The following is a 107850-nucleotide window of genomic DNA, read 5'->3' on the forward strand; positions in this document are numbered from 1 at the left end:
GTGTGTGTGTGTGTGTGTGAGAGAGAGAGAGAGAGAGAGAGAGAGAGAGAGAGAGAGAGAGAGAGATGAGATATGAGAATTATGTAAGTGGAATTTATGGCCTGCACAGCAAAAATAATAGAAAAACTTGAGCCTGCGATGGCAAGTCTCACCAAAAAAAGATTGATTGTGAATGCAAATATACAAAAGTGAAAGAAAATTTAGAAGGAGAGAAACAAAAATAAATAACTCTGAAAGAAAATACGATCTCTATCCAAGCAAAACATAATGATCTCAAAGACAGGATGTATAGAGGTTTATAAGTCACCCAGATCATAACAAGTCAAAAAACCTGAACACTGTAATGCAAGAAATAATACAAAAAACTGTCCAGAACTTCTGAACACAGAAAATGAAATATTAGTTTAAAGAATTTATAAATTACCTCCAGAAAATACCCCAAACTGAAAATTCCAAGACATGTAGCATTTAAATTTAGCATTAAATTCAGAAACAACAAGTTCTGCAAGCAAACAGAAGAAAGACCTTCAAATACAAAGGAAAGGAAATTAAAACCACACAAGACTATTCTGCACCTGCCAGAAAACACAGGAGAGAATGAAATAATGTATTTCACAGAGCAATAAAATTCAGGATGTAGCCTAGGGTGGCATATCCTGCAAATCTAAGCTTACCCATAAATGAAAAATGATAGCTATTCAATAATAAAGAGATATTTTAACCATTCTTAGAGAGAAAACTGATTTGAATGGATTATTTCCTTCTCAAATACCCAAGACAACATAAATGTGGGTGACGTGAACAAAATGCAGCAGCAGAGAGTCAGCAGAGGAACCAATAAAAGGCTTCTTGCTAAATATAATTAAGGAAACAGGAGTGAAGGCAGAAATCAGATGAAGGTATCAGAGGAGAGGCAGAACGAGGCCATTATGGACAGAACCTTACACAACCTTCCTATAGATAAATCGATACTTTTTTTGTGGGATTCTACTACAAAATGAGAGAGTGCATGAAAAGGAGAAGGATGTGATGTGGCTGGTTCAAATTAATGGCTAATTAATTTGAGCTTTCAAGAAGAAAAAAACTTATTTGGAATTATGCACAAAGGGCTTTAAAAGAATGCATACCCATTGATCCAGCAATACCACTACTAGGTTTGTACCTCAAAGAGATAATAAGGAAGACTATTTGTACAAAAATATTCATAGCTGCACTCTTTGTGGCAGCAAAAAAATGGAAAATGAAAAGTTGTCCCTGGATTGGGGAAGGGCTGAACAAATTGTGGTATATGATGGTGATGGAATACTACTGTGCTGTAAGGAATGATGATCTGCTTGATTTCTATAAAAACTGGAAAGATCTTCACGAACTGATGCGGAGTGAAATGAGCAGAACTAGGAGAACATTGTGCACAGAAAGAAAACATTGTGAAACAATCCCAATGTAATGGACTTTGCTACTAATAGCAATGCAACAAACCAGGACACTCCTGAAGGACTTATGGGAAAGAATGCTAACTACATCGAGAGAAAGAACTATGAGATAGAAATGCAAAAGAAAAACATATGACATCACTTATCACATGTCTATATGATATGTGATTTGGGGTTAGGCTTTAAAAGATCACTCTATAGCAAAAATGATAAGATTTCCAAAGATGGAAATAGGTGTCAAATGACAACATTTGTACAACCCAGTTGAATTGCTTGTCAGCTCCAGAGGAAAGAGGGGAGAGAAAAAAAAATGAATCATGTAAACATGGAAAAATATTTTAAAAGAAAAAATAAATTAAAAGGTGAATTTTGGGGAAGTTTTTCAAAAGCCAGCAGACAATACAGAAAAATTTAGAGACACAGAAAGGCATAAAATATGTCTAGTATTGAATAATACCAACATATTTTATCTTTTAGAATCACAAATATGCAAAATTTCTTCTTTAAAAGTTAAAATAAGGAAAAAAGTTAAAGTTTGCAAAACATTTTTACTGTAATTTGCTGTAAAATAAATGGCTATACAAAAAAAAGAAGAAAACTTGTAGATGATTAGGTGAGGAAGAGAGAAGAAATGTTGAAAAGGGACAGAAAAAAGAAGGAAGTCTTGTTTTGGGTAGTGAGAATTTTTCACATCGGCTTTCCACTGATGAATGCATGGATGAGTGAAGAGAGTAGGGAGATAGCTACCTGATGTTGAGTACAGTATATCTGGGGAATTTGGTGCTTGAAAAGACCACTTGTTTTAGAAAGCAGTGGAGTTTAAACTCCTAGAGGCACCTTACATCTGTGCGAATGAGAGAGCTTGGACCTAGGGAGGATATTTGGGGACAAATGAGAAAAGAAGATATCTAAAAGGAAGGTATAGATCGGTGATGGAATGTGGTCCACTACAATGGAGCAATGTCTTTTCTGTCACCTGTAGGAACTGAAATTGTTCTGAATGAGACACAAGAGAAAAGGGGAAAAGTTGTACAAGGCTGTGGCAAAAATTATCTAGAGCAGAGTGTCCAAAATATATACCTCAGAAGTTTTGATTCCATAAGTAATACAGAGAATAGAGAGGGACTAGATAATTATAGGGGTCATGAATCAAAAAATGAGGTTCTACAGTAGACAAAAATAGAGGATAGGAAATGGGGAAGAGAAATTCTTCTTGGAAAAGGGATGAAAAAATGAAAAGTTTTAAAGGGTAAAAAGAGAGTAAGAATCAAATTATCCAATAAAAGCAAGCAAGAAAAAAGGAATTAATGAACAAAACTCCAAAGGAAAAAGGATAACAAATATGGGGAAGGTAAAGGATGGGGAGAAGGAAAAAAGAAGCAGTGGGAATAGGGACACCTTCGAATAGATTAAAGTAAAATAACTGGAGGCAGTACTATGTTTGCAGTGGAAGAGGAGGAAAATCACAATGAAAAAAATTAGAAACAAATGAGGAAAATACAAACATAATTATCATAACTTTAAATGTGAATTGATTAAATAATCCAATAAAACAAAGAAGAGTGACAGATTGGATAGCAAAGCCTTGGAAATCAAAACCTTACAACCTGTTGCTTACAAGAAACACATTTAAAGACATACAAAAAATAAATGGAAGGGCCTGGAAAAAACTTCACTCTGCCTCAAGTGAATCTTAAAAAGCAGGAATTATAATTATGCTAACAAAATGAAGACAAATGCTCAAAAAAAGGTATAAAGAAGGAAACTATGTTATGCTTAAAGGAATTATAGACAAGAAACTAACATTAGTAATAAGTTTATATGTTCCAAATGTCTTAGGAATTAACTGAGCTACAAAAAGACATATATAGTAATGCAATATTGCCATGAGACTTCACTAACTCTCTTAATTTTGGATAAGTCTAACAGAAAGATAAACAAAAGGGAAAGTATGGAACTAAATAGATAGAAGTACCAAGCTAAAAGACTTATGGTATCTTCTAAAAGGGATTGCAAAAGAGTATTTGTATTTCTAGCTACCACTTTGTGGAACTTTTACAAAAATTGACCATGTATTAAGGCATAGATATTATAAACAGATATAAAAAGGCAGACATAATAAACATAACCTTTATAGATCTTAAAGCAATAAAAATAGTCTTTGCTCCAGGGACCACAAAAAAAAAATGCACAGACCCAAATAGAGACCTAACAATGAAATCCTAAATAGTGAATGGGTTAAAGAACAAATCATAGAAATTATAAATAATAACCATTTTATTATATGTGATAATATATTATGATACATACTAATATTAATAATAATAGTAATTATATAAAGAAAATTACAAGTGAAATAATATGCAGCTAAGTAATTCTCAAGCGAAAAATAATATCCTTATAAAAATACATTAGCAAGAATCATGTAACCATGTTAAAAATGAATATTAATAAATTTTAAAAATACATTAGCAAAATGCAAAATGAGAGGATTAATGAATTGAACGTACATTTTTTAAAAATAGAATGCTAACAAATAAACATAAAACAAACACAAAAGATGAGCTAGTAAAGAATAGAGAATAAATAGATAAGTTGGCAATAAAAAGAAACCATAGAATTGACAAATAAAACTACAAGCTAATTCTTTCAATAGACTAATAAAATCTATAATTTTTGGTTAATCTGATTAAAAAGAAAAGAGCATGGGAGCAGCTAGGTAGCTTAGTGGATTGAGAGCCAGGCCTAGAGACGGGAGGTCCTAGATTCAAATTTGACCTTAGACACTTCCCAGCTGTGTATCCCAATGCCTAGCCTTTACCACTCTTCTGCCTTGGAGCCAATACACAATATTGACTCTAAGACAGAGAAGGTAAGGGTTTTAATAAAAAATTAAAAAGAAAAAAAGAAAGAAAAAAAGAAAAAGAAAAGAGCAGAAAATCAAGGGAATAAAATAGCAAATAAAAAAAAAAGGTGAGATCACAATAAAACCAGAAGAAATAAAAAGAATAATCAGAACATATTATGCAATTTTTCCTAACAAAACTGAGAACACAAAGTAAATAGAGGAATACCTTAAAATATGTAAAATACTCAAACTATCAGAAGGCCAGATGGAGATCTTGAATAGTCGAATCTCAGAAAAGGAAAGACCTTAAAGGTAAAGGAACTACCAAAAGAAAAAAACATATTAGCCTGATAGATTCACAGGAGAATTCTATCTAATTTTAAAAGAACAATTAGTACCATTTTCCACAAATTATTCTCATAAGTTGAGAATAAAGCTTTCAGAATTCTCTTCCGAGGCAGATAAAATCCTAATACCTAAATCAGGGAAAAATAAAATAAAAGGAAAATTATATTATTGATGAATATTGAATCAAATTTTAAAACAAAATTCTGTCAAACATATTGCAATATAATCAAATTGCATTTATACCAGGGCTGCCAAAGGATGCTTCAACATTAAGAAAGTCAACAAAATTAATCATGTTAAAATCTTAACCATTTAAATCCCACACAATCATCTCAATAAATGCAGAAAAAGCCTTTGACAAAGAATAACGCTCATTTATGCCAAAAACTCTGCAAAGTATAGGCATAGGGGGACTTTTTTAACACAATAAAAAATACCTATCTAAAAGCAAAAGTTAGCATCATGTACAATGGGGAAATAGTGGAACATTTTCCATGAACTATATTTGGGGGTGTAGCAAGGATGCCCGTTCTCCCCACTATTATTTGATGTAGTCCCGGAAATGCTAGCAATAACATGTCAAGAGAAAGAAAACAAAGGCATAAGAGTAGGTAAAGAGGAGATAAAACTATTCTTATTTGTTGGTGATATGATGGTATGCCTGAAAAGCCTCGAGAATCAGCGAAGACACTAATTGAGGTAATTAATAGCTTCTGCAAAGTTGCAAACTACAAAATAAATTCCTCCCCCAGTCATCAGCATTTCTATTTAATAATAATAAAATCCAAGAAGTGATAATAGAAAAAGAAATCTCATTCCAAATAATTACAAAATGCATTAAGTATCTGGGGATTGACCTACCAAAGCAAACCAAAGATTTGTATACATTCAATTACAAAATACAAAATTTAAGAATAACTTAAAAAGATGGAGGAATATTCAATGTTCATGGCTGCACCATGCCAATCGATAAAAATAACAATATTATTAAAGTTAATCTACACTTTTAATGTATCAAACTGCCAAGGGAATGCTTTATAGAATATGATAAAATAATATCAACATTTATTTGGAAAAATGACAGATCCAGAATACAAGGGAAATGATGAAAAGAAGTAAGGACAAAGAAGGAATAGCACTTTCAGACATCACTATATTACAAACAGCAGTCATCAAAACTGGCTAGTACTGATTTTAAAAAATAGAGAAATAAATTAATGAGCAGACTAGAAAAAGGATTTCTCTTTTTATTTTAATTTTTCCAGATTACACGTCAATATAATTTTTAATATTCATTTTCTGACATTTTGCAATCCATGTTCTCTCCCTCCCACCCATCCTTCACCCCTCCCTAAGAAGGCAGGTAATATGATATAGGTCATACATATATTATCATATAATACATATTTCCACATTTGTCATGTTGTGAAACAAGACACATTGTTTATACTAGAGAAAAATTCACGGAGGTAATAAAGAGTGGCGTGTCTCGCTCTGCATTCAGACTCCATCTGTTCTGTGCCAGTGGATGCCTTTTTTTGTCACGAGTCCCTTAGGGATGCCCTGGATCCTTGCCTTGTTGATAATCATTAAGTCATCTACAATTGCTCATCATACATTACTATTGTTACTGTGTGCAAACTGGAAGAAATTAGGCTTTATACCATGATATGGTATACATTTCCACAGGACATTCTAAATGGATACATGAACTTAATATTAAAAACCATACCATAAAAAAATTAGAAGACAAGCAGATCGTAGATGACTCGCAGCTATGGGTAGGGATGTATACTTGACCAAACAAGAGAAAAAGATAATTATAAGTATAGTATTTCTTTTATTTATTTTTTTACCAATTATATGTAATAAATTTCCACACAAGTTTTCCTAAGTTATATGATCAAATTTATCTCCCTCCCCTTCCCCCCTTCTGGTGCTGGTAGACAATTCGATCTGGGTTTACATGAATTATCACGCAAAACTTATCTCCATTTCATTTTTGCAAGTGAGTAATCTTATAAAACCCAGACCCCCAAACATAAACATAGACAGACCGCAGGTTCATTTCTTCTAAAAAGTATAAGAAAGAATAGGCAAGAGACAGAGTATAAACCTGGCCACTCTTTCTGGTGGCAGAGAGGCCACTGGATCAGCAATTACTCTGTCTGGTTTAAGCTCAGCTCAATCCCCCCAGTCCCAATATCAAAGCCTTGAGCTCCTCTTCTCATTCTCTCTATATAAGCACTGAAGTTAGAGCTCCTTGGATGAGGCGGGGTGGCAGGTGTGGGTGGGCCGCAGCCCCTTTCTCCTAATACCGTTTTTCTCTGTGCTCTCCCTTCCTTCCCAAGGTGATGCTCTGCAGCTTCTCCCTGAAGGCTTGGCTGAAGTCATTCGGGTGCAAAGGATGTGGCTGGAGAGGTGGTGGGCCCTCCCTCCCCACCTTGTTGTGGTGGCTACAAGCCCTGACTTGCTGGTGCTGCTGAAGCTATTGACATCCTCCCCTAAGCAAAATTGTTCCTGTCTCCCCTCTCCAGATGTGCCAGCTCTCCCCCTCCTTTTTGATGCCATGGACTAACAGTTTGAGGTTTTTTCTTAGATGTGGGTATTTCATCCCAGATATGGGAAACGTAATAGATGATTCTTGGAACGGAGAGTTGGTAAGCTAAATCTTCTCAACAGCTCCCACTCCTGCTGTGCTCTTACTGAGCGTCTGCTTCAACCCAGCCTTCCAGCCTTCTGATATTGGAGTGTCATCAGGCAAATTTTTCAAGCTCTACTTCTGGGTTTGGAGAGTCACTGCCAATGTTTGTTTCTATCCTCTTTCATACAGGTTGCGTGGCTGGCCAAAGTATGCAGGTACTAAGGCCAGACGAATTGCTTGCAGTACCCTGGGAGTATTTTGAATAAGCTAGAATTGGTTCCAATCAGCTTTGATCCTTAAATGATAGAAAGTAGCGTAAAAGAGTACTGGAAATGGAGTCAGGAAGAACTGGGTTCAAATGACATCTCTAATCCTTATGACTTGCGTGGCTCTGGAAAAGTCACAATCTATGTAAGCCTCAGTTTCTTTATCTGTAAAATGGAGATAATATCAGCATCTTCCTCACAAGATCCCAGGTCAAACAGGGACTGCTGATTGCACTTCTGCTCCAAACCCCTCACAAAACAGCAATGTCTGTTGCTTAGCTCTCTGCCCCCTACCCCCTGCATTCTATTCAGAATGTCCACGACTTCCAGCAAAGCCTTTCCCTAATATGCTTGCAAAAATCTGCCTTTATACTTTTAAAGCCTATGACGATTACACAAGGTAGCAGCAAAGATCAAATGATATAATACATGTAAAACACCTCACAAACCTTAAAATGCTATATAAAGGTTAATTATTATCATTATCAGGAAAAGGCTGGACCTATGATTTTATTAATATGAATTTATGAATTATGAATTTATTAATCCCCAGGTAGAGGAATTTCATTTCTCAATTCAGGTTAGCACTTTATCTTCAACTTAAAGTCTTGGAAAATTGTCTAGACCAGAGAAATTATCATCATCACCATCATCATCATCATCATCGATTGATAGATCTGGACATTCTTAAGCGTACTCCACCAAGTTGTGGCGTCCACCCTCATATCAATGCCAACATCTTCCTTTGAACATCACTTAATCCTTTTTCAAATCACATGCTCAACTGAGGATTTTTTCTCAGAGAAGGACCCATGTCCTTCCTGAGGAAGAGGCATGGAGCATCCTGGTTGGAAATTAAACTAAAAACTTACAACAATAGCAGGTACATGAAGTAGAGAAAAGTCTAAATTATTAGAAAATCTTAAAGGCACCACATTTAGGATTATGCAAAGTACAAGAACTGCAGGATTTGAAATTGCAGTGACAAGAAATATAATTCAAAACTGGAGGGACACCTTGAGAAGAATATCCCAATTTCATTCAATATTCTACGAAGAAAAAAGGGGGAAGAACTTTTGAGTTTGTAACTCAGGTAGACACCCAACTGCAAGAAGAGCTTGAAAACTAAAGGAATGAGACAAATCTTGCTTATTAGCAAAAGATGCAAAATTCTGATGAAATGTGGAAAATAGCAAATCAGTTTAAAAGGTATTTCCAAACCATAAAAAAATGAATTAACTTGTGAAAATTAAGCTCAATTAAGCTTCACAATATCAATCCATGTGGACACAGAAACCAACAAAGAGACCATACCTGTTTGCATAGACTCTAAAAGCAAGAATCTATTGATGTCCTGATGAATGATGAAATAATAGCCCATGGAGTGACTAAGAATTGACTGACCAAAGATTTAAACTTTTGGATGCCAAAACACTACCTGAATAGTATAAATAAAGATGGAGAAGAGGTATATTTGTCACAACTTCATCTTGGATAGACATACAAGCAATGTCTGTACCAGAGAAAGGAATATAGTTTTCGTAGATAAGAAATAGACTCAACTCCAGGAAATGGAAATGGACTCAGGGATGGAAGTCACTCTGCTTGATGAAGATAGTTTAAAAATTTTTTAAAAAAAGAACGCATCCTCAACTAGGTCACCAGACATGGAAGCAGCAACACTGCTGTCAAAATACCACTGAGAGGGGGCAGCTGGGTAGCTCAGTAGATTGAGAGTCAGGCCTAGAAGCGGGAAGACCTAGACTCAAATCTGGCCTCAGACACTTCCCAGCTGTGTGACCCTGGGCAAGTCACTTGACCCCCATTGCCCACCCTTACCACTCTTCCACCTAAGAGCCAATGCGCAGAAGTTAAGGGTTTTTAAAAAATACCATTGAGAAAAAGGGAACTATTTTCTGTTATAAAATGACTGTTTTTACATCAAAATATTAGAAGTGCATTTAAGGAGAGAATTATTCATTGGTTCAGAGGAAACGGATATCCATGGAACCAGTATTGAGTTAGCCCCTCTTTGCCACATTTAGGCTAATCTTGAGCCCACTTTTCCTGGACTTTTTGGGACTATAACCCTGGTTTGTGGGAAGTTTATACTAACTATTCTTACTATACTCTCTTTGTAAATGCCTATTTAAAAAATTGTCTTGCTGATTAGCGGGTTTCAGTTAATAAATTATACTAATTGATAAATAAATTGATTATTGGTAAGGGCTCATGAGTAGAAATGAGAAACCCACACACCCACAATCCTTTGTGTTGCAGTTATAACCCTGAAAGGGTAAGTATAGATCACCCACTCGCTTGCATGAATGGGGTATAAAAGAATGGAACCAGAGCATGTGCTCTCCTTGGAGAAATTCATATAGAAATGGCCTAAGTGCATAGGAAAGGTCAGAGGTGTGAGAGATTTGGAAAGGAGAGAAGAGAAAGGAACTATTTCTAGCTAGGGTAAATTAGGGAGGATTCAGAAGGCACCTCAAAGTCATCACAGAATTGCAAGAGACCTCTGGGGCGGCTTAGTTCAACCACCTGCTAACAGTCACTTTCTGCGAGGCATAAACTTCTGTTTTCAGTCCGTTCTGACTGAGCTGGGCTTAGGTGCTCTGCCCTTTAGAACTCACAAGGCTGGGCACGGCCATCTCCAGACTGCTCTTCAGTCACCGCTTGAGCGAAGGCAATGCCAAGAAGAAAAAGCAGCCGAGAGTCCAAAGACTGGGCTCAGTTCACCTAGCTGAACTCCTACTCTAGCTCTTAAGTGCGAGCAGTTTGCCATTTCTACTGGTGTCAACCCATCTCCCAGCCCTCTCGGGAAAAAATCAAGTCCTGATGCTAATGGGAGATGGGGAGAGAGAGATCGGACTAGAGAAGAGTCAGTCCTTAACATCCACCCCACCAGCCACTCGTGGCTCAGTGACAGGACCAAGGGCCTAGAAGGGAATTTCACCATCCCAAAGCACCTAAATCCCTCAGAACTGAGCCAGTACATGTGGCCCGAGGGAATCAGCCAGGGCAGATCAGCGCACGTTCTGCGGGATCGATGCCAGGCCAAACCCTACTACGCTTAAATCAAGTTGAAATTTGCCTCTCTGAAATTGGCACCTTGAAAAGCGGGAACAGTTTCTTTTGGAGGCATGGAGGACACGGTGTATAAATGCAAAGAGGCAGGAAAGAGAAGGATAATCATAACTCATATTTATGTCCGTCGACAAGCATTTATTCAGTGTTTTTAATGTGCCAGGAAGGCAAAACACAGTTCCCACCCTGAAGGAACTCACATTCTAATGAGGGAGAAAACATGCAGACAATGACATATATAAAAGACACTCACAGAGTTGCTCAAGATAATGTCAGACAGAAGGTACTTAGCAATGGGGAGACCAGAAAGGCCCCAGAAGGTTATGAGCTGAGACTTGAAGGAAGCCAGGGAAGCCAGGAGGGAGAGGTAAGGAAGTAAAACATGAGAATATTCCAGGCATGGGTGACCGCCAGTGAAAACGCAGGAGTTCGGAGAAGGAGAAGCTTGCTCAAGGAACAATAAGGTCGGTGACACTGAATCTTAGTGCGTAGGGGGAGGAAGTAAAATGTAAGAAGACTGGAACGATAAAAAGAAACCAGATTGTAAAGCACTTTAAATGCCAATGGTAGGGGGTAGCTGGGTGGCTCAATGGATTGAGAGCCACATCTAGACATGGGAGGTACTGAGTTCAAATCTGGCTTAAGATATGTCCTAGATGTGTGGCCCTGGGCAAGTCATTTGACTCCCACTGCCCATCCCTTATCGCTCTTCTGCCTTGGAACCAATACACAGTACTGATTCTAAGACCAAAGGTAAGGTTGTTGGTTTTTTTTTTAATTATCAATGTTATTTTATATTTGATCCTTGAAAACCCAGGGAGGGGGAGTGGCGGAACCAAAGAGAGAACCACTAGGGTGGTGATGGCAAACCTATGACACACATGTCAGCACTGACACACGTATCCATTTTTCGATGACACGCGGCCACATGCCGAGGATGAAACATTTGCTATAATGTAGTGTAGACACTCTGAGAAACTATAGGTGGCAATTCAACCTATATTAATTGACCTCTTTTGGTTTATTAAATACAATTATATATTACAATTATACATTGTTGTTATTTAAACTATAAATATGACAAAATTATGGTTTTTTCTCAAAATGACGCACCACCCCAGTTATGCTCAGTGTTTTGGCGAATTTTGACACACCGAGCTCAGAAGGTTGCCCATCACTGCACTGGGGCTTACTAGTAGGAATGGGAAGAGACCGGAGGTAAGAAATCCAACCAAAAAGCTATTGCAATAGTCCGTGTAAAGGTGATAAGAGTTTGTCCCAAGGCGGTGACTGTTAGAGAGAAAAGGGCATAGATGAAAGGGGATATGAGGGTAGAAACAAGATGACAACAAGTTGAATGCATGGAGTGAGTGCAAGATGAACCTTAGGTTTTGAGTCTGAATCATTAAGAGGGTGCTGGTGCTCTAAACAATAGAACATTAAAGTTTGGGGTTGGGGTCTTTGGAGAAGATAAAGAGTTCAATTTGGGATTTGTTGAGTTTTTAATGTCTAAAAGATATCCAGTTCAAAAAGGCAGTTAGTGACATAAGGTTAAAGACTGAAGTGAGTAGAACCCAGAGAATAATTTATATAGTAACAACACTGTAAAAACAACTATGAAAGCTGTAAGAACTAAGAACAATGGTCATTTACGATTCCAAAAACCAACGATGAAATAAAGATGCAATGCATACATATATGTTTGCATATAATCATTAAAGGAGTTTGTTTTGCTTGACTATGTATATTTATTATAAGGAATTTGTTTTTCTTTTTTTCCCCAATGGGGTGGATGATAAGAGGGAGACAAAATATGTTTCCGTTAATTGTTAAAAATAGATTGGGGGGGGGGGGGCAGCTGGGTAGCTCAGTGTAGTGAGAGCCAGGCCTAGAGACGGGAGGTCCTAGGTTCAAATCCGGCCTCAGACACTTCCCAGCTGTGTGACCCTGGGCAAGTCACTTGACCCCCATTGCCCACCCTTACCACTCTTCTGCCTTGGAGCCAATACACAGTATTGACTCCAAGATAGAAGGTGAGGGTTTAAAAAAAAAATAAACAGGAAGAGGTGCCATTGAGGTAGAATGTTGCACACATTTTCAGATGAAGTCACTGAATTTTTGGTTTTAGTTTTGCTATGTTACTAGAGATCATAAAAAGAGGCATATAATATAAACATAAAACACATTGAGAATTTTTTTTTCAAAATAAGGGTAGATTTAGGAAGAAAGGTAATGAGTCCCATCATAGGTGGAGTTTGAAATGGCTATGTGAGACTGAAGTTTAGGAAACATATATTTGGAGATATATGTCTGGAAATGATCTGCATAGAAATGATCATTGAAACTGTAAGAGCTAACGGTAATATAGAGGGCCCAAGACAGAGCCTTGAAGGACACCCACAATTACTGGGCATACCATGGATGAAGATCCAGCAAAGGAGACTGAGAAAGATATAGAAGAAAGCAGTGCCGTGAAAATCTGGAGAGGAAAGAGTATGTAGGAGAAGAGGGTGAACAATGGTATCAAAAGCCACAGAGGGGGAAAGATGAATAAAGATTAAGGAAAAAAGATTCAATTTGGCCATTGGAAATCAGCTCTGAAGTAATCAGTTTTGGGTAAATGATTAGGCCAAAAGCCAGATTCCAGTGAATTTAAAATCAAGAGAGAAGAAAGAAACAGTAGATGCCTTTTTCAAGTTTAGCCCAAAAAAGAGATGAGATATATTATAATAACTAGCTGAGATGGGCATTTCAAGCAAGAGTTTTTTAAGGATGCAGGATACATGGGTATATTTATAGGCAACAGGGAAGGAGCCAGTAGACAAGAAGAGACTAAAAATTAGAAAGAGAGTCAGGATAATAGAGAAGAAAATCTACTCAAGGTTTGATGTGAATCAAGGGTTCGTGAAAAGGGGTTGTTCTTGACAAGGAGAAGGGCGGGAGTAAAGGAAGCAGTGATGGAAGGCATCTGAGTGAGTTGAGATAAGGAGGAAAAAAGAAGAGAGAGCTTTTTAGGGAACTGAAAAGATTGGGGAACTAAAAAGTTAGGGTATTCGAGGGAGAAGCAATAATTATATTGAAGCATCCTAATATAAGGGGAGGAGGTGGAGTGGAGTGAAAGCACTGAATTCATTGAGGGAAGAAAGAGACTATCTTGGAGGTGAGTAAATAAGTCACCATGATCTAGATTGGGTGATAAATTTATATAATGGGAACTTCAGAGGAGGAGATGTTCCTGAATGACGATGGTGGAGTTAGGGTCTGGAAGTGGCAATGAACAGCAAGAAGTATGCCAAACCCTCCACCGTTGTGGGGAAGAGAGTATTATGGGTGAAAGTGGCCAATGATGCAAGTCATCAGAGAGGATCCAAGCCTTATTAAATGCTAGAATATGGAAGGAATGAGGAAAGAAATGGTTTAGGATGAAAGTGAGTTATCACGGTGGAAGGAGTGGGTAGATCTAGCGTGAAACATTTTAGGTGGACGTGGGGTTTATGGGAAAGGAATGAAGGAGTGAGCATTTGGGATGGAGAATTAGGTTTGTACTTCAGCAACTAGAGATTCAAAATCACAGGGATGGGGAGAGTATAGGAGTGTGTAGAGTACTTACTTATTCTCATATTACAGATGATTCAACTGAAGCTCAAAGGATCAAATGGCATGTACATGACCGCAATGCTAGTAAGTATGAGAGTCTGGATGGGAACCCAGATAACTCGATTCCTATATGCTGAGCTGTTTCCCATTAGAGCTAAGGGGACCTTAGAGATCAACTAATAAACTCTTCATTTCACAGATGAGAAAATTGAAGCCAATTGCCCAAAGGTATTACGTATCAGAGCCAGGATTTATGCCTAAATCCTCTAACTTTAAATTGAATTCTCTTATCAAATTCAGGGATAGAGAATTGCAGGAGCAAAAGACTGCAGAGTTAAAAGGTTCTTCAGTATATATATCTAATCCATCTAATACATGAAAGGATTCCTCCACTGTTACATACCCAACTGGTCACCCATTCTCAGAAATCCCTTACCTCTCTTTTGGATGGCTCTAATTAACAAAATGTGAAAACTTCCCTTTGGTAAAAGGGGCAAATTAGAACTATTTGTTCCAATCTGAAGACAGCAAAAGTGGGTGCTGTGGAATGCTTGGAGCTTAGTTAGCCATCAAAGAAGCCAAGGTCATCCGCTGTATACCGAGCTATGGCCAGTCATCTTGCCTTTTTGCCCTGCCATTGGACTTAGCTGGCTCAGAAAGAAAGAGTGAAGTCAATGACTGTGTATCTCTGTCTCACTTAAACCCAGTTTAAGTTCAAGTCAAAAGACATCACCAGAGATGTCGTTTTACTTCTCCAAGTCCAAAGGACAACAAACCAACCAACCAATTAATACAAATTTTCTCCCAGTATTAAATTCTAATTTGCTTCTTTTCATCTTCCACTATTTTTTTCTAGTTCTGCCTTGTGGAACCAAAAGGAGAAGAAAAAGAAGATGTTTATTCTATGTGGCAGCCCCTAAAGTACTTAAAAATAATTTTTATCTCACCCCTGATTCTCACCTTCTCACTTCTTAAAAAGTACATACTAAATTCCACATATTCCTTTCAAAATTCTTTTCTAGTCTGTGCCTCCTTCCTGAATTTTCTTCTTTTGTCTTCTGGTAATTAATTTTTTTTCAAGAGCAGGAAGAGTGCCAGGTCTGGAGATGGAAGGACATGAGTTCCAATCTGTCCTCAGACACTTCTTATTTATGTGACCTTGGTCAAGTCATTTATCCTCAACTACCTAGCCCTGGTCACTCTTCTGTCTTAGAATTGATGCTAAGAGAGAAGGTAAAGGTTTTAAAAGATATTTCAATGCTATCCCCTTATTACCATTATTAACCCCTCTTCTTTCCCAAATTAAAATTCCCTCCTATTAAAAATGAAGAAGGGAGAAAAACTTGTCACAAATAAACACAAACAAATTAATTTGCACAGTGACCATGTCCATAAATCTACATCTCCTTCTTCATTTTGGGTTCGTTACCTCTCCTCTGAAGATGTCTTTGGTCATTGCTTAGCTTAGAATTCTTAAGTCTTTCATAGTTGTTTTCTTTAAATTGTTATTGTCAACATATACATTATTCTCCTGGTTCTGTTTATTTCACTCTTCATCAGTTTCTGCTTCTGGGTATTCTTTGAAATAATTTCTTATCTTATTGTACAGTCATTCAGACATGTCTAACTCTCCAACTCTTTGTGGCCCCATGCGCCATAGCTATTCATGGGGTTTTCTTGGCAAGGATGCTGGAGTGGTTTGCTATTCCCTTCTTTTCCAGGGATTCCATTGGATCTTTTTGTCTGGCAATCAGGGGTTAAGTGTCTTGCCCAGGATCACACAGCTAGGAAGTATCTGATGCTGGATTTGAACTCAGGTCTTCCAGCCTCCAGACCCAGCACTCTTATCTATTGAATCATCTAGCTACCTTCTACACTAATTTATTATGGCACAATAACATTCCATCATATTCACATAACACAATTTATTCAACCATTTCTAGTTAATGGAAATTTCCAGTTAGTTTCATTCTTAATTTCCAATTCTACGTGTGTCTTCTTCTTTTAGTCTTCATTTCAGGATTAGGAGTTTATTTTGCTTATAATTATTTCTTCCCTAGCATTATCCTTCCACTTAGTCAGTTGCTTCTCTATCCCTGACTGTTTCCCTGTTGAGTTTTATTTCTACACAAAAATCTTCATCTTTGTGTGTTACGTCTTCAACTTTCCTTTGTCTGATTCAGTTGCAAATAAAGTCCATTTATGACCACTCCTTCCAGCCCTACCTCCATGTTTTTAATCTTCTCACTCAATCTAATTATAAGAAATAGCAAGTTCTACCTCCTCTTTCTTTCTACACTAGTATATTTAATCTTTTACTTTCGCTCATCTTTTCCCCTCTTAAGACCCTCAGAACAGAACTAACTCCCCATCCATGTAGTACCTCTGGGTTGTTTTGGGTTTTTTTTTTTTTGCTTTTTCACTCACTTCACAACCTTCAAAGACATTTAAAGTTCTAAAGGGACGCTTGGTTCTTCTCCCCTTATTAAAATGTTAGCCCTACAGTATTCCATAGCTCCTTACTATTGTTCAAATAAATTTACTTTTTGAGGTTTCTCTAAACAACTATGTTTGTATTTCAAAGTTCCTACTCAGCTCTGGTATTTTCATGAGGAATGCTTGAAAATCCTCTTTCATTAAAGATATATTTTTTTTCTCTAGGATTAGCTTTGAAGGATAAATTATGCCTATATTTATGTACACGTGTCTGTATAGGTTCTGTGGAACTCTAAAATGTCACCTGATGATCTCTGGTTTCATTGTGAATCTACCATCTTTGTCTGCACTAGTGCTAACTTTAATGGTATCCCCCTTTCCTATATCCCATGGGTTTCTGGGATGGAAGAAAGTCACATCCTGTAGTTTATCAGTGGACTTCTTGATCATTATTTTGCCTGGTACAATTTTTTGGCTTTTGCTGAACTAGTCGTAGGAAAGCTGCTTTGCCAGCTTCTGTTCAGTTTGTCATCTTGAGCCAGAAGAGTCTCTCCATGTTTTTCCAGAATCATTGAGAAAGGCACAGGAATTATACCTGCCTGCTCCTTCCATACCTTAGAATATAGCTTGTCTGGGCCAGGGGACTTGAATTCATCAAGGACTGCTAGGTATTCTCTGATTATCTCCTTACTACTCTTCCTTCTTACATCAGGAGAAAAAGGTTTCTCTACATGGCATAAATGGTACAGAAAATCAAGCTTAACAATATAGGAAATATCTAGTTAATAGGAGACCAGTTGGCAGCCTTTAGATTTATATTAGTGAGCAAAAGGAAAAATCCATTTGAAGTGATGTAAAGATCCCTCAGCCAGAAGCCAGAAAACCTGGAATCTTTTTACTGTTTTTTACTAACTGCAAGACTTTGGGCAATCAATTAACCTCTATGGACCTGCTTTCTCATGTAAACAGAGATTAAATTGTTTCTTTTTATCTCTTTTTTCTTATTTTTTTAAAAACTGTTTGATATTTTTTGTTTTTTATAACACCTTCATTTCCAAATATATCCCTCCCCACTCTGTTACTCAGAAAGCCAGCCCTTGTAACAAAGCAGTGAAATAACCAAAATAGCAAGTCATCTGAATGTTCCATATTCATAGTCCTTTAACTTTTTTTTTTTAAACCCTTAAGAAGTGTATTGGCTCCTTGGTAGAAGAGTGGTAAGGGTGGGCAATGGGGGTCAAGTGACTTGCCCAGGGTCACACAACTGGGAAGTGGCTGAGGCCGGATTTGAACCCAGGACCTCCCGTCTCTAGGCCTGGCTCTCCATCCACTGAGCTACCCAGCTGCCCCCTTTAACTTTTTTTTTTTTTTTTTATTTTAAACCCTTAACTTCTGTGTATTGACTTATAGGTGGAAGAGTGGTAAGGGTGGGCAATGGGGGTCAAGTGACCTACCCAGGGTCATACAGCTGGGAAGTGTCTGAGGCTGGATTTGAACCTAGGACCTCCGGTCTCTAGGCCTGGCTCTCCATCCACTGAGCTACCCAGCTGCCCCCTTTAACTTTTGAAAAATGAGAGGAAAGTACATTATCTCATTTCTTCTCTAAGGACAAAGTTGGTCATCATAATTATAGTTTTTCAATTTTTCAATTTTTTGTTCTTGCACTTACATTATAGCATATTCATATGTTGATTTCTTGGTTCTGCTAACGTCAATTTGCTTTAATTCACCTAAATCTTCAGATGCAGCTCTGAATTCCTATTCTCTTATAGCAAAGTAACAATCCACCACATTCACACGCTACAAGTTTTATAGTCAATCAACAACTAATGGGAATCTACCTAATTTTTAGTGAAATCTCTGAGTCGACAGGTATGGACATTTTCTTAGTATAATTTCAAATTACTTGAACAAATTCATAATATCATCATAGACTTACAGTTGTAAAGGACCCATAATGTCATATAGTCCTGTCTCTTTGTTTATAGATGAGGAAACTATAGTACAGAGAATTTAAGTGTCTTACTGACCGCAAGTAGTTGAGCCAGGATTTGATTCCAGGTCCTATGACTGCAAACCTGCTGCTCTTTCCACTGAACCGTGTCTCCTCCCACATTTCTAATAGTATATTTATTTGCCTGTCTTTCCACAACCCCGCTAATAAAATTTCCTATCTTTTGTCATCTTTGCCAGTTTTTTCTGTGTAAGGTAAAATCTTGGGGATGTTTTGATTTGCGTTTTTCTTACTATTAGTGATTTGAAACAATCTTTCATATGATTGTTATTAGTTTACAATTTGTCTTATTACTTAGGCATTGGAGAATAGCTCTTGGTCTCAAATACTATTGTTAGTTCCTTATATATCTTGGATATCATCCTTCTTGTAGAGAGATTTAATGCACAGATTTTTCCCCATCAGCCATTTTCTTCTTAGTTGCATTATTTTGTTAATGCAAAATGTTTTCAATTTCAAGTAAATTAAAGTATTTATCATTTGCCATCACCTCTACCTTTTGGTTGGTTAAATAATCTACACTTAGCCATAGATATGAAAGATCTGATTCTCTTCTAATTTTTTTATGATGTGAGCCTTCAGGTCACATAATTATTTTGGTATTATTGGGCTATGTGATATAAAATGTCAGACTAAAACTATTTTCTATCCAGTTTCCGCAGCATTTGTCAAATAGTTCTTCCCCCAAGTAATTTATGCTCTTAGGTTTATCAAATCTTCAATCATTAAGTTCAATTAGTTCAATTTTTATTGTCTATTCTACTGAACCACTTTTTTGTTTTGTTTTGGTTTTTTTTTGTATTTTAAACCCTTAACTTCTGTGTATTGACTTATAGGTGGAAGAGTGGTAAGGGTAGGCAATGGGGGTCAAGTGACTTGCCCAGGGTCACCCAGCTGGGAAGTGTCTGAGGCCAGATTTGAACCTAGGACCTCCCGTCTCTAGGCCTGACTCTCAATCCACTGAGCTACCCAGCTGCCCCCTACACTTTTCTGTTTTTTAATCAGTACCAAATAGTTTACATGACTATGGCTTTGCAGGATAATTTGACATCTGGAAGTACTATTGCCCCTTCAGTCCTATTTTCTTTCTTTATTTCCCTTAAGATTCTAAGCTTTTTGTTCTTCTAAGTGAACGCTATTATTATTTTTGTCTAGTTCAATAAAGCATTGTCTTGGTAGGACAGACTGGTATAACACTAAACCTGTAAATTAATTTAGGCCCTATGGCTATTTTGATTTATAGCAGCCCCTCTGGAATAATGGTCCAACAGTTGGGACCCCAGGCAACGGCTACCGCTGCCAGGCTCCAGGATGGTAACCGTGGGTAGGGGCTTCCAGGCCCACGGTCAATGAGGGATAGGCATAATTAGCTCACAGCGAAGATGGCATGTAAGAACAGTGGCTACAAACTCTATCTACAAACCTTCCGCTACCATACTCAGCATCTGTGGCAAGTGGGGCACAAACCTGGACTCTAATGGTAATAGAGCTTATGTGTTGCCCTGTGGCCCAAGCTAGCAATCCTCATCAAAGGCATTTCTCTTCTGTGGAATCCTCGTGAAGCCTCCCACTCCGGACACAGCCTCTCGGCTGGGCAGATTGATCCGCTGGGCTCCCAGGCTCCCACGAATGCGTAGCTGCTCTCTACTATTGCAGTGATGGTGCTCTGTGACACGAGTGAGTCTCAAGTGAATTCCTTGTTGGCATCCATGTCTTACCTTAAACTCTCTTGAACTGACTTTCCAACTTCGGGATGGAGTTTCTCCTTCTGGGTGAACACCCCTAATGCTGGACTCCATGGCTGTTAGGGGAAGAGAAACATCCCCCCCCCAATTGGGGAAGAGAAACATCCCTTCCCCAATCCTCAACTGCTGATTCCTGTTCTGGCGGACTCCAATAGCCTAGACTATATATTTTAAGTGGGGTACAAAGTAGCCATTTATTTTTCTTCCAATTACATCGCTCCTCTCATTCGATCAAAGGGGGAAGGGCTCATACTTTGTAAAGGAATAATAGTAAAGTAACACCTTATTAACACATTAGCACCTACGATTACATCCTTTGACTATATCAACTGAATGGGGAGTTAGTTAGGTACCAAATTTCTGTCTCCACCTTGGGTTGAGACTATATTATTTATAATCTCCAATCTAGCTTTAAAATGTTGTGAATCTCTGAAGATGCTTCTGGTTCTTCTGTGGTGCTGAAATGGTAGAATCTGAGCATTGGAAGAGTCCTCAGAAGCCATCTTCAGTATTTGCAATCTGGTTTCTATCTCCGTCACGCCAATGAAAACTGTTCTAAGGTCAACATTACCTGTTTAATTGCCTGATCCAATCATTTTTTCCTCCCTCTTCATCCTCTCTGACCTTTCTACAGAATTTAAAATTACTAACTATTCCTTCCTTCTTGATATGCTCTCTCCTCTTCACTTCCATGACCATCCTTTCTCCTGCCTCTCCTTATGGAGTCTCCTTTGCTGGTTCGTTTTTCTCCCTGTCCCCAAGTAACTCTCCAACACTCAATCTTCAGCTGTGTCCTATCTCTTTATTCTTTCCCTTGGCAAACTTATCTACTCTGGTTTTAGTTATTAACCCAAAATAGGTAATTATAATTCTATATAACCACCTCCGTTATCCTGGAAGATCCAGTCTCACATTTCCCACTGTCTACTGGTAATCTCCATTTCTATAGGAACTTTAGTTTATTTGCACCTCCGATTTTCAACATGTCCAAAACTGAATTCATTACTTATCTCAAAATACTTATCCTTTGAATTAATGTCCCTATTTCTGTTGATTATACCACCAAACTTCAAGTCATTCTGTCTTGAAACTTTAGAGCCATCTTTGCCTCTTTCCTCCTTCTTATGCCCCACATCTGATCAGTTGTTTAGTTTTTGTTTTTTTTTTAAACCCTTGTACTTCGGTGTATTGTCTCATAGGTGGAAGAGTGATAAGGGTAGGCCATGGGGGTCAAGTGACTTGCCCAGGGTCACACAGCTGGGAAGTGGCTGAGGCCGGGTTTGAACCTAGGACCTCCTGTCTCTAAGCCGGACTCTCACTCCACTGGCTACCCAGCTGCCCAGTTGTTTAGTTTCGCCAATGCTGCTTTGGCAATTTATGTACGTTAATATATGTCAATCTCTCTTCTTCTTTTCACTCATACGGACAGTATTTCAATATTTCAATTGAGGTCATCAGTATTATTAAGTATTTCCAGTCTCCCCCCCCCATTCATAATTATATTTCATTTGGGTAAAAATAACCATAGGTGATAGTGGCATCTGGACATCCTCTAGACCTCTGTCCTCCCCTCTGATCTCAACAATTCCTGGCTTCCCCTATGATCCCGGGGCCTCTTCTTACCGAAATACACTTTCCCATCCGCTTCTTTGTTGATAAAGGACTGCAGCACTTTCTCTAGGGCTCTTTTTCCATCTGTCAGTATACATCTCATTTCATATCTGTTGTTCACAACCTCTCTACCAAGAAAAAGGATGTGTGTGTGTGTGTGTGTGTGTGTGTGTGTGTGTGTGTGTATATAAAAAATCATCAGGTCAATATTATTAGTCACTGAATTAATCTGAGTTCTGATATCTTTTGTCATTGTTTTCCTTTACATTAGAGTAATTGTCATATTATTATATCTCACAGATTTTTTGAATTTGCCAGATGAACCCTCCTTCAATATCTTCCTTTCCCTAAGTTATACATCCTTCTTTACCCTTCCATTAGGGGACCTGCACATGTTGATTTTCCCCTCAGCACCTTAACTCCCATTTCTTCCTAGTTGTCACCCCCTATAACCTACTCCTCCATTCCACTTCTTTAGCAACACATAACAATAGTCATCCATCATACATTATTTCCTAATACTTTATTCCTTTTTTTAAGGCTTGCTCAGATGCCAACTTTGCTAGGAAGCTTCCTCTTTTCTCCATCAAGTCAGGCTGAAAGGGATCTCTTTCTCCTTAAATTTCTGATAGTAATGAAGCCCTTATTTGAGTAGTACCGAAAAAGGAATACACATAAAGCCATAAATCTCCACTACCGACGGTGCGGATTTATAAATACAGACACACACACGTGCTCATACGCACATGATCACACGCAAACATTTAAAATCTAACCTAGTGCTTGTGTCACTTTCTGAATGTCCTTTTTTCGTCTATTTTTAAATGTTTCATGGATACTTTTCTTCCTTTTTAGTATCATTATCAGTACTTCCTCCACTCTCATCCTAAATATTCCCCCTCAAAAAATAAATAAAGCCCTCCCTTGTGTCAAATAAGTATGATCATGCAAAACAAAATCACAAATTCATTACACAAATTGATTGAAAAATATACATCCCATTCCATACCCCTAGACCAGTGATGGGCAAACTACAGCGGGCCAAATGGGGGCCCCCTGAAATGTTCTATCTGGCTGCACAACATTATTCCTAATCTATCCAATACAATGAGTAGGATACGATACAATGAAACTTCCAAAGAGCTGCCTTAGAAATAGACTGACAGATGAGCATTTCCTTTCCTTTGGTTCCCTCTTTAAAAAGTTTCCGGGCAGCTGGGTAGCTCAGTGGATTGAGAGCCAGGCCTAGAGACAGGAGGTCCTAGGTTCAAATCCGGCCTCAGACACTTCCCAGCTGTGTGACCCTGGGCAAGTCACTTGACCCCCATTGCCTACCCTTACCAATCTTCCACCTATAAGTCAATACACAGAAATTAAGGGTTTAAAATTAAAAAAAAAAAAAAAAAAAGTTTCCCCATCACTGCCCTAGATTGTTACCTCTAGGAAAGTTATGGGAACCATGATTCATCATCAGTCTTCTGGAGTCAAAATTCAAGCTTAAATTTGTAGTTATTTTATAAATTGTTCTCCTGATTCTTCCAACTTCAATCTACTTTAGATCATCTCTTTTACAATTTCTCACATGTGCCATTAAATATATACCACAATTTATTTAGCCATATTGCTAAGGCTGAGGTATTTTAATTCTCTATTTATTCTGTTATTCTAGATATTTTGTAATTTTGCAGTATTTATCCATTTCACTTGTCAGTTTTGTTGGCATATAATTTACCAAAAGATATTCTAATTATTTCTTCTTTATTTGTTGTGCATTCTTTTCATTTCTGATATTTACATTTAGCTTCAATCTCTTTTTAAAAACCAGAGTGGCTAAACAATTTGTCTATTTTATTAGTATGGGGAGCAGCTCTTGATTTTATCTATTAATTCAAAGTAGTCTTTTATTTTCAACTGTATCTCTTCTCTAATTTTCAAAATGTCTATTTTCGTGTCTAAGGGTTTTAGATTTGTTGCTTTTCTAAATTTTTAAAGTTACATTCCCAATTTACTAATTTATTCTCTTTCTATTGTTGATAAATCTAGAGATACACATTTCTCTAAGGAAGTTTTGATATGTTGTCTCATTTTTTAAATGAAACTATCTGTATTTTATGACTCTTAAACCTACCAATTAGTTATATTAAATTATTTAGTCTCCATTTAAATGTTAATCCTTTCTTTAAAAGCCTTTTAATGATTATAATTTTATTACACTGTGGTTCAGTAAATGATTTCTTATTTCCACATTTGTTTATTGAGGTTTTTAAATGCTCTAACATGTGGTTATTTTTAAATAATTTTTCCAATTACATGGAAAATAATTTCTTACATTATTTTTTTAATTTTAGTTCTAAATTCTCTACTTCCTTCCCCATCCCCTTATTGTGAAGGCTAACAATTTGCTATACATTTTATATTAGTTGTGTTGTAAAAGAAAACATAGACCAAAAAAAAATAAAGAAAGAAAACAAATCAGACTCTGCCAGTTCTTTCTCTACAGATTGATAGCATTTTCCATCATGAGTATGGAATTGTCTTAGACAGTTGTATTACTGAGAATAGCTGTCATTTCATAGCTGATTATTAGACGGTATTGCTGTTACCATGCACAACGTTCTCCTGGTTCTACTCACTTCACTTTGCATCAATTCATGTTAAGTCTTTACAGATTTTTTCTGAAAGAATCCAACTAATCATTTCTTATAGCACAATAGTATTCCATTATAATTATATGCCACAAGTTGTTTAACCATTCTCCAATTGTTAGTCTCCCCCTCAATTTTCAGTCCTTTACCGTCACAAAAAGCTGCACATATAGTTCCTTTCCCCGCTTTTTAAAAATCTCTTTGAGACACAGGCCTAGTAGCAGTAGTATTCAATCTAAAAGTATGCTCAAATTTATATCCCTTTTAGGTATAGTTCCAAATTGCTCTCCAGAAAGTTTGGATCAATTCACAACTCCTCTAATAAGGCATTAGTGTCCAAATTTCTCACATCCCCTCCAACATTAATCATTTTTCTTTTTTGTCATTTTCGTCAATCTGATAAGTATGAGGTAGACCTCAGATTTATTTAATTTTCCACGTGATTCTTTTTCTACATACTACACACCACTGAGAAAAATATGTATATTCTTTTCCAATCCCCTTTCAGCAATTGCCATAGATCTCTCATATTTAAAACTATAATTCAGGTCCTTAACTCATTTCCTATTTAGTCTTTTGTTAGATTTATCTAGTTCTAAAAGAGGGACTTTGATTACATATTATGAACATGTTAGGTCTATGCTAAGAGTACAGAGTTGCTTCAACATAAGGAAAACTATAAAGTAAACCATATAATTTAATTTAATAATTTAAATAGTAAAAATTATATTGTTATATCCATTAATAATCTTTTGACAAAATCTAACATTCGTTACTATTAAAAGCTCTTGAAATTATAGATCTAAGTGAACTTTCCTTAACAATGTAAATAGTATTTACCTAAATCCAAGAGGAGATATCATATGTAATGGAAAAAAGCTAAGACTTTCAAATTAAGATCAGAGGTAAAGCAAGGATCATCCATATCATCCATTGCTATTTAATGCAGAGCTAGAAATTCTAGTTATATAAATAGGACAAATTCTAGTTATATAAATAGGACAAATTTTCTTGAAAAGAACAAGCATAGGAAAAAATTATTTAAGTTTCAATTTTTGCAGATGATATGACAGCATACCTATAGTCAACTAAAAATTAATTAAAATAACTTCAGGAAGGTTGCAGGATATAAAACAAATCCATATAAATATTTGACATCCATATATACGTCTGTACATATGTGTCTGTGTGAATATACATGTGGGGCATGCAGGGTGATATTCAGGGAAGACTAGCATTTCTGGGATGAGGGCTTGCTGAGCTCACCCTTGTGTCCCAAGGCATCACTAGTCATCTTGACTTTTGTCTTGCCATTAAATTTCAGTGACTCTGGAAGAGGGAATAAGGCCAATTAATCCTATGAGACTCTGTATCATTTAAATCCAATTTACATGGGAGTCAAAAGATATCCCCCATGATGTCATTTCAGTGTTCTTTGCGTATGAAAGGTAACAACCACCCATATACGCACAAAACAGAATTCAACAAAAAGAGTTAGAGACATTCCATTGCAAATAACTACATAAGCTATAAAATATTTGAGAATATATTTGCCAAGATTTGCCCCAGGATTATATGACTATAACTATAAAACTTCTTTTCAGAATAAAGACAGACCTTAATGTTAGAAAAACATTAATTGCTTATGGATAGCTTGGACCAATGTAATAAAAACAATAATACTACCTAAGTTAATGTATGTATTACTGTACCAAACTATAAAGAAATGCATGTAAAGCTATAAAAAATAATAATGAAATTCACAAGGAAGAACAAATGGTCAAGAATATCAAGGGTAATTATGGGGGGGGAGGTGAATGTGCAAGGAAGGAGATTTACCAGATCTCAAACTACACTACAAAGCAGAAATCATTAAAAGGATTTGTTATTGATTTCTAAAAAAGAGAAATATTGATCAGGGGAACAGATTAGGTACACAATACATAGAAACAAACATAGTAGCACAGTGTTTGATAAACCCGCTATTTTGACAAAAATTGTTGGGAAAACAAGATTTAAGAGCCTGGCAGAAATTATTTTCAGAACAACACTTCATCTCATATGCCAAAATAGGATCCAAATGAATACATGACCTAGATATAAAATGTTACATCATAAACAAATTAGAGAAGTGAGAAAGAAATTCCTTTCAGATTTATGCATAAGAGAAAGAATTCATGACTAAATGAGTCAAAGATCACACAAGATAAAATAGGCAATTTTGATTTTATAAAATTAAATAGGTTTTGCACAAACAAATCTAGCATAGTAAAAATATAGAAAGAAAATAGATAAGTAAGAAAAAATCTTTACCACAAGGCCTTATTTCCAAGCTATTTCTGATTATGTCTATAACTGATTCAAATGTATAAGACTAAGAGTCATTTCTCAAAAGATAAATAGTCAAAAAATATGAACAGGCAGTTTTCAAAGAAAAAATTCCAAGCTATCGACAACCCTATGAAAAAAACTCCCTAAATCACCAATAATTAGAGAAATACAAAGTAAATGTAACTTTGAAGTTGCACTTCATATTTATCAGACTGAAAATAAAATGACATAAGAAGAAAATGCCAAATGTTGATGGGGCTATGGGAAAACAGGCACACTAGTACACTATTGGTTGGTCTGTAAAATTATCTGAAACCATGCCCCAAAACTTAATAAACTGTTTATAACCAGCCAATTACTAGGCCTATTACTATAAAAGAAATCAAAGAAAGGGATCTATTTGTGCAAAAATCATTATAATAGCTCTTTTCGCAATAGCCAAATAAAGGGGCTGTCGTATTAGGGAATGGCTAAGCAAATTATGATGTATGTATGTGATATATTATTGTTATGTCACAAGAAATTATGAAGAGAACAATTTCGAGAAAATTGGGGAAACCTTTATATAGGGTGAAGTGAGTAAAACTAGAAGAATAATTTGTATAATAAAATTATAGAGAAAAACAACTTTAAAATTCTTTAAAACTCTGGTCAGCACAATGATAAAGGCACAAGTTCAAAACAATGAAGATGAAACATGCTGCTCATCTCCTTGAGAGGTTATGAACTTAAAATGAAGAAAGAGAAATACATGTTCAGACATGGCCAATGCATGTGTGTATATATGTACATACATACATATATGTATATCTATATTGTTGGTATATATTGAGGGATTTGTTTTTTAGGGTTTTAAAAATAATCTGGATGGGAGTCAGTAGAAGGAAGAAATAGTAGTAGCCGGGACAGATTAATTTAGAAAATATTTATTACTTGAAAAATTAAATTTATAAACTATTATTTTTAAAGGGAGATAAATTTAGACCCCCAACTATTGTAGTTTTACTGTTTGTTTTCCTCTTGTAATTAAAGTAACTTTTTCTTTAAGTACTTAGATACTATGCCAGTTACTATATGCATACACATATAGACATGTGTGCATCTATGCATAGATTATTGATATTATTTAATTATCTATGGTGTCTTTAAGCATAATACCGTCTCCCTATTTATCTTTTTTAACTATATTTATTTTTATTGTTTTGTCTTAGGTCATGTCTGATACATATACTTTTTAAAAACTTCATTCATTCACTCCAATCTCTCGATTTAACTTTGTCCAAATCTACATTTCAAGTGTGTTTTTTGTAAACAATGTATTTGGAATGTTATTTTGTAATATATTCTGCTTCTCTTGTTCCATTTTATGGGCCAATGCTTTGCATTTGTGTTCGCTGTTATGGTTTTAATTTGTATTTCCTTCCATCATATCTTCTTGTATTTTTCCCCCTTTCCTTCCCACCTTCTGCTTTACTAAAAAGGGTATGGGAAAAAATAAAAGAGATCTCTTCAACATTAGTAATCTATAATTGAAGTGGTCTGTTCCTAAGTTTATCTCCCTTCTTTCTTCTCCAAGCCACACTCTATTCTCTGGTTTTTACACTTTCTCTCTCCTCACTGTGATGTCCTCAAAGTTTGTTTTCCTTATGGTTATTCTCTCCCTAAGTCTACCTCTCTCCCTTTTTGTTGAATTGAGCGTTTCTAAACCAGATTGTGTGTATGTTCGATCCTCTTTCATTCAATTCCAATAAAGTTCTCCCTACACCTTCTTCCATATATGTATTTTGTGAAATGGTAAATTCTTATCTTTTTGTTATTGCTTTCCCAGGATATTAATTTTTCCCTACCTTTGTTTTCCTCTCTTGACATCAACAAAAACATCTCAAAATCTTGTTTTTATCTTATTTAACTTCTTTTTTTTACCCTTAAAAACATTAAAATTCTGAAGGAACATTTTTCTCTCTTCATTAGAATGTAAGTTATCATTCAACCCCTTGTAATTGTTCAAATGTATTTACTTTTCTAGATTTTTCTTGATTTCTGCAGTTGCAGTTCAAATTTCCACTAAGCTTTTGCATTTCATTAGAAATGTTTGAAAGTTATTCTATAGGATTTACATTTTTATTTTCACCTGTAAGATTATGTCCCATTTTGCAGGATATATTGTTCTTGATTACAAGTCTTTTTCATTCATTTTCTGGAACATAGCATAAGATTTTTCTCTTCCTTAGCACAATTGCAGCATAATCTTGTGTGATTTTGGCTATAACTTTCCTGAATATTTTTGGGGTTCATTTCAGAAGGTGATTGTATTCTTTCTATTTTCACTTTGCCCTCTAGTTAATAATAAAACTGGGCAGTTTTTATGATTTATTTAAATATGATGTTCAGGTTTTTTTGTTTAGTTGTGTTTTTTAGGGAAACTGGAGACTATTAAGTTATCTTTCCTTACCTTGTTAAGGTTAATTTAAAAATATACATATATTAGATACCTTCCTTTATATTCTATTTTTTCACTCTTTGACTTTATTCTTATATTTCTTGTTGTCTTATGGTTTCAATGAGTTTTCTTTGTTCTATTTAGTTTTTCAGTGAGTCCATTATTTGGGTAAGGTTTTTCCCTTTTCTTCTAAGCTATTAATTTTCTTTCCATTTTCCCCCTCCCTCAAGAAATGTAATAACACTTTTTTCTCTCTTACTTTATTTCTTCCATTCGTAGTCATATTCTCTGTAGCTAAGCCATTCTATTTTTCTCTGAGAATCAGCCTATATTTGTTTTGAGATTACTCATTTCTTTCCGGTTTACTTCTTGGGCTTCTCTTAACCCATAGTATTTCTTCATTGCCTTTGATACTTTCTTCTGTTTGTTCATATTTTCAGTCTCAGTTCTTGGATTGGGATTTTGTGTTTGGGCTATTTTCCTCCTCTGCCGTCTGAAAGATATTGCCACTGTTGAACTGGTATAGGGGGTACTGGTTTTAGGCCTCATCCTCTGCCTTAGTCTCTTTGTTTCAATGTTAGAGTTCTGTGGGAGAACTATGGATGCCGACCTTAGTTGGTCTTTGTATTCTTCTCCTTGCAGCATCCCTCAGTCAGAAGTGATTCTTTTCCCTGCTGTGGCTCTTAGAGGCCACAGTGATATGTCGTAGCTTACTCCAGTCTCATGTTTCCTTTATGCCCCTGCCCCCTCCAACACTTCCCTTCTGTATGCTCAGACAATGAATTGGTCCCATTTCCTGCTATGGCTCGCAGTGCACTGAGGAGGTCCTATCTGGGCTCTGTCTCCTTACGCAGCGACCTGTCCGTTATGGCCCTTGATTCTCTTCTGACAGTCCAGGATCGGTATTTGGCTTTTGGTTTCTGATTGCTGGAATTTAGGCTGGCTCGAGATGCCCCAGCTCGGAGCACTGGTTGACATAAAGTTTGTTTGCAAGAGCTTGTACTGGCCTTCTTGGTGTATGTCCTCTACCCTACCTCTCATGGGCCTTTGGAGACATTTTGTACTGGATAGAGAAGTTTATTTTGTCTCTTTTCAATTTTCTAAATCATTAGTATCTCTGATGTCCTTTAGAAATATTTGCTGGGGCTTCTGTGGGAGATCTGGGCTTCTCATCATCTTAATTAGAAATCTGAAAACTATTTTTCAACCTTACAGCGACTGCCAATCTCTTCACTTCTCATTACTTTCACAGGCCATCACTCCTGCATTGGCTATACTCTCTTTCCTAATCTCAGCCCCTTGATGAGTCCGAATCAGTTTACCTCCATGCTATTCTCTACCCTTATTCCCTTAATCCCTTGTTCTATCACTTTATGTTTTGCCAAACTATCTCTGGATTTCTTCTACTCTCTGTCTCAACTTCCATTCCTATGGAGGAAATTCCTAAACCAAGCCACCTAGGATAACTACAGATCCGTGCTTTATGCTATCAACTGGACCCCCTGTCCATCCAGACAATCCTTCTGCTCCTCTCTAACCATCCTTGACCCCCCTCCCGCCACAAGGCAACCACTCCAAACGTTCTTCTCTAACCTCAAAGCACTTTTTCAAACGGAGGGCCTTGTCATAATCGACCAACTCCAGCAGCTCCTTATTGCTTCTAGGATCAAATATCAGCCCCTTCGTGGAGTTTTCTCAAGCTTTTTCCACCCTCGCCACACCTCCCCTTTGCAGTCTTCTTTGCAGACACTCCATGGTCCCCCCCTTCCTGGCTTCCTTTGCTCTTCCTCCCACAGAACGCTTCCTTCTCTCTCACATGCCTGGGACGAACTCTTTCTCCTTTGTTTGGTCAGGTCTCACCTCCAGTTGAGAACTTCTTCTTCTCCAGAACTTCCCTTCCAAAGTTATTTTGTGTCTGCTTCATACGGGCCGTGCACGGACTCACGTGCATTTGGCCGCCTGTGTCCAGGTCGTTTGTTGGCCCAGTTCAAATGTAAACTCCTCGAGGCAGGAACTGTTCTCCTTCTGTGTCTGCATCCCCAGTGTCGGGCCCAGGGCCCAGCTCCTAGGAGGCACTCATAAATGTTCGCTCCATTCATTGCTTCTCCAACCAGTAGTTAGACTTCGTCAGTGTTCCCGTGACCCTTCTTAGAGATGATTCAGTTTTGTCTGCCTCATTGTAGGGGCTTAATAAACGCTTCTGGAATGGACTTGATCTAGAATTGGGTATGGTCCTTCACACGTGATCTGTAGCACAAGCAGGATACGGACAACCGCCAGTGTGGTGTTATTATCAATTATTATAGTAACTTTCCCTTCTCATAGGGAAATATAATACATATTACTGTATCACAATATTATAATTATAATATAACATGTTGTGGTATAATATACCACGTGTAATAATATTATAACAGGTGGAATAATATAATTATTATATAACATATTATGATATAATAAATAAACTTCTAGCACTAGGCTGCTGTGGCTGTTCCCTTCCCCACTAAGGATCCCTTTCGGCTCCGGATCCATGCATATAGTCTAGATCAGGTACAGTCCCTAGTGGAGATAGAAGTGAGGCTCCTTTCTTTCACTATTTGGCTCATGATACACCACCACCATCCCTACCACCACATGATTTTGAACCCTGGAATGGGTTTCCTTAAAGCTTAGGTTTGGGGAATAGAAAGATATTCAGTGCCCGCCATGAATCGGGTACACGGAATCATCCAATCCCAGACACATCCGTCTCAAGATCAGTGTCCAGAAGGGAAACACTAAGTGGAAAAGGCGGCCAAGAGCTGGGCCTCAAGCCTATCTCATTAAGACCCCCTCCCCTAGCTCATACATGGAAGCTGTCTCCATGAGACTGGAGGAGGGGAAGAGGACCAGCCCTTCCCCCAACCCTCTAGCGAGAGCTTCCTCATCTGCTCCTGAGGAGGAAGAGAAGTGAGGCCAAGGGCAGAGTCATTCCCTTTTTAAAGGTCTACTGAATCATGGGCTCTTCCTACTCAGTGGCCAATGAAGGGATTACTTCTTCTTCTCAAAGCGGGAGCCCTTCAGTGGTTGGAAGCAGCTTAGAGGCTTTGTCATCCCCAAAGCACCCAAATGCTGAATTAGCATCGATGATGAGTTAGTGTAAGGAAGGACAGTTTTGTCTAGGATCCGTCCAACCCCTAGGTCCATTCCCATATGGCAGAGGAGGAAACTGAGGTTTCAGAGTTGTGATTTGCTCATGGGCACAGAGCTAGTGCCTATTGGAATTTGAATCCAGGACTTGTGACTGAGTCCATAAGTCTTACCACACTATCTGTTAACATTCTCCCTCTGGGCACTATGTTTCTATTTGAGTAGTCTAAATATGAATTAGTTGTTTTGGCCACCTCATCTCACTGCTGACTCACATAGCTCTTGCAGTCCACTAAAACTCCCAGGTCCTTAGGAGGGCGAGAGGGAGGATTCTATTGCAGTCATCCAGTGTGCAAAATGATGAGGCCTTGGCCCCAGGCTATGGCTATGGAAACAACAGGAAGAATTGTGTGTGGGGGAGGAGGGTACCCTCTCTGCAGTGTGGAGGTTCTCAGTATTATGATCTTATCCCAGGCCCAGATTTCCACTCTCTCTCTCAGCACCAATGAGATTTCTGGCTCCAATGTGGGCACCCCATAAAATTATAGCCTTCGCTTAGACCTTTCAGACCTCAGTTTCCCTTTATGAGTTGTATGGACTCATGAGAATGGTGTAGCTTCCTAATCCTGATAAGAGTAAGGGAGGCACTCCCTGCTTTCAAGCTCCAGGCCCCCCAAACCCAGGAGGGGCCCATGTTGCTTCAGAGTGGCTGACACACCCTATCCCAAAGTGGCTGGATTTCTGGCTTAACCAGAGACCCAGCCAATGGGCAACAGAGAATAGCAGGGAGGTCCTTGGCTCCTGCCCCTTGGCCCCTGCCTCTGACCTCCACTTCCAGTTTGGAGAGGGGGTTAGGAGTTTCTGTGAACAGGCTATCCCTGCCCTAGATTTATTAGGGTAGGGAGGACTAGAGGCAGCTGCATTCCGACTCACAGATGGGAACATTTCTGCAATCCGCTGTAATGCACTGGGAGACACTGGGCACATTGCTGAAGTTTGACTCATAGGCACAGGGAGGGTGGAGGGGGGAACTGGAATTGGAGGGGGAGGAATGAGAAGAGAGGAAGGATAAAGAAAGAGGGAAGGAGATCCCTTGGGAAATTCCTTTGTAAAAAAAAAAAAACACAACCCCAAACGTTCAAAATAAACATTGTAGTGACCCCCTTTTCTTTTTATAGGATCAGGCAATTCCCTTCCTAGCAGAGACGGGAAGATCGGAAGGGGGCTGCGGGGGAACTGGGGAGGCAGTGATTCAAATCACATCTAGAAACTTTTCTCCTGCAAAGTTGTGTGTGTGTGTGTGTGTGTGTGTGTGTGTGTGTGTGTGTGTGTGTGTGTGTGGTGGAATTCCAAGCGTGGGACTCTTGCCGGTAAATTGCCGCGCGCCTGTGCTCGGTGTCTGGGTGTGAGGATCTTTATTTTTCCTTCTCTGCAGGTGTATAGCTATTTCTGCCCGTTGAAGTATGGGTGTGGATGTTAAGTATGTGGATGCGAGCCTGGGCGTTTGTGTACGCTTCGGAGCCCCTCGGGACGGCTTTCTTTTTGTGTGTCCCCGCGTTCCCGCGCACATCCGTGTGGGTTCGGGGTCGGCCTCTGGGCGGGCTGGGGCTGTCTGGGGCACGTCTCCTTAGTTAGCTGTCTTTGGGTGTCACGCCTTTGTAAGGATCGTCAGCTTCGGCTGCGTGTGTGCCTGCGTGTTGGTGAGCGAGGCTCCGCGCTGTGTACGTCAGTTTCGTGCCTCGGTGTGGCGCCTGGGTTGTGGACTCGCGCCGCGCTGGGCTGCTCTGTGCTGGGCTGCTCTGGGCTGGGCTGCGCTGGGCTGGGCTGGGCTGGGCTGCGCTGGGCTTCTCGGGGCTGGGCTGACTGTATGCACCCTCCCCTCTCCTCCCCTCGCCTCTCCTCCCCTCTCTTCTCCTCCCCTCCCCTCCCCCTTGGCCCGCTCTCAGACTCAGATAAAGCATTTCCTTCCATTGTCATCCTACCCGGACGGCCCCGCTGCCAGGGCCCTCCCCCTCCCGGCCCCCTCCCTTCCTCTCCCGGGCTCGCGGACTCTTTGCAGCCTCTGGTGCCTCGGGGGATGTGAGGCCGGCGCCCCCGATCCCTCCCTCCCCGCACCCGTCCCGTTCCCCACCATGAGCCCCCTGCTCTGAGGGCCCCGGCCCCTGGATGCACAGACCCGGTGCTGGTGAGTACATCGCCCGGCTCGGCCCGGCCCCGGCCCCAGGTCCCCGCCTCCTCCTCCCTGCCCTGCGCTGGCACGGTCCCGGTCCCCCACCGCACCCCGAGCTCGCTGGCCCCCCACTGCAGCGAAGCACAGAGCTGCCGCTGTGCCTTGCTCCCTCTCTCGTCTGGGCCCCGCGGGAGGTTTGTTCCAGGTCGGGGCCGGTACCGGGGAGGTGGGGTAGCGACGGGCCGGACGAGGGAGGCCCTGCGAACTCAAGTCCCACATCCCCCACTCCTGAGCCTGGGGGGTGGAGGGAGGGCCAGGCCAGGCCCGAGAGCTGTGTAGGGAGCCCGGGAGGTGGAACCGTCAGTGCTGGCCATTTGTGTTGCGGTGCCTTCCTTGGGTAAGGCATCACCTCCGCCGGGGCCATTGGCCCTGGGACTAGGGCACACCCCCCCCTGCAGTGTGGGTTACGGCCGTGGACTTTTAGAGGGACCTCTGAGAGCATCTAGTTCAAACCCTCCTTTTACAGAGGAGGATTCTGAAAGCCAAAGGAGTTGGGGCAGAGTTGTCTTTCTTGAGCCCCTTACCCCAACTCCCCACCCCCACCCCGGCCATATTCATTAGCGTTTAGAGCCCCGTGTCAGAAAGTGAGAAGTGGAGGCACCCCACGATGGGTTCTGGGGCAAGGCAGGTGGAGAATAACAAGTTGTATTTGGGGGGCGGGGGAGTAGGGGATGGGGGTTGAGTCTGCAACGGTGGAGCAGAGTCTCCTGTGCTGGGGCCACAGACAGCTGCATTTCCTTCCAGAACACAGTGTTTTCAGGCAGGGAAGGCTCCGGTAAAGGGAAAGGGAGACTTTCCACAGGCCCAACTCAGCTGAGCTCCTCGTATTTTCTTCCTTGAGGCCCATTCAGCATATGATCCTCAGCAGAACCTTTCCTCAACAAAATGCATGTCCTTTGCCCTACTCTGTTGTCCAACCTTCCTGTCTCAGGGGTCTTCCTCTCCTTTTTTACCTTCAGTGAGAAGCTTCTTGCTCTAGTCCTCTCTCCTATGTCTTCCTGAGACTTTTGGATGCTGTGCCCTTCCTTTTAGTTTATGATAGGAGTAAGGGCACTGATTCCAGGACCTGGGTCTTCTGGGAATTCCACTTCTTAAAGGAGTCATCTTCAAGCCTCAAATCTTCCTCTAATATTAATCTCCGGGCCTTCTTAGGATTTCCATTGGGGAGCCAATAGACTCTCCTCTTGTAGTCTCCCAACAAGACTTTCAGTAGCCTGAGCTCCACTATGGTCCAGAATTTCCCTGAGGGATTCTCATCCCTCTCTCCTCAGCTCTGAAGCAATAATCCCCTTGGCCCCGTCTTGGAATTCTGCTTCCCATGCCCTTCATTGTCTCCTTGCCCTGTTTGCCATTCTATTATGTAAAACAATTTACCACCACCACTGCCTTCATAGCCTCTCCAGTGACAGGAGGCCCTGGGAAATTGTCTACTTATGACCAAAGAAGGCACAGAACAGAACTGGACTCATGGGGTGTCATCCAGTGAGGCCATGGTAGGAATCCAGGGATTCTGGTCTAACTGAGACCCTTCCATTGACCTTTAGTCCCAGAGGGGGCTGTGTCACTGTCAGAGTTGCCCCATGGTGTTATACTCAGAATGAACCTCCTCCATATGATATTTTATTGACTCTATGTCTGAGATTATCTGTGAAGGTGAACAAACCTATCATTGGGTTTGTGCTTGTATCTTCAAAACTGACCCCTTCTAATATTTTTGTCAGTCAATAAGCATCTATTAAGTGCCTACAATGTGTCAGGCACTGTGCCAAGTGCTGAGTGTACAAAGAAAAGCAAAAGACAGCCCCTGACCTTGACAATTTTTTTGTGGAGTGTGTGTGTGTGTGTGTGTGTGTGTGTGTGTGTGTGTGTCTGTAGAGGTGGTACTTGGAAAAAAGAAAGAATTGGATAGGGGAAATGGTGCCTAGCACCATGCCTTTGTGTTGTTTTTGAATGGGAATGCCCAGGATGTTCGGGTAGACTTTTCTCCAGTTCTGCTTTCTTAACCCTCCTAAGAGTCTATCCCTTAATCCTGAACCTTAATTTCCCTATCAAAAAAACAGGGAGCAGAATTTGGGCATACTACTTTTGGTGCAGATGAGGCTAGAATTAGCCATGCTAATCTGAACTACAATGTCCAGTTCAGTGCTATGATGAGGATTCTCTAACCCTGTTTTGTTCTTGACTTGAACCTTTAGGGAAATAAAGACTGTGGAGTTGAACCTCTTTCCCACTGCCAGCCCAGGAAGAGTGGGATACTCATGTACTAGGGAAGCAAGCGCTAGGAGAGGTGAGGATCCTCATGATGTCACCAGCCTCAGTGAAGGCTAGGAGCATTCCTAGAGACATTCTTCTGAAGAGGCACATGAAACTTGAATCTAGAAGATTGGAAGGGAAGCTAGCCTAGGGTCAAATTGCCCCCTCCCAATAACAAAATCACAGAATTTGGGGTTTAGAAAAGTCACCAGAGATCATCTTGTAGTTAAACCTCTTCATTTGACAAATGAGGAAATTGAGACCCAGAGAAATGAAGTGACTTGTTCATCCTTCCCCAGTCTGAGCTTCTTGACCCCCAGGCCAGGGACCTATACTGTGCTTCCTGCTCAGGACCTTCTTATCCCTGTATATCTGTTCTGTGTCCATATTTCCTTCTCTTTTCTGGCTTCTCTGTGGCCCAAATCCTGAACAGCCTGTCCTGTGCCCTTTCTGCATATTCTCTTTACAACCCCAACTTGGCCTCAGTCATATTCTGGGCTGGGGCTTGGGGAAGGGGCCATGTAGTGAGATAGTCAGGGAGGCCTTTTGGAGGAGATCTGCCCAGTCTTCAAGGTCCCTATGGCTGGGTGTGTGTTTTGAATCTGTTCACTAGATGGGGCACTTCCTCTGGGACAGGAAGCTTAGATTTCCTGTGGGGGGGGGGGAGGAGAAGTGGGGGGCTTGATATTGGGGACATTGCTACTGTTGTTATGTGGATCTAACAGGGTATGGGATGTTGGCTTGGTGTTGTGTCTACCCTCCATACCTCCCCCCCCCCAGGAAACAAGCAAAGAGTGGGCATCAGTAGGAGGCCTCGACTGATGCTAGAGGAAAGGGGGTGGGGGTGGGTCTAAGGCAGTGGGGCTGGAAGGGCCAACACAGCAGGAAGCTGGGTCAGCAGGTGACCTAGCCGGGTATTGTGCTTCCTTGTTATATTTTCCCTTGTTTCTGTGGTAACTTTCCCAAAGGGATGTAGGGGTCCAGGACACTGGGAAATGCCCCCAAACAGCTCATTCCTTAGAGTATCGAGTATTGGATTAAAAATCTTTACATCCCATCAAATCCTAATCTCTTTGAACCCTCGGTTTATACCTATAACATTGGGAACCCTAGAAGAAGAGGTTGGAAAGTATACACAACAGTTTAGTGGGATAGAGGAAGGGCAGGAGTTGGGGGGGAATGGGGAGCAGTGGTTAGATAGGCTCTCTCCTGCTCTTGGTTTTCTCTGTTTCCTGGGATTGGAGACGTAAAACTGAGGGAAGCTAGATAATATAAAATGTGGGGCTTACAACACCAGGGAATGGGGACTACTCTTCCCAGGAAAGAGGAAGCTAGAAAGGAGTCCAGGCATTCAGAAGCTCTGTTTCCTCCATCCTTTTCTGCTTTTCCTTGCCTCCTCCCCATCTGGATTGCTAAGCCGAGATCAGAGTAATTTTGTCCAAAACACTCACTGTACCACTGGGCTTTCCAGCTGTCGGCCCACTTTTCTTGCTGAGTCCCTCTGTCAGTTAACTGCCAAGTGTGGTGAAGTGGGAGATGGGCAGGTATGTTCCTCTGATTAGAGCAGCTGGGAGGGAGGAAACATCAGAAGGTCTTGGACCAGCGCCAAGTGGCAGAATAAACTCAGGCCACTGTGTATATATATATGTATGTTTATGTAAGCAAATGTATTATCTGTGTCTGTATGCCCATATAAACACATGGATGCAAGTATATGTTGGTTGGCATATAGGGGAGTGCTGAGATAGCACGTGTGGAAGATAGATGTCCTTTTGTATTTATATGTATTTGCTATGTGCTATAGGTTGGGGTCTTTATAAGATATATGTAGTAGTGTGGCCTATAAGAGATTGGTACACATGTCAAACATGGGAGGGAACAGGTATGTGCCTGTTTCTAGAATGTACACATAAATGGAGGAATATTTTATCATTGATGCAAAATTTTAAAGCTGGAAAGGACCTTAGAGAGTGTATAGAACATGCTTTTCTTTCCACAAGTGAAAAAAACTAGGCCTAAAGCGATTAAGTGATTTACCCAGGCTTATGCAAGTAGTCAGTGGCAGGGCTGAAAAGAGAATAATACTACCATTAATAAGGAAAAGTAATTGGCATGGATATGGGGTAAAGGGAAGGGGAATACACATTTATAAAGCACCAACTATTTGCCAGGCACTGGGCTAAGTACTTTATAAATATTATCTCATTCAATCCTCTGGGATCAAACAGCTCTGGGATGTCGGTACTTTTATTATCCACATTTTGCAGATGAGGAAACTGAGGCAAAGAGGTTGAGTGACTTGCCCACGGACACACAACAAGTAAGTGTTTCAGGCCAGATTTAAAGCCAGGTCCTTCCGACTCCAAGCCCAGCTCTCTACCCACTGTACCACCTAGATACCTTTAAGGTTTGCAAAGTATTTTATAAGTGAGAAGGCAGTACAAGTACTGTAAGTGCTCCATTTCACAGTTGCGGAAAATGAGGCTTTAAGTGACTTGCCCAGGGTCACTCAGACAGTTAATGGCAGTGTCAAAACTAGACTGGAAGTTTCCTGATGCCCTTTTTGTCACAGAACCCAGCATCACTTTGTGGATAAGCAGGGGAGTGTATACGTGTGTGTGTGTGTGTGTGTGTGTGTGTGTGTGTGTGTGTGTGTGTGTGTGTGCATATACACATGTCACAGTGATGATGCCCAGATATTGGGTTCTCCGGACAGTAATCTAGAGCTGCCCTCTTCTCATCTCCTTCTCTCTGACATTGCTTCCCCCTTCACATTCAGGTTGTTTTTTAGTTCTTCCCTCCTCAGGGGAAAGCTAGAGCTGTTGGTCCACAAGTCAAATGCTTGGTGCTCAAACTAGTTTCTCTCTTTCAGAGCTACTGTGCCTAACGTTTTTATCTTTCTCATTGGGGTATATTTAGGCATCCACCTTCCCAGCCCCATTTATATTCCAGCCACATCTGGCTAATGGGCTGAGCGGGCATGGGACACACACGGAGTAGTGGTGCTCCTGACTAGGTCCTGAGTTGATGGAGAGTATGAGGGGCCATGCCTCAGCATATGAAATGAGCTGCCCTCTCAAAGTTCTCATAAGCCAGGTTGTGGGGTTAGGCCAGGGGGCTGATTTAGTTCAAGTTAAGGAGGAAATTTGGGGAGGCAGTCTTGGGGCCAACGAGGAGGGGGTGCAGGCAAGTGAAAGGAAAAGAGACTAGATAAGGCTCAGCTTTTGTGCCATATAATTGGTTTTTCTCTGTCCTTCCTGAACCTCCCTTCCCGGGCACTGGTCCTTTGAATTGGTTGAAGGGTCGTGTAGGGTTAGCCTTACTCTGAGGACCCTCCACTCTTGGCCCTTGCCTTCCTGCTAGCTACTTCTCTTCCCTCCCATCAAGCCACACAGAGCCCCAGGGTGCCATGTCCTTCTCTAATGGACCTAGGCTGGATATTTCTGCTTCCTCTGCAGTTTTGGGAATACTATAAGGTCTTTACCCTCACTTAGCATCTAAGCATTGCTTAGAACAGGGGTCGGCAACCTTTTTGGCCGTGAGAGCCATAAAGGCCACATTTTTTAAAATGTCATTTCGTGAGAGCCGTGCAGTGCTCACAGCGCTGCTCCTGTAACAGCGCCTGAAAAAAATGGACTTTATGGCTCCTGCAGAAAGAGCCACATCTGGCCCTCAAAAGAGCCAGCTATGGCTCGAGAGCCGTCCGTTGCCGACCCCTGGCTTAGAAGAATAGCCAGAGGAAAGGGACAGGACTGGAGAGAGACACCATAACTCCTGAGAAGACAGCACCAGAGAGCACTTCAGAGCCATAAAGAGGGAACAAGGTCTAAGAATTAGAACAGGGTTAGAGACAGACTTTGGAACTTGAGAGAAGGCTTGTTCAGGAAGAAGATACAGTCTGAAAGATAGGACAGGGCCAAAGACAAGGACCAGATTAGCCAAGGGATTCCCGGCCAGAGAGAAGAATGGGAACCACAGCTCTCATCTGTTCTAGTTCCTGTGTCCTTCTTGGAGAATGCCTGAGCCATTAGTTCCCAGATTGTATGGGGCTGCCATAGTTAAGGGATAGGTGGTTTGTTTAAGGCTGTCATAAGTTAGGTGAAAACCTTGGACCGAGTGCTGCTCATCCCTGTGCAGACTGGTTACCTTGTACTATAATTGTCTTCAGGATTAGAGTGGAGATAGTTCTTTGTGACAGTCCTCCGACATCTAGAACCTCTCATCCACTCTCTGTCCTCTGACTTCCCTGCCCCTTGAGTTGAGAAAGCCACTCCAGCCTCTGTCATTCATTCCCACATCAGATTGGCTAGAAGAATGTGTTCTCACTCAGACCTCCTGTGCAACCCCCACAGAGCACAAGTGCCTGCTTATCTGCTCTGCTTCTGATCTTCCCCAGCAAGATCAGCCCTTTGCTCCTTGGCAGATTATAGGGCAGGGGGCTAGGGTGATAATGAAGGGCCCAGATAAACTCTGGGCTTCAATGGCCTTGCCCTGACTTCCCTACCCTTTTATTTCCTCTCGCCCTACTCCCCAGCGTGGGTATGAGGGATCCTGCAGGGATTAGCAATTGTAGAATATCAGAAAGATTAGATATCCAGGGACTGTCTATAGGAGCCTATTGCTTGGTGCAATTGAGATACAAGATTCTCCAGTCTTAGCTGCCAGGTAACTCAGCCTCGGGAGCCTTTTTGTTTTTGTTTTTTTCCTGAAGTTCCAAGAATCCAGAATCTCCCCCTGACAGCAGATATTCTGATGTGCCAGAACCCCAAATAACACCCAGGATGCCAGGGTTGTATAAGGCGGGCTGGGGGCCACAATTTCAGAAAGAGTCTGGGGTGGGGGAATTTGGGAGTACGATTACAGCGCCCTTGTTTTGCTCAGTCTCAGGTCCCTTAAGCCTAGGCCCCATAAGCCCTAGCATCAGCCATCTAGGGTATCTCAGATTCGGAAATGTGTTCTCAGAATGACGGGGCTAGTAACACTGGGGGTGGGGGAAAGAGCCCCGGACAAGGGGGAGCCTGAGAGTTAAAAATAGCAACGACTTGGGTTTCAGTTAGCAAACGTGGAGCCTGGCAGCATGGAGGTGGGGGTGGAGATGAAGTGCTGTGTTTCCCCTGAGACCCAGGACTGAGTCACTGTGGAGATACTGACAAGTAGCCTCGTTGCCCCCGTCTCCCACCACCCCGATAAGCCCCTCCTGGTCCTTGAATGAAGGGAATTGACATTTCAGGAAACACTTGTTTTGATGTCAGACGTGGTAGGGCCTTACAAGAAGGGGAGAGTGAAGGAGGGTACAGAATCTCCTTGTTAGGCCTTTGAGACTATAACGTGGCTAAGGGGCCATTAACTCCTCACCTGTGCTCGTCTAGTGCCCACGTATCGTCTAGGAGAAAGGCTGTCCTACGTAGACTCGTCGGGAAATGGGGGGTGACTCTGGGAGCTTCGTTTGGCTTTTGCCACTCAAAAGTTGATCAGATTTGGGGATGGGGGGCAATCCGGAACAGGTTAACCTTGGAAGGGAACAGTTGGACTGAAGGTGTTGTAGAGCAGCAAAGTTTGAGGGTGGGGTAAGGGGAGAGGCAGGTTGTTGGAGACGAGGGACTCAAAGATTTCACTCAGCTTTTCTACACAAGGAGAACTAGGCCAAGTTCCCCAAGCCAGGCTTCTCCACCCATGCGGGACTTGGGAAAGCAGGTACGTCAGCAGCCAGAAGTTTTGTTGTGGATCCAAAATTTTCTCTCACCCCAACCCTCCACCCTCTCCTAATGAAGCAGGTCTCCCAAGTCAGCCAGGGGTCAACCACCTGGATTTGGGAAGCAGGTTGGCTGCTCTCTCCTTCTGGGGAAGGTCCAGGAATGGAATAGCCTCTGCTGGCCCCAACTTGGAGCACTATCTTTGTAAGCACTCAGGGAACTCTTTTCTTGGCAGTCCCAAAGAGAGACCCTTCCAGCCCAAACATGCTAGGAACATGGGACAGAAGAGAAATGGGAAGGCCACTGATGTCAGTCTTGAGTATTTCCAGCACAGAGGCCCTGAAAGTAGCATAAAATACTTCTCAAAATATGTTATTATGCAGTCAGAAGACATTCATTAGGTGCCTACTGTGTGCCTAGTCCTCTGCTGAGCTCGCAGGAATGTCATTGTGGATCTAGGGAATATAGAAAAATTAGAAGAAATTCTTATTGTCCTCAGGAGCTCAAAAATCAGGTCATTCTGATTAATGAGAGGGCCCTGAGACTATGTCAGAAGGAAAGGAAAACTGCCAGTAGTTAACTGCTACCTTATACAGCAAGAAGAACTGAAATTAGACACCAAGAAGAACTTTTTAAAGGCTTGTGAGATCCTGGAACAAAAATGAGAGATTGACCAAGCCAGAGGGCAGTAGATCTGCTCAGTGACCTGTGGCATGATCTATATTTGTTTTGCTTTTCTGAGTAGAGGGAGAAAATAGAAATGACAAAGCCTATGACAATGCTTTCTGCCTCCTAGGAAAATTGAGTGGCCATCATCCCCTCTGGAAATAAGGGAATAAGTTGGGTAGTAGCTCTGTGTAGCAATCTTAAGGTAAAGAAAGCCATCCCTTTACAATGCACTCCTTTAAGTGTTCCCCTTTATGGTTCAGGAAAAGGAAGAGATAATATGGAGGCTGTTATTGATCTAACTTCTGCCAGTCTCTTAGGACGTTAGGCAGAGGAATAAAATTATCAGATTATGGCTTGAAATGGAATACTTTGGCATCTACTAGAAGCAAAGAGCCCTATTAATTCATACCAACATTATATTAATGTGGTACCATTGGGAGTGCCAGCATTCATTGTTTTTTGCTCTTCGTAGACGCATGAATATTTGTGATATCACTGGCACAGGGCCTGGGAGCCATGTCCCCAGAGAATTTGCTTGGCCTCGGAAATAACCCTTTGCTTCCAGGCTAGAGCACGATTCCTACAGTGGCAAATGTCTTTTCTGTCTAGCATGAGGTTAAGAGTAAGGAGTGCAGTTGGTGTGGGAAGGATGGGAGGTATAGAGTTGGGATGTGATTGATGTATTACACTGGAGGGTCATGGGACCTTAGATTTAGATCTGTGAGGAACCTTAAAGGTCAACTAATATAACTCCCTAATTTGATAGATAAGAAAACAAGGTCCAGAGAAGTAGAATTACTTGCCCACATTTGAACAGGAAGCAAAAAATGGCAAGGCTGGAATTTGTGCCTAGCTTCCAAATTGAGCTCTCTTTTCATTGTACAGCTACCTCTGCCAACTAGCTAGCATCCCCTGCCCAGGGCATGCTTCAAGGTACATCTGTCTTATGATGAGACAGGGAGTGGGAGGCATCTTCCCTAAGGAGATCCAGAAACATGTTGGTTCTTAGGCTCAAATCTGGGAGGTAGGAAGATTTTGTTCTAGACAGTTTCAGTGTCATACTACCAAGGGGGAGGCAATGGACCGTGGATGCTGGGCTAGGAGTTAAGAACTAAAGCTAGGCTAGAAGGATCAGTTGCCCTGTGAATAGGAACCATCAAGACAAGGATAGAAAGGCTGAGCCTAAATGAAGACGGTCAGAAACCAGGTAGACAGATCCAAACCGAGAAGGCATAAATATGAGAGTCCAGAGTAAAAGCAGGTAGTTTTTTAAAGCTCAAGTTCAGGAATCGGAAGATCTACAGAAGCTTAAAAACCAAGGAAAAGCAAGTGCTTTATAATATTTATATTTTGTATTTATATCAGTTAGATACTATATATACTCATCCTCCTCAGCCAGGAGATTTTATGTACTACCTGGGTAGTGGAAGGAACACTGAACTCAGAGGGCCTACCTATGAGACAGTTAATCCCCCCTCCATGTCCCAAGCACAATCTACCAAAACAATTTAGAAAAACAGCTTCAAGGTGTGACTGGGACTGATAATGCATGCCTGCTCCCAATTTCAAAGGGAAGGTAGAAAAGAAAGCAAATAACAATTTAGGTTCATTGAAACAAAAAGCTTCCTAACAATCAGAATTATCAAAAAATAGAATGGGCCGATTTGTGAGTTAGTGGAGTCCCCCACTCCCCAGGGGTCTTCAAACTGGTGTGTTTTATTAAAGTTGTAAAAAGGATTCTTAATTCAAGGAAGAGTCCATTAGGTAGCCTTTAAGGTTCCTTCCAATTCTGTAACCTAAGCAAGTCACTTCACATCTCCTTGATTCCTCCTATCTACAATAAGGTCCCATATATGCCAGACAGTTTGACTAAATAATCTCTAAGGATCTTCTCAGCTTCATATCCTATGATTCATGCCCCTAGTTGGCTCACTTGAGGCCTTTTGGTAGAGGTGAGTGGATGCATCCTTGCCATGAGAGGGGAATAAAAAGATAGGATAGCTTTAACCTTTAAAAATAAGTTACTTCATTTTGTTTTTATATCACAGTCATACGACTCCCAACCAGTAAGCTCTCTCTCATAACCAAGAAAAATAAAATAGTGATATTGTATGTAACAGCTTGTACCAATAGTCCCCCACCTATCTGTTCAAAAGAGAGGGTGGTACATTTCTTCATCTCTTTTCCAAGGCCGAGATTATTAATTATAGTTACTTGGTGTTAAATTTCATTTTTTTTGTTCTTTTCAATTACATTGTTGTAATCATTCTTTTTTCTTTCCCCCCCTATTTTTCCTATTATTCCACTCTGTCATTTCAATCCAAGTCTTCCCATGTTTCTTTGCACAGTAATGACCCATTACATTCTTATACCACAGTTATTCAGCCATTTCCCACTTGATGAGGCTGAGGACATATCCAGTATTTTGCTTTGTGGTTTTTGTTGTTTTTTTTTTTTTTTGTCCTTACCACAAAAAGGTGTTGCTATGAATATTTTGGTATACACGGGACCTTTCTGTTTTTGACCTCTCTGGTCAAAGTGGTAGGATCTCTGGGTCAAAGAGCAGGAACAGCTGAGTAACTTTTCTTGAACGTTTCCAAATTATTTTCCAAAATGGTGGGACTAATTCATGGCTCTATCGGTAATGTATCCGTGTGCTTTGCTTTCCTATAGCCCCTCCATCGTTGACTATTTCCATCTTTTGTCATCTTTGCCAGTTTACTGAGTGTGAAGGGAAACCTCAGAGTTGTTTTAATTTGCATTTCTCTTATTATTAGTGATTTGGAGCAGCCTTTCATATGGTTGTTGATAGTTTGCAAATCTTCCTTTGAAAATGATTTGTTCATTTCCTTTGACCAGAGATAGATTTTGACACTCATGAACTCAAAACTTGATTAAAATAGGAAACACGTAACTTATAAGTCACAACAAACTTCCCAGTTCAGAGAGAATGGAAGTTGTCCCTGGAGATTATCAGCCATGAAATGGACCCCAAAGCTATCTAGCTTATGGGACAGAACCATTTTGTGAAATTTTTGTCAGGGGAAGGGCCGTGGGCTCCACAGACCTTCTTGTGGAAGAAGTCCAGATTAAGGTCTCTTGTCTTGACTATCCAGAGGAAGTAACATTGTGCTTCTTATCCTCTGCTCCAGCCTCTCTTCCTTCTTCCAGCTCGCTGCAGGGAAATCTATGGCTAAGGGGTGGCTGGAGATGGAGAAATTAAAATCTGACCTTAGACACTTACTAGCTGTATAGCTCTGATATAGACACCTGCCCCCATTTGCCTCAGTTTCCTCATCTGCAAAATGGAGATAATGATAACGCCTTTGAAGGACCCTGCTTTCATGTCCTTGGACTTTATGTCTTGGACCCCGGCATGTGCAGATTGGGTGGCTGCCAGGAGGATGCTCTGCATCCCGGATCCCTTTCTCCCCACCTCCACTATCTGCCACCTGCTTGTGCCCCCTCTAACGACACCGTGTGGGGTTACTTTGTTTGGCTCTCTAGTATGGATCTATTTACATCTGTACTTGTCTAGCCCGTTAAAAGGTAAGTTTTTTGTATGCCCCAGCACCTCGCCTGTCGCTTGCACACAGTAGACACTTAATACGTGCTTGTTGACTGATAAATGCCGCTTAATTAGCGCCCGGGGCCAGGCGCCCAGGAGGCCTTTCTCCCGCCCCCCCGTGGAGCCTCTCCCACTGTCATGGTGACGGCCACTTCCTGTTTGACTCACGCTAAGCGGGAGCAGAAAGAAGGGGCCAGCCGGGCTCCCAGCCGACACTGCCGGCCTCGTGGGGCTGTTTACAACAGAAGCATGTGGGATTCCCAGAAAGAGGCTCCAAACCGGACATCCTGAGGTAGCAAAATACCCAGGTGTCACGGGCTAAAAATATCCTTGTGGCTGCTCAAAGGTGCTGGCGCCGGGGGCGGGGTACAAGCCACGGTGGGAGAAAGCGCCTGCCCTACCCCTTGCCACGGTTTCCCAGCCTGCTGGGTTTCTGGCTTCTCCCTCTCAGCCTCGCTTAGCCTGGCCTTCTGGCCGGGCACGTACCCCACTCGTTGCTGTGGATGGGCGCTATCTTCCCGCCCTCCATCCCTACAGGCGCCCCTTTGCTGCGGGAGGCCAGCCCGCCTGGCCCCCACTGTACTGCCAGGAGGGGTGACTCTCCTCCATGACTGACACGGCTACCTCCTCTCCAGTAGAAAAGAATCAGGAGGCATGGATGGACCAGTGGAATTAGGGGGTAGCAGCAACGCTCTGTCCCACTCCTCACCCCCAAAGTACTAACTTGAGGCTCCATCAGGGACTTCAGGATTGGTACAGCAAAGCCAGGGCGGACGTGGGGAATGTCCCCTCCCCCTCCCTCTCCCCCTCCCTCTCCTACGAAAAATAGTATTGCTCCTCTTCCTTTATTGCCCGTTGCCTCGTTGTCCCACCGTCTTTCTTTTAAGCCCTCACCTTCCGTCTTGGAGTCCGGAGTCAATACTGAGTATTGGCTCCAAGGCAGAAGAGTGGTCAGGGAGGCAGTGGGGGGTCTCCATTAGACTCTTGAGAGCTCCTTGAGAGGAGGGGCGGTCTTTGGCTTTCCTCGGTGCTTACCACAGTGCCTGACACATAATTCTTAATAAATGCATATTAATTGACTGGTTGACCATCATTTGTCCTGAATTGTTCAAAATATATTCCTACATTTTGCCTTCAGTTGACTATAAACATGCTTCATTCGTGTCATAAATTGAGCTTACATTTAAATATTAAGTGGCTAGGTGACCTAGTGAATAGTGTGCTGTGCCTGTCGGGAAGATGAGTCTTCCCGAGTTCAAATATGCCTCAGATACTTAATAGCTATATGGCCATGGGCAAGTCCCTCAACCTTGTTTGCCTCAGTTTCTTCATTTGTTAAATGAACTGGAAAAGGAAATGGCAACCCACTCTTGTACCTCTGCCAGCCAAGAAAACCTGAAATGGGGTCACAAAGAATCTGACACAACTGAAACAACTAAACAAACAACAAAATGTGTCAGATACAGGACTGAGAATAAAAAAGATGAAAACAGTTATTATATGGGGTAAGAATGTCCTATTTTGCTTATGTGATGACTGAGATTTATTTGACTCTGTATTGGTCTCTTTTAGCACTAAATTCTAAGATCCTATTCTTCATCTTCATTGCTATTCTCAACTTTCAGCTGTGTATTTGTCCACATCAGCTGACCTATAAAAAATGGAAGTGATGGATAAAGGACCAACTAGGTTCTGAGGATTCAAATACACAAGTGAGACAGTCTTTGCCTCCAAAGTGATTACATTCTGCTGAGGGAATATAACGTTTTCCAAGAGAAATATAGGATATATGCAAAATAAATATACATAGCGAGAGGTATGGGCACTAACAACCATGAAAATCTTGAAAAAAGATCTCTCCAAGAAGCTGGCACTTTAGCTGAAACTCAAAGGGAGAGCATTCCAGATAGAAGGGACCACCGGTGCCAAGGCTCAGAAGCAGAAAAGCAAATAGGCCAATTTGCCTAGAATGTGTGAGGGAAAATGGTATGTGTATCGGCTTGGAAAGATAGATTGGACAAATTGTAAAGAGCTTTGTAAAAATCCCAGAGAAGAGTTTGTATTATATCCCAGAAGTAGAAGGGGCAGGGAAATGACATGGTCAGAATTCTGCTTTATAAATATTAATTTGGCAACCATGTAGAGGAGAGCTTGGAGTAGGAGAGTGACTGGATAAAGGCAGACCAAGTAGGAAGTGATTGCAGTAGTTCGGGAGATGGATGATGAGGGCCCACACTAGGGTGATTGTGGTATGCATAGAGGGAAGTTGTAGATGGATCTGTAGTGAAAAGGGGGAGCAGATGAGTACAGAATATGGAGGATAGAAAAAAGAAATGGGAACAGTACTAGGGAGAAGAATGAAACCAGTAGGGACCAGAAGGAGTGGAGATTGAACAAGGATAAAATAGAGGTGATGAAGAGAAAATAGAGAAGAAGGAATGAAGTAGCCAGAAACGTATAGAACCAAAGATGGAAAGAAATAGAGCCAGATGGAGAGGTAGCAGACAGGTGGTAGAGGAAGCTGGCGAATGGCCATTTGTGGCAACCAGGTTTTATGTGATAAGAGGTTTCCCTAGCAGTTCCTGGCATTTTGAGTTTAGAAGACTGCACAGCAAGAAGTGAAAGTCCTAGAACTAAATATTAACAAACCTTCCTCATGAAAGACAAAGACTTCTACGTTATTATCTGTTTCTTCACCAACTCCCTTCCCACCCCTTGCCCTATTACAGGAAGAATAGCCTCTTTCTTAGCACAGACTATCCCTTAATTTCCTGTATTAGTGTGACACAATCTTGGGAGGCAGGATGTCTGAATCCATCTTGAAACCAACTCATGCCTGAAATTTCTTATGAGCTCTGGCAGGGAAATGTTTCTGAGTAAACATGGTACAGTGGAAAAGAATACTGGATTAGAAATCAGAAGATGTAGGTTCGAATCCCCCATCATCATCTAGGTCACCTTGGTCAAGTCATTTAATTTCTCTGAGGTTCTTCGTTTAGACAATAAAGAGGTTGGATTAGATGGCTCCTAAGGTCTCTTCCAGCTCCTTTAACTGTTCTCACCCTTTAGACATTCCAGACCTTCCAATCAAAAAGTAGAAACAAAATTCAAGATGGAAGGGGTCTTCAACCAGAGATATAGAACCAAAACTCTAATCTCTTGGGCCTGTTTTCTCTCCCCTCGTTTGGTTACAAGGACAGCTTCTCTATGATCCCAGATTCCCCTGCCTCTTCCCAGCTGACTGGCTAAAAAAGGGAAGGTATGACTGATTTTTATGGGTTTGAAGTATAGGAAAGGAGCTGAGCTATTAGTCTGATATGCACCACAGAGTGCAGACAGTGATATTTCTGGTGTGCAGCAAAACCAATAAGAGAACCAATTGATCAGATAGAGACCAAGAACATAGGCAGGTTCTTGAAGCTTACTAGCCGAATGTTACTGCCAGTAATGTTTTTAATCTCTTATCACCTTCCTCACTTCTGAACTGCTGAGTGAGACTAAAGCCAAAAGCTTGGATCACAAATAAGGAGCTGGAGAATTAGATGATAATGAAGGTTAAAGGGATTGAGGTTGGTAGACATGTTGGTGCTGGGACTATTTGCTGCCATTTGGGACACTCCTACAGCAAGTGGTTGGATCTTTCAGGGCAAGATGAGACATGAGTTCCTAGGTCTTTCTGGCTCAGTAGCTATGTGGCCAGGTAACCCAGTTGTGGAGTAAATAGGGTATTTCAATGGGAGCAATCTCAGCAAGACCTGGACACCTTGAGGCTTCAGCTCTCCAAGGAGGGGAGATAAGGTTCATCTTTGCAACCCTATAAGAGAAGAAAGAGAAAGGAAACTAGAAGGAAGGATCTTTGGAGACAGAAGAGTCCCATGCTACAGGTTGCTATGATTAGCTGGATTGGCCAGACATACTTCTTACTTTGCCCCACCCCACCCTCAGTCTTCCACCTCCATTTTTCTCATCCCCTGGGTGTTCCTTTTTACTCCCTTCTTTACTCATTGTTTCAGCTCTTCCTAATAGTAAGCAACCACGTTTCTTGGAGATGATAAGAGAGCAAGGTATCCCAAATTCAACAGCAGACTAAGAATCAAAGTGTTTATATTCTGGTTCTGTTTTAAACTTCAAAAACCTTAAATGAGTTGTTTTTCCACTGCAGACCTTTGTTTCTCCCCTATGTGACAAAGGGAAAAAGGTGTCTGCCAGGGTTCCCTTTCTACCCCCGGTATGGCTTCAGGCTTCCTCGCTGAGCACAGTGTTCCGGGATGCCAAATGATTTCACCAGGAATTGCTTTCAGAAAAGCAGCCCCAGTTGCCAGCACATAGGGCTTTTTTGAGCATTGTTTATAACCCAGGTTGTTAGAAAACATCCTTTTCAAGCCCAGTAACAAACACTTCAGAGTTCAGGGCCATTGATTCTTTTCCTCCCTGGAGAGAAAGCATGGTGCCTGATGCATGGGGTTACCAGGCCTGAGCAGGAGCTCTGAGGAATCTGGCTGAATTCCAAGGCATCAAAGCTGGTGACATTCACTGACCTGGTGTGGCTGGGCTGGAACAAAGTGGAGGAGGAGTTGAGAGAGATTGCATGCTCTGCAGAGCCTGTTGCCTTTTGGATGGATGTTGATTTGATTCGGCTTGTCTTTCAAGAGTCTTGATGAAAGGTGGACCTGGAAGACCAAGGGCAGTCAACTCATCTTTTCTGGTGGGGGATCAGGTAGAGCTTGTTTGGGAAAATGGAGATCTTGATAGATCCCAGAGAGGGAAAACCCACCTGAGGAGGAGCATCTGCTCTCATTGTCAAAGGAAATACCAACATTTAAAGGCCTATGTTGATTTTAGAGCAAGTGGCTAGGAAGGAGCATGTGTATTAACTGAACAAATAACTATTGGGTATCTGTCATTGGTAGTCCTCTAGCCCTACACTGTGGTAGGGGCATTTAGAAATATGGAGGAATAGAACACAGTGTCTGAGATAAGCTTAAAATCTAGATGGGGAGACAAATCGAGTGAATTAAAAAGGGCACAACACCAATCCGTGAGTCAGTGCCCAAACTCATTGGTACCATGGGAAGTCATCAAGATTCAAAAAAATTTTTTATCTTTATTTTAATAACAAATTTCCACATAAGTTTTCCAAAGTTATATTATGCATGTAGTCTTCTTCCCTTCTTCCCTCACCCCTCCCAGAGTTGACAAGCAGTTCAATCTGGATTATACATATATTATCACACAAAACTTATTTCCATATTTATTAATTTTTGTAAGTGAATAATAATCTTATAAAACCCAAACCCCAAATCATATACCCAAATAAACAAGTGATAAATTATATGTTTTCATCTGCATTTCTACTCCAACAGTTCTTTCTCTGGAGGTGGATAGCATTCCTTTTCATAAATCCCTCAGAATTGTCCTGGATCATTGTATTGCTGTTAGTAGCAAAATCTATCACATTTGATCATCCCACAGTATTTAAGTTACTGTGTATAACGCCCTCCTGGTTCTGCTTATTTCGCTCTGCGGCAGTTCCCATAGGTCTTTCCAGTTCTTTCTGAAATCATCCTGCTCATCATTCCTTATTGCACAATAGTATTTCATCATCATCATATACCACATTTTGTTCAGCCATTCCCCAATTGAGAGAGTCATCAAGATTATTAAAAGTCAAGGAAGTGAAAGAAAGAGATCGTTTTGTCCTGAAGAATTCAAAGAAAGCTATAAAGAAGAGGTGGTATTTGAATTGGACTTTGAAGGATGGATAGGCAAGGAGGGAAGCAGACCCAGTAGTATAAATTAAAGCAGGAGTGCTTCTGGTGTGTTTTGGGATGCTGAACAAGAGGCAGAATTAAGGGGGTGGGGGGAGGACAGTGAATGGGTAAGTATGCTTCTATACTCTCCTATGTACTGAGTATAGTGCCCTCAGGGACTTCTCGGGCCACAGTCTTTGGAAGTAGCTGCTGCTAAGAGGCAAACCAGAACAAAGCAGCACCAGCCAGTTGGCTTTCTTAAAATTTCCTAAGTGCTTCTATAAGTGGCACCAAGATGGCTTGTGTTCACCTACGCACCATTCCCTCTCCTTTTTTCCTGAGCCCTGTTGACCTCTCCCACTCTCACTTTTTCTAGGCTTGAGCTAAGCAATTTTACTATGGGGATCACAAGACATGACTCAACACCCACTCATGTTGGTAAAGAAAGTTTGGACCTAATACCTCTCCAACCAGCCACTGTACCCCGTCTGATACCCTTTCCCTAGACTTCAGCCTCAGCGCTGAATTTAAGATTAAGGGCCTGGCATATATTATTCTTATCATTCTTTGTATCCCTGCTTTTCCCCTTAAGTTCTTTCCCTGACTTTGGCTCCTGCCCTCTCCACCCCCACTCCCATGCACACAAACGTTTGTCTCTGCCTCATTCTTCCCTACCTGTCTCTTGTCTCCTTTCTCCAGAAGAGCTCTCGGGTGCCAGCCAAGTCTGTAGGACTTTTAGGCTATGTTCCAACTTGTGGGCCCTACATTCCCCAGAAACTAAGATGAAGTGGCTGGATCCAACAGCCTAGGAAAGATAACCTGTTCTTTGCCGCAAGGCAGCTAGAGGAGGGGAAGGGGAGGCTAATGAGAGATGGTCCTCTCTCCAGTATGTCAGGTCACATCCTGTCTTGCCACTTAAACTTCACTTCCCTTCTCCTAGTTCTCAGGTCTTCTCTGACTCATCTCCAGCTTTCCTAGAGCTTAGTTCTCCAGCCTTCACTAATGACTGGCATTTTCACTTCAGCCTTTGTCTCTATAATGATTTGATGTGGCTTTTTTTTTCAAGAGCCTTGATGAAAGGAGGACCTGGAGGACCAAGAGCAGTCACCTCATTTTTTTCTGGTGGGGGATCTGGGTAGAGCTTGTTTGGGAAAATGGAGGTTTTGATAAATCCCAGAGTGGGAAAAGAACTCTCATCTGGAGAGGGGCATCTGCTCACATTGTCAGAGGAAATGCTAAAGGTCCATGCTGATTTTAGGATAATTGGCTAGGAAGAAGTATATGTAACACACTGGACTTAAAGTCTAGGCTCCAAGCCTGACATTGCCACTACTCCCTGTATAAGTGATCTAGGACAAGTTACCTAATATCTCTAAGCCTCAGTTCCCTCATCTATAAAATGAGGCTAATAATATTTATTAAATAATCACCCAAAGTGCTTCCTGTAGACCTTGGGAGGATCTACATAGGTAAATACTTTGTAATCACTAAATACCATACAAAACAAAATGATGTTGTTATTAGTCTTGAGAGGTAAAATAGTGGTAGAAAGCCAGCCTTAAAGTTAGGAAGACTTGTGTTCAAGTTCCATCTCTGATAAATGCTGACAGTGTGACCCTGAACAAGTCTCTCTAGAAATTCTCCAAGACAGTTGCTGAGAAATTTTCTGCATTGATAAGAGTTTCTAAGTAAAATATTTATTAAGCACTTACCACCGTGCTAAGACCAGAAGTCTCAGACATTTAGCACCCTGATTTGTGAGTCACTTCAAGCATCTCCTCATCCAAACTATAGAAGCATCTTTTGGCTGCCCACCATGGTGAACAGTTACTGTCTCAGTGCAGGGATCCTCTAAAGATGAGATTAGAGGGAAGGGACTGTCAAAATGGTACAGTTGTCTTTTCATGAAACAATTTTAGACCAGACAGCTACAGGATGGAAAGCAGAATGGGCTAATAGAAAGAGTACTGGATTTGTAAGTCAATGAGCCTAGGTTTGAATCTCACTTCTGCTATTTTCTCCTTGCATAATGTTGGGCAAGCAGTTCTCAGCTTTGGTTCCTTGTCCATTAAAAGAGGGGATTGGATTAGATCTGGATTTCTTAACACTTTTGTATGTTGTACCCCTCTTTGGCAGCCTCACTAAGGCTATGGACAATGGATAAATGAATAAATGAGTAAATGAAGCATTTATGTATGTTGATTTATTTATATCTATTCATTTATTGTGATTACTAAGTACGAAGCACTGTTCTAAGTGCTGGGGACACAAATAGAGAAACAAAATAGTCCCTTCTCTCAAGAAATTCACCTTCTTATAGAGAGACAACAAGGTTTCAGCTGTAAGACAGAAGGAAATGCCCCATGTTCCTTAGGATGCAGTGACAAAAAAAGGTTGTGATACTTTTCTTTCATGTAATTTCCACTGATAAAATAATAGCAGTTTCTGATATTAAACCATTTGACAAATGCTAAGGACTTTGGTATCAGAATAACATTTTAAATGTATAATATAAAATATATAGGATTACAAAGGAAACTAATTATGCCAAAATAGAATTAACAAGATAGTTTTTAAAATAAGTTCGTGAACTTGAGAACTGCTGGGCTAGATAATCTCAGTGGGCCTTTTCTAGGCCTAAGTATGTTTGTTTTTTTAAATCTTGTATCTAAGAAATTCATTTGGATAGGTAGGAGAAGGGCTGAGAAACATCGCCCTCAGCCAACACCTGTCTTTGATGATGAGAAGACAGTAGCTCCTCTTTTCTTGATGGCTGAGAATCCAGGTTTATGGGAGCTCAGGCTGATATGAAGTTGAGGTAAATAGAAAGTCCTAAGATCCCCTAGTATTGGTCCTTTCTTTTCTTTTCATTATGCCCAGAAAAGCACGATCCTTCCTTAATCTTACTCTACTCCCTGCAGCTTCCTCACTCATCTTTCTCTCTTTGCAGATGGGACCCAGGTGAGCCCTGGCCCCCAGTATCCCAGCCCCACTGGCACAGGTAAGAATTGGGTCTCAAGGTTGGGAATTTGGAGGATGATACAGACAGGACACAGAAAGAACAGGAAACTGACACAATTTCCAAAATAGACAAGAAAAGGAGGAAAGCCAAGCCTCTAGGGAGATGTGGAAGTGGGATTCTGGGTTTCTGGCAAGTAGGGAGAAAAGTCAATTTATTTCATAGGGAAGGGTTGAAGAGTAGGGCTTATAAAGCCAGATCTCATAGGCTCTTCTAGATCTTTTCCCTCATTTGGGGGAGCTCAAAAGGGAAGAAGACAGATCCTCTTCTTACATCTATTAAGTCTTATCAGGGGACAAGGTGGGGGGGGGGTGAAGAGAAGGACAGGATCTATCTATGCTCTGTTGTTTAGACTTTGGGAAATGGAATGTGTTTAGTCCTTGTGTGAGAGGTTATGTACAATTTGTCCATTTCGTTTGATCTTCACAATAACCCTGGGAAGGAGGAAGGGAAAGTATTATCATACCCATTTTATAGATGAAGAAATTAAAGCTCAGAAAAGTTACTTGCCCAAGATCACCCAACATTCAGTGGTAGAACTAGGACTCCAATCCAGGCCTTCTGACTTCAAGTCCAATAAGTCCTATAGCTTTATCTCATGGTCCCATGTCTTTCTAAAAAATATTGTATTTTTTCCTAATTACATACAATAATAATTTTTAATATGTTTTCAAAATGTTAAGATCCAAATTGTTTTTCTCTCTCCTTTTCCTCCCCTTGCCCTGAGATAAAGTAACCTGAGCTAGGCTATACATGTGTGATCATGCAAAACACATTTTCACTTTGGTCACATTGTGAAAGAAGGCTCACGTAAAACAAACAGCACTATCCCCCCGCCATATAAAGTGAAAAATAGTATGCTTCAGTCTGCATCCAGGCTTCATCGTTTCTCTGGAGGTGAACATCATGCTCCCATGTCTTTTCCCCCTTCCCCTTCCTTCCCAGATACCCGAAATCTTGGTTTATGCCCCATCCATCACTTCCCCAGGCCTTCCTGCTTTTTCAAATCTATCCTGTTCTAGTAAGGTTAGGACATGAAGATTCAGAGCTCGTCTGCTTAAAGAATTGAGTGTGAGATCTACAAATAAGAGAGGTGGGGATGGGCACGGACTCAGCTGTGCTGGAGTAGCAGGGAGGGAAAAGCAAAAGGAGCTACATAATCCTGACTCCTACTGCAAAAATGTAACAAGGAAAGCCACTCTTCTGGTGCACGTATGACACCATTTTAGCTGCTGTGGGGGGAAGAAGTACTGAGGGAGATAGGGAAAATGCCAGATGAGTAGTACAGAGTGTAAGAAATCTGGTAAGACATCATGGAGGAGTGGGGCCTTGAGTTGGACCTTGAAGAATGGATAGAGTAGAGATAAACAGCAAAGAGTAAGGAGGACTGCCCAGCAAGAGGAGCTATGTGAGCCAAAGCATGGAGTGCTCGAAGGACAGCGAGTGAAGTTGTTGGACTGGAACAGAGAGCTTGTGTAAGCAAGTAATGAGGATAGATCATGGAGGCTTCTTATGAGAGGGTTTCCCAGGCAGCGACCCACCTGAGCAGCCCTCTAGCCAGTTGGCAGGAGTTGATTGGGTTAGTCCTTTAAAGTTTGCAAAGAACTTATATAGATTATCTCATTTGCTCTTCACAATTTACTGAGACAACTGTTATTATTAAATTGTTATGCTATTATCAAATGAGATAGTATTTATAAAGCATGTATAAAGACACAATAAATTCCCTTCACTGCCCCTCCCTTTATTATTATTAGTTATTAATGTTTTGTTGTGATTCGGTCATTTTTCAGTCATGTCTGATTCTTCATGACCCCATTGGGGTTTTCTTGGCAGAAATACTACAATGGTTTGCCATTTCCTTCTCCAGCTCATTTTACAGTAGAGGAAACCAAGGCAAGCAGGGTTAAATGACTTGCCCAAGGTTACATAGCTAGTAAGTGTCTGAGGCTAGTTTTGAACTCTGGAAGAAAAGTCTTTCCAACTCCAGGTGCAATGTTCTGTCCACCGTGCTACCTTTTTGTCCCCTTTATTACTGTTGCCCCCATTTTGCAGATGAGGAAACCAGAGATACATAAGGATTAAGTGACTTGCACGGTATCATATAACTGGAAAATGTCGAGTAAAAAATAGTGGTGAAATAGCAAGCTCTAAGTTTCAAGGCTAGGCTAGATTCGGCCAAAGCCCTTGGACTCAATGTCAAGTCAAGTCAACCACCATATATTAAGCATTTATGTGCCAGGCATTGTCCTTCATGCAGGAGATGCCAAGAAAGGGCAAAATTCAGCCAGAAATTGGTTTTCCCTTCTTTTTTATCAGTGAGTCCTGAGCAAGTCTATATCGCTTTATGTTGCGCCTCTTACTCTCAGAACTTAAGAAAATATGTGAATGTGGGGGTCCTTTCAGGGGAAAGGACTCGAGTCCCTGGGAAACCTGTGGTCATCCTGAAGTCCATTCCCACAGAATAGCCATCTCCTTTCCTTAGGATGATGGAATCATAGATTTAGAACTGGCAGGAACCCAAGTTTATCTAGGCCAATCCCCTAATTTTACAGATGAGGCCTAAAGAGGTTCAGCGGTTTTTCCAAAGTCATATAAGTCGGTAGTTAAATAGAAAAGCTAAGATGTGATCCTAAGTCTTGACTCTAACTCCGCTGGTCTTTGTACTGTACCAAAGGACTGAAAAAAGCTTTAGAGACCATCTAATCTTAACCCAGAGGATCTATGAACTTGGAAGGAGAAAAATAATTACATCTTTATTTTCAAATTCTCTAACTGGAACTTAACATGTCTTTCATTCATTTAAAAGTATCATTTTGAAAAGGGGTGCATAGGTTTCTTCAGGCTGCCAGAGGTCCGACCAAAAAAGTTAAGAACCCTTGATCAAATCCAACCATCTTATTTAATAGATAGGGATATTGGGGTATAGAGAGGTACAAAGATTCTTCTGAGGTCACATAGCTAGTTAATAAAAGTGCCAGGACTAGAACTCCAATCTCCTGACTCCTAAGCTAGAGCCCTTCCACCATGCCACAATGCTCTACATCCTTCCTTCAGTCCCTGGCAACCTGAGCTCCTTGCTAGGTCCCCTGCTTTGAAAGGAGCTCAGCTTTGGAATACTTAACATCCATTTTAATGGAAACCCCTTTGCAAGGGCATGAGGGATCTGAGCACTAGCTATCAGTCCGGAAGACTTGAGGGTAATTCACTTAACCTCCCAGTACTCTGGGCACCTCTGAAAGATTAAAACTTGCTGAGAAAAGTGCTCTGCTTTGATAGAGGAAGTCCTAACACGATGAATCAAAGGTCTGTTCCTCTCCAAAAAAATTTTTTTTAATTTTTAAAAAGATATTAGACCCCTCTTTTGGAAGGTTTTTTCAGTTTTGTTCTCTGTTATCAGGTAAGACAAGCACCCTCTACAACCCTTCCCTTTTTCTGGATACTCCCCCTCCTTCCCTTCTTCCCTCCCTTCCTCCCTCCCTCCTCCCCACCCTGAGCTTCTCTGACTGCAGGGCCCGGCTGTGCTTGGTGGAACCTGCTCTGGGAGCTGGCTATAAATAGCCATTTTCACCCAAGACCTTGGCGGAGTTCCCAGCACCATGGAGGGGCTGGCCTGGCAGTGGGTGGGGAGGGCACTCCAGGAAGAGGCAGCTGTGCCTGTAGTTCGTGCTGTGCCACTGGGCACAGAGGGCCCTGGAGGATGCAGGCACTAAATTAGCACAGGCCTAAATGAACTAAATGATTTTTTTTTGTGGCCAGAATTGCCCCCAATAGCCTCGGAGTCAGAAGCCTGAAGAACTGTAAGTTGGAGATACCAGTCATTTAGCCTGTTCTTATGAAAGCTCTCTCCATTTTGCAGATGGGGAAAGCAAGGCCCAAGAGGAGTGGTTGTTGAAGGGGTCTGTATCAGACCTCCTCATTTAGCCCATTTGAGGTCTGCCTGCACCAGGAAGAAACCCTTCCGTTCTAGGGAAAGCAAGCCTGATGAGAGGGGGAAAGAAGGATTAAGGGGACCATGAGGCTGAGAGTCAGAGGGCCCCAGTTTTGAGCCATAGTGTACGGAGGGAGTAGGCAGGAGAGATGATTGGAGCTCCTGAGGCAATACTTCTATGTTGCTCCAATTTATGTCTTCAGCCAGTTCCACCTTCTGCCCAGCACTGCCAGTCCCTCAGCTCCAGCCCATGGACCTCAGGGTAGGGCAGAGGCCCCCTGTGGAGCCTGCGGCAGAACCAACTCTGCTGGCCCTGCAGCGCTCTCAGCATCTGCATCATCAGCTCTTTCTTGCTGGCCTCCAACATCAGCAAGTGGAACATATTCAGGTGAGTCTCTTCCAGCCCCTTAGCTGCAGCCCTCCATCCACCCAGTCCACACACCCCTTAGTCCCTAAGTGTCTCCTTTACCAACCTGCCTCCCCAGGCTCTAGCCTCAGCCCCTCCAACCTTCCCCTCCTGGCTTCCCTGACTTCTTTTTCCATCAATCTATCCCCAGCTCTCCCTAGAGACTCCAGTGCAAGAGGCACCAGGAGGCCACCAAGAACAGGAGCTGAGGCAGCTTCTCCACAAGGACAAGAGCAAACGGAGTAAATAGAGGAGGCCTCTTCTCTTTGGTTCTTGCCCCCAGATGCCCACTGACCCACCCTGGGGCAAGCACCAGGACTGGGTGGCTGCCTCTTTGGAGGGAAGGGGTGGTGGGGTGGGAGATTCTTTGGTCCTCTCCATACTATGTCAGCTCCAACACAACAGTTTATCTGGCTCAAAATCTGTGTGTTGTATAATTGTGTTTGTTAGGGGGCAGCTAGGTGGGGCTTAGCCAGGTCCAGCGATGAGAGTTCTTGGGTTCAAAACAGGCCTCAGACACTTCCTAGCTGGGTGACCCTGGGCAAGTCACTTGAATCCAATTGCCTAGCCCTTACTGCTCTTCTGCTTTGGAGCCAATACATGGTATTGATTCTAAGATAAAAGGTTAAGGGTTTAAATTGAAACCAAAAAAAAAACTGTTTGTGGGCTCTGAAGAGAAGATCAGAAAGGCCTGGGGGATGGGGATGGGGTTTGGGTATATCTAGTGCTGGGGGCCTAAGCTGGCCGTTGGACAGAGAGTGTCCTGAAGAACCCACCCACTCACACACTCACTTACTTATACCCGTGTCCATTCCGCCCCCTTCCAGGCGCTGTGGCCAGTCATGCTGTGAAACAGAAATTGGCTGAAGTAATTCTAAAGAAACAGCAGGCAGCATTGGAAAGAACTACCCATTCCAACATCCCCTTCAGGTGAGCCTTCCCTTTCCTCCCCTCCCCCATACACATGACCTCCCCATTTCTTTTTTTTTTTTTTAACCCTTACCTTCTCTTGGAATCAATACACACAATACTGTATGTGTATTGATTCCAAGGTGGGAAAGCATTAAGAGTTAGGACATTGAGGTTAAGTGACTTGCCCAGGGTCACACAGCTAGGAAATGTCTGAGGCCAGATCTGAACCTAGGACCTCCTGTTTCTAGGCCTGGTTCTCAGTGCATTGAGCCACCCAGCTGCCCCCATGGATTCCCTATTTCTAACAAAAAAGCTATGACCCCCAAAAGCACACACCAACAGCCCTTCCATCCCGCCCACAACTTCCCCCTACTTCTCTGATACCAACTACCCCACACAGGGTGCCTCCTTATCCACATACATCCCTATCACACCTACCAGCAGCCCCCTATCTAAAAACCCTCTCCTTTAACCCCCTCCTCAACATAGTATATGCCCCACTGGTCTGACCCCCTGACCCAAGCCCCCAAACCTCCAAAATGCTAGATAACAGTGGACTGAACTGCTCCCTCCATCCATAAATTAATGAATCCGTAAGAATTTGTCAAGTGCCCACTAAGTGCCAGGCATGGTGTAAGCAAGGGAAATACAAAGCCCCAAATGAAATAGTCCTTGCTTTCAAGGAGTCCCTTGCATTCCATCGGGGAAAACAGCACACATATTAATGTATTTTTTAAAATACATGGGAATGGGGAAGGGGCACCAGCACTGGGGAGGAGGTGGTGCTTGAGCTTGAAGAAAACGAGGGCTTCTGAGAAGCCAGAGTGAGGCAGGAAGGCATGCCTGGCAAGAGATGCAGCATGTGCAAAGGCATGGAGATGAACCATGTCATAATGTGTGAGGACAAGATCTGTTTGGCTGGACTATAGAGTACATAAGGGTTATTATATGCATTAAAAACCCCTGCAAAAGTAGGTTGGAGCCAGGTCATGGAGGGTTCTTAATGTCAAACAGAGAAGGTGGCATTTGATCCTGGAGGCACTAATCTTGAGCCATCCGAGTTTATTGAACACAGGCTATCTTTGCTCCAGGAAGATCTCCAGCAGCTGCCTAGAATAGGGTTTGAAGTGAGGAGCGACTTGAGGGGAGGAGAAATACATATGACGCAGTACTGCCCTCTGGAGCCAAGAAGTGGTCAGAATAGGGGCAGATGAGCTCCGTCCTGCCCAGAGGACGAAGGAAGGGCCCTGAAACTGGAATCTCAGTTTGAATCCAAGTTCTTTTAGCCCTCCGGACTTCAGTTTTCTCATTTATAGGAAATGAGAAGGTTAAGCTATGATACAGAAGGAAGCACGTTAAATTTGTCGTCAGAGGGCCCGTGTTCAGATCCTGGCTTGGCCATTTGTGTGACCTTGAGCAGACCCTTTTTTTCACTAGGTCATAATTTCCTCCTATGTCAAAGGAAGGGGTTGATTTGAATGACATCTGGGTTCCCTTCTAGTTCTAAACCTTATCAGTTGGACACAGGGAATTGCCTAAGCCAACAGGTGCCTTTCTGGGACAATAACTAACATGTATGCAGGGCTTTCTTGGGCTAGGCATTGTGGCACCATACAATTATCTCATTTGATCCTCACAACCATGGGAATTCAGTGCTATTATTTGTTTGTTTATTGTCATTTTGCGGATGAGGAAACTGAGGCAAATAGAGGTTAAATGATTTATCCAGGGTTATATAGCTAGTAAGTGCCTGAGGTCACATTGGGACTCGGCTCTTGCTAACTCCAAGCCCAGCATTCTCTCCATGACTGCCTCAGAAGCTGTCTTCTGGGAGCCCGTGGCCCCCTTTCCTCTCCCTAGCCCAGATCCCCGCAGTGGAATCAGCTCTACTTTCTAATGCTTGGTGCCGGGGGCACAGGAAGCGCTGGTAGCTGATGTCACCTCAGTACATGGGAGGGTGAGATTACATGATAGGTGCTTAGAGTGCCCTGTGCAGGGATATATCTCCAGGCATTGGGGTGTCAGCTATTCTAGAGCAGCTTGAGCATCTTCTCCACAGAACCTTGGGGTCTCTAGAAACAGAAGGAACTCCCCCCACTGTGCTGAACAGTTTCCTGCCCACAGTCCCCAGTCTGCTCAGTGACTCCCCAGAACATTTTCCCCTGCGTAAGACAGGTGAGCTGGGGAAAGAACCAGGGGTTTGGGGATGGGGGGAGTTGTGAAGGAAATTATGGCAGTAATAATTCAGGTCAGGGGTACAAGGACAGAATTGGGAGGGAAGGAAACACGAGGGGAGGGGTTCTTCTCAGCTGTTCCCCTTACTATAACCCTTGGAGGGAGAGGGACAGAGTCCCAAAGGGAGGGTCAGTGGAGAGAGGCATGGAGCCTCGGGTGACTCTAGTATTCTCTACAGTCTCAGAGCCCAACCTGAAGCTGCGCTATAAGCCCAAGAAGTCTTTGGAGCTGAGGAAGAACCCACTACTCCGCAAGGAGAGCGCTCCTCCCAGCCTTCGTCGGCGCCCCACTGAGCCCCTTGGGGGTGAGGGGAATTTGGGGAAGAGAAAAGGATCTTTCCAAATCAAGCCAGGCACTAGGCAGTTTCCCTGGGATTGAGGGGTGGATGAGCCTGAGATTCCTGCTGTTCTAGCCCCCACTTCAGAGAAAGTGCAGTTTTCCCTAGCAGATGAAGGCCTGACTGACTTTGGGACAGGGGCATGATGGGGCATGGAGAATGGAAGTGACTGGGAAGTCTGTTCTTGGAGAGAAAGTATGAGGGGAGAAAGGGAGTGACGAGGGGTGAGGAGGGTTGGACCTCGTCCCTCATCCTTGGACATGTCTTTCTTTTCCTCTTCACATGTCAGATTCGTCCCCTAGCAGTAGCAGCACTCCTGTTTCAGGATGCAGCTCCCCCAATGACAGTGAGCATGGCCCCATACCTGCCATGGGCTCTGAGGTAAATACCCCATCCTTACCAAATACTACTTGCCAAGAAATGATTATGGGGCATAGGGAGGGCCACTGGGGCACTTCAAGCCTTCGGAACCCAACTCGGTATCCATTGGGAATTTAGGGTTCAGATCCTAGAGAGAAAGATTTCCATATGGGGGAAAATCTGAGGGTGGTAACCTCTCATCCTGCTCCCTATGGCAGGAGCTCTTGGCCCAGCGGCTTCGACTACAGGAAAGTTCAGTGGCCCCATTTGCCTTGCCAACCGTGTCCACACTTCCTGAAATCACCCTGGGGCTCCCTGCCACCACCCGGGTGAGTGGCTAGTGTATTTCCTCTGTTCCACATCTCTTATACTCCTCCTCCCAGGCTGCCTTTGGCATTTGCTTCTTTCGCCCTTCTTCATCTAAGTCTTTCCCCTACTCAACCTCCCCCAAATCCAATCTCCATTCTAAGTTTCCTTTATTCTTATCCTATAACTCAGTTCTCCTTTGGTCAGCTTCCTCCTATTCACCCTCTGCTTCTCCCCCAGACTGATGGTGACCGAAGGACTCATCCTGCTTTGGGACCCCGGGGACCTGTCCTGGGGACCCCCCATGGTCCCCTCTTCCTACCCCCAGGCCTAGAGCCTGAGGCAGGGAGTACTTTGGCTTCCCACCTACAACCCATCCTCATCCTGGAGCCCTCAATCTCTCACCCCCCACTGCTGACTGGTGAGGCCCCCTCTTGCTCCTGGGGAAGGTATCAGTGGGGAAGGGAATAAGCAGTAGGGTAGGAGAACGTGTCCCTATACCCCAAAGAATATATAGCTAGGAGTCATTGGTTCTTTCCCAGAAAGATCCTTGGACTACCTTCCTGCCCACAGCCCCTCCAGACCTCCTAGCTGAGCCCCTCCCCTCTGTGCCCCATGCCCTTCCACCCCCACCCCCACCCCATTCCCAGTGATTATGTCCTCCTTCCTTTCCAACTGCTGTGCGGTTCTGAGGCAACCCTCATGGATCTTTCCCTTTTCATCCTATTTTCATTCTTTGTAGTGCCTGGGCTTGGGCCACTGCCCTTCCCTTTTGCCCAATCACTACTTTCCAGTGAACGGCTTGCAGGGTCAGGCCCGCATACTCCACTGAGCCGGACTCGCTCAGAGCCCCTGCCCCCCAGTACCACTGCTCCCCAGCAGCCAGGCTCCCTGCAGTCTCGCCTGGATTGGCTGAAACAACACTCACAGCTGAGCAAGGTGATGTGGGGGAGTGGGGCGGGGGAGTGGGAAGAGAGTTGGGGTGGGGGAACATCTGTGAGGTGATAGGAAAGAAAGGGGCAAAGTTTGGAGGGGAAAAGGCTAAGACCAGGCGAGCTGGCAGGAATGATCCTAAGAGTCAGTGGTCGACTGAGCCCACCTTGCTGCCTGCCCCCTACATCACTGACTTCAGAGTCACTAAACAGCCTTTGGCATCTCTCCTCCCCAGAGGCCAGCAAAACCAAGCGAGAAGCCTCGACTTCGGCAGATCCCCTCAGCAGAGGACCTAGAGACCAACAGCGATGGGCCTGTCAGAGGCCCAGAGCACAGGGACCTCGGCCATGGGAAGCCTGACGTCGGGGGTCCTGCCCCCTCCCAGCAACACCAACAGGTAAGGCAACCCACACAGCCAGACTCCTATTCCTACAGAGGTTTCTGAGCAAGAGGAAGGACGAAGTGAGGGCAGGAAGGGAATGGGGAGGAGATGGACCCCAGAGAACAGGAAGGAGCTTCAAGCTCCACTATCCTTCATTGCTGCTACTCCACAGTACTCTGCCTCACCATGGCAGGAACTCAATTACAGAATTTAATTGAATTTGAGTCACACCAATAGAACAAAAATGTGACAGCCTCTTTTATAGAAAGCTTATCAGACAATTGCCCACCACCAGAGGGCATGCAATCGAGATTTGTCTCCAGAACATTCTCTCAACCAGTCTCTTTTCTGAACAGCAGCATACGTTTTTAGGGTGGCTGGCAGGAGCTAGGGATGGAGTCTGTGGCCATGAAACACTCTCAAATGGGCCTCACCAATCCAATATTCTAACTAGTTAGTTTTGTGTTCTAAATGAACTAGCCACAAGTTACATATACATTTCCCCCTAAGTCCAAACCCTGAGGAGCCTTCATGCCCATTCCAGATGAAAGACCTATAATTTGAGCAGGGCCTTAATTTGAGAACACTGGGGAGTCCAGGCAGGGTCCTGGCCCTGGGCTATGAAGAACTGGATCTTCGTGAGAGGATGGTGGTAAGCCCAGGCCTTTTTGAAATCAATAAAACAACAAAATTAGTGGCAGTGGGTAATGGAACCCTCCAGTGGAGCAGTTTAGTAGAAAGACTCTTAAGAGTTGTTGTTCAGTCATTTCGGTCATGTCTGACTCTTTGTGACCTTATTTGGGATTTTCCTGGCAAAAAATACTAGAGATGTTTGCTATTTCCTTCTCCAGCCCATTTTACAAACGAAAAAACAGAGGCAAAAAGGGTTTTCAGGGTCACAGAGCTAGTGTCCGAGGCCTAACTCCAGATCCAGTATTCTATCCATTGTTCCTTTAGGCTGCCCAAATGAGAGGGCCTGGTTCGAATCCCATCTTTGATACTACTTTCATGACCTTGAGGAATTCACTCAATCCCTCTGGACCTCAAGTTCCTCACTTGAACTAGATAGCCAGTTCCCATCCAGATCTATCATCCTTTTATTCTCTGATGTTTTAGAACAGAGGTATCAAACTTGAGGACTGACACATACACAACAGGCAAAACTCCCAAGTGTACCCTACTCTAACCAGATTAAAATGTAATTGGGAGGGAGTGGCTGAGTGGCTTAATGGACTGAGTCAGGCCTAGTGTGACAGGAGGTCCTGGATTCAAATTTGACCTCAGACACTTCCTAGCTGTGTGACCCTGGGCAAGTCACTTAACCCCCATTGCCCACCCTTACCACTTTTCTGCCTTAGAACCAATACACAGTATTGATTCTAAGACAGAAGGTGAGGGTTTGTTTTTTTTTTGGGGGGGGGGGTATGTAATTGGGAAACGTTTTAACAAAATAAAAATACAATACAACATAGATAATGTTCATTGGAGGTTTTTTAGTCAATATGCATAGAGTCTACTCTAGCCTGATACTGTTTCTACTTGAGTCTACGGGTAAGGAGCAGCTTCGGGCTAGAGAAATCAAAGTTAAGAAACCCTCTTCTCTTTCAGATATTCCTATGGGAACAGCAACAACGGTTGTTGAGTCGGCTTCCCAGGGGAAGTTCAGGTGACTCACTGCTGTTGCCCTCTCCCCAAAGTGGACACCGGCCCCTGTCCAGGGCACAGTCCTCTCCAGCTGCCCCTGTCTCCTTGCCAACTACCGAACCACCTAGCCAGGCGTTAGTACTACCTTGTCCTGAGACCCCTGCCAGGACCCTGCCCTATACAACTGGTAAGACTAAGATTGGGGCCAGGGCAGAAAAAAGACCAGGGGAAAAGGTTATTAGAAGGAAATTACATAATTGTGTGTGTGTGTGTGTGTGTGTGTGTGTGTGTGTGTCTCTAGGGTAAGATGGATTCCTCCAGCAGTCTGGTGAAACCTGAAGTCTCTTTCCCAAACAGTGTTTTGGAAAGCATAAAACAGAATGCATAGGGTTACAAAGGAAAAAGTCATATTGAAATATAGTTGCCAAAATATTTAAGAAATATTAAACTTTAGGTTAATAACTGCTCTTTATCCAGTCTTGCACATGAATTCTAATAGTCCACTGTGTGATGCCAACAACACACTGTCTACCTCTGCTTTTCTGTGTTCAGTATCCTATACCTAGGAGCCTGTCTTTAAAGCTCCATGGAGTACCTGAGAACACAAACTTTCTCTTTCTCTATTTACCCCACACCCCATGAAGTATCCTTATATATTTAATTTCAGAAGTATCTTTTAAGGGTGTTATTATATCCATAGCACAGCCCATAGTCAATGGGAAAACAAAAACGAAAAGCCATCAGAACCCTGCTGTTGGCTGGAATGAAGGGGTTGAGTCACAGGTGGCTGGCTTCACAGAGAAACAGAGCTGAGAAGAAAAGTCCTATTCCTGCTCCCTTCTCCTCCCCTGAAAAGGGTCCCTAGTAAGCCAGAGGAAAGGAAGGCTGGGCAGAAGGCAGTTCTTTTCTCTCAGTTCTATGATCCGTTCAGTTCAACAAATTTAAATGTCTATTAAATATATAAGGTGCTAATAAAGTCAAGAGGCTTGATCCATTGGAGCTTATATTCCCCCTGGGGGCATACAGTATAAACACTAAACAGAGAGCAGAAAATACAAAATTATTTCTAAGCTTAGAGAGCTATGTGGGGGGAATCTGAAAAAGTCCCAGGTAGTAGGTGGCTCCTGAGTCTTGCTTCAGGAAGGAAGATAGAAATTCTAAGAGGCAAAGGCACAGGAGAGTGTGCTAAGCAAAGGGGACAGACAACATGCAATCTAATTTTAGTGATAAGGGAAAGTCAAGGTAGCTAACTGCTAAGCCTAGGCTAGTTCACTAACCTTAGATGGACCTTCATTTCAGAATAATTTAAAACTACTCAAAAATGGCCACAGAGGGGCAGCTGGGTAGCTCAGTGGATTGAGAGTTAGGCCTAGAGACGGGAGGTCCTAGGTTCAAGTCTGGCCTCAGACACTTCCCAGCTGTGTGACCCTAGGCAAGTCACTTGACCCCCATTGCCCACCCTTACCACTCTTCCACCTATGAGCTAATACACAGAAGTTAAGGGTTTTAAAAAAAAAAGGCCACAGAAACTCCCAGTTTCCTTTCTGTGTTGACCGGGCGCTCGCTCGCTCTCTCTCTCTCTCTTTCTCCCTTTCCCTTTCCCTCTCCTTTTTCTTCTCTCTGCCTAGTCCCCATGGATGATGGTCAGGAAAACAATGGGGAACCATTTGAGTGTATAATTACACCCTCCCCCAAAGCCCTGGTGTAGTGATGGTAATTTAAAGGGGGAAAGACTATATTAAAATAGATAGATAGATAGATAGATAGATAGATAGATAGATAGAGTGAAAAAATGAATAAAAAATGGCTAGCATTTTTTTCAAAGTACTTTTAACTCATTTGCTATTGAACTGTGGGAAAGCTGCCACTGGTCAGCCACTTAGGATTCCCAGGTTCTAATCTCTTAGGATCATGACATCCAGTGTGAAGATCATTTTATGAATTTGTCACTTAACTTCATTTATGGCCTGGCCATGTAGACACTTGCCTGGTTGATGTCTGTAACTCATGTGTTTGGGTGTGAAGCATCAGTCTGTGTCAGGGTGGTTATGGGCACATATGAGAAGATTGTTGGGATGGGGACTCTGGACAATGGAAGGCTATAGTCATGTGGGCTACCTGGTGGGGAGTGGTGGGGAGTGGTGGGTATCAGGATACCCAGTGGTTGCAGCTGTGTGTAGTTGTGAGGGCTCTACCAGCATGAGCATGGCCACATTTGAGAAGGCTGGGCTAGGGATACATTACACCCATTAAGGAAAGTTGAATGGGCACTTGTGTTGAGCTATATGTTGGTGTGAGCGTGCTGAGCATGATTTGTTACTCTTGAGGGGAGATGTCCCCACCCAAAAACCAGTGTCGTCTTGTCTGGCACCCTGGCAGGGTTGGTGTATGATTCAGTGATGCTCAAACACCAGTGCTCCTGTGGGGACAACAGCAACCACCCTGAGCATGCTGGCAGGATCCAGAGCATCTGGTCAAGGCTACAGGAACGGGGGCTCCGCAGCCAGTGTGAGGTGAGAGGCTGGGGCTGGTGGGGTAAGGCAGAGGACACTCTTAAGGAGTAAAGATAGAGGATAGAGGATGAGGAGAGCATTACTCAGGAGCTTCTCTCTGCTCAGTGTCTCCGAGGCAGGAAGGCTTCATTGGAGGAACTTCAGTCAGTCCATGATGAGCGACATGTGCTGCTTTATGGCACCAACCCGCTCAGCCGACTCAAACTGGATAATGGAAAGCTTGCAGGTAGGAAACCATGCCCAGCCTACCTCAGTGTGTAGCTTCTTCAAGCTTTCTCCTCATTCCTAACTCTAGTCCTGACCTTTCTCCTTTTCTTTCCTCTGTACTCCCTCCTACCCTAAACCCAACTCTTCACATACCCACCTTTGATCTAGCCTTCATCTTGGCTTTCTTCTCCCCTTCTTCCACCCGTCACCCTACCTTTGATGTCCCAGACTTTGCTCCTTATCCAGACCTTATGCCCATGCCTACCCCAACCACCTTTACTTTGTCTCTGCCCCATCTTTTCTATCCCCTTGCTCTTGGGTAGAGAAGACTCCTATGCCATAAGATTCTCTCTGTACCCACTCTCCCTGCAGGGATCCTGGCCCAGAGGATGTTTGTGATGCTGCCCTGTGGTGGGGTTGGGGTAAGTGCTCCCTTATAGCCCACTGAGTGGTCATTATGCTTGCTGGCAATGTTTGTGCTCTGCCAGCCTCCTCCGAGAGAACTTCCTGGGGGCAGCTCTCACTATTCTTTAACCCCTCCTCCTTCCCTGCCACTGGCTAAAAGGCCTGGCAGATCATAAGGCCAGGAAAGATAACAGCTTTGTCTTTGAATCTTTTATGTCCTTCATACCACTGAACACACTATCTGGTACATAATAGACATGTAAATGATTGTTGAGTGAATGAGCCTGAGAAGCAACACGAGTCCTGGATTTGGGACATCAGGTACTCCCTTTTGCAAGGCCTCTTGTGCACCTTGGCCCTACCATGAAGCATTATTGGTCATCAGGCCTAGTCCACCAGGCTACTTGCCAGTGCCAGAGCATGGGTTGGGAAGCCACGATTACATTCCAGAGAGCAGGCAGGGCTTCCCTCTATTCCAGGGATCCTTCCTTGCTCCCCTATCATGGGTTCTTTCCATGCCAGATAGTTATGTTCCATACTATGGCCTATTAGTCAGCCTCAAGGCAAAGGAGGCACCAGCCAAGGGTGGATGGAGTGGGAGGATTGAATGCTCTGGTGGACTTGGCTGTAACTTGAGCTGTGAGTATGAAGTTATGAGATCCAGGGCCGGTACAGGGGTGCAGGAAGGCAAGCAGAAAGTTGCAGACGGTGCTGGGACTACTTGGAGCTGCTAGTAGAACCCTGTTCATAACTTCCTATTTCTTACCACTTTCTGGTTTTTCCAACTGTTTGTTGTTACTTCTGTTTTCTCTTCCCTTCTCCTTTTACCTCTCTCTCTCTCTCTTTCTCTTTCTCTCTCCAGCTTCTTGTGATTCTCTCTGCCTTCCTCGTCCCTCTTGGTCCACCTGGTCCCCTCCCCTACCTCCACCTCCCTACCATTTTCTCCTGGCCCCTCCATAGCCTTTGAGGGGAGCGGAACCATGGCCCTGGGGCTCGGTTGAGGGAGGCCTCCCAGCCCAGGCTAGGGCCCTGAGTGGAAGACAGTGGTGCAGACGGCCCCTCCAGCTTGGACCATCCCAAAGGGCCTGAGCAGGGTCAGCTGGGATCTAAACCCCCAGCTTGACTAAAACCCTGAGCTCCACCCAGGTAATGCCATGTCCCTTTACCTGAATGGGGAGGCAGGGATGGTGCCGATGGTAGGCTATGCCAACCAGTCTGGAACTAGTTCCAGTGACTTAAAATGGGAAGGAAAAAGCACATTGGGATTTGAGGGCCTCAACAGGCCCAACCTCTGGGCAGTGAGAGGCACTACTGGCCTCCTTCAGCTTCGAGGGGCAGAACCATCTACCCAGATCTCTGACCTTTGGAGTTCTTGCCATGAAGTGGGCATTGCCCATCTGACTGCCTGCCTCAACCCCTGTCCTTTGGGGTGCTCACAGGCCATTCTTCTAACTGTAAAGCCCTAGGTGATACTGGCTGTGACTTTGGCCCCAACAGGTAGACACAGATACCATCTGGAATGAACTGCACTCCTCTAATGCAGCCCGCTGGGCTGCTGGAAGTGTAACTGACCTTGCCTTCAAGGTGGCTGCCCGAGAATTAAAGGTAGGAGGTGAAAGTAGGAAAGGGTGGACAGCAGAATTAAGGTAACTTGGGAGTTCAGATCCAGCAGCTGGATCATCTGTCTTTAGGAATCGGGTGGGGCCTGGGTAGGGACTGGGATTGAGCGGGTCAAGTTTGGGTTTGCACTTCAGGATACTTATTACTTAGTAGGAAGGAGAATTCATAACTATGGATTATTAAGTCCAATCATGTCTAAAGGGGTCATTACCTCAGCCATCCAAAATAGAGCCATTAGTGAGTAGAGTTAACAGCTCAGCCCTGTCTGGGCAGCTTTCTCTCTCAGCTTCAATTTTTGTGTCTATAAAATGAAGGGGATTAGACTAGGTCCACCAGCTCTACGATCCTATCAATTCTTTAAGTACCCTTTTTTTGAATGTGACCTTTTGCTGGTCATCAGAACCCAAATAAGATTTGGGTTCATATATGTTGTTATTAATGATGATTAAGCTTCCCACACTACAAACTGGATAGGGATGGATTTTTCCTAAATGTGAAAATTATATTCTCTTTCTTAAATCCCACAATTCCTAATAATGGAAGATTACATAAGGAATATTTTAGCAACAAAATTTGGAAAACACACATCAAAGACTTTGAGGCTTCACCATTATTCAAAATATGTGACATTACTACATATATATGTCTGTGTGTATACACACATGTGTATGTATATAATACATACATATAAGAGATATATATACACACACACACACACCTAAATACACATATTCTCATGGGCCTTGATTCAGATCATTCCTATCTCAGAACAGCGGCTAAGCCTCTGCCTTAGGCCTGCTATCTCTTACTCTCTAATGACCAAGTGCTGTGTTAACAATGTTTTATTTGTATCATAGTCGGCCCTTAGGGCTTGAGTTCATCTGATATTTTTGTAGTTGTATTAAACCTGTCCTAGGGAAAAAACACACACAAATAGATACACGCCTATATACACACACAATATTTACAACTATATCTAATATACATGCTATATATATATGTATATAATATATACACAAATGCACATTGTGCACACATATAATATACACATGTAATATACACACCTATACATAATATATACACATTTGTGCCATACAGAATGAAAATTAAGACATTAACATATGTATATTAATTATTTAAGTACCCTTCATTATACTCATCCTCCCCTCCTCACCCCCAAAGTGCTTTTGTTTTTTAGGAGGTTGTCTAATGACCTAACCCTAGCCCTATTTCTCCGGGGAACCATACAAGGAGAACCTCCCAGTTCCTTATCTCTGAGTATTTAGAATCTAAGACAGGCCCATTGACTTGCAAAAATAATTAAAGTGACAAAATAAAACCAGCCAGCTAGGATAGCCTGGAAGCTCCTTGAAGGCAGGACCTGTCTCCATTTTGTATCTAGGCACAGAGCAATTAATTAATTGATGCTTCCTGATGGATAGATGTGGTGTTGACATCTTGGCCTCATCACCAAAAGCACATTTTATCTAGGGGATGTAAATATAAGTAGAGCTTTGGGGAAGAAACATGCCAGACCTAATTAGGGCAAGTCCAAAAAAAGCATCACCTGGAGAGCATCCAGGAGTCTGGGCTCTAGGACCAGTTCATACAAGAGAATGGTAGGTTGGTGTAAAGCTATTAGGAAAGGTATGAGACCAATGTCTGGTTGGGTAATGCTAACTCTGATGTTCTGTTCCCAGAACGGTTTTGCAGTGGTGCGGCCCCCAGGACACCATGCTGACCATTCAACTGCCATGTAAGGCCTAGGTGTGGGAGGCCTGGTTGGGGGAAAAGTAAGGAAGTCCCCAGGGAAGCAACAGGCTGATCCCCACAAGAATATACCCATGAATAAGTCCCTTAAGGGATTTACCAAATGGAAGATTTGCAAGCCTCCCCCTTCTCCTTCCCTTCACCCTGTCTTCCTTATGAAAAACACATGGGTGAGCTATGCATGTGCCACATTGAGGGAGAGACCCTAGAAGAGACCAGACTGGTAAGAATCCTTTGTTTCCTCACAGGGGATTTTGCTTCTTCAACTCTGTGGCCATTGCAAGCCGACAGCTACAGCAGCAGGGGAAGGTCAGCAAGATCCTCATTGTGGACTGGGTAAGTCTCCCGACTCCCTCTGAACACAGCTTCTGAACTGAGGGGGCCTCAAATCTGAGCCAACTGCAGCTGTCCTCTCCTGTGCCTACTGGCAGCAGCCCTTTTTAAGAGAATGAAGGTAAATGTTGCTAGGCTTGTGTCTCCAAGATGTTATGGCAAAAGAAAGCTGGAGGCAAACACAAGCCACAGACCTTTCCCCCCATTCATTCTGCCTTAGCCACAGTCACTGCACTGTGATAACTGATTTCCAGAAGTACTCCAATCTCTTTATTTCAGCCCCTTTCCTCAGATGAAACAAAGGTGGAATTTTTTTAGTAGAAACCTTATAAGAAAACCTAAGAGGAAAACAAAACAAAAATAATTTTTTTAAAGTATAGAAATGGACAAGTTTACAGAGCATAGAATCCTTTTCCTATGGTAACGAACCCAAGAAGTCTTGTGCTTTTTTTGTGCCGAGGACCCCTTCCTGGGATAATATCTTAAAATAAAACAAAATACCTAAGATTGCAAAGAAAACCTATTATATTGAAATATAATTATCTTTTTCTTTAAATCATGCACCCCAGAGTAAGAACCCCTGGTCAAGCCACAGATTGACTGGCATGGCTTATTAGAGTATCTTTTGCCTCTGCCCTGGATGAACTCTACCTCTTAGTGAAACTTGATTTCTCCTCCACTTCTTCCATTTAGTAGGCATATGGGTCTAGTTTCTCCAGTGGTCATGCAGCCTTTACTGGGAACAACATCCTCCCTGTAGCCTCATTCTCCCACCAGAGAGAGAAAAAGGCTTTCATCTCTTCCTTTTTCAACACTGACCTTGCCCCATCCTCTAATTGATGTTGTCTACCAAGTTCTTGTTTTCTCTTTGAGGGACTCCAGCTCTCAGCTTATTTGCCAAATACTTATAACTTAACATAACGTTAGCCCAATGAGGGATCTTTTTTTCCTAGCTCATATTCCAGAATGTATGTACTTCTCTAGGTTTTCTTATGATTCATTCAATTCCTCATGAGAATAATACTACCCTCACCCCAAGTCCTACCACTCTAGTAGTAGAACAGCCACTATTACAGCAATAAATAACAATAAAATGAATTTTCACTAATATTAAGAAGATGGTTGTCCCTCTAAACCAGTGGTTCCCAAACTTTTTTGGCCTACCACCCCCTTTCTAGAAAAAATATTACTTAGCCCCCTGGAAATTAAATTTTTTTTAATTTTAATAGCAATTAATAGGAAAGATAAATGCACCTGTGGCCATCACTGCCTCCCTGGATTGCTGCAGCACCCACCAGGGGGCGGTGGCGCCCACTTTGAGAATCACTGCTCTAAACATTTCATGAATCCTCTTTCCTCAGAGCTTAGAGTCTCTCTTTTCTAGGATCTTGTTATAATTATCACTCCAGCACTGGAAAAGAGTTTTTAAAAAGGAAGGGAAAGAAATCTAGATAGTCAAACTGATGCCCAAGAAAGATACAAAGGCCTACCCAATACTGATTAGTCACTGGGGACAAAGCCCTGGTTTTTCTGCTCAGTTTAACGTTCTTGGCCCAAAATGTGCATCTTACCTGTCTTCCTCCAGATGTGATGTTGAGAATAGTTTTCTGGTTTCAAACTGTATTCTTCATAACAACCCTAGGAAATAAAGTAGCACTAATACACATTCCCATTTTACAGATGGAAAAAATTGAAATTTAGTGAGGTCAGGAGAGTTGCTAGGCAGCAGAGCAAGATTCAATATTGACTTCTTTGCCTGAAGTCCTCCCTGAACAGTTGAGATGAAGGATACCACTGAATTCTTTTAGACAAGAACTCACTGAGCTTCAGTTTAGTGGCAAGAGTTTAACAACAGTAAAAAGTTGACCAGTTCAGTCCTTTTGATCAAAGCAAACATTGACTAACAAAACTCTCCCTAGGGCTCCTGACTTTGCTGGGCCCCCATAGACAAAGACTAAAGTCCAACCCAACTAGGCATGTTTTCTAGGACCTGAATATTAGAGAATGAGATTTTTAGTGCTTTAGATGAGAAGCTCCCTGGGTCATGATCCCAAGAGCATCCTAACTGTGATGCCCAACAACATTTCATAGAACAGTTACTGGATTTGCTAAAGCAGACACAAGTGGTCAGAATAAGGGCATCAGTGTCAGGGCCTTCCTATTGCTGGTTTTTATAGACCAAAGGTTTTCAGTGTGAGATGTGGGGGGATTTGGACTTGAAGTAAAGGAAGGCGAACTGAAGCTGTTTTTCTTCCCTATCTCTCTCTCTTGGCCTTTGTGCTTTCTCTACTGGACAAACATTTACATCATGTGCCCTTGAGTGAGGGGAGTGTTCTAATGGTTCCATATAAATTGCTGGCCCTGTTGTACAGTCCCTCTCTCCCAGGCGCTTCTCCACTCCATTCATGCTCATCTCACCACAAACAGGATGTTCACCATGGCAATGGAACTCAGCAAACCTTCTATGAGGACCCCAGTGTGCTCTACATCTCTCTACATAGACATGATGATGGCAATTTCTTTCCAGGCAGTGGGGCTGTTGATGAGGTAACATTTTTTGGAGTGTGACCCCTAACCCCCTCATTCCTCCCATCTACTGGCATATCACTATTGGCAAAAAGGAATGGGCACGAGATGATTCACCCTCTTATAGGCAATCAGCTTCCCTGTCCTTATTCTCTGGTAGTTCTCAGGACTCTGTCCCTATCAGGAGGATGGAAAGATGAGGGTAAACTAGTTGGGAAAGAAGAGAAGGGAGAAAAACAAAAAATAACTCCTTTTCCAGGGTTTGTCACCTCTCTTGGAGTAAAGACTAGAAGAATAGAGAATTACCCTGCTAGAGAGCTGGAAAGGAAAGCTGTTAGACTGACTCTTTCTAAGTAACAAAAAAGTTCCATCTCTTGTGCCTGTACCCTCAAAGAGTTTTCTAAAGTACCAAGATTCATCAATGAACCTGTTTCTTTAGTGCAAAGAGTTTGGGAAGGGGGCAGTCCAAATAGTATAGAGAGACACTGAGAAAGAATATGAGCTGAAGGAGGAATCCGTATGAGTTAGGCTTTCCATGGTTATAACTGGACCCAGCCAGAACCTAGGTTTGACCTCCTTACCCCAGGCATGTGGAGCTTCTTTGAGTCCAATAGCTGCATTAAGTATAATTTAATACACATTTGTGTAGTACTTACTTTATGCTAGCTGCAAGGGATTCTTAATGACAAAAAATAAAACTGTTCCTGTCTTGAAGTTATTCTAATTGGAAGCTACAATGGAGACACAAATGAATGAATACAAGATAATCAGAGGTAGGAGAGAGAATGCTGTGGGGAATGCCTTGAAGGAAGGTATCTGTGAGGAGAGAATGGGAATACCCAGCAGAGAGACAAGTCTGTCCACAAAGGCATAGAGTTGAGAAAGTGAATGTTTTGTTCAGGAAACAGCTGGTAATCCAGTTTGACTGGAATGTCTCATATATGAAGTGGAGTAATTAGAAGTAAGTATGGGAAGGTAAATTGGAACCAGACTGGGAAGGACTTCAAATGCAAGATTAAGTAGTTTGTATTTTGTAGGAGCTGCTAAAGTTTTTTGAATAGGGGACTGGCATGATCAGATCTATTTCAGATTTATTGTTTTAGCGACTGTATGGACAATGGACCAAAGGGCAGAAACAAGGGACACCAATTAGGAGACTATTGCAAGAGTTGGTTAATAGTCATCTGAATGGAAAAGAGACAGATACAAGAGGTTGTGGAGGCAGAAAAGGAAGAAATCTCCAGAGTTGGCTATTGATTCAATATGGAGGGGGTGAAGGAAAGGAAAGAGTCAAAGATAATTCTAGGGTTGTGAAACTGGGTGGCTAACAGGATGGTGATAACTTAAACAGAATTGGCTATGTTTGGAGGAGAAAGGAGAAAGGAAAAAAATATTTAGGACCATAGCTCAAGGGCATAGCAGGTCAAGTGATAGAGAAAACATGGGAGGAAAAGTGCCAATAGATAAGAAGAAACTGAAGGAAAGGGATTAATAAAAGGAACAAACTCTCAGAGGAGAAAGGAACAGATGGGATCTAAGGTACAGGTTGGCCTTAGCAAGGAGAAGAACCACCTCCTCCTTAGTGACTCAAACAAAGGAATGATACAAAAGAATTTCAGACATTGGAGAAGGGGAAAAAAGAGCCCATAATGGATTCCTTGATTTTTTTCAGGAAAGGATTAAGGGTGGCCATCTGGTGAGAAAGAAGGGAGAGAGGGGTAAAAAGAAAAAGTTTGGAAGTTTATTAGTTGGCAGCTACTTGAAACTAAAAAATAAAACATCATCATCATCTTTGGATCACAAGCATTCTTTTTTCAAATGTGCCTGAGATTTATTTCCCTCTCTCCTATCTGACTCTAATTCCTTAATATGTATCTGTACTTCTTGGGCTGCTCCATCCCTAATTTCCTCACTCTAAAGAAAGTGTTACTGAGTTATTGCCCCAATTTGGAGAGCTGTTTGGGGGGAAGGAACAGGTTTGTGTCTCATATAGCACCTGCCACAATTTAATATGGGAATGTTTCACTTGAAGAAAACTCAGTATTCAAAAATCAGGACTTAAAAATTGACAAATTAAGAGGTGGCTATTTCTATCATCAGGTTTTACATTGGTGCACAAAACAAATTACATAGAACCATAGCTAGCTCCAGGAAGGACCTTAGAGATCATCTATTCCAGTCTTCTCATTTTACATTTGAGGAAATTGTAACCTAAACATGTGAAGTGATTTGCCCAAAATCAGAAAGTAGCAGTCAGGACTCAAATCCAAAACTTTTGACACTAAGTCCAATGTTTTTGCTAACACACTTCACTTCATCCTTTTCAGATTTCTTTAAATCACAAGCTGCTAGGAGCAGGTAGGTGGTTCAGTAACTAGAGAGCCAAGACTGGATTTGGGAGGACCTGGGTTCAGATCTGGCCTCAAACAATTTCCTAGCTGTGTGACCATGGGCAAGTCACTTAATCCCACTTGCCTAGCCCTTACCACTCTTCTGTTTTGGAACCAATATTTAATATCTATTCTAAAATAGAAAGTAAGTTGTTTTTAAAATCACAAGCTACTGCCTTAAAGATATTCATTCGGTTTATCTGTCATTCATTAGCCAGACTCTTCTGGGACTTTACCAAGAAGGTGACAAGTCAGTAAGCATTTATTAAATGTGCCAGGCACTGTGTAAAAAACTCTGGAAATAGGAAAAGAAAAAAAAATTAACAACAGTAAAAATACCAAGTCAGGAGATGGAGCATCTTATGTGAGGAATGGGAAGAAAGCTATTGTTACTAGATTACAAAATACACGGAGGAGATTTAAGTATAAGAATACTAGAAAGACAGGAAGGAACTAGATTATGAAGGACTTTAAAAATAAAAAATTTTATGTTCAGTCCTCAAGGCAATAGGGAGCCACTGAATTTAATGATTATTAGTATGTGTGGTCTAAGATACAACATGAATTACTTGGCAAGAACATAGCCTGGTAACCAGGAGTTTGGGGTTCCAGTCCTACCTCTGCCACTAATTAGCCTTAATTTTCTTTTTTATAAAATAAGAAGATTGAACTAGATGGTCTCTCAAGTTCTTCCCACCACCAATAATCTCTGGTACCACTTTGACTTCTTTTATCTTTCTCCTCCCTGTGTTGCAGGTGGGGGCTGGCAGTGGAGAAGGCTTCAACATCAATGTTGCCTGGGCTGGAGGCCTCGACCCACCCATGGGAGACCCCGAATATCTGGCAGCCTTCAGGTTAGTATTCAGAGTGATAGGATTTCTGAGGAAGTTTGAGACATAAAATAAGACAGGTTGAAACAGGCCCCCTCTCTTGTCTCTTCCTCCAACAGCCCTAGGTAAGCCAAGAAATCTATTGAGCAATCACTAGTCAATAGAATGTTAGATTGGGAGTCAGGGAGGTCCAAGTTCAAATCCTGATTTAGATACTTTGTAGTTGTGTGATCCTGGGCATGTCAGTTAACCTCTCAGACTCAATTTCTTCACATGGAAATGAAGAGCCATCAATTAGAGGTGGGTAGTTGGGTCAGAAAAGGCTTTGTGAAGGAAACGAGCTTTGAGGAGGAATTTTGTAGGCCCTTCGTTGTTGGAAGGAGAGGATATTTGAGATTGGATAGTTTAGCACATTTTTGTAAAAGACCCTAGGAACTTCTCAATTTAAAAATATATAGGATAGGTTAAGGCTGAGGAAAGGGAGAGACATGTTTGGAAGGCCTGACGATTCAGTGGGAGAATCTAAGTGAGTCCAGGGATGATGGGTGACAGTACTGATTTTCTCAGGAACCATGATCCTGGTCACTAGGGCCAAATTTAGCCATGCTCTGAGACTCTGACTTGCCCATTGCCCCAGTAGTGTCCCTTTTTGCACTCCAAGACTACCTTACCACAAATGGTCCCTGAGAATATGATGTGCCCCACAGAACAGTCGTGATGCCCATCGCCAGGGAATTTTCTCCTGACCTGGTTCTGGTGTCAGCTGGATTTGATGCTGCAGATGGACACCCCCCACCTCTGGGAGGCTACCATGTCTCTGCCAAGTGTAAGAAGATTCCTGAGGCAAATGGCTTCTAGACTGAGAAGAGATTTCGTTCATCCTGAGACTGAAACATGAAAAGGGGAAAATGTGGGGAGGGATATGACCTTGGTCAGCTTGTGTCTTACTCAAAGTTAGGGGAAATTTTAGGGCCAAGTCCCCTAATAGCCTATTGACCTGTTGGCCAACTTCTTAATGAGTTATCTTGTCCATCCTGTAGGTCTGTGGGCATTAGCCACTGCCCAGATCCCTTGGTTTCAAGGCTGTCTAATAGTTAAGACAGAAGCCAGCAGTAGAGCCATTTCCTAAGAATGTGGGTCCCAGGTTGAATTAGCAGCCCTTCCCATGGAAGGATGAGACTTGGAGGCATTCACAAGGTTGGGGGAGCTTCCTTGGCCCTGGGGGAAAGTCTTAGATGGGATGCATCCTAGAAAACAATGAGGTCCCTCGGCAGTGGAGGGAATAATGAAACGGGCAGAAGCCTCCATGATTCCATGCACCCGTCCATTCCTATCCCAGGCTTTGGGTACATGACACAGCAGCTGATGAGTTTAGCAGGAGGAGCCGTGGTTTTGGCCTTGGAGGGCGGCCATGACCTCACAGCCATTTGCGATGCCTCCGAAGCCTGTGTGACCGCTCTGCTAGGTAACAAGGTGAGATACTTCTCTCTACACTCAGCTGGGCAGGAGGGAGTATAGGTTCTTAGGGGCACAGAATTGAGGATGACTGGAATCCATCTCCAGTCCAGGCCAAGGCCAAGGAATGGAGGAGGGGGAGGTATCTGGGCCCTTAGGTGACTGGTATGTGCATTTCCTGTAGGTGGATCCCCTCTCTGAAGAGAGCTGGAAACAGAAACCCAACCTAAATGCCATTCGATCTCTGGAAGCTGTGATCCGGGTGCACAGTGAGTAAAGGGGTGATAGGACAGCCCGATAATCTGATCCAAGGGTGGGAGGGGGTTGAGTCATAAAATTAACTTTACTCAGGGATAGATCCATTCCATGGGGGCACTGCTAAGGCTGTAGGTACCAGACAATAATACAGTATAGGATTCCCCTAAGGGTACTAAAAATAATGGTGTGATCCCCTCTTATTCCCCCAAATTAGGACTAAGTGAAAGTTTTCCAAGCCTCTAGTGGCAAGTACTTCTATGCCAATTAGCCAGCACTATTAACAAGGGCCTTTGGAACCCTGCCTGACTTGGGAATTGATGTGTGAACATTCCTGGGACTTCAAAAGTATGTGGAATGTGTGCATAATAGACCAATCCATTAACTTCCCAAATATATTCCCAAAATGTATACTATAGGGGGCAGCTGGGTGGGTCAGTGGATTGAGAGCCAGGCCAAGAGATGGGAGGTCCTAGGTTCAAATATGACCTCAGACACTTCCCAGCTGTGTGACCTTGGGCAAGTCACTTGACCCCCATTGCCTATAAAAAAAAGAATCAAAATGTAAACTATAGTCAGTGATGGTGAACCTTTTAGAGATGGAGTGCTGGGCCCTGCCCCCCCCCCCCACTGAGTGCTGTGCCTTCCCCCACATGCTGGGTATGCCCCATCCCCGATTACCCCACACATGGGAGGGAGAAAGCACTCCCATTGGGTTGTGGGGTGAAGGGGTGAGTGAAGTAAGTAATGTAGAGACCAGGAGGGGAATGGCCCAAGGGCTCTGTTCCTCTCCAGCTCTGCCACCTGTGAGCTACCCACATCACACCATCTCCCCACCCCCGTGTGCTCCCATTGGACTGATGGGCAGAAGGCAGGTGTTGTGGGAAAAAATGCCATCAGACATGGCAGAGAGGGGTTGGGGAGCGGCTCCACCAGAGTCCCTCTGCGGGTGGGGAGGGAGGGTAGTCGAGTGCCCACAGAGAGCACTCTTCGTGCCATCTTTGGCACCCATGCCATAGGTTCATCATCACTGCTATAGGTATTAAAGTCTACAAGCTGACCTATTGCTGCTTTTAAAAAGAATTTTAAAAGAATCCTAGAAAGGTGTGGGGGAGGGTAATAGGACAGCCTTCTCAGTTGCAAGACAAGTAAGGGGCTTTAGGAAAGCATATTCTGGACCTAATAAGTCCTAGGCTGAACAGTAGAGCAAGGACACAAGCTTAGAGCTGGAAAGACTGTGGGAGCCTCTCTGAATCCATTAAGCTGAATATTGGGTCACCATGCACAGCAGCCTGGATTGTTCCTCTCCACATCAGTATTCACTGTCCCACTGGCCCCTAAAACTGGGCCCATACTTTCTCCATATTTTCCTGTTTGCTTTAATTGCACATTTTATCTGGGAGCTGGAAAGCAGGGCAAAATGGGTGCAGATATGGGGCTTAAGGGGAGGGAAGAGTGGCCTAAGGATCAGCTTCTATCAGTGTCTGATTCACTGGCCTTGTTCTGCTGAACTCAGACACCCAGCCTTAGGAGTATTTCCTTGCTCATGATGCTGGGTGTGTTATATCAATCCTGAATCTTACTTAGTGTCTTATTTCAGGTAAGTATTGGGGCTCAATGCAATGGTTGGCCTCCTGTCCGGATTCTTGGGTCCCCTCAGTAGCAATGGCAGACACAGAAGAAGTGGAGACAGTGTCAGCACTGGCCTCCCTGTCAGTGGGCATCCTGGCAGAAAAGAGGTAACTTTCCTACTCTACACCACCAACAGCCTCGTTAGTCTGGATTTTGCAATCTATCTTTATCTCCAGTCCTCTAGTCCTCACTATACCTAACCCCCATCAGTCCTTTTTTCTCCTTCCATTCTCACTGCCTAACCCAGAGATGACAGGGTCTCCCTCTCACCTCAGCCTTCCCTCTCTGAGTTCTCTGACTTGACTGTGGCCAATTTTTGCTTCATCTTCTTCCCAAACCAGGCCCTCAGAGCAGCTGATGGAGGAAGAAGAGGAGCCTATGAATATCTAAGGCTTCAGGATAAAGCAATCTACCATCCACTCCTGCCCTTCAGACCTAGATCTTCTAACCAATGGCCACCATGTTTAGTCCCTGAGGCTTCAGATCCCCAAGGGTCCTGGTCTGATGCCTGCCACTCCTGCTCCTCCCTTGACAAGTCACCCAGAAAATTTGGGAGGATCCTCAAGCCCGAGGGTGGGGAACAGGGGCAAGTCTCCAGAAAGGAACTAAGAGAGATAAGGGAGTGGTGCTCAGCCACTAACCCACCCTGGGCCTCTCCTCCCAGGGCAGATTCCTCTAGCTTTCTGGAGCATGGCTTACTAGGACCTCTGGCTTGCAGGAGAAGACAGCTTTTTGTGGGAGTCTGACAAGGTTCTTGGCTCTCAAGCCTCAATCTACTCCTAACCACTATCTCCAACCAGGGGCCCCAGCCCTTTGCCACACAGCCTTCAAGGTCTGTATGGAAATGTGAACTCTCAATCCTTCCTGCAGTTAGAGCTCCAGAGAAGACAGGTTCAATGGGAGGCCCCCAGAGGTCTCCTTCCCCCTTGTGCATGATTAGATATCCTGTCATCTCTCCACTCCAAACTTCCTGGGCTTTCAGGGATGCCCTTGCCAGGCACTAGTATGCAGCACAATCTAAGAAGAATTGCTAGTTAGACAATTCTCCACCCCACCCCCATCTTCAGTGCCTGGACTGTGTATTACCTTGACTCAACCATCTCAGTATCCTGGGGAGTGAGCAAGCTGTCCCTCTCCCCCAAGCAGATGGTGCCAACTCCCTTATCTTCTCTCTGGGAAACATAACTTAGAGGGAGCCTTATCTTTTCCCATCTTAAGGCTTCCATTCAGGCTTGATTCCTGTCCCCACATAGAACTGCCTTAGCTGAAGGAAAGGTGAGGTGAGCTAAAGAAAAGATGTGGGCCAGTGAGAAGGGCTGCTCCTGGGGACATCAGCACAGGGGCTTCCTAGCTCCAGCTTGGGGCCAGAAAGTATTTGTGTGTGTGCGCATGTATGTCTCCCCCACAAAACTCCTGTGTATGTGCATGTTTTTGTTTAAGAAAAAGAAAAATCTGAATAAATGTTTATTTGCTTTAATACTGCACAAGACAAAGGCCTCCTGGTGGTGAATTGGTTTAAGTGGGTTCACACACTAATGTGCACTGAAGTGAGTGGGTACATTCCCTCATGGATGACATATAAAAGGGAGAAGAGATGTCAGGGAAAAGGAAAGCAAATCTGGAGATGCTGACCATGCTATCCCATCCTGATGGGATCTACATTATTGCCCTTGTTCATTCTTGCCTTTCTTGGATTACACAGTAGTATGTCTCCAGTCTTTTACTGAACCAGCTAGAAGATAGCTTCACCTAATCCCCTTGTTTTACAGATGAGAAAACTGAGACCCAGAAGTGACATAGTAAGTGGCAAAGCCAGAATTTGAATGTAAAACCTCTATTCCAAATCTAGTGCTTGGTCCACAGTGCCTAAGAAAGGTGGACTCTTCATCACATAAAGGCCAAGACATTAGCATTTCTTTTACACTTGTACATGCTTGACCAGACATTATTCCACATACAGGACACAGTGTTAGAAGGAAGTGCTGATTATTTACATGCTTATTGAGCCTGAAGTTCCAAAGAAAAACAGAAGGCAGTGGTTCTTGGAAGCTCAGTGCATTAAGTAGAGAAATTAAATGACCATTTGGGTCTGAGATCTGGGTAGAAGGAGGGACAGTAAGTTACAAGATTGGTTCTGGTACATATGGTTCCTAACTGTGCACATAACCCCCCTTGCTGGGGGAGAGAAGGTGAGGCAGAACTTCTTCCCCCACCCCCAAGAGCTGAAAAGCCTTAGTTCCTTCTTCCTTTCTTTCCCCTTCATTTTCTGGCCCCTTGGGAATGAAGAACAAGTAATGGGCACCATGACAGACCCAATCACCAGTGATGTAAAGGGGCAGAAGTGGTGATAAGAGTTTCTGAAACAATGATGGGGCTTAGAATACAGGCTTCCATGGTCCTAATAATAGTAATGCATTCAAATATAATAATATAGAAATAGGTAATAAAGCACATTGATAACATATGCCACAATGTCTATTATCATCACTGAATATAGACAGCTCTATGGAACAGTGGACAAAGTGCTAGGGCTAGAGTCAGGAAGATCTGAGTTGTGGTATAGCCTCAAATACTCATAGCTGTCTGACCCAGTTTTCTCATCTGTAAAATAGGGATAATAATAACATCTGCCTCTCAGGATTGTTATGAGGATCAAATAAGAGAATATTTGTAAGGTGCTTGGCATATAAAAGATGCTTAATAAACGCTTGCCCCTTCCCCCCTCTACTAATAGCTAGCATCTATCTAGCACTGTAAGGTTTGAAAAGAACTTTATAAATATTATTTTATTCTTACAACTGAACTGGAAGGATGTGGTATTATTATTATTCCTATTTTATAAATGAGGAAGCCAAGGCTTAAGAAGTTAAAAGGTCACACAGCTAGGACATGTGTGAGGTAGAATTTTAACTTGTGTCTTCCTGACTTTGGACCCAGTGCTCTATCCACCTAGCTACTTTATGCCCAAGGCCTTGAATATCTTGCCTGATTTTCCCCTGATTAACAACAGATAAGAATCAATGAGGGCATATGGAGGGTATCTAGAAATGACAGCACTCAGCTTCTGATGACCCCATTTCTCTGCCTGCATTCTTCAAGTCTCCTTCAAAGCTCTCTAGCACACAAGTGACACCCAGAGGCCATTAGTGATAAAACAGCTTGTTTGTTGTATTTTTGCTAAAGTGACAGTGACTCGGCAATATGGCTGAGGGTGGGATGGGCACAAGAATTAGTTTGAAGAGTAGGGAAGAAAGAGATAAAAAGTGAAACATGCACAATGCCAACACAATGTAGAAATATAACAGCAGACCCGTAGAGCTTGTTAAGGACCCCTGGGCCAGAATATGGTATTAGAAAGCAGATCTTTTTTTGTCCAGAAGTAGGGGAAAAAGATAAAAAATTTTAGGAGAGGGAAAGAAAGCAGGAGACCTGTGGTAGGCTAAGGAGATTTCCAACTAACAGGTCTAACAATGTCCAAAGACCTGTCTCTCCTGCAAAACTCTGTGTAGCTTCCCCAGCCCCAACCTCAACCCCAGGAAAGTGGCCTACCTAGGACTGGATGGGGAATAAATGAGGGTGTAAAGTGGTATGTGAACATGTGGGTTGATCAGAAGAAACACCCCTCCTGGTCTGAGCTATTTTGCCATCTTCCAAAATCTCTTCTAAAGGTATCTGCCCCTGGCATTTGCCAATTCATCTATAACCACTTCAAGATTCCATAAGTGTTGCTCCGAGATGCAGGATTACTGCCTAATCCCAGAGTCCCTAAAAAAAGGGGAAATCCTATAGGAGGGTAAAAGGAGAGAAAGAGCCCTTTTCTCTAATCCCCAATACACAAGGAAGCAGGCTCTTCTAGGAAAGAGTCTCTTCTCAGAGACTCCCTTAGCTTCACTGGCAAATCTTCAAACCTGATCCTGCCCTGTTAGAAAGGGACAGAGAAGGGCTCTTTCAAACTGGGTGACAGAAGCAACCAAATTACCTCTTCTTCCACCCAGCTCCTGGGCCTGCCAATATAAATGTTTTCTTGAGCCAGTTTCCCCCCTTACACAAATCCATAGCCTTCTCCTAACTTCCTTGCTTCCTTCTCCATTTAAAAAGGACTTACCTTAGGATAAGAAAATAGATCCATATGAAAAAGTACAAAGCATCCCCTCCCTAGACAGGCCCTTCCCCCACTCAAGGACCTTGCTTACAGGGTAAGGGAAAGTGTCCTGGGAGCCTTCACCCTAGGCCACCCCCCCAGCATATCCTCTGCTGTGGTTCCTGAACCTCCCAACAGGAGGTGGGGCAGGGGAGGACAGGACCTCTCTGCTTCTCAAAGATTGAGTCCAATCACTAAGAACCACCCCACTGGGGAGGCTAAATAGTCAAGGTCAGAAGTCACTGAGGATGCTTATGTCAGCAAAGTCAGCTCGGTAGCGGTGGGCATATAAGCTGAGCAAGAAGGCCCATTTGAAGGAGATGAAGCTCCACACACAGGAGAGGTAGTAGCTGGTGGGATCTGTGAATCCTGCAGGAAGCAAGGAAAGGATAGTTATAAGAGACTCAAAGATGATTTCAGGTCCTGCCCTATAATGCTACCTTGTTGCCCAAGACTCAAGGAAAGGGGAGTCACTGTATACAAGGAAAAAGACACCCCCTCCCTTGATCCCTTTGCATGATGCCCATTATGCCTTGTACCCAACCCAACTGGAAGATCCAAATCTGATGAATATTCTCTGGTTCAAGCAAAGAGGGTGGGGAACAAAGTACAACAGAGAAGCTAGGGTAGTAATGATAATCAGGGCTTCTAGAAGATAGGTCTGAGACTGGCCAGTTTTTAAGTCTGAGGTTACCATGCTTGAGTCAACCTACCTTATGTTTATGACAAACCTTTTTTCCTAGCAGTGGATTGCATCAATAAGGGAACAAACCCATGTATTATAGGCCTTAAAGCACTATATAAATGTGCATTATTATACTGTAGAACAACTACACCCCAACAATCTCAGGAGGGTGGAATGTGCTCTGGGCTCAGGCTAGACTTGTCAATTCTCTGGTAATTCCCTTTTTAACTGGTCAATGGATATTACAGATATTACTACTGCTTGAAATGTGGCTTATCTTGAGTTGGGTCTTATAGCATTCATCTTGTTTGACCTCTCTCTATGCCCATTTCACTCTAGCCAAATACCCTCCTCCCAGCCTCCAAGCCCTCACCGTGATGCCTAGTGATGGCCAGGACAAGGAAGGTGCAGAATGCGGTGATGGAGACAGTGGAGAAGAAGATGCCCACTAGGAGGAAGCATCGAAGGCCCTTGAGCCAGGTGCGCCAGTAATCCTGTATGTACATCACATGCGTCGTCAGAGTCCAGAGCGCCAGAACACCTGGAGAAGGGGCACAGTGTCAGCCTGGCCCTCCTTACAGGAAGCTGAAGACCACAGATCCATGGGCAGCCCTGTATGGGCAAGGAGGTATTCTTGAAAGGGGGCTACAGCCAAGATAACTCCTACTACCTGAAGTAGCAGAAGACTTTAGCTTCCCTATCTCTAAAAGAGGAAAACTCCAGGTATGGTCTGCCTCTGTCCCCTTAGAACCTCACCCCTTCCTCCCGTTTTTCAAAGTCCTTCCCTGTTCCTTTCCCTTCAGTCACCATCACTGCTTTGTTTCCCAAGCAGCAGAGAGCCAAGATTTAGGAAACTACTCTTAACACTAGTCCCCCCCCTTCTCTAAAGACCTCACAACACTTGTGGGACCATCTCTAAGAGCCCCCTCTTCAGCCATGTCACATCAACTACAACTCCTTTCCTTGGAAGCTCTCACTAAATTTTTCTGTTTTTTTCCTCACTAAATTTCCTACCTTCATCATGTCCAACAAGCCCTGGCCTTGACCACATGTCATACAGGGTTCCTCTTCAATACTTTGAAGCACGAGCTCTTAAGAGACTCCCAGGGTTAGAATTTGAGGAAGAAATATGGGTCCATGCATGCCCATATACCTTGCTACCACTCTTCTCTGAACCTGCCCTTCAGGGCCTGGGGAGGCATTTTCCCTAGGATGACAGTGTCCACCAGGCCAACACAACTGGATCATTCTGTGCCAGGCAGTGCCAGTTGCTTGGCAACAATCCTCTGAATGTGATTAAGGCCCCAGGGTTCCTGAGCCAACAAAGACATAGGGAGAGAAAAATTTATACAATAACTACAACATTGTAAAGAAAACAGCTGTGAAAGACTTAAGAGCTCTGATCAATTCAATGACCAATCATAACTTCGAGGACTGATGAGAAAGGTGTGAAGGACTACAAGTGCAGAATGTGACATGCAATTTAATAGATACCTAATGGATGCATTTGTTACAAGGGAAGGCTTTTTATTTCCCTTTGTGATGGGAGGTAGTGGAAAGAATGGAAAAGGAATGATAGTGAATTTTAAAAAAGAGAAAAATCGATGCGTCATTAAAAAAAAAACAGAAGGAAGTTCAGAAGGGAACAAACAAGCAGAGAAGTGTTGGAATTGCCATATTAAACTTGAACTATACCAAACAACAAACCACACAAAATTTGTTTTTTTGAAATTTACATAGCAGAAGCTTCACAACACAACCCACATTTTTGTTTTTCTTTATATAGTAAGATATTTGTGTTTACTCATAATGAAAAATAATTTTAAAATACCTAGGAAAAGAGGGCAGTAGGGTCATCCCACTCCCTCTAAAGGGTAAGGCCATTCAGGCTATTAGGTTCCCAAAGTTTCTTTTCTTTCTTTTTTTAAATCTTTACCTTCTGTCTTAGTATCAAGTCTAAGACAAAGGAGCACCGAGGGCTAGGCAACAGGGGTTAAGTGATTTGTCCAGGGTCATACAGCTAGAAAGCGTCTGAATTCAAGACCTCTCAACTCCAGGCCTGGCTCTCTATCCACTGAGCCTACCCCACTGCCTAGCATAGAGTTTCAGTACCTTTAGAGAAGGAAACTTCATGGCCGAGGTAGCATTCTAGGCCAGTAGGTCTCAAAGGCTACAGTAGAAAGTACCCATCCACGCCAGCAGGAAGCACAAGAGGCAGGGGAGGGGAACTATAAGAGGGTAATGACTGAAACCTGCCCTTTTTCTACCATATCACCAACAGTTTCTTGAAAGGGAGTGAGACTACCTGTGTCAAGGATATTTTCCTTCCCTGTTTGTAAGTCCGAGGGCAATGAAGGAGGGGGTTCACAAAGACATGCTGCCAAAGGAGGAATCCAGGCAACTTCTCCAAGTTTTTCAGTAGAGGCTAGGGGAGGCCCTGAGAGCTGCTCTCCCATGACTCAGCATCTTTTGGAACTAGCAACTGCTAAGTAAGGAACTAATAGAGATGCTGACCATGGAGCTCACATAAAAAAGGGGGAAAGAGGAAGAAAAAGACTCCTAATACTCATTTTTAAAGGGGTAATGTGGAAGCACCAAAGAGGCAAAGAGTCAATAGAAAAAGAGACTCAAGTCCCTTGCACCCATCGGTACTTCTCCCTACCAAACTGTTCCGCTTCATTTGGGTAAAAACTTCCAAAGGTGCCCATACTGCCTCATGTGAAAAATGCCTATGTACAGCAAAGCTGTGTGCACAAGGGAAAAACAGAGTAACCTGTCAAATCACCCCCAAGCCACAAGGACAAGTTGATCAAAGGAAAGCCTTGGTTAGCTGACGCAATGACTTGTCACTGTCATGTCACTTATGAGTTATGACTCAATACAGATCTGACACATAAAGAAAATGTATCTATAGATATCAAAATAGGACACAGCAACAAACTTGGCACAACATAACCTCCCAGAGCCACTGTCCATCACTGACCCTTGTGGAGATGTGGCCCACAGTCACATGGAACTGCCAAGTCCAGCCCCCAATACATTGGAGCAAAAGGATCACTTACATGTTTTTATTTTTTTTTTATTGTTAAGAGTTAGAGTGAGGACTCAATTTTTTTTCCTTTCTAAACAAAGCCATATAGAGCCACTTAGTGTTTTATACCTGTAAATCTGAAGTAGACCCCAGCAAATGGGCCCTGGCCCTTCTTTCTCCATTGTCCCCATTTTTTTTTTCAGTGCCACCAGGCTCAGGAGCTAACTCCTTCTGCTACTAATGCCTGTCTGGCATGCATTCCTCACTACTCCCTGGTATCATGCCCAGGCAGCTTTACACCCCAACACCACTGGACATGTGCCCCTGGAGAGGAGAGAGAAAAAAAGAAAACTGGAAGTGCTCTCCTGTGACTCAGCATCTTTTGGACAAGTGATCAGAGGCCATGTGATCTCAACTCAAGGGGCCAGTGATATAATTTCTTTTGTGCCAAAGAAGGTACAGAGGTTACCCTCATCCCTAAGGTTCTAATCTCTAGGAAGCAAAGAGGGATAATAGGCTACAAAGCCTATTCAAGAGGCCATTTCTTCTCCCAGGGTATAGTTGTGGGTCACTAGACAGACTGACCATCACCTATAATATTAAGGCAGATTGTATAGTCCCAGAGACTCATATCCTGGGAGAGTCAGAGCACAGCTTGCACAAGTATTATTAGAATTTTATCACATAGAATTTATTACATAGGAAAGGACCTCAGACATCATCTAGTCCAATTCCTTCACTTTACAACTAAAAGACATAAGACCTAGAGAAGTAAAGACTTGCTTAAGATCACTAGGCTAAATGGATTTTAAATCCTGGTCCAGTAACCCCCTCCCCATTTTTTTTAAACTCTTCCCTTCTGTCTTAGAATCAGTACTGTGTATTGGTTCTAAAGCAGAACAGTAAGGGCTAGGCCACGGGGGTTAGGTAACTTGCCCAGGATCACACAGCTAAGGAGTAGGCCCATTTTAAGGGATGAGAATGGATCTACTTAGAGACTGATCTCCCTACCTTTGATCCCATCCCCCTACAGCTGATTCTCCTTTACATTTCTTTGGCATCAAGTTGCAAATGCCAAGATGGGGAGAATGTTTCAAAAAGAGGGAGGCAGTCCTGACAGAGGGAACTGACAGAGGGGGAAAGAGAGGGGTTGGAGAATGCAGGCTGGAAACTTCGGCTCCTCTTGTTGAAAAAGAAATGTGGCATGTCTGGAGGAGGCACACACCTGGCCTTGGTTCACTCCCGAAGCATGTGGCACAGGAAAGGGCTCACTGCTCTGCAGGTCAAGACCTGGGTTCAAGTTCAAGCCCTGAAAATCATCTAACCTCTGTTACTTCATTTGTAAAAAAGAGAAAATTTACTCAAAAGTTTAAAATATCAAAATGAGAATCCACAGAGATCATGGAAGCTCTCACCCTGAGGGCCCTCTCCCACAGCAGAATGCATGCCTTCCACCACCTTTCGGCACAGACAGTGCACAAGAAATGCCAGGGATCTGCAGGTTTGCTCGTTTTCCATTAGACCGACATTCAGGCCCCTTGGGGCAGGGGTCCTGGGCGATCCTCGTCAAATACCTTTATAACAATATCACGATCCTAGAACATTTACGTGGTTTTTGCTTTGTTCAAAGTGGCTTCCCCTAATCTAATCCTCTAGCCCAGCGGTAAGGCAAGTGGGCGCTCCTACCCTTCTCGTACGTCAGAGGCGACAGACCCGAAGGTAAAGAGGTGGGCGCTAAGTCGGGGCAGATAGGGTCTTGGGATTCCCCTCCCCCAGCGCCGCCTTCTTTGCACTGGAACTCGTCTCAATATCGAGGGTGAGGCGCTGGGTTCCCCAGGGGTCCAAAGGCAGGTGCCGGGATCCCTGCCAGACCGGGGGCGATCCTGGTCTGGCTTGCCCGCGGGACCTGGGCGAGGGTGGGTTGGGAGGGGGACACATTATTTCTAATTCCAGAAAGAGCGCCACCCCAGGAGAGCCCCGCGGGAAAAGGGACAGGCGTAGGGGCGGACTGTGTTAACCCTCGCCGCCAATCAGGTCGGTCCCACGGGCCAAGGTTGAGCTAAACCAACCTGAAGCGGGAGTGAGGGTTAGGGGCAACGTAGGACCGGGCGCGGCCCCTCCAAGTGCAGGAGGAGACCGAGGCAGGACTCGAGCAGCGCGCGCGGAGGCGGCTATGCAGATATATGCAAATGAGCCCTCCCATGATGCGCCAGGGAGAATGAGTGCCAAGAAGGGGAGTAGGGAGACGACCCCCATCCTCCCTCGGTAGAGGCTGTGGGAAGCCAAGAGCCTCTGGGTTCCCTATCCTTCGACCGCCCGCCCGCCCCGCCAGGTACCTGCGAGGCCCCCCATCGCTGCGGTCCCAGGCTGAGGGAAAAGGAAGGTCCAGACGAGGAAGGCGGAGAGACCCGTCACACAACCGACCGCCGAGTAGGCGGTGCGGAGACCGAGCTGCCACCGGGACGGAGCCATGCTGCGGGGAACCGGCGGGGTCTCCGCGCCACGGGAAGGAGCTAGCCAAAAGGCCCAGCCTCAGGTGCCAAGTGGAGCGGAGGGCCGGGCTAGATGGTCACACTGGCCCCGAAGCTCCGCCTCCTCCCGCACGGCCGCCCCGCCCTCGCCTTGCCCCCACCCCTCCACCCGCCAGGCACTCCCTGATGCCGCCCGAGACCACAGCGCCCTCACTGGCGGGAGGCCGCGCGCCTGCCTTGGCCCGGAGCCTCGGTGTCCTCCCGCCCGGGTCCCTACGTGGACACAGTCTCAGGAACCGCAAGATTGTGCAAAGTAACGAGGACTAAAGAAAATAACCGATTCTTTTAATCTGCGCGGTAAACCTTAAAAGTTATTTACTGTCATGTGGAGAAAAACAAAAAAACCTGTTACTATTTCACAGGTTTTCCTTTGGTTTTACATATATTCTTCAATTCTTCATCAAGAACCCCAATATTACCTAAAATTTTTACTTTTCAATTTACAAGCTTTTGTTTTCTCTTCACTTCCTGTGGATGGGATTGGGGAGGAAGAAAACAAAATCCTTAAAACAAACTTTCGGCATCAGGTAAAGTAATTTCTCCCATTGGCCCTACGCAGAGATCTATAAAAATATTATGTTTGGGGGCAGCTAGCTAGGCCTAGAGACAGGAGGTCCTGGGTTCAAATCCGACCTCACACACTTCCCAGCTGTGTGACCCTGGGCAAGTCACTTGACCCCCATGGCCCACCCTTACCACTCTTCTACCTAGGAGCCAATACACAGAAGTTAAGGGTTTAAAAAACATATATATTATCTTTACCTTGGAGGAACAGTCTACTTTGCTAAATTTAGCCTTTTTGTTTGTTTTTAATTTAGTTTAACTTTTCAACTGATGGGGATGTATTTTCTCTCCCTCTCATCTTTCCCACACTGAAAAGAAGAAAAACAAAACTTTCCTAATATCTACAGTTAAACTCCCACATTAGTCTTGTCCAAAATTGTCATCACTTTGGATACAAGCATTTCTTCCAGGAATAGTCCCATTTCCCCACATTTAGTCCACAGGGTTTTCTTCTTGTTTGTTTTTCATTTAATTTAGTTTTTCAACTAATAAGCATTTATTTTCTCCCCCTCTCATCTCTCCCACACTGAAAAGAACAAAATCCTTGTAACAAATATGCACAGTTGGGCAAAACAAATTCCCTAAATTGTTCGTATCCAAAAATGCATGTCTCATTCTCAGTGGCCTTTAGGTTTTCTTTTTTTCTTAATTCAATTTTGTTTTACTTTCTGTTACAAATTCTCACACCCATTGAAAAAGCAAGAAAAATAAAACCTATTACAAATATATAGACACATACAAAATAAATTTTCATATTACCCATGTTCCTATACACACACATAAGAAAGAAATAGGAGAAAATATGTTTCAATCTACCCTTTAAGTCCATTAGTTCTCTTTCTAGAGGTAGATAATCATGTTTCATCCTGAATCTTTTGAAACTAAAATGGGTCATGTATTAATCCGTCTTCCAAAATTGATTATAGCTTTAATTTATATAATATAGCTTGATTATAGCTTTAATTTCTTCATCTGAAAACTATTCATATCTTTTGCCCATTTATCAATTGGGGAATGGCTCTTATTCCCATAAATTTGACAAAGTTCTCTACATATTTCCAATATGGGACCTCTATGTGAAAGACTGTAAAATTTCCCCCCAATTTTCTGCTTTCCTTCTAATTGTGGCAACATTTGTTTTATTTATCAAAAGCTTTTTAATTTAATGTACTAAAAATTATCAATTTTACATCTCACAATGCTCTACCTCTCATTTACTCATAAATTCATCTTTTACCCATATATCTGATAGGTAATATATTCCCTGTTCTTTTAATTTGTTTATGATATCACCTTTTGTTTCTAGATCATGCAATTTTATCTTATCTTAGTGAATGGGGTAAGATATTGGTCTAAATCTAGATTCTGCCAAACAACTTTTCAGTTGTCTTAGTAATTTTTAGCAAATAGTGATTTTTTTTATCCCAATATGCTAAATCTATTTTTTTGGTCAAATACAAGATTACTATGATCTGTTTGTTGTATGTCTGTTTTGTTCCCCTGATCTGCATTTCTCTTATAGTACCAAATAGTTTTGAATAATTATTGCTTTATAATTGTGTTGAAAGTCTGATACTGCTAGGCCTCTACATTTTTTTCATTCTTTTGCTAGTCTCCATCTTTTGTTTTTCAAATGAATTTTGTCATTATTTTTCTAGCTTCATGAGATAATTTGTTGGTAATTTGATTGGGTAGCATTGACAAAGTAAATTAACTTAGGTAGGATTGTCATTTCAATTACACTGACTCCTGCCCATCCATGAACAATTCATATTTCTCCAGTTATTTAGGTCTGACTTTATGTAAAAAGTGTTTTATAATTATGTTCATGTAGTTCTGGGATTTGTTTTGGCAAGTATAGCTCCCAGGTATTTTATTCTATTTATGGTTATTTTAAAAGTAATATCTCTTCTTGCAGAACTTTGTTAGTAATATATAAAAATGCTGATGATTTATGTAGGTTTATTTTATATCCAGCTACTTTAGTAAAATTATTGATAGTTCCAATTAGTTTTAGTCAAATCTCTAGGTTTTTCCATATATAACATTGTATCATCTGCAAAAAGATAGTTTTATTATCTCTTTGCCCATTCTGCTTTCTTCAATTTTTTCCTTCTCTCTTTGCTATTGCCAGCATTTCTAATACTATGTTAATAATTATTGCTGATAATAAGCATCCTTGTTTCACTCCTGATCTTATTGGAAGGCTTTTAGCTTATCTCTGTTGCAGATAATACTTGCTGAAGTTTTAGGTAGATGCTTCATATCATTTTAAGAAAAGCTCCATTTATACCTATGCTTTCCAGTGTTTTTAATAGGAATGAGTGTTATATTTTATCAAAGGATTTTTATCTATTGATATAATCACATGATTTTTATTACTTTTGTTATTGATGTAATCAATTATGCTGATAGTTTACCTCATATTAAAGCATCCATGTATTCCTGGTATAAATCCTGTTTGGTCACAATATATGCTCTTTGTAATATAATGTTATAGTCTAGAGAATTTTTAATATGGCTATAGATAGGCTATGTTTCTTCTGAAAATTGCCTATTCATATCCTTTGACCTTTTACTAATTGGTGAATGGATCTTAGTCTTATAAATTTGACTTTGTTCTAAAAATTGATACTAAGTATTGATTACAAGACAGAAGAGCAGCAAGGGCTAGGCAATTGGGATTAAATGACTTGCCAGGATCACCCAGCTAGGAAATACCTGAGACCACACTTGAACTCAGTACCTCCCATCTCTAGGGACTATTCACTAGTTGCCCCTCCCAAGAGTTTTTGTCAAAGAATGAGTTCTTGCCCCAGTAGCAACTATCTTTGAGTTTATCAAATATTCGATTACTGTGCTCATTTGCTTCTGCATATCATGAACCTAAACTGTTTCACTGATACAGTCTCTCTATTTTTTACCCAGACCCCTTTCCTTCCCACTTTTAAAAACTGATATTCTTGACCTTGAAAATGAATTTTCTTCTTTTTTAGCTTTATAAATTAATCATTTGGTAATTTAATTGGTATGGTACAGAATAAGTAAATTATTTTAGGCAGTATTGTCATTATTATTTATTGGCTCAAACTACCCATGAGCAATGAATATTTCTCCAGTTATTTAGAGATCTGTCTTTATTTGTATGAACTGCTTTGTAATTGTGCTTATATTGTTCCTGTCTATTTCCCAAGTATTCTATAGCTTACTCAGAAAGCTCATCCTTTTCAGAGCTATTTCTTCTCTAAACTCCGCAGGGAGTTTATCTTGCTTTGTAAAGAATGTATGGCTGAGTCTTTGGCCAATTAGTTTATGGTGATAGCTCTCTAATTACATTAAGCTTGACTGAGGAGCTTTTTTATTCCTTGAAAAGGAATAATGAAGAGTAGATACTTATTTGAACTTCATTTAAGACTTTACTATCAACAAAATTCTTCTGAAAGAAAAAAAGGCCAGGAATATCAAAGGAATTCATGAAAAAAAAATGAGGGAATGAGGCCTAGCCATTCCATATCTCAAACTATATCCTAAAACTATAATCAACAAAACAATCTGGTCCTGGCTAAGAAAGAGAATAGTGGATCAATGGAATAGATTAGGAAGTCAACACACAGTAGTTAATGACCATAGTAACCTAATGTTCCATAAACCCAAAGATCCAAGCATTTGGGGGAAGAACTCACTATTTGAAAAAAATCTGCTGGGAAAACTGGAAAACAGTATGGCAGAAACTAGGCATAGACCAACATCTCACACATCATAAAACAAGATAAAGTCAAAATGGATACTTGATCTAGAAATAAAAGGTGGTGACACCATAAATTAAGAGAACATGGGAAGCTTTACCTACCAGACCTATTGATAAGGGAAGAATTTATAACCACATAGAGAACACTATGAAAAATGAAATGTAAAATTTTGATTACATTAAATTAAAAAGATTCTTTTCTTTTCTTCTTTTTTTTTTTGAACCATGCAATCAAGACTAGAAGGGAAACAACAAAATGAGAAAAAAAAATTTATAGCAAGTATCTTTGAGAAAGGCTTAATCTCTCATATATATGGAGAACTGAGCCAAATTCATAAGAATACAATTGATAAATTGTAGCCCCAATTGATAATCAAATGATATGAACAGGCAGTTCTCAAAGAAATTGTATAGTCATACAAAAATAGTTCAAATCACTATTGATTAAAGAAATGCAAATTAAAACAACTGTGATACTGCCTCAAACCTATCAGATTAGCTAACATGACCAAAAAAAGAAAATTATAAATATTGAAGGAAATATGGAAAAATTGGGGCACTAATACATTGTTGTTGGACCTGTGAACTGAAACCATGCCTAAAGGGCCATAAAACTGTGTATACCCTTTGACTCAGCAATACCACTGCTGGGTCTGTATCCCAAAGAGATCAGAGATAAGAGGAAAGGACCTATTTATGAGGATGTCCATCAGTAGGGGAATGGCTGAATAAGTTGTGGTATATGGTTGTAATGGAAAATTATTGCACTATAAGAAATGATGAATAGGATTAAGTTCAGAAAAACCTGGAAAGATTTATATGAACTGGTGCCAAGTATGATGAGAAGAACCAGGAGAATACTATATATAGTAACTGAAATGTACAATAATCAACTGTGAAGGACTAAATTATTTTCAGTGAAGCAAGTTTCCACGATGAAAAATGCTATCCACAGCCAAAGAAGGAACTGTTGGAGTCTGCAGATCAGCGTGTGCCATCTTCCACTTTATCAGTTTTTTGTTGTATGTGTGATATGTGTCATCTACCAGGCCATGAGCAATGTGGAAATATGTATTGCATAAAAGCACTAATATAATCTATATCAGACTATTTACCACTGGAAGGAAGGGGATGAAATGAGAAAATCTAAATTGAAAAATGTCAGAAAACAATTGTCAAAAATGGTTTCTACATGTAATTGAAAAAAAATTTTTTAGTTAAAAAAATTTACTACCTCATTGACTCTGTTACCCAATTTGTGGAGAATAAGTGGGTGATTCAAACTGGCATATTGTTAGTTCAAGTTTTATATTGGGGTAAAATAAAATAATCTCAAATAATAGTTAACAAAAGGAGGCTTTTTAGTGGTGTCCTATAAAGGATATTCAGCAAAGATACAGTAGCAATTAACTCCTGCCTCACCTTCAGACACTTTCTACCAAAACCCTACTGGTCAGCAGGTCAGGTTGTGTGATTTGCTCAACTTAAGGACAATTATTAACTCCAAAAGGCCTTACCTCCATCAATAGAACCAGAGACTACCAAGAAGGTGCTTCAAAGGAGGTGTAGGCCCAAGCCAGGAACAGTTTTGTCACCTTTGAAGGAAAAACTAGTCTAAGTCATATTGGGGATGGTGAGGAGAAGAGAGAAAAACCATAGAAAATATGGGTCTTATCATACTCTGCCCTCTTATATTTTGTAATCTCATCAACTGGGCTAGGGGAAGTGATATATCAGTTGATCCTAACCAATTCTAACCAATTGCCCATTACAAAGACTAGACTGATTACTTTAAAGTTGCCAATAACTCTAGATAGAGTGGTCTCGGTTGAATAATAATGTGAGAAGTCAGATTGCAAGAAGAAAGGAAGTTAGCCAATAAGTAGACAGAATTTTCTAACAGTTTTAAATACAAGAAAAACTTAACAGTGAAGAGAACAGAAGGCAATAAGTGGTATAGATTTTAAAAGCTATGAGCTCGTAGGAAGAAAGACTGATCTTGATCAATAGTGCATAGAGTTTGGATTAGGGGTAGTGGTGCACCCTAGGGAAAACATTACCATTGGCACTGTCCCTAATGGAAAAAAATTATGTTTTCTATTGAGCCACTATCCTTTTGGTCACCCAGGTTTACAACCTAAGAGCCATCCCTTTTCTCCAAAATCTTCCCCTCAGGAGATAGGCTAAAGGTAATAAACATTCCACGGTATGCCAGCATACCTGAGCACACCTGGCCCATACTAAATAAATGCTGGATATAATTAATTCCAGGGCAGTGAGGTGGTTCAGTGGATAGAGTGCCAGGCCTGGAGTCAGCAAGATTCATCTAGTTGAGTTCAAATCTGACCTCAGTCATGTACTAGATGATATTGGGCAAAATCATATAACCCTGTGCCTCAGTTTCCCCATCTATAAAATGAGGTAGAGAAGGAAATGGCAAACCACCCCAGTATTTTTGCCAAGAAAATTCTTGAGTCAGATGCAACTGAAAAACAACTGAACAATAATATAATTGTCTCCAGTGATCTGAGACTAGCTAGAAGATAAAGGATGTGTAGCACTAGGCAGATTCTTCCTAGAGAGGGCAGCATGAGCAAAAACAAAGTTTATTAGATGGATTTTGTTAGAAAAAGATCATAAAATAAAAAATAAGGCAAAAAAAGACTATTTTAGAAAATTAGATTTTTTATAGACCTATGGCAGGCATGGAATATTTTGGAGCCAGAAGATAATTAGTAAATGGTGAGTCAAGATGGATTAGAGTGAAAGAATCATAGGCACCAAATTATTTGGGAAGTATAAGGAAAATTTGTCCAAAAGTTTGAGACATTCTTTCAAGTTAAGGGTCTCCTGAGGGATGAGAGTAAATCAATTAATGATATTGTATTGCCAAGGAGGACTGGGCAAAAGGAAGGAAGCTAATGGAGGAGGAGAGAAGATAATTGTGAGAAATAAGCAAATAGAAACAGGGCCATCATACATAAGGATCCCTATGGACTTTATGTTGCCTTAGAAAATCACATCCTCTCCAGTATTTATTATTTTCTTATTTTTTATAATATTAGCCAATCTGATAGGTATATTAAGAGTTGTTTTAATTTGCATTTCTTTCATCGTCAATAGTTATTTGGAGCATTTTTTAATATGACTATACAAAGCTTTAATTTCTTCCTCTGAAAACTGCCTGTTCATATCCTTTCATCATTTATCAATTGGGGGATACTTTGTATTCTTATAAATTTGGCTCAGTACTCCAAATATTTGAGAGATTAAGCCTTTGTCAGACATATGCGATAAAATTTTTCCCAATTTTTTGTTTCCCTTCTAATCTTGACTGCATTGTTTTGTTTTTTGGGGGAACTTTGCACAGAAACTTTTTAATTTAATGTAATCAAAATTATCCATTTCACTTTTCAGAATGTTCTCTATAACTTGTCTATTTATAAAGTCTTCTCTTATCCATAAGTCTGCCAGGTAAACTTTTCCATGTTCCCCTAATTTGTTTATGGCAGTGATGGGCAAACTTTATAAAGAGGGGGCCAAAGGAAAGGAAATGCTCATCTGTCAGTCTGTTTCTAAGACAACTCTTTGGAAGTTTAATTGTATTGTATCCTACTCATTGTATTCGTCAGATTAGGAATAATGTCCAGGGGCCCGATTGAACATTTCAGGGGGCCACATCTGGCCCATGGGGCATAGTTTGCCCATCAATGGTTTATGGTATCTCCTTTTATTTCTAGATCAGCTATCCATTTTGACTTTATCTTGTTTTATGGCATCAGATGTTGGTCCGTGCCTAGTTTCTGCCATACTGTTTTCCAGTCATTAATACTGTATGTTTATTTCCTAATATATTCCACTGATTCACTACTCTATTTCTTAGCCAGTGCCAGATTGTTTTGATGATTACAGCTTTATAATATAATTTGAGATCTGGTATAGCTGGACCTTATTCCTTCATTTTTTAAAATTAATTTTCTTGATATTCTTGACCTTTCGTTCTTCCAGATTAATTTTGTTTTTTTATTTTTCTGGTTCTAGGAATTTTTGAATAGTTTGATTCGTATGGCACTGAATAGGCAAATTGATTTATGTAGGAATATTATATTGGCTTGGTTTATCCATGAAGCAATTAATATTTTTCCAGTTGTTTAGGTGTGACTTTATTTGTGTGAAAAAGTGTTTTGTAATTGTGTTCATATAATTGCTGGGTTTGTTTTAATAAGTATATTCCTAAAAATTTTATATTATCTACAGTTATTTAAAATGCAGTTTCCTTTTCTGTCTCTTGCTATTGAACTTTGTTGGTGGTAAATGCAGAAGATTTGTGTGGGTTTATTTTGTGTCTTGCAACTTTGCTAAAGTTGTTCATTGTTTCTATTAGTTTTTTGGTTGATTCTCTCAGGTTCTCTATGTATAACATTATATCATCTTCAAAGAGTGATAATTTTTTTTCCTTACTGTCTATTCTAATTCCTTCAATTTCTTTTTCTGCTCTTATTGTAATAGCTAGCATTTCTAGCATATTAAATAGTAGGGATGATTTAATGAGCATCTTTGCTTCACCCTTGATCTTATTGGGAAGGGTTCTAGTTTATTCCCATTACAGATAATACTTGCTAATGATTTTAGATAGATGCCCTTTATTACTTTAAGGAAAACTGTTTTTATTCCAGTGTTTTTTAACATTTTTATATGGAATAGGTTTTGTATTTTGTCAAAAGGCTTTTTTGCAATAGAAAGCATATAGTTTCTGTTGGTTTTGTTATTGATGTGGTCATTTATGCTGATAGTTGTCCTAATATTTAACTATCCCTGCATTCCTGGTATGGAACCCACCTGGTCATGTTGTATGATCCTTGTGATATAATGCTATAATCTCCTTGCTAGTATTTTATTTAAAATTTTTGCATCAGTATTCATTAGATTGGTCTATAGCAGTGATGGGCAAACTATGGCTCTTGGGCCAGATGTGGCCCCTTGAAATGTTCTATCCAGCCACTCTACATTATTCCTAATCTGACTAATACAATGAGTAGGATACAATACAATGAAACTTCCAAAGAGTTGCCTTAGAAACAGACTGACAGATGAGCATTTCCTTTCCTTTGGCCTCTTCTTCAAAAAGTTTGCCCATCAATACTATTGTGCTCAAAGGAATAAAGAACTGGAGGAATTCCATGTGAACTGGAATGACCTCCAGGAAGTGATGCAGAGTGAAAGGAGCAGAACCAGGAGAATGTTGTACACAGAGGCTGATACACTATGATACAATCAAACATAACGGATTTCTTTACTAGCAGCAAGGCAAGAATCAAGAGCAAGGCTGAGGACTTATGAGAAAGAAAACTAGCCACATTCAGAGGAAGAACTGTGGGAGAAGAAACACAGAGGAAAAACAACTGCTTAAACACATGGGCTGATGTGTTATTGGGGATGAAGACACTAAATGATAACTCTAGTCCAACTATCAATAATATGGAATTAGGTCTTGAACAATGATACATGTAAAACTCATTGGAATTGTGCTTCGGCTAAGGGGGGTTTCTGCCAGGATGATTTTTACTTCCCTCAACAATTTTGGGAGGGAATAGTAAGTCTTTACCATAGTAGTTTAGGTCAGTGAGGGACAAACTACAGCCTGGGCCAGATGCAGCCCCCTGAAATGATCTATCCAGCCACTCCACATTATTCCTAATCTGACGAATACAATGAGTAGGATACAATACAATTAAACTTCCAAAGAGTTGCCTTAGAAACAGACTGATAGATGAGCATTTCCTTTCCTTTGGCCCCCTCTTTATAAAGTTTGCCCATCACTGGCTTAGGTCTTTGGGTTTATTGACTACTAGGCTACAAGGTTCACTACTAAATCATAGTTTCTGATTTGTAGTATATTTTGAGATGTAATTCTCTTATATTCCTTTCCTTTATACTTTTTTTCCCCTAAGTATCCTTGACTTTTTATCCTTCCAATATATTTTTTCCAAGCTCTATGAAGTAATCTTTTGGTAATTTTAACTGGTATGACATTGAACTAGTGAATTAATTTAGGTAGTATTTTAATTTTTAGGATATTGGTTTGGCCTACCCATGAGCAATTAACATTTTTCTATTTTCTTAGGTCTGGCTTTATTTCTGAAAGATATTTTGTAGTCATATTAAAATGGTTCCTCTGTGTGTGTGTGTGTGTGTGTACATGTGTGTGTGTGTGTGTGGTGAAATAGGTTGACTCCCAAGTATTTTATACATTCTGTAATTATTTTTAATATAATCTCACTTATTTATTTCTTCCTGCAGATTGCTTTTTTTTTTTTTGGTAGGGGATGTAGAAAAAAGTCAAAAGGAAATTTGAAGCTCCCCAAAATGATTTAGTTATTACCTTAATAAACTATAGAATAGAAGATTTGCCTAATTCTAGTTTTCTTGGTTAACTTGATGATATATATAAATCTCCCCTCTTAAATCAGCCCATTGCGAAACCCCTAAAGGTAATTCGATCTATTACCTAACTTATTTTATGTATTTAGTCTGTTTAACAAGGTTTTTCTCCTTCAGGGATGTATAAATCTATGATTCCTCTTAACTAAGTATATTGAGCTTTTATGACATTGAAGGAAACATGGGATTACAATTTTTGTGATATACATGACTACAATATACTCATTTCCCAGTGCAAATTTAAGTCCTCTGATTTATAACCCTAGAGATTATTCAAATTGATCCCTATGATTATAAGACAGTAGGAAAAGTTTGTCACCAATCTGGCCCCTATCTTTCCTTAAATGGATTATATCAAGTTTTAGACAAGATGGATAATAAAGAAGACATATCCATTGATTTAATGAGTTCCTCTAATGAGGGGAAAACAGAAATGGGTTGGAAAAAAGGAAACAGAGGAGTTTTGCTTCTAAAATTGTGCTTTGGATAATATGAGAATGTTGGACTTGGGAAGGTCTAAAAGGAGGATATTGTGGGAAATTTGCTTTTATTATGTTGTTTGGAAAAAATTATTATATTGTTTAAATCCAACCTTATGAGATTAAAATTTATCTACACTCAGAATGTTGCCAGGTCCCAATAACTCTCTTGGAAAGTTGGAGATGACCACAAGGTATTTTGGGGTTCTCCAGGTCCTAGATTCATCAAAAGCATTCTTGTTTTGAGTTACCACACCCAGGACTTGTGATAGATCCACCTAAGCTTGTGTTTTGGCTTTTTTTTGTGTTTTGGCTTTGCCTAGATTTTATTAAATATTTACAGTTACTCGATACTGTCTCAATCTACCTTGCTTTCAAGTTGTTACTGTGCTCAACTGTGTATTTGTAGTTCCTGTTCAGGTTCCCTTGTCTAAATCATATATAACATAAACCTTCTAGAGACCAAAAGGAAGCCACACCTCTTTTCTGGCTCTTTCTCCTCTATTTTCTACAATAATTTCAGATTTGAAGATTTGTTTTTATGAACAATACCTGTCATTTGGTGCATATTTTAAGTATTGATATTAATTGTCTAGATTCCTTTGAGCATAATGTAGATTCCTTATCTCTTGTAGTCAAGGCTATTTTTAATTTGCTTTGTCTTGAGATCATAATCACTACTCCTGCTTTTTAAGAGTTCAGCTAACACCCAGTAGATTTCATTTAAGTTCTTTGTTTTAACTGTATGAATCTTTAAGGTTCAAGATTTTTTTTAGATCATGTACTTTGAATTCTCCTTTCTCCTCTATTTGGTTCTCCTCTTCCATTTTATGGGTAAATTCAAGAGAATATTAATATCAGAGGAAGCATCACAGGATTATAAGATTATTTTCACTTAAGGAATGATTTATAGAATCTTAAGATTATACATAGCTGGAAGGGACCTTCATTTAACAGATGAAGAAACTGAGGCTCAGAGGAGTTAAGTAATTTGTTCACATTCACTTAAGGTGGCAGAGTCAAAAGATTCAAAATAGTCTGCTTTCCTTTATACTGGACTATTTCTACAATAAGAGTTAGCATTGAAATAGCATGTTAAAGTTTTCAAAGTCCTTTGCAAATATGATCATCACAACAATTCTGTATAGATTGTTTATTATCCCCATTTTGCAGATTAGGGAAATGAGGTAAGCCTGGGTTAAATGACTTACCCAGAGTCATGAAACTAGTAAGTATCTAAAGGTACATTTGAACTCAGATCTTTCTGATTTCAGGTCCAGTGCTCTATCTTTCCATTATGCTACCTGCCTTAGAAGTATTAGCTTGGAAAAAGAAGTCAGCAGGGCACTAGAAGGCATATATTGGCATCCAAGAAACATAAAGAACAATGACAAAAGCTTCCAGCACTTCCTGGGTACTACTTCTATGTAAGTACACTGACAAAAATTGCATAAAATGAGAAGTTTTAGAGGGTTACAATGTGAATGATTGGAGGGTATATATGATCAAAGAGATCACAGTGCAATTGAAGCATTAAAATAATGATTCCAGGAGTTTCCTGACTGTTTGTACAAATTACTTATTTCCTTATCAGTGAAGCAAGGAAATGGAGTAGATTACCTCTAAAGTGTATTGATCTAAATCAAATTATCCCTAAGTAAATATTGCCATCAGCTTTTATCTAGCCCTATGATTATAGAATGTAACACCTCTATCCCCTTTTTGAAATCTTAAATTGATCACAAGGGGACACAAAGGATTAAAAAAAAATTTTTTTAAATAAATGATCAGAAAGCTGCTGGAAGCCAAGATGGTAGAGTAAGAGATGCTCAGTTCACCCCAGCCCTCCAAACGCACAAAAATAGAAGATAAAGGGCCTCGAAACAAAGGAAAACAGGAGGGACAAGTATCACGGGTGAGAGTGGAGAGTAGGTATATACCAGCATCTTACACAATATACCAAACTTGTTATATCATAAACACATTAGAGGAGCAAAGAAAAAAATAGATCTGTGGGTAAAAGAAAGTGATCAAATAGGATAGAGAAGATAAGAAACCATAAAGGGGACAATTTTGATTGCACAAAATTGAAATGTTTTTACACAAATAAAACAAAGATCTAATCTCCAAAATATGTAATGAACTAATTCGTCAATACATATAACTTGGGAAAAGGTGATGGACAAAGAAACAAATCCATATATTATGAAACAATAAATGACAAATTAACAGGGATCATCCCTGAAGATCTAGGCCTTTGCTAAAATATATTTACCTTGCTAGGCTTTCACAGGAACTCATGAACAGTTTCCTGTGAATTCTCATGACTTCAGGATTATATTCAAGAAATCTGGACATGAAATTCAAGGCGATAGACTCTACTCAAACTACACAGCCTTGGAAATAGTTCCATCACTCTTTCTAGGGCATTTTTCTGGTACAACTGTTTTATAATATTTTCTCTCCTTTAGACTGCCAGAAAAAAAAAAGAAAGAAAGAAAATTGTGTTCAGACAGATAAACCAGCTAAGGACAAGAAGAGAGGAATGGAACAAACACTTTATTAAGCATATAAATATAAGGCACTGTGCTGAGTGCTTTACAAATATTATCTCATTTGATTCTCAAAACAACCCAATAGGGTAGGAGCTATTATCTTCATTTTATGGTTGAGGAAATTGAGCCAGATGGAGATTAAGTGATTTGCTCAGAGTCACACAGCTAATAAGTATTTGAAGTTATATTTGAACCCTGATGTCAGGCCATCAGGCCCTGAGTTGCCTCAGGGACAGGCTAGACACTTTAAATCCACATTCCCAAATCAAACTGTGGCCCACTCCCTCTAATAAAAACAATGCATACCAGATAAAGTGCCACAACCGTTTTTATTTTGTTCCAATGCCGATAGCCAATACTTCTGGAGTTTAAGTGGCTCTTTAAGAATATAAGGGGTGGACTCCAGCAAGTAATTAAGAAGGTCATCCACCATGATCAGGTGGGATTTATACCAGGAATGCAAGGTTGGTTCAACATTAGGAAAACCATCCACATAATTGACCATATCAACAGTCTAACAAACAAAAATCA

General features: G+C 41.9%; 2 protein-coding genes across 3 annotated transcripts; one reads left to right on the forward strand and one right to left on the reverse strand.

Annotated features, from left to right (window-relative positions):
- Positions 1-34598: 34598 nt before the first annotated feature.
- Positions 34599-84633, forward strand: HDAC7 (histone deacetylase 7). 2 transcript variants are annotated; one of them, XM_044679390.1, is made up of 26 exons: positions 34599-34765; positions 55694-55744; positions 59897-60081; positions 60251-60341; positions 60927-61029; positions 63071-63186; positions 63425-63550; positions 63873-63964; positions 64162-64272; positions 64490-64670; positions 64992-65188; positions 65418-65579; positions 67173-67395; positions 69588-69721; positions 69827-69947; positions 70301-70350; positions 71831-71938; positions 73654-73709; positions 73972-74059; positions 76484-76603; positions 79729-79826; positions 80510-80628; positions 81142-81275; positions 81442-81526; positions 83113-83251; positions 83486-84633. In XM_044679390.1, the coding sequence occupies exons 1-26, from the start codon at positions 34747-34749 to the stop codon at positions 83532-83534; spliced, it is 2958 nt and encodes a 985-aa protein (XP_044535325.1). In that variant the 5' UTR covers positions 34599-34746; the 3' UTR covers positions 83535-84633. The 2 variants fall into 2 exon arrangements, with proteins under 2 accessions (XP_044535325.1, XP_044535326.1); XM_044679391.1 differs by lacking the exon at positions 76484-76603.
- Positions 84634-86291: 1658 nt separating this feature from the next.
- Positions 86292-93652, reverse strand: SLC48A1 (solute carrier family 48 member 1). Its single transcript, XM_044677255.1, has 3 exons — positions 93338-93652; positions 88344-88511; positions 86292-87654 (listed from the first exon to the last, which is right to left on the reverse strand). The coding sequence occupies exons 1-3, from the start codon at positions 93471-93473 to the stop codon at positions 87518-87520; spliced, it is 441 nt and encodes a 146-aa protein (XP_044533190.1). The 5' UTR covers positions 93474-93652; the 3' UTR covers positions 86292-87517.
- Positions 93653-107850: the final 14198 nt, after the last annotated feature.

This window comes from Gracilinanus agilis, chromosome 5, assembly GCF_016433145.1.
Source record: "Gracilinanus agilis isolate LMUSP501 chromosome 5, AgileGrace, whole genome shotgun sequence".
In the NCBI taxonomy this organism is placed as follows: Eukaryota; Metazoa; Chordata; class Mammalia; order Didelphimorphia; family Didelphidae; genus Gracilinanus; species Gracilinanus agilis.

Coding starts and splice junctions, on each gene's coding strand:
- HDAC7 (XM_044679390.1), top strand. Junction 65,189..65,417: donor AACACTCACAGCTGAGCAAG/GTGATGTGGGGG, acceptor TCTCCTCCCCAG/AGGCCAGCAAAACCAAGCGA. Junction 81,276..81,441: donor CCGCTCTGCTAGGTAACAAG/GTGAGATACTTC, acceptor CATTTCCTGTAG/GTGGATCCCCTCTCTGAAGA.
- SLC48A1 (XM_044677255.1), bottom strand. CDS start 93,473: ATGGCTCCGTCCCGGTGGCAGCTCGGTCTCCGCACCGCCTACTCGGCG. Junction 88,512..93,337: donor AGCGATGGGGGGCCTCGCAG/GTACCTGGCGGG, acceptor CCCCTTCTCCAG/GTGTTCTGGCGCTCTGGACT. Junction 87,655..88,343: donor GGCCATCACTAGGCATCACG/GTGAGGGCTTGG, acceptor TGCTTCCTGCAG/GATTCACAGATCCCACCAGC.